Genomic DNA, 143,143 nt, shown 5'->3' on the forward strand with positions numbered 1-143,143 from the left:
TTGTCATTAGGGTGAATGGTTCTGAGGCTTTAATATGATTCATTTTCCTCCAACAAGATTCAAAAGGCAATTATGAAAACTTGACTTTTGTTACGGATGTGAACTTGGGGGCACTCCTTCCTACAGGCACTTTTGTTGATCCTTAAACATATATTTCAGGGGTATTAGAGCCATTGAGGTGCCAAAACCTTTATAAAAAACAAAATTATAGAATTTTTTTCTTTTTTTATTTGGGGGGAGAAATTAGGAGACTGCATTAAGAATTTTACTTTATAATGCACATTTGAAAATTCTTAGGTGCCCCAAGAATTATCAAGTCACTGTAAAATGATATTTTTTCCACCATACTTAATTTTAAAAGATTATATTCCAATTTTAATCATTGTAAAATAGCACCTGGCATTACAAACTATATTTATACCAAGTTAATCTTCACAGGTCAGTAATCACTATAGTTCTTTTGGGGATGGATTGGTCACTTTAATGTTCTGTTTCCCTTGAAGGACTTCTTTTCTTTTCTCATGGTAAGCAGCCGTGTAACATGCAAGAATTAATCTAAGAGGACATTATGTGTCAGAATTTAAGACACTGGTTAGAAGTTTTAAATTACGGTTTTATGTTTAATTTTGAAATTCAGATGGATTCAATTTATTCCAATGTGAAGATATTAGAGTTTTAGATTGAGTTTTTGTTGCTCTCTAAAACAAACAAAACCCCCCAACTTTTTAGGCAATGCCATTCCCAGATTGATCCCAGGAGCATCCTGCTCACTGTTTAATATCTTCATCAAGGACTCTACTTTCTCAATTTCCTCGTGACCCAAAACTTCTCTGGGATCCTAGGAAAGTGCCAGGTGGGGTTTGTTGCCTTGTCTGTGAAAGAAGTGAGTTAACATGGGAGGTGGAAAGTCTTGTCATGGAGATCCATGATGCTTTGTATCTGTTGGGTACACATGAGACCTCTGTCCATTTGCATAAGATTCAGGAGCCCATCCTCCAAACCCACATACTTTGTCTTCATGGTCTTTTCTGGTTACAGAGGACACAAATGTAGCAGGGAACAGAAGGAGAAATGACATTAAAGTAGCACCATGAGACAATGGGCTGTATCAATACTGTGAATGTTTCTTTTCCAAGCCGTGTATCCAGGTTTGTTTTTTAATGGTGTAGGGTATTTATGTTAAAGTTAACGCTGTTAAGGTTAAATATCAGTTGCAATTATACACTCAATACAAAACACACTAATTTGTAAATCACCAATTTTCTTACCTTTTCCCACATATTTTTAGTGGCTTTGAGAGCTTTCGTTTTTGTTATCTGGTCTCGATGACATTTTTTCAGAGTGGTATTTTAAAAGTGATTCCTGGTGAACACTAATCTTCCTGTCTGTCTGAAACCAGGAGCGCACACTGGTGTTGAGCTGGCAAGCTTCTATGCATTTTTGCATGAGGATGTGCTTGTGGTCTTTGTGGAGGAAGGAAATGGAGCTGGGTGTGAGCTTGCTTTAATGTGGTAGTAACAAAAGTAGCCATCTCATTCTGTTCCAAACCACCTGTGAGGAGGGTTTAGAAAGAGCACTTTATTTAAATCAACGCTCAAGTTCAAGTTCAAAAACCAGTCCTTGATTCCCGGTGATGGCTACCTGGCCAGCTGTTGCCAACCAATCACAAATTAGGAGCCTGTCTAGATTTTTAATTGGTTCCTTCCAGCCATATCTATAGAAGGAAGTTGCAAATTTTCTTCTTGAGCAGAAGGGAAAGATTAATTTGCACTGCTGCTGACAAATGTAGATGTGTTCTGAGTAATAATCTCAACCATCCTGGGAACCTCAGTGTACAAGCTGGTGGTCGTTAGAGGTCAGGACACTTTACCAGATGGAAAGCAGATCTCAGCATTGGCGTAAATCCTGATGCCAGCCCTCTTGCCACTGTCCCTAGCTGCCAAGGCGTGATTACCAAAGCAAGTGCCACAGGGACTGCTAAACCCTGCACAGCAAACTCAGGTTATCTCTGGTTTCTTTTCTTTAGTATTAACCTGCCCAGTTCACCCAGCTTCCCGCTGATCAGTAATGTATCATTTGTAATTTAGATTTGTACCTTTTTTGCCCAATGTCACACTAAAGCTACATTTAAGAAAAAATAATAAAATAAAAGATTTTCTAGGTATGTGGAAGGTTTGGCTTGTGATCTAGTGTGTTGATGAACTTCCATGACAATGACTGTATCCCTGGGTAGCACTTTAAAAACCGATTCCAGTCCTATACCAGCCCTGTGCAGTGGGCTCATCTGGAGATGTGGCTGGAAACCAGTCTTTAAAGAAATAAATGTACACATGGAACACTAAAAACTGAATTGTTTTTGCTGAGTCACATGCTGGCCCAGACGTCCTTCATTTCTCTGAGGGTCTCAGAACCACCTTTCTTTTGCCTCAGCAGGCCCTGCACATAGCCATCAAGGGAAGGTGGTGTGAGAGAAGAGGCTTCCTCCTTGTTCTGTTCCTGGCAAAGGACCTTCATCTTAACATGCTTCTTACTTGATTTAAGTCACTTAGCACCCTGTTTTAGGTCTGGGGCTAAACCACTTACTAAGAAGTCAATGTTTGCAGTGAATGTTCAGGTCATGGTGGATTGTGGGTGCTACCAGTCAGGGTCTACTTGGCATGGACCCTCAGTGGCAAAACCTAGCATAAGGTGACTGTATGACCCTTCGTGATGCCCAGAGATCTGAGATGCACAGTTAGTTCCCTTGGGGTAGAAGCTTTTATCCATCCATTGACCCACACTGTCAACATTGTACCTAGCAGTGGCCCATGGGTGAGTGCAGAGTGTGGGGTCAGAGGAGCTGATGCCCAGTGGGGCCACAGTAGGGATGGTGCCTGCATTTACACAGGCCTCGCAGCAGTGACTAGGTGGGGTAGAGCAAGAGCAGCTGGGTCTGGAGCAACGCACAGACAGCCGTGTCTGCACAATCCCTTAGGTATCTCCATCCTGGCTGTCAGTCTGTTTCCTTCATCACCCCCCCCCCCCCCCCCCCCCGCGGAGCATGGCCTGAGCATGGGAGCATTCAGAGAACAGGTGCACTGGGGGAAGCACCAGACTCCCCTCGACCCCTCACCCCAGGTCCAACGTTGTTCTCAGGTGTCCTGACCCTATCTGCCCTCTGAGCAGGCAGTGCTCCCTGAAGAGCCCATATGGACCCACAGCTTTTGTGATATTAGGGCACATGGATTCTGGGCTCCAGGTGAGGAGATGGCACTGGCACTGCATCTTGTTTGGGATTGGGGTGTTCTGGGATTGGGATGGAACTGCTGCTTCCTGGGTGACCTGGGATCCATTTCGTGCCGGCACTCTGGAAGAGACTGGATGGGCTTGCTGCAAGTTCCTGCTTCTCCTAATTTACCAGCTTTCCTAAGCTGATTTCCTACCTGTCACCTCAGAGGGACACTGAGTTCTTGCCAATCCCGTCTACTTAGTCTATTTCATTTGTGGTCATTCTGGAATGTGCCCCCCTGGCCCCCAGCATACCCCCTCACTTTTCTAATGCTCTAAATTAACTCAGGCCCTGTCTTCTCCAGGAAGTGGCTTCAATCACCAAGGGTGGCCCGGGCACTTGTGCCAGCATCCTCAGGCCCTGTCTTTGGCCCCATATAATTTCCACCTATGCTCCCCAGCAAGAATGTAAGTGCCCGTGTTCCCTGAGCTTAGAATGGTGCCGCCTGACAGATGGCAGCTGACGGCATTAAATAAGCACTCTCAGCCCACACCTATCCTACCCCACTCATGGGGCCGGGGCAGGGGTTGGAACCTGACACAGAGAGGGTATATGTGACAAAAAATACTGTTTTGACTTCAGTCACCATAACAAATACAAGGTGCTGTGTATATATGTCAGTAAATCATTTATCTAAAAGGAAAGGTAGATCAGTCACCACAGAAGGCTGGATTTCAGGAGGATGCCTACTACCTTCCCTGAAGAGAAAGGGCCAGACCAAACCCTCTTCCCACGGTGACCTAGAAGCATCAACTTTTACCCCAGCTCACCTGGGCTCTGTCTCCTGACTGTCCAAAAGGCAAATTGCCAAGTTGTGCCCTGCAGGTGCTAGGCGTGCAATACTGTTGACTAACCCTGGTCGGCAAACCGGCTCATGAACCACATGCGGCTCTTTGGCCCCTTGAGTGTGGCTCTTCCACAAAGGCTACTCTACCCTAATTAAGTTAATAACAGTGTACCTATCTATATAGTTTAAGTTTAAAAAATTTGGCTCAAAAAAGAAATTTCAATTGTTGTACTGTTGATATTTGGCTCTGTGTACTAATGAGTTTGCCAACCACTGGTAGGTTGATGTCAACAGTATTGATAAGGTAAAGTTAGATATATAGATGCTTCAAATATAAGGTATATATTTGATATTTTATAGAAAAGCTAGAGAAAGACTTGAGATCACAGTGATACTAGATTACTAATTGAGTACTGACTATGTGCCAGGAATTTTTTTCAAGTGTTTTACATATAGTGAGTACTGTATTCTTTTAGATGAACCCCAAGTTAAGATCTAGCCCAGCTTTACAGAGGCACAGACAAGTTAAGTAATTTGCCTAGGACCACACAGAAGATAAGGGGCAGAACCAGAATTTGAGTTCAGGCTGGAGAATCCATTCTCAAAGCAATGTGTCTCTCCTACTTGGTGTTGAATAGAGTGAATGAGACTTATGGCCTCATATGGTGTTTCAGGGTAATGCTCCCTGTTATGGGTGAGACTAGTAAAAAGTGAGATGCAAGGCTTTGCACATAGGATTTAAATCGGGTTGGGAACCTATGGCTCGCAAGCCAGATGTGGCTCTTTTGATGGCTGCATCTGGCTCACAGACAAATCTTTAATTAAAAAAATGTTAAAAATATAAAACATTCTTATGTATTACAATTCATTCATTTCCTACTGCTCATGTTCATTGCGGGTGGCTAGAGCCAATCACAGCTGTCCTCCAGGTCAACACCAAATTTTTATTGGATAATGCATAAGGTACTCGGGTCATTGTATGGCTCTCACGGAATTACATTTTAAAATATGTTGCGTTCGTGGCTCTCTCAGCCAAAGTTTCCCGATCCCTGATTTAAAAGATCTGCTGTTGACTTCTTTATCTGGATGGGAAAAATTAACTAGATTGAAACACAAGCTAGGAGGAGCTCAGAAAAGTGTCTTAGGATACATATATCCATAATGTCCAGTACTGAGTCTTATACTTAAACAAAAAACCAGAGTTGATGAGATGTGTCAGTTGGAAAGTACACATCTAAGGCGGGCCAGGGTCAGGGTTGGAGCATCACCCCCCAATCTGGGGCCACACGGTAAGAGATTACATCTAAATTCCACAGCTAGTCTGTTCGGGAAGAATATAGTGTTCTTAGGAAAACCACTGATAATAAAAGCTCTTTTGTTTATGTTTTTTTTTAATTTCCCCAACTTATTTTTTAAAATCTCAAAACTTATAGAATACCCTATTCTTTTACCTAGAATAACCAATTCTGATACATTTGAAAATGTCATGTTTCACCCTAAATTCTACAGAATGCATTTTCTAAGAACAGATCATCACCATATCATATATTCCATGCTTGGAAATTTTTTCAGTGATGCAATACTGTTATCCAGTACCAAGTCCATATTCAGATTTCCCCAATAACATCCTTCCTAAAGTGGCTTTTCTTTTTTTCTGCCTGGGGTCCAATATTGTACATTCACTGCATTAGTTGTAACCAATGAAAACTTGACACTTTAAGCAACAAAAATTTTTTTGGTTTTTTTTTTGTTTGTTTTTTCAGAGACAGCAAGAGAGTCAGAGAGAGGGACAGACAGGGATAGACAGACAGGAACAGAGAGTGATGAGAAGCATCAATCATCAGATTTTCGTTGAGACACCTTAGTTGTTCATTGATTGCTTTCTCATATGTGCCTTGACCGCGGGCCTTCAGCAGACTGAGTAACCCCTTGCTCAAGCCAGTGACCTTGGGTCCAAGCTGGTGGACTTTGCTCAAACCAGATGAGCCCGCGCTCAAGCTGGTGACCTCGGGGTCTCAAACCTGGGTCCTCGGCATCCCAGTCCGACGCTCTATCCACTGTGCCACCGCCTGGTCAGGCAAGCAACAAAATTTTTTAACTTAAAAAAATGTGGATATAGTCCTGACTGGATAGTTCGGTTGGTTAGAGCGTTGTCCTCATACACAATGGTAGTGGGTTCAATTCCCAGTCAGGGTACAAACAGAAACAGATTGATGATTCTTTCTCCCCTTTCCCCTCTCTCTAAAATCAATAAAGAAAAAATTTTAAAAATGAATATAAATCTATCTTAAAAGATATTTCTAGCCTTCACTGAAAGAATATACTGGATATGTTGAGAATTCTTTTGAAGAGGCAATGATGTTGTGAATCTGACCCCAGTTCAATGTATTGCTATGAAAAATGGCCTATGTGGGTTGAGCTCATCTACTTTTTTTTGCTCTAGCTATGACCTGTCCAATTTTCTGTAAATGACTTGTTTTTGTTTATGTCTGCTGGTTCATATTTAATATGCAGAGGCCCAGAGAACCAACCATCTGGGCATTTGGGAATTGTCAGTGATGCCACTAGCAGGGTGCATGTATCAGTGTGGGGGATGCACATTAGCAGCAGCGGTCAGTTTGTGCCTTTAGAGGTTGGGGAGCATTTGGGCAAAGACCTGAAAAATGAAGAGACGGTGGTGGAAAACCTGGGAAAGTGTTCCAAGATGGAGGGAATGGGTACAAAGGACCTCAAGAACATGTTTGAGGAACAGCAGGCAGGCGTGGCTAGTATGAACAGGGCTGAGGTCAGAGGCACAGGTGAGATGACCGGGAAAGGTCTGGGAAGCTATGGTCCAGACATAATGTAAATGCCACCAGGAAGTCACTGCAGGGTGTCAGGAGGGGGAAGAAATGACCCTCTAGCAGCAGATAGTCCACACCTCCCTCTCCACTGGTCAGCCAGTGGACATGCCCTTCCAATGGGGACTTGGGACTAACCTTATACATGTACCAACTCATATAACTGAGCCTGCTGTCAGATAAATCCCCTCTATACCAGTTTATTCTCCCACCAGAAAAGGATGAGATAGTTGGTTTTCTGATCTCTTCAGATATTATACTGTACTTTTAAAATCTTTGCTAATGCAATAAAAATCTCACTGCAATTTACTTTTTCTTACTACAATAGTTGAATTAGTTTCTCATAATCTTAAGAACCATTGTATTTTTGTGTGTGTGAGCTATCCATTGACTTTTTAAAAAAATCTATTGGGCTATTTATCTTTTTTCATTGATTCATAAGAGCTCTGCATATATGAGGGTAATGAGTCCTTGCCAATATCAATTTCAAATAATTTCCCCCAGTTCATCACAACTCTTTGACATTATGAACAGGGGTTTGGGCCAGGCAGAAATGAACATGACATCTTACTTTTCTAACTCTCAACGGCCAGGACTAGGTTAAAAGACCTACTAATCCCTTCCATTTCTAATATTTTGGTTCCACACGACATTTGATGGAGGGGGTCAAGAGACCACAGAACCCCCAAGTTTGGTAGGGGAAAAGGGCCAGAAACACTGGGTGCTAGGGAGTGCTCTAGCTTCAATTTGGCTCCGACCTGGGACCGGGGTGCATTTCTGGGACTGTCCATTTAGTAGCCTACTCCACCAGGATTCAAGTGCTCGGCTATATCACTCGCCAGCCAGCTGCCCGGCATCTAGTTCACGAGGTTGGAAAGGGCAGAGCAAGCGCTTCCGTTTACTGATGGACTAGAAAGATGGTCAAGAAATTATGATTGGGCAGCAAACATCAGGCTTAATTTAAAGAAAAATTAGACCCCTTCTCCCACCTAATCCCCCCAAAGAAATCAAGGCTCGACATAGCCACTAGAAAGCTACAGGGAGCTGTGCGACCCATCCGTGCGCGTGTCCGCCGGCGTTGCAGGGCCGAGACGGGCTACGCGGGAAGGGGTAGCGCACAGCCGCCAGACAACTTCTCCTGCTCCGGGAAAAGGGCAGTCGGAACCCGGCCCTCTTCTACTGGCCGATCGGGATTCACGCGGCCTGCTCACCCTGAGCCCCCAGCTCCCGGTCAATGCCATCTGCATCCCTGGTCCACGCCTTCCACTCCCGGTCCACACAGCCACTACTCCGTCCGCGCTGCCCACTCCATCTATTCCGCTCGCCACTCCGTCCGCGCTGCCCACTCCATCTATTCCGCTCGCCGCTCCGTCCAGGCTGCCCGCTCCATCTCCCTGGTCCACGCTTCGCGGTCCAGACAGCCAGCTCGCGCTCCACGGTCGGCGCCTGCGGCTCCCTGGCCACGCCACCCGCGCCCTCTCGGGCGGGGAACTACAACTCCCACAATGCCCCGCCACCGCCCCCCGGCTTCCGGTGCTGCGCAGTTTCCGGAGCGGATCGCAACCCGGAGTCCGGATCCGATCCCGCTCTGCACATTCCAAAGGCAGGTAAAGCCCGGGGCCCCGCGCTCGCTGGCCGCCCCCGCGCGCGCCGCCCCTATCCGGCCCGCGCCCGTTTTCTCCACGCGCCCGCTCGCCCGCCGCCCCAGCCCCGCCCGGCCCGCCGCCACCCCGGTCCAGCCGCCATGCCGACTGTTCTTTGTTACATTCGCCGGCTGCGGGCACCATGGGCGATCGGAGTCAAAACCCGGCTGGATTTCCCGGAGCCGCTCCGGGATCGCCCTGAGTGCCGCCCGCCATCTGCCCCGCCGCCGGGGCGCTCCGGGCCCTCCGCCCGCCGCCCACCGGCCAGGGCCCACCGTCCCCGGCCAGCGCGGGCCGCGGCGCCGCGCTCGCCCGTGGGCGCGGCGCGGGGGGCTCCTCCGCCCCCGGCCCGCGGTCCCCGCCCCGGTGTCTTGGTCGCCGACGGCCCCCCCTCTGTGATGTCATTCTTTTCATAGCGGGGCACAGCCCCCGGGGCGCACGGGAGGGTCCCTGCACCTTCGCCCCGCGGTGAGAGAGGCAGGAGTGCTGTCGATGGGGCTTCCGGGACCCCAAGAGTACCCTGCATCCTGTTTCTGTAAACCCCTGGGTGACCGAGAGAGGTAGTCAAATCCGTGGACAGGTGGCATGTGCCCGCCTTCGGTGGGTGGCTGGGCTGGGAGGGGGCACGCCTAGGCGCAGGCAAGTGGAGGAGCTGGCCATGTGGCCTCTGATGAGAGAGAGGTATTCTCCGTGAGGGTCAGTCAGCTTCAGAAGTGAGAACTCATTATGGAAATACAGACCTACCTGACAGTTACAGTTATTATGTGTTTACCTTTATTAAGTGGAATGGATGAGGTTTTTGTCCACAAATGCTCAGAAATTGCCAACTTCACCCCTTCCTCACAGGCAGATTAAAATGGTAGAAAGAAGTGTGTGACCAGAGACAAGTGAACATGTGTGTGTGTGTGTGTGGTGTGTGTGTGTGTGTGTGTGTGTGTGTGTAAATATGCCAACAAACAAAAACCACATTTATCTAAGACACTCATAAAATCCAGACTCACCTGAGAAATTTGGCGATCTCAGCTTGATTCCTGAAGGTGTTTCTAAGGATGAAAAGTAAATGAGCAACTGGTTTTGTGGTAAACTTTTAAAGGCAAGGATGAGAACTCTCCCTAAAGAGGACACCTATGTAGACACTTTGTTTTAACAAGTGAGGTGCTGCCCCACTGTTCACACATACACACCACTTTGTTTCAAAATGTGGACATTTTCACCTCCACATTTTTGCTGCTCCACTCGGCTTCTCTGCATTACATTCATTTCGCTGCTTTATGGTGAATACTTAAGAAATAGGAAAACTATAGTTTGGGATTTGAAAGGGAAAAGCAGTAAAATTTATCCATCACCCCCTGAATACTTTGATCCATTCTTTTGCAGAACAAGTGTGTGTGGCCAAGGATGAGAAAGGCCAGTGTGGCCCAGGGGAACAAACACAGGAGGGCAGCATAGGCCAGCCACCAGAGTTTATCCTGAATACCAAGTGGATGCCACTGTGGGCTTTGGGAAGGAGAGGGACAGGATCTGTGTCTTTTCAGAGAGACCCCATGGCTGACACTTGGGGAATCCACTAGAAACGGGATGGCAGAAGGGGAAATGAGGAGTGAAGATGATGTGTATTTCTAGAGCGAGGCAGGTCTTGCTGCTGCTTTGGTTGGGGAATGTGCAGTGGGTGACAGGAGGTGCTATTTACTGAGGTGCAAATGACAAGTGTGTCAGGTCTGGTGGTGATCAGAGGGAATTGGGACCCTACAAACACACAGCATCTTAAAAGTGCCCCTCTGGGGTGGGATAAACCCTTGCCCAGGGTGCAGAATCCAGGTTTTTCTCCTTCTTGAGGAACGGTCCCTCTTACTGTCTAGGAGACAGCAACCACTATTCCCTATCTTGGTGTGAGCTGTGGCCCTGGGGTGTGGAAACCACAAGGTGCCCACAGATGTGTGGGTGTCTAGGGAGTGAGCCTGCAGTGGGGTAAGACCTCAGACTTTTGGGACATGGAAAGTACCGTCATGCTGACAGAGGAAGTGGGGACCCTGTGGCATTTATGGTGGTTACTGGTAAGTGACTGTGGGGACACTGCCATAACCAAGCTCTTCCATTCCCATCTATTTGTCTGTGGAACAAGGTTTCCTGTACAAAGACTAGAACCAGAGTTGAATGCCCACAATCTGTGAACTGATGGTGGGGAAAAGCCCTGCCTGCCTCATTGGGCATAGCTTCTGTGTTAGTGACTGTTTACCAAAGCATATGCTGCATTTCTGTGCCCATCATGGGGTCTCAGTGATTGCAATGGTACCTCATTTCAGAAGGAATTAGCACACCCATATGGCCATAGAAACTCAAGGCTCATTTGATTTCTGTGCAGATTTGTAGTGTGGTCAACAGACTCGTATCAAGCATGTATACATAACATTGGATTTAACATCTGCAGTGATGGAAGTGAGAGGTCACAGAGAAACAAGTGCTGTGAACTTCCTGGCAGTCAAAGAAGAGCTTCTTCATGTGCTTCATAAATAGGTGATGATGGACATCTCACTGTAGCACTTAGAGTCCAATAGACATATTTAGAAGAGTGACATAACTTTTATTTTAAGAAGTCAATACTTGTAATATACTGGCAGTTACGTTCCTTGCAGCTGTTTAAACCAGGGATGCCAGTTAGAGTTGTCAGTCTAATGCAGGGAATAGTATTTTGTAAAACACTTATGTAGGAATGTTAGCAAAATATTCGGTGGTGCCCGAAAGCAGGCATCAGGTGGGTCTGGGGCCTTGGGAGGCCCATGGCTAAGCTGGGGCCACAGGCCTGGGAGGTGACAAGAGTTAAGTGCTGGGTGCAGGGGAGAGAGGACTGAGGGTCCAGCCTGGGTTAGTTATCTCCTGGGTGGCTTGGAGGGGAGGTGGGAATGAAGAGGAGCTTAAGAAGGAGCTTCCAGTGGGACAGAAGGAAGACAGAGACTGGCAGACCACAGAGGAAAGGTTGTCCCAGGGAAGGGTGAGGGCCCATTGTGCAATGCTGCCTAGTGGGGGGAGCTGTGGCAGGGGCAGGTGACAGGGTGAAGTGGGGTAAATTTTCTCATTGAAGAGAGAGTAGGAGGTAAGGAAGCCACTGGCATTCCTCCCGAGTTTCACAGTAAAAGGAAAAGGCAGTGGAGCATAGGGTGGAGGTGGGGTGGGAGGCTGGTGTGAATAACCCACGACAAGGGGTGTGGGATGACAAAGGTGCTGTGGCATGACCTCCCCAGAGTGGGTGTGGCATGCCTACACTGTATATGACAGTGTGTCCAAGAGGGCTTCAGAGAAGAGGGTAATTTAAATGGGGTCTTAAAATATAGGCAAGTGTTTGGCCAAGGGAGAGAGTTTCTGGAGGTGGAAATGAAGAAGGGCTTGCAGAGGCTGGGAAGTGGTCCTGGGTGATTTGGTGGAGAGGAGCCCTTGTCCTGGCTGGGCAGGCAGTGCAGGGTCATCATGGGCACCCTCTGAGGCCTCTCATCCTAATAAGATCTGAGGAAGCCCAACTCTGGATCATCCCCTCGAGTGTTCCAGAGCCCATGGTGTTATATTTCTGCCAACTTACATAACATTGCAGCTGGGTTCTCCGAGATGACCCCTTTCCTTACCAGAGAGGTGCCCTATGTTATTGGCTCCACTGACTTGTTGATGTCCAGCACAGTCCGTGTCTCCAACTAAGAGCTGCAAGCATTGAGGTATTGCAGGTGTCGCCACAACCCTCCTGCCCCTGATGTGGCTGAAAGCAGACTCATTAGAAGTAGAATGTCCTTAAGTCATGCTTATTGAGAGGGGTCTGTCACATCCCACTTGCTCTCTGGGGAGAAGGGACTATACCCGCTGGACAAAAAAAGTCTGTCTTTGAGAAGTATTCCAAGTGTGTTATAACTCTCAAGGCCTGTAGCCTGTTGTAAGTTAAAAAAAAAATGCATACGCCTGACCAGGCGATGGCGCAGTGGATAGAGCCTCGGACTGGGATGCCGAGGACCCAGGTTCGAGACCCCGAGGTCACCAGCTTGAGTGTGAGCTCATCTGATTTAAGCAAAAGCCCACCAGCTTGAACCCAAGGTCGCTGGCTCGAGCAAGGGGTTACTCGGTCTGCTGAAGGTCCGCGGTCAAGGCACATAAGAACACAATCAGTGAACAACTAAGGTGTTGCAACGTGCAATGAAAAACTAATGATTGATGCTTCTCATCTCTCTCTGTTCCTGTCTGTCCCTATCTATCTCTCTCTCTGACTCACTCTGTCTCTGTAAAAAATTAAAAAAATTAAAAAAAATGCATACGCTAATTAGCTATAGTAAGTTTGTCTTAACGTGACCAAACATAAGTGTAATTTTAGCACCTTATTAGTCAACTAGTTTACAGAAATCCTTGTTCTGACCAGGCCACTTCACTTCTGTTCACTGACTCTGCTATCTGGAGCCCTGTGTCCCTTGTGGGTGCCTTTGCCCCAGCATTCTGCCTTCTCTGCACTTGGTTCTTAGGCATTCTCATTCTCTCTGCAGTGCTTCCAGCCTTTGCTGAGTGTGCACGAGGGGTCTTTTCAGAGCTCCCAGGGTACTTAATTTTAAATTTTCTTGTCTGTCACACAGACCCACTAATAAGAATCAATGTGCATATGTCCCCCCTATTTTTTGTTAAGTGAAAAGATGACTGCCAGTTAAAGCTCAGGAATCCATCGATAAAGGTAATGCTACTACATTTTCCATTTTTAAGATGATATGGAGTATAGACCTCTCTTTCCATTCTGCTCAGAAATCCCTTCTAAAGAACCAGATGTGAACATCAGAAATATGGATGCCATCTTTGATGAAACTAAAAGCTTTCAGAAAGAGAAAGCAAGAAATTATAAAAGAAATAATAGAAGAAAAATTTCAGGCTAAGTGCCAGGATGAAGGAGCCAACCAGTGCTCAGCATCAGAGCATGTCATGAGCCTTGAGGTCCCTGCAGCTAAAATAAAAGTTCTAGAAGATGCAAGGTTTGGGAGTCATATACAAAAGATTGCTTGCTAGAAAGACATCAGACTTCTCAGGTGCAACACTGGAAGCTGAGGGATGATGGAGCCCGGCTCTCAGTGTTCTGTGTGAAAATAACCACGAGCCCAGGCAGACGAGCTGCCACGTGGGATGACAGTAAAGACATCTGTAGATGTGGCAAGTCCTCAACGGGTTTACCTCCTAGGCAACATTCTAAGGAAACTATAGGAAAGTGTGCTTTCCTAGATTAAAGACTAAACCAAGACAATGGAAGCAAGAGGCCTCAAGAAACAGGAGCTCCATTTATACCAGGAGAACAGACTGTCCTGGTAATGGTGAAGGGAAGGCCCAGCACACAGCCTCTGTCGGGCCTGATGGGCAGCCGGGGCAAGAAGGGTGGGCTCCAGAAACCCCTGGGCCACCGTTGGCTGGACCCTATGAAAAACAAACCAAAGAGGTTGTAGGATATACAGAGATGTAGGCATGGGTACCCTACCTACACTCTGCCAACACCAGCACCACTTTCCAACTCCACACACGTCCAACGAATCCTCCATACAAGCAGCAGAAACAGCACAACAAAGTTGTACACAAACATCATACAAAACCTACACATAACAGCAACAAAATCTGCAAACAGCACAAGATTAATACAAAACAACATATAACAAAACCTCCACATAAGTAGCAGAAACAGCATATAATAAAATCCATAAACAATAAGACCTATACTAAACAATAGCACAACAGAATCTGCACAACAAATAACACAAGACCTACACAAAACAATACAATAACCTGACCAGGTGATGGTACAGTGGATAGAACGTTGACTGGCGTGCAGAGGACCTAGGTTTGAAACCCCAAGATCACTGGCTTGAGCCCGAGGTCACTGGCTTGAGCAAGGGGTCACTGGCTCAGCTGGAGCTACCCAGTGAAGGCACATATGAGAAACAATCAACGAATAACTAAGGAGCCACACTGTGAGTTGATGCTTCTCATCTCTCTCCTTTCCTGTCTGTCTGGCCATGTCTGTCTATCTGTCTCTCTCTGTCTCTCTGTCTCTCACTAAAAAAAACCCCAAAACAATAAAACCCACACACAACACAAAATCCACACGTAATACAAGAAAACTTACACAAAATAATACAAAATTATAACAAAACCGAACAGCAGACAACAAAATTTATGCATAACACAAGACCTACAAAAAACACAATGAAATCTAACATACACATAAAGCAAAATTTGCAAACAGCAACAGAAATCTACACGTAACAACAAAATCTAACACGCATAAGACAACATAAAGTGTACATACACCGCAGCAGCAGCAAATAAAACTTGCATACAAACAACAAGAACTAAGCAAATTAAAAAATAAATCAATTGTCCTTAGGAAGGCTGTGTTAGATAAGAAATGCATCAGTAATGAACTTTAGAGTTTACTGTGGAGCAATTTATTGAGCCCTAAATAATATTTTGAGCCGTTATATCCTATACACTGGTTTAACCAAAGTTGAGAAGTTAGGAAATCTCTTTAGAAGCCTGTTATTTCGAGATGTGGAAGTAGATGTAGCAGAAAACCCTAAGGACTTGAGAGTGGCTGACCTGGGAACGGGCTTGGCAAGAGGGGAGGGGGACTGGGTGCTTTTTGGCTTCTAAGGCTACACATATGCTTTACAGCCACTCATGTTAGTAGAATGAAAATGATCTTAGATTGGAATGAAAGGCAGCAGTGGAAGTGAAGGACTCCACTGCTCTGTCATATTGAAGAGCCTTGCCCTGAAAGATGGCTGAATTTGGTCAGGGGGCTGGTTTTTAGCATTGTAGGTCCTGTAGGTTTGTGCATGTCACTCCTGCCCTCGATTCCCACTTCTGGAAACAGCTGCTGTTGGGAGCTGGAAGCTTCCCCAAGTCAGGCAGCTGCTCACGGGTTGTGCGTGGTAGCGGCAGAGGCCACTGTTATGTTTCTGTCCTGTTACGATACACACAGAGGGACTCTGGGCTTCCCACATCTGGTCTCATGACCCCACTATCAGCCTGCAGATCCTGATGTGCAGATGTGGCTCTGGGAAGTTAGGCTGAAGGTGTTCTAGATACAGTCACCAAGCCTGGGGTCAGGCTCAGCTGTGTCAGACTCGGATTCTGCCCTCATGCTGGGCGCACTGGGCAGAGGAGAAGGATGTGGGCATAAACAGTGATAGCATGGGGCTTTAACAAGGGCAACTGCAGCCAGAGACAGAGAGGCAGAGAGGGAGTAAAGGAGCCAGACAAGACAGAAGGTGGTAGCGGGAGGAGGTGGCATGGAGAACAAGAGGAATCCAGACCAGAGCTCCTGGGGCAGTGAAGTCACTTACTTTGGCTGGAGCAATATGTCATGTGTAATGTGAAGTAAGAGTAGAAAGGGAAGTCACAGCCAGTTTACAGCTCTGCCAATGCCAAATTCATGTGTTTGAACTCTGTTGGTAGATTAGCAGTGAGGAGTGATTGCTGTGTGTGCCATTTCCTTACAACATGAAAGCTGGCTTTTGAAAAATACATACACAGCACATTAGTGATGGGGGTAGAGAATTATGGGACAGAAATCTTTGAGAACCACCGTTATATGAGGTTGTAATGATGAACTGGAATTAAAAATTGTACCTTTGTGGGCTGGAAAGGGGCTCAGAGTAGAAATTCTAACCCTCTCCTTGTACTGATGAGAAACTGAGCCTCCTGGAGGGGAAGGAATTAATTCAAAGTATCACATCCAGTAAATAGCAGCCAAGCTTACTTCCTGGTCGGTCCCTGGTGCACATCCTGTCACATAGGACCAGCCCCTTCCCTTGGACTGACGACCTTTGGACTGCGGTGCTAGCATGTGAATCATAATGTGCAAGGGTGTTCACAGCCCAAGCAAGTTCAGGGACTGCTGGGCTGAACACATCCCTACAGCTTTTTGTTGTAGGACTTCTCGGGGCCTTGAATGTGCCGTTGTGTGTCAAACTCCAGAGTGGGAATCACAGTATGTCACAAATTTATTGGTCACAAAGTACTTCTCTACTCTGCTTCTACCCCCACCCCAGCCCCCACAGAGCATCTTTCAGAATAATTCTGTAGCATGTTAGTGAAAAGTCACTTTTTTTTGTTTGTTTACTTTTTTCCCTTTGATGATTTTTTTTCTTAATGTTTTTAATATTGTCATGAGGGCATATGTCCAGTGGGAAATGTACCTCTTGCTTAAAAAAAAATGTTCTGAGCCTGTAAACCAGGGCTGGCTGCTGGGCCCCTGAGATGTGGCTGATGGACTTAGGACAGGTTCGAAGAATAAAATGCAGACTGGCTTTCCTAGACTTAGTGTGGGGAAAATGTCTATGGAAGGACAAGGAATGTAGAATGGCTGAAGAATTTTGAAACAGAACAAAGTAGGGGAACTAGTCTACCCAATTATAAGACTTACTGTAAGCAAAGTCATGGCAATAAAGTCTGTTGATTGATCTCTGCCAAGTGTGGTGTTGGCAGAAGGACAACGAGGAAATCAATAGAACAGAAGCAAGAACCCAGAAACAGAGCCACACAAATGTGGTCAGTGGTTTCGGACAAATGTGCAAAAGTGATTCAGTGGCACTGACGTCGTTGGACATCTATAAGCATAAAAATGAACTTGGACTGCAACCTCACATCTTATACAAAAATGAACTCAAATTGGATGATAGACTTAAGTGTAAAATGTAAAACTATTCCAAGAAATATAGGAGAAAGTTTGGGGACTGAGAGCTTAGTGCAGAGGTCTTGGACATGGAACCAAGAGCACGATCCATAAAAGGAAAAACTAGTAAGTTGGATTTCATCAAAATTAAAAGCCTTTGTTCTGCAAAGACCCTGTGACCAGGATGTAAAGACAAGCTATAAGCGAGGGCAAGATATCTACGAACCTCATATTTGACAGAGGATCTAGCTATATAAGGAATTTTCAATATATAGCAGTCAATAAATCCAGACATGGGAAAAGACATGAAGAGACTTTTTACTGAAGAGTATTTACAGATGAAAATAGCACATGAGTGAGAGTCCTGTCCTCAGCAGCTCTTCTAGACTCATGCCTGTGGCTTCTTTTATGCAGTCATTGATCTCATATGTGGTCTTCCTCTTTCCTACAGCCTTCCGTTTTCCCCAGTATCCACTTAGCACATGACCCAGAGATTGCACTCGTGGGCATTTATCCCAGAGGAATGACCACTTATATCCACAGAAAAACCTGGTACAATTGTTTATAGAAGCTTTATTTGTAGTAGACAGAAACAGGGGAAGCCCAAGTGTCCTTGAGTGATGAGTGGTTCACCTGTGTCGCGGAATGTTATACAGTGGCAAAGAGTAATGAACTCTTGTTACTGCAACAACTGGAGGGATCTCGAGGGCATTATGCTGAGTTCTAAAAAAAAACAAACGAAAAACAGCTAGTCTCCAAAGGTCACACACTATATGATCCCATATGACATTCTTGACATGAAAAATTATAGATATGGAGTTAGGGATGGTGGGGGGAAATGGGGTGACTGTAAAGAAGACACATGATCTAGGTCTTCTCAACAATGGAACAGTCCTGAATCTAGATTGCAGTGCTGACTGCATGAATCTACACCTGTGGTAAAATGATATAGAATTACATGTACACTCGCTGTGCCAAGGGCAGTTTTTCTGGTTTTGATAACATGCTATAGTTATGTAAGAGTTTTGCTATTACACATAGTTACATAAAATATAAGCCTTGGGAAAAATGTAGTGAAAGGTACATAGAACCTCTCTGTGCTATTTTTAAAACTTCCTGTGACTGTATACAGAGGGTCTTTAGGTAACAACACAGTTCCATTCCTATGACAGTGATGTAACCCGAATTTTGGTGTAAGTCAAAATACACCCTAGCCTGAGTCACTCACCTATCTTAATACAGTGGTAAAATCATAATCTAGAACATAAAAATACAGCTAAGTCACAGAAAAAGGCAAAGGACATAAATATACTGTACTGTACTAATAGAAAATATGACACAAAATGAGTAAAAAAATTTCTTACCTTTATTCCTGTGGTTGGCTTGCACACTGGAAGGGGTATCGCAAGGTAGGAGAGAGTGACCTATTGGGAGGAGGAAGCTGGAGAGGCAGGAGAACCTGCAGAAGGTGCTGGAGATCCTGGTCAGGTGAGTCAGGATTGCCTACGGAACATGCAGGAGATGCTGGAGATGATTCTACCTGTAGTAAGTTTTTATGGGAGTGAGTGTCATAAACTCGAAACATTGTATGTTGAGACTTCATAACCCAAGGACCCCCTGTATTTCAATAGCCTTATATTTCTCTTGGAGAGTGCTGCTTTGGACACTGGAAAGGCTCTGGTAAGTCATCCCAGCCCATTGTAGACTCCCAAAACGTCAGCCCTTCTTGCCCCTCCTTGATCTGTTTCCCTCTGTCATGTAAGTGGGCAAGGGATGGCCAGGGACGTCCCTGCCAGGTTAACGAATGAGATAATCTTCATTGCACACTGATGTCAACAGCCTCCCTGAAGACACCTTTTTCTTTGGGTTATTTTTAGCGATCTGTGTTTTAAAACGATGAATGTTTTGTTTTCCAGTGTTTCAAAGCTGATTACTTTTTCTAAAGCCCAGCTTTTGTAGAGTATATTAAAAAAAATTTTTTTTTTACCAATTCACGTCCATTAGAGTTGCTACTATTCTTTTGAAAAATCAGAAAATAACAAGTGTTGGAGGAGATCTGAAGTTGGGACTCCTGTGTCCTGTTGTTGGGAAAGTAAAATGGTGCAGCCACCGTGGAAAACAGCACAGAACTACCATGTGACCAGCAGCCCCATTTCTAAGTATATTCCCCAGAACGCTGAGAGCTGGGTTTTCAAGGGTTTTTCATACACTCATGTTCATAGCAGAAATTGTTCACAATAGTAAGTATATGGAAGCAACCCAAGTGTCTAACAACAGATGAACAGAAAAACAAACTGTGGTCCATCCAGACAATCGAATGTTATTCAGGCTTAAAAAAAGAAGAACATTGCCTTGGCTCATAGCTCAGTTGGTTAGAGCATTATCCTGTTACAACAAGATTGTGGGTTTGATCCCCGATCAGGGCACATACAAAAATTAACCAGTGACTGCATAGATAAGTGGAACAACAAATAAATATTTCTCTGTCTCCCTTCCTCGCTCTCTTTCTCACAAATCAATGAATTAAAAACAATTGTTTTTTTTAAAAAAGGAAGGACATTCTGACACAAGCTACAGCATGGATGAACTATGAGGACATTATGCTGACTGAAGTAAGCCAGTCACAGAAAGACAAGTACCACATGACTCCATGTATGTGAGGACATAGAGTGGTTACATTCACATTAAATAATCTTTAAATACATTCTGTGCACCTCCTGCGGTTGGTTGAGCCTGCACTTCCTTTGCTGTCCCAGGACCCTTGCATAGCCCTGTCTGCTGGGGCGTGAGTGTGATAAGGGTCTGTGCTAGGCTCAGGGCTGCCCTGCTGATTCTCTCAGATCAGTGCTTGAATAGCAGCAGGCTTTAGAACTCTGTGAAACTGGTGTTCTGGAACAACACCATGTTTTTACAGAAAATCTGAGCAAAACTTGAAATAATCTGATGAGCTTTCTGGGCTTTTTGCGCTGAGTGTGGTGGCGGGGCATCTTCACCTCTCAGTCCAGGACGGTGCACATTCACAGCCTAGAGGAACCAGCCCCCCTACTGCCTACTCCAGCACCGTGGTTCCCATGGCCCCTGCAAAGGGCCTTTGCTGGAGGGATGCTGCAGCCTTGGCACTCTCATGCAGCTGCTCCCACTGCATACAGGTGTGCCACTGTGTTAAATCTGGAAGGACCACCTGCCTGGTAGCCACAGGGAAGTCTGCACATATTCTAGATCTTTCTGCCTTTGTTGAATATGTAGGGTTTCCCTGGGGAGCTTCCCCACAGAAGTGGAAGGTGAGGACATGTTTGGCCAAATCTGGAGCCTCCCATCAGCCTCCTCAGTGTCCTTCTCCGGCCCCGACCGCCCTTCATCGTGCCACGTCCTGTGGGAGGAGAAGGCTTGTGCTTGTCTTGCCCCCCCCCCACACCCCAGGTAAAGAAATCCTTTAGTACAACCTGGTGGTGGTAGTGGGGTCCTGGGAACACCTGGACTAGAAAGAGATGTTGTCTTACTAGAGCTGATAAGATGTCCTCGAAGACACCAGCCACTTTCCTGAAAAGCTGCCCTTTTATCGGTTTGCAAGATTTTTCACTCGCACAGGTTTTCTGTTTAAACTGTCACATATGTGTAGCTGGAAAGCCTTGAAACAATCTTAGAGTCCAAGGGAGGGATGGTCGGAGCCCTGTGAAAGCAAAGACAGGGCCATGCAACCACTCCTGGGTGGCCACCAAGAAGGACCTGCTGGGGGGGCAGGACCACATGGGCTGCCTTCCAAATCCTGGGCCATGGGTGGTTCCCAGGACATGCACTGTTAATATTGAGGAAGTGATAGAAGCACTTAAGATCACCCTTTACTTGGAACACGTAAAATTTCTCTTTCCAGGTCTCACTGTTAATCTAACCAATCTTTTTAACTTGGCATAAATTGCACAAATGAAATATTTGAAACTTTTCAACCAACTCTTGATTATCAGGAGGTACAGCAGGAATACAGTCAAAAGATATGAATACTCTGCTGTGTATGGAATATTATGTACAAAGTACAGAAGAACTGGAGTGTAGAAGAGTCTGTTACCACATCGCTCCACCCTGAGCCTGGCTGCACAGACGCTGAGCACGTGCTGATGGCTTCTTCCTCGTATCCCATCGGGTCCAGTGAGGGAAGAGATACTAAATAACACACACATTGATGATCACAGCAGTGAAAACTGTGGTGGAGGGAAGTTGCAGTGTGTTTTCAGGAAGTATGACAAGGATTCTAATTTGGACAGGTGGGTCAGAAAACACTTCCCAGAGAAGTGACAGTTAAACTAAGACAAGAAAGATAAGTAAGCATTAGCAGCAGCAGAGATGGGGAGAGGTTCTAGGCTCAGGGAGCAACATGTGGAGGCCTGGAGGCAGGAAGGAGCTGGGAGCTAAATAAAACAAGGCCATTGTGGCCGGATAGGGTCAGCAAGGTGGAAATGGGCACAGGAGGCTGATGAGTTTGGGTTTGGTCTCAGAAATAGCAGGAAGCCATTAAGTTTTAGGTTGGCAAGTAATATGATTGGGTTCTTGTTCTAGAAGAACCCCTATGCAGTGTGGAAAATGGGTGTGCCAGCCAGAATAAAGCAGGAAGAGCCGCCTTCCAGGTGGGAGAAGGTGGGGCGTGGCCAAGGGAGGTACCCTATTTCCCCGAAAATAAGACCTAGTGCAAATTCTTTCAAGCTTAGAAATATAAGGCCTCCCCTGAAAATAAGATCTAGCTCGTCTTCAGGAGTAGAAATTAATATAAGACAGTCTTATTTTCGGGGAAATGGTAGATTGTTATACATGGAAATAGAGTCACAAGAAATTCTTGATGGAATTCAGAGTTTGGCTGGTTATGCTGGTGTTTGTGATGACATGACTACAGTATATTAATAAATGTTGATTTTTTGTTCAACAATAAATGTGAATTCTTGTTCATGGAAAAATAAGCCATCCTCTGAAAATAAGACCTAGCGCGTATTTAGGAGCAGAAATTAATATAAGACACTGTCTTATTTTGAGGGAAACACAGTAGTAGAGACTGCAGGAAAAAATACACATTGGTTATTTGTCCTTGACACTTTAAGGGCAAATTGGCAATCCCGTCTCTCTGCCTTGTTTCCTTGTTAATTCACTCTGCCACAGTGAAGTTTTCTGCCCTGTTCTCTGCTGATGAAAACGTGTTCAGCAAATCTGAGTTTTTATTTGGAATTGCACTGTCTGTGTTTCATTCTTCAAACCTCTGGGGAGAAGGGTGGCTTGTGGAGTAACCTTCAGGGATTGCCAGCCTGCAAGCTTTCCTGAAAAGATGTACACATCACGGGTTCAGACAAGAAGTGGGATGCAGGAAGGATGCTCTGGGTTGGCTTATCCAAGGATGAAGGATGTGGGAGAAAGGGGGAATCATGCTGGGTGTATTGTACTTTGTGGTCCCCCCAGAACTGCATGAGGTGAGCATTTTTATTTCCATTTTATAGGTCAGGAATCTGAGGCTCTAGAATTAACATGTCCACATCACCTTGCAAATATGTGGGGAGCCTAAGCTCAGCTGCCCACTGTGGAGGTCAATCTTGAGCTGTACCTCAAAGGATGATTAGGAAATAGAAGTGACCAGATGGGACAGAGGTTTTATAGAGCAGGGGCACACTCCTCCATGATGTCATGCTTACTTTAGTCCTAGGAGAACTGACTGCTTACTCATTTTCAGGCATCCATCAGGAGCTGAAGAAAAATAGTGGTTGCACACCCTGGCCGGTTTGCTCAGTGGTAGAGCGTCAGCCTGGCGTGCAGGAGTCCTGTGTTCGATTCCTGGCCAGGGCACACAGGAGAAGCACCCATCTGCTTCTCCACCCCTCCCCCTCTCCTTCCTCTCTGTCTCTCTCTTCCCCTCCCGCAGCCAAGGCTCCATTGGAGCAAACTTTGCCCAGGTGCTGAGGATGGCTCTGTGGCCTCTGCCTCAGGTGCTAGAGTGGCTCTGGTTGCAACAGCAAGGCCCCAGATGGGCAGAGCATCGCCTCCTGGTGGGCATGCCGGGCGGATCCCGGTTGGGCGCATGTGGGAGTCTGTCTGACTGCCTCCCCGTTTCCAGCTTCAGAAAAATACAAAAAGGAAAAAAAAAAAAAGGAAAGAAATAGTGGTTGTAGTAGACATGGGGACTTCACAATCCAGTGAGGGAGGGGGGAAAAAGTGGCAATATGAAAACTGTTTTTTTTAAATGGTGATATATTTATTTTACAAATGGAAATGTGTAAAATATATTTACAAATATAAAAAGATAAAAGTCTGAATTCATGAAGACTTTCTAATCTAGAGACCATTCAAGTCAGTTGCTTTTATTATTAAAAAACCAGCATTCTTATAGGTGAGAACACATTTCAAGGCCCCCGTCCCATCCCGCGATGAAGGGGGGACCCCACTGCATGTTGCCTTAAGCACAGGCGCGGGGAGGTCTTTAGCAGGAATTGTCTTTCAAAATTGCTTTGGCAAAAAGCCTGTCGTTAATGATACACTCTCGTGTCCTGACAGGTGCTGGCGATGGCAGAAGACGGCAGCGAGGAGATCATGTTCATCTGTGAGTGACCAGCCTGTCCTCAGCTCGGCGGGTGTGGCGCTGACTGTCTGGGCAAAGCCACGTCCACATTTTGTCTTTATGATACAGAAGAGCTGTTCCTTTTTTCAGTTGAAATGATCGTACTTGCTTTAAGGAACATGACTTATTACATGAGAAGTGTGTTGCAGGGGTATGGTTTTGAAAAGCTCCCTTTTCTCAGAATTCTTGACAAACGGCACTTCACAGGGGGCAACAGCTAATTCAGAAAAGTAATCCAAAGGTATAGAAAGTGATTTAAAGCCTGACCCGTGGTGGCATGGTGGATGGAGTATCGACCTGGCATGCTGAGGTCCCAGAGCCTGAGCCATGGGATCATCGACATGATCCCAAGATCAATGGCTTGGCTGGAGCCTCCCAGTCAAGGCACGTATGAGAAGCAAGCAACGAACATCTGAAGCTATGAGTTGATGCTTCTCATTTCTCTCCCTTCCCACTCTCTTTCTCTCTCTTTTTCCCTCTCTCTTTTTCTCTCGCATGTGTGCGCGCAAAAAATTAAGTAGAAGATTTACAGTGAGTTAGATTTATGATAAGCGTGCTCACTTTAGCAGCACATATACTAAGATTTATGATAAGCAGGTGAAATTGGTGAATTTTCATTTATTGTCATTCCTTAGGAAGATCTCGTTCTTTGTCACCAAAGTGACTCTGCAAGCTTTGTAATGTGCTGTAGAGCTGGGTCTTTTCCTTGGGGGGGGGGCATATCCTGTGTTCTCACTGTTTTATATTTGTGAGGAGTACTGTTGTTTACCTCCATTGGTCAGGGAGACTGCTTCCTGGGCCTGGAGCCGAGCAGTGTCCTTCTCGTGTCTTCCTCTGATGCTGGATGTCTGTCTGCAGGGTGTGAAGACTGCAGCCAGTACCATGACTCCGAATGTCCTGAGCTCGGCCCAGTGGTCATGGTCAAAGACTCCTTTGTGTTAAGCAGGGCAAGGTGAGTGACCACCTTGAGTTGGTTTATGAGGTCTGCCTGTGTAACAGGATTGTCTGCATGTCCAGTGCAGTAAGAGCCTGGCAGCCTCTACGTCTGCAAAGAGGGAGGAAACAGCAGGAGGACAAACCTCTCCTGAGAAGGACTGTCCTCAGCTTCCAGAGGGCACCTGTGATTTCCATTCCCTGTGAACTGGGCAGCCTGTTGCCAGGAAGAGCTAAGACATGTTTCAGGGGCTTCTGAAGGAATGTCTTGTATCTAGTTCGTGGTTCTGAGGAGCCAAGCTAAGACCAAATGGGCACCATGGAAGAACTGATTGGCTGGGTTGGTTTATGGATTGAAGAGTGATGGCCAAGTTGTAGGTCTGCTTGCATGGCTTCCCCATTGCCCGAATCTAGGCCTGCCATCCTGATCACAGATCCCCACTATGGGCAAGGTCGGGTGGGGTAAGGTTGGTTGGGGGCAGCAGTGAGGACAAGTAAAAGGCAAAGCCATGGCAGCTTCTGGATAAGCACCCACAGATCTAGTCAAGAGGCTTGGTGGCTCTGCTATTCCATGTATCCCTGTGGAAACTGTATCACCTGGTGGGGCAGAGCAAGGGCTGAGTGCTGGTTCACAGCCCAGGCTGGCCACATGGTAGCTATCTGAACTTGGATGAGGCATTCTCCCTGTAGCTCCGTTGCCTTATCTGTAAAGAGGACAGAATAGCAGTACTCCCAGCAAAATTATTGTGATCATTTTACATGATCAAGTGCCCAGCACATGGAGACACTATAATTATCTCATCAGTGCTATTTATAGAAGCCTCCCAACTGGTTTCCCAGCCTCTTTATTTATTTACTTTTTCTTACTGTGACTTACCTTCTCAAAACAGAGAGGTTGATATTTTTGCCTAGAGTTTGAATCAGCTGTCCCCCAAAACTTTCAGTGGCTGCCTGTTGCCCATACAACTCCACTGGGAGCCCCCAGTCCTGCTGTGGGACCCTCCACAATTGGTCCCTCCAGCTCGCTGATGCTTTGACTCTTGCTGGAGTCCCAGCCCATGTGCCTCTACTCCAGCACCCCATTCTTGACATTTTCCTAGTTTACTTAAAAAGTTCACATCCTGGGAGATATATTCAATGGGACACTTGAATCTATGTAAACACAAATTAAAATCATAAAAAAAAAAGTCCACATCCTCCAGGAAACTGATGAGTTCAGCCCAGATGGAAGCTCTTCTCTGGCCTTCCATGTGGCACTTTGTCTGGAGCTTTAGTCCTTCCTCCCTGGGCTGTGCCTCTGCGGGTGAGAGCCACCAGCTCTGTCTTTGTTGTCCCACCTGACTCACTGTCTCAGGCAGGTGGTCATTGTAAACTATCTTTTAGTAAAGGGCCCTCCATTGTGTGTCCTGGGTGGTCGGTGAGAGCGAGCTTTTCATTTATCTTAAACACCTGTGTCCTGGTGTGAGTGGCTGCCCCCGGCCAGTGGTGCTCAGGGATTTGTTTTGTTCCATTTCTAGGTCGTCCCTTCCTTCCAACTTGGAGATCCGACGGCTGGAAGATGGAGCCGAAGGTGTGTTTGCTATAACTCAGCTCGTCAAGCGAACGCAGTTTGGTCCCTTCGAGTCGAGGAGAGTTGCCAAATGGGAAAAGGAATCTGCATTTCCGCTGAAGGTAAAGGGCTGCGCCAGTGGTGCTGAGGGACCTGGCGCTCTGACTGTCTTCTGTGTGCGTGTGGAGCATGGCTGCTGGGAACCAGTGGTTACAGATGTCCTGGAAACAGCTCTAAATAGTGGAGTTCTGCTTCATTTCCAACAAAATGTTTCTTTTTTTTTTCTTTTAGTTTGTTTTTTATATCACAAAAGCATCAAAATTAGGTTAGCATTTAGTAATTTCCAATTTTGCAAACACTAAAGAGAGTGTATTTGAAATGTGTGCAAGAGGAGACCCAGCTGCTGCCTTCACTTCTGTTACAACCTAGGTGGGGGTTGCAGGCTCCAGGAGGTGGACAGTTCTGTCCTCTGTGCAGCAGTGCATGGGTATGCCTGCTGTCACACGTATGCAGGGCGAGTGTACTATGCCAAGCTCTCTTAAAAGGAAGGTACTTTGTTTAGGTAGCATTGAAACATTGGTACAAAGTTTGGCAGCTCTAAAAAGCCCATCAGGCTGAGATAGGTTGCTTTTTATGTTAAATTGAGAAAAACAAAATGCAAGTTGCAGGAAGGGCTGAGAATACTAAAAGTAAGGCCTGTGGGAACCCCATGAGGCCAGGGGATGCAGATGTTCATGGTTCTGTCCCTGTGCCCAGTTTAGCACCAGCCCAGAGCCAGCTTATGAAATAAACAAATGAGGAACAGGGTGGTGGTTGGGCAGCAGTTAATCACAGAGATGAACTTTGCTTAGAGACCCTTAACAGAGATCCATGTTTCAGGACAAAGATGAAATAATAGCCTCAGGTGTTGGACAGCCCTTGGAAAATTGAACTTACAAGGCGGATTTCAGCAAAAGGGGTAGGGGGAGGAAAGGCACTTGATTTGTTTACAAGAAAAGAGAGAAAGGGAAGATGAAAGGCTGTTGACTGTAGTCCTTCATGGGACCCAGGCCACGTGATACAGCTATCATAGGCTGATGCCCCTTTGAAAAAGTCCTTTGTGGTTGTCTTGGTTTCTTTCAGTGACTTGATTCTGAAGATCTGCATTCAACATGAGCCGTTTTCAGCACAGGCTCAGCCTTGAGCACCTGTATGCCTAGAGCAGCTTTATGCCCATTAGAGGGAGGGCAAAGGCCTGCCGGGAGCATGCCCCACACCAGCTTTGAGTCATTAGGTGGCCCTCTCTGCCCTCTCTCCTAGTTTGCGAGCACTCCATCCTCAGACGGGGCCTCTAGCTCATTAGCAATACGTTATCCCTATGGGAAAATCTCAAGAGACGGGAGAGATTTCTTCCTATGGTGAGGAAATAACAATTGCATCAGAAAATAGGGGACAAGAATCCCCTGTACTTGTGTGGTTACTTTGAACTTCAAAATATTTAAGTTTCTCCCCCTGCTCCCTGCATGCACTTAATCATAAGGAGTAGTGCTGTGTTATGGAGGAGGGCAGACCTGATAGAGACCGAGGCACTTTGCTAAAGTCCCTGAACACCCAGTGATAGAGCCAGGAGAAGAACTCAGGTGTCCTGATGCCCTTCTGGACCCTAAGTACAACCTGGGTCTTTACCAAGCTTGGTAAATATCCTGGCTTGTAGACAATCAGAGAGCTTGCCCCTAAGCCCTAATTCCCAACTGAGCCATCCATAGAATTCAGCTGTCCAAGTGACACCTGGACCATGAGTAGAACTCAGGCATCCCAATCCTAACTGGGCCATGGGTAGAACTCAGGTGTCCCAATGACACCTGAATAGGCATAGAGCTCAGGGGTCCTAATTCTCACCTGGGCCAAGAGTAAAAATCAGGCATTCTGATTCCCAGTAAGGCCATATGTAGAACTCAGGTCTCCTGATCACTCTTGGCCTACCAGTATAAAGCAGGTCATACACAGTATACTCCTGGCCTAGGTATAGAGCTCACGCTCCCTTATGCCACCTGGGCCACAGGTAGAACAATCCAGGTACCCACCTGGACCACAAATAGAACTATCCAGGTACCCACTTGGACCACAGGTTGAAATCAGGTATCCCAGTTCCCAACTGGATCATGCATAGAACTCAAGTGTCCCAATGACACCTGGACCAGGTGTAGAGCTCAAGTGTCCCAGTTCTCACGTGGGCTAGGCATAGAATTCGGGTCTCCCTATGACACTTGGACCTTTCACTGTGTCTACTTCTTCCATTCTGCCTGTGACCAACCTTATTGGTCTAAGACCCTTCTAACTACTGTAAATCCCTAAACAGGACTTGTACGAAGCCTGATTTGGCCTCCAATGCAGCACGGTCTAGACTGGTTGCTCAGTCACCCCCTCTCTACCCCCCCACACATATAGACATGGAGACTGCTGGGTAACCAGATCCTCTGTGTCCCTTCGACGGATGTGCTCCCTACAGGTGTTCCAGAAGGATGGGCACCCGGTGTGCTTTGACACCTCCAACGAAGACGACTGCAACTGGATGATGCTGGTGCGGCCGGCAGTGGAGCCTGAGCACCAGAACCTGACAGCCTACCAGCACGGCAATGACGTGTACTTCACCACCTCCAGGGACATCCCCCCAGGCACTGAGCTGCGTGTGTGGTATGCGGCCTTCTATGCCAAGAAGATGGACAAGCCCATGCTGAAGCAGGCCTGCTCCAGTGTCCATGGTATGTGGCAAGCCTTGCCATGGGGACTGAGGGCCCTGGGCTGTGTGCAGGAACCAGATATTAGTGAGGAATTGTGCCTGGAGAGTTGGCTGTGAGTGGCAAGAACAAAGGGGTTGGTCTTGACCCCACCTGGATGGGTCTCTGTTCTGCTTGGTAAATATCCTGGCTTGTAGAGCTCACCCGGAAGCCAGACACCTGCTGCAGGGTGTTGTACCTCTTAGATCCACTGCAGCAAATCTGCACGTGGATATGACAAGCAGCATCCCAGCTCTGCCCTCAGGGCTTTCCACATAGTCATTTCTCCTCTTCCTCTGGGGTTAGGTGTTGTCCCTGGTTCAGGGCACAGGAAACCGATCACAGATAGGGTAGGAAGCCTGCCCAGTCACAGTGCAGGAGATGGAGGACTCTGGTTCCAGGGCTGGGCTGTCCACCTCACAGCCTCCTCCAGAGTTTGGAGTATATGCAAGTGTGTGCATACATATGTATGTGCACATTCAAAGAGAGACTTTATGGAAGTCATGTGTGATTGGCCCAAACCCGATGTTCCTATTGGAACCGCCAGTCAGAGTGTGTGTCTGGCAAATCAGGGTCCAGGCATCGCTTTGTGAAGGGGGCCCATTGAATTAAATCTTTCCTGCCTGTGGTCTTTGTGATGAGAGTTCCTCCATGGGTCTCTGAGAGACCCCATGACATGGATGACATTGGATTTTTCTAAGCTGTCAGAGCTGCACTTGCACAGCCTGGTTCTTTGGGGAAGACATGTTCACTGTTGTCACAAAGATTATTGCTCCTGCGCCCCCAAGTGACAGGATTTTGTCAAAGCTATGGCTTATTTCCTCTTTAGTATAAACCCCGTGTTGTACAAAACTGCTCTAGAGTGAGAGCCTTCTCATTTGGAAGGTCTGTCTGATCTGTGTGCTCTGTCTGCTCACGTGATTGAGGTTGGTGAGCTGCCTTACGTGACACAGCCAGCAGTGTGTGTGGGGAGGACTCTGTGATGCCACTCCAGTGACAGAAATGGATTCTCTCACAGTCTGGAGGCCAGAAGTCCAAGATGAGGGTGCTGGAAGGGCTGTTTCCTTCTGGAGGCTCTGAGGGAGAATCCTTCTCAGGCCTCTCTCTCAGTTTCTGGTGGTGCTGGCAGCCCTTGGCATCCCGAGGCTTGCAGCTGCATCACCCATTCCTGCCTGTGTTTTCACAAGACCCTCTCTCTGTGTTTGTGTTCTCTTCTTATAAGGACACCAGTTATGGGATTTGGGGCCTACCACAAACACAACCTGACCTCATCTTACTTTTTTTTTGAGAGAGAGTAAGACAGATAGGAAGGGGAGAGATAAGAAACATCAACTGGTAGTTGTGGCACCTTAGTTGTTCACTGATTGCTTCTCATGTGTGCCTTGACTAGGGGGCTCCAGCCAAACCAGTGACCTTTTGCTCAAGGCAGCAATCTTGAGCTCAAGCCAGCGACCTTGAGCTTCAAGCCAGCTACCTTTGGACTTAAGCCAGTGACACTCAAGCCAATGAGCCTGCGCTCAAGCTGGATGAACCTGCGCTCAAGCCAGTAACCTCAGGATTTTGAACCTGGGACCTCAGCATCCTAGGTTGACATTCTGACCACTGCGCCCCCACTGGTCAGGCTGATTTTACTTTCATGTCAACTACAGAGACCCTGTCCAAAGCTTCCAGGTGGACTTGAATGTGCAGGGCCACTCTTCAGCCCATGGCAGGCTGGGTAGGGAGGGGCTGGTGGAGTGGGGAGCCCCTGGGGATGTCCACGGGGAACCTCAGCGGGGAGTCAGATAGCCTGCAATCCAGGTTTGGGGGCAGCAGGAAGATAAAGAAAGCTTGGCAGTGGGAATTTTCCCCCTTTACAGAGCTATTTATGGGAAGACTGGGCTTTATGGAGTGTTCTTATTTTGATAGTGAAATGTACAGAAAGAATTTAGAGAGACTGATGACTTTTCACCATGCTGCTCCTAGCCCCACCCTCTAGGGTTTGCTACAACCAGGCACGTGGCCCCTTAGGGAGGCACCCACTGCGTCGCCATACTAGGTCAGGTGGCACTTCCCGGCATGATGACCCGGAAGCTGTCCAAGATCACTGTCCTGGTTCTGTCCTGTCTTTATTGCTCCTGGCCCAGGCAGCTGACACCGTGTGTGCCTGGGAACAGCCCAGAATACATGTCAGCATTTAGGTTTTTAGAGGCTCACCTTGTCATTTGTGTCCTGGATGTTGGCACACCCCTCACAACTCTGAAGGTCAAGGTCAAAGTCAAAGCAAAGGCTGGTGCCACGTACTGGAGTTACAGTTCTGTTTGCTTTTTACCTGCTAGAGAGCTCTTTATCTGGAGCTGGTTTCTGAGAGAATAGATTTAATGGAAGTGGCCTGGCACTGTGTCGCCCTAACCACTCATTCAGGAGTATGAGGGTGACTTTGATTTCTCTTCCAGGCTACTGAGAACAGGACACTGTTAATAATTATGTCAGGACACCCAGCATAAGCTGAAAGGTATACTCACCTCAAACAAGTTTTCCAATTGGGAAAATAAGCAAGCCGCTTAGTTACTCTACAGTTTTAGAAGTGCCTTTTATGGTGTTTTGTTTTGGAACAAATGACTAGCAGCTATTTCTTGGAAATGTAGGGAAAGCTATTGACTACTGTTTGGTTAGTTGGATTCTTTCTCTTCTCTTCCTAAGTGGTCAACTGGTGAGTGACCACTGAGCCCTGGCAGTGCCGGTCACTCCCACGTAGGGCTTAGTCCTGGGGCCCAAGGGAGCATCCACCTCTGGGTGCCAGGGCTGGTTGGTAAAATAGTGACATAGCAGCTGCCCCAAGTCCCTCTCTGGCACAGTAAAGCTTCTGGAGCCTGCTCTAGCCCTGTCTACCCTGAGGACCTGGGCCCAGCGTAGGCTCAGCACGTGTTGAACACTTCACCCAGCTGAAGCCATGCATTGGGAGCCCACCACTGCCCGCTTCTTAGAAACCAGGGTAGGTAACATGACCTGTGAAGAGAGGTCTAGAAACACGGAGAGTTGGCTGTCGGCATGATTCTGGTCATCCAGATCTGACAGGGCAATGGCATCAGCTGTCTGTCCTTCTCAGTGGTGAGGTCTCTCCCCATCCCACTCTGGTCTGGATGATCTGTGAGACCATCGATGTACAGTGGAAGAAGGGGGCCATCACTAGGCCTTGAGCCCCACGGGGGAGGGGCAGAGTACAGTGAATGGGGCCTTAGCACCAGTGTGTTCTAGAAGAGTCGTGCGTGGGGTTGTTGGACAGGGAGCAGTCTTCCCATAAATCATTTAGAATCTTTCTTGGTGAGCATTAGAACTGCCAGGATGCATTAATTTAATTCTGCCTTTTTTTCAGATTTGCTTCAAACATGCATCTTTGTTGTAGAAATCCACTAGTTTGCAGCTGGGAGAGCCAACCTCTAAATACAGAGAAAAGTTGGTTTCAACCTGAGGAGCTGTGACCCAGTGGTTTAAAAATTAATTTTTACTGTTTTTCTTTTTTCTGATAGTAGATTGGTTTTTCTAATTGCATTTTTTCTTGAACTTGCATGAAGGTTGATTTTCTCTCTTTGCACATCCCTCGGCCTGTTGGCAGATGAAGGAGCAGCCCAGGAGGCATAGTGGGTCTGAAAAAGATCAAGTATAAATGCACTTCATACATTTGGGTAACTATTTAAATCACACAGAACATCATTTTACCTCAATGACTCAGCATTTTAGACTAACTTGTTCTAGTGTTTTTTAAAATCAGTGCCCTTGACATGTAGCTTATATATAATAAAAGTTACTGATTTTAAGGCTGCAGTTCTGAAAGCTTTGACAGGTAGATCCAGTTGTGTAAGCTCCACCACAACCATTATAGGGAACATGCTCCTCATCTGGAAAGTTCTCTGGCGTGGCTTTACCCTTGATGACTTTGAAGACCACAAGCTTTCTATCCCAAAATTCTGACGATTCTTTCCTGTAATTTAAAAAGACAGGCATATTTACACAGTTGAGGTCTTACTGTACATGCCATTATATTGCTTGCTTTTATTTACCTGCACACTTCTTAGTTACCACCCTATTGTAAGCACTTTCCCTGTTACTACTGTCTGCGTGGCATCAGTTCCTGGCTGTGGTGTTACGTTTTGTGTCAACACTTCCTTCTCTCGTGTTGTCTATGTAAGTGATTGGCAATCAGGCATTGCCTTCTGATTATGGCTGTTTTCTTTCTTATCTGGTTTTTTATTTAATTTATTTATTGATTTTAGAGAGAGAGAAAGACAGAAACGTTGATCTGTTCCTGTATATGCCCTGACTGGGGATCGAACCTGTAACCTTTGTGTGTCAGGACAATACTCTAATCATCTAAGCTATCTGGCCAGGGCTGTTTTCTTTCTTAAAAATTTTTATCTTTTGAAAATAGAGTATTCCCCTTGATGAGGGGAAAGTAGTCATGACTAGTTTTCCAGTTGGTCCTTGAACCTAGCATCAGAGGCTGATGAAGAGAGGGGTTTCTTGTTTCAGGTTAGCCTGGATTCACATTCATGGGTAGCGACCTTGTTCTAGGAGATAGCGGCTCATTCGGAGAGGAAGGACACCGATTCGCAAGGGTCTGCTTCCAGCTAGCCCACTTCTCATCCTTTTCTGAAACTCTCCTGGGCAGGTGTGGGTTTCCTTTTAGAACCACATGTGTCTGAGCAGGTGAGTGAGAAATGGGAATTTGGCTCCGCTTTCTTCAAGCAGGGATTTTCAGAGAGCAGTACAAGGAACAGGGGTCGGTTGGGAGCAGACAGCCATCATAGGACTCTGCTTCCCACTCCGTTGCTCCCGACCCTCCACTTGCTGTTTGTTCTTAGTTTAACAAAAATTTCATATGGCATTTACAACTTTCCTTTTTTATCTTACAAAGACTCAGAAGAAAATGCATGCAAATAATTATAGCAATTTTTCTCCCATTCTTTGTAACCTTATTGCTAGTTTTTGATACAGAAGGATGTGTGCCTTTTCCCCGAATGCGTGGAATGCATGTGCAGTTGCAGTTCTGGATGATTTATTTAAGGACCCAGAGTTTTCTGTGTAAGTGACCCATGAGTGTCAACAGGGGCTGCACAGTGACAGCGGTGGATGTGGAGGTGAAAGGCTGCCAGACAGGGCTTAGAGAAACCAGGCTAGGCCCGGAGATTACTTCCCCAACATTTAGGTCCCACAAGAGCATCAGTAATTTTTTAGAAGGAGGCTGCAGGTCCCCTCTTCTCATCCAAGGTCTCCCTCCATGTTCCGTGAACCCTGGTCATCTTCTCCCTCCGTAGACCCCTGTGATGCTGTGATAAAGAAAGACAAGAGGCTCTATCCTGGACAGCAGCCACTGCCTGGGTGGCTGTTTAAACCCAAATTCAAATTAAATGAGTGAAAAATTTATTTCCTCCAGGGCACCAGCACGTGTGGCTGCCATCCTGGCCAGCACAGTTACAGGGTATTTCTGTCATCACACAAAGTGGTGGACGGCGCTGGGCTGAGGTGGTCACACCGGGCTCAGTGCCCACTGACTGGCTATTTTGGGTTTCACTCTTTCTTGTGTGAGCCGATGAGAGACTGAGGTATTTGATTTCGTCTTTAGGATGCCTTTTTTCTTTGAGGTTGTGTGAAGGATGCTCCTGGTCCCACCAGACTGGCTTCTTGGAGGAAGATATGTTTTCGTGACTGGAGACAGACCCTGCATCAAGCTGCTGTGCCTCCACCTTTTGGTGCTCAGTTTCCTCATCTGTGAAATGGGGATCTTCTCGAGGACTGAATGAGTCCCTGTGTGTAAAACTCCAAGAACGGAATAGTGCCTGGACCCTGCAAGTGCTCATGAGTGATTGCTATTATCCAATTGTCACCTGTGAGGATGGCGCAGTCCCTGCTGGGCTGGCCTATGTGGACAGATGAGCTGCGCAGACTTAACACCCTTTCTCTCTTTATAGCTGCAGGCATCCCAGAAAACAGCTCCCCGGTGGAGTCGGAGCCGAGCCAGTGGGTGTGTAAAGTGTGTTCTGCCACCTTCCTGGAGTTGCAGCTCCTGAATGGTAAGGGGGGTTAGGGGGCGCCTGGCTCAGGCTGTTGAGTGAGGTTTTTGAAAGTCTTTTGTTGAGCTCACTGGGATTTGGGCTGTCACTTGCACATCATCCCTTTTGGACAACAAAATGCACCACCTTCGGGATACTCCCAGCTCAGCTCAGGGATGTCTCCCAGACTTGTGTGCGTGTTTAAACGGGCCCCCTACCCAGCTCCTCTCTCAGCTTGTGTATTTACACTTAGGTTTGAAGTCCCCTCTGTGTGTCTGGTATCACGAGGTCTTAGTCTCTTTCTCTTAGGTTCTGTAGTATATTACAACTGGGGGGGGGGTCTATATTTTATCAAGTGGGCTCATTGTTAGCTTGTCGTGCCATGTGGCTGAACTGCTTTACTCCTGCTATGACATGTGTCCCGTTAACGTTGTGTTTGCTTTGTTATTTTCTTTCCCTCACTAGTTCCTTAAGGACCCTCACCCAGCACAGTGTCCCTAAGTATGGGACAAATAAAGGCATAACAGCCACTTCATACGCAGCGCCTGACTTGAAGTGGAGATTTACAATAGAAAGATCAGTCCTTGGGCCAGTGTGCACACAGGCACCTTCTGTCATTTGAGTGTGTTAGTCCTTATCGTCCTATGAGTCCTCCCTCCTTCCTGCGGGTGTCCTGCAATCCAGCTGGTCTGAGCCGAACTCACCTTCCTTTGAGCACTTGGCTGCTCTAGACCTTTGTACCCAGCCCTGCCTGCCTGGATCCTGGTTTCCATCCGGGTTTCTTGTCTTGGGAGGTCTCTGATGCTTTCTTCAATTTAAAATAAAGCAAAAGATTTTTTTGCTTTTATGCAGTGTTTTTAAAGATAGTTTTGTTTATCACGAATTGGATATTTCTCATACTCCTCTTAAAGGTTACATTTTTAAATAATTGTGTTAGGTAGTGGTAGAAAATTAGAAAATACAAATAAGCTTAAAGAAGAAAGTCAACATTGCCTGGAGTGTTACCGTCTGAAGAGAGCCACATTTGTATTTTCATGTAGCCTTCCATAGTTCTCTCTGCACAGACATGAGTACACATGCTTTCTTCAGTGTGTGCAGAACTGTGTATGCTCGACCAGCCCTGTTTATCACCTAATTGACTTTTCAGAATACTAGTGGTGTTTGGTGCAGTGGGAAAACTTCATTTTCAAAAGCAGTGGAAATAAAGTTTACTTACGTCAGCAAAGAGCACACTGTTAGCAAATAAAACTTAACACAAAGAAACAGGCAGTGGGGGTGGAGGTGGACACTGGCGGCTGCCTCAAGCCCTGTGCATGCGCCTCCCTCTCCTGCAGAACATCTGCTGGGTCACTTGGAACAAACCAAAAGCCTCCCCCCAGCCAGCCAGCAGGAAGGGGCTCCCGAGAAGGAACCAGATGTGTCTCGGGGGGAGCCTCCCATAGTTCCCAAGAGCATTAGTGCCACCAAAGAGCAGAAGAAAAAGCCTCGAAGGGGGAGAAAACCTAAAGCCTCGAAACCAGAGCAGCCACTGGTCATCATTGAAGGCAAGGAGCCCACAGGTGAGGACTGGTCCTGGGGGAGGAGCCTACAAGTGAGGGCTGGTCCTGGGGGAGGAGCCTGCAGGTGAGGGCTGGTCCTGGGGGAGGGGCCAGCAGGTGAGGATTGGTCTTGAAGAAGGAGTCCACAGGTGAGGGCTGGTCCTGGCAGAGGAGCCAGCAGGGGAGGGCTGGTCCTGAGGAAGGAGTCCACAGGTGAGGACTGGTCCTGGGGGAGGAACCAGCAGGTGAGGACTGGTCCTGAGGAAGGAGTCCACAGGTGAGGGCTGGTCCTGGGGGAGGAGTCCGCAGGTGAGGGCTGGTCCTGGGGGAGGAGTCCACAGGTGAGGGCTGGTCCTGGGGGAGGAGCCAGTAGGTGAGGACTGGTCCTGAGGAAGGAGTCCACAGGTGAGGGCTGGTCCTGGGGGAGGAGCCAGTAGGTGAGGACTGGTCCTGAGGAAGGAGTCCACAGGTGAGGGCTGGTCCTGGGGGAGGAGTCTGCAGGTGAGGGCTGGTCCTGGGGGAGGAGTCCACAGGTGAGGACTGGTCCTGGGGGAGGAACCAGCAGGTGAGGACTGGTCCTGAGGAAGGAGTCCACAGGTGAGGGCTGGTCCTGAGGAAGGAGTCCACAGGTGAGGACTGGTCCTGGGGGAGGAACCAGCAGGTGAGGACTGGTCCTGAGGAAGGAGTCCACAGGTGAGGGCTGGTCCTGGGGGAGGAGTCCACAGGTGAGGGCTGGTCCTGGGGGAGGAGTCCACAGGTGAGGGATGGTCCTGGGGGAGGAGCCAGTAGGTGAGGACTGGTCCTGAGGAAGGAGTCCACAGGTGAGGGCTGGTCCTGGGGGAGGAGCCAGTAGGTGAGGACTGGTCCTGAGGAAGGAGTCCACAGGTGAGGGCTGGTCCTGGGGGAGGAACCAGCAGGTGAGGACTGTTCCTGAGGAAGGAGTCCACAGGTGAGGGCTGGTCCTGGGGGAGGAGTCCACAGGTGGGGGCTGGTCCTGAGGAAGGAGTCCACAGGTGAGGGCTGGTCCTGGGGGAGGAACCAGCAGGTGAGGACTGGTCTTGAGGAAGGAGTCCACAGGTGAGGGCTGGTCCTGGGGGAGGAGTCCACAGGTGAGGACTGGTCCTGGGGGAGGAGTCCACAGGTGAGGGCTGGTCCTGAGGAAGGAGTCCACAGGTGAGGGCTGGTCCTGGGGGAGGAGTCCACAGGTGAGGACTGGTCCTGGGGGAGGAGTCCACAGGTGAGGGCTGGTCCTGGGGGAGGAGTCCACAGGTGAGGGCTGGTCCTGAGGGAGGAGTCCACAGGGGAAGGCTGGTCCTGGGGGAGGAGTTCACAGGTGAGGGCTGGTCCTGAGGAAGTAGTCCACAGGTCAGGGCTGGTTCTGGGAGAGGAGCCCACAGGTAAGGGCTGGTCCTGGAAGACTGGGAGGGACATGAGGCCATACCACCTGTCTCCTGTCACCTCTGGGGTATGAAAAGTCAGCTCTGAGAGCCCACACAGGTGAAATCTAAGCCCTTCTATCTGCAAATTAGCTCTTTTGGAGTCCCATTTACATGTGATACAGTTTGCACTTCAAAGTGTGCGTGTTGTGAACTTGAACAGGTGGGTTCACCTGTGTAACCAGCGCCTGCTCAAGACATTTCCCTCTCTTAGCCACTTGCCCATGTCTTGCATGGATCCCAACCTGGGAGTTCACGTGGCCGGTGCTCCTTCTGGGTCAAGGTGCCTTGCCCGCAGATGTGGGGTGACTCATTCACGCTGGGTTTCAGCCGCTCCTGCTTCACGCCGAGCACTGTTGTTCACTGTGTGAAGGGCCCATCATCCACTCCTCTGTCACCTATGGGTGGGCATGTAGCTTGTTTCCTGGCCACAGCGGAAGCACATTCTCCATGACAACATCCCCAACTGAGTTTGGAGGGACCTTTGACCCACTTTCTCTGGTGTGTGACACAGGTCTCCTCACTACCTTCAATACTGACTTCTTTTTGTTACTTTCATATCCTAGCATTCTTTATGTGAGAGTAAGAAAAAAATTCTTACTCTTTCTGAGAACTTAACAAGAGTATTAGGGGAACAAGCCTTCACATAATAGTCTCAGTTTTGCCCTTTGCTGCCTGGTGTGCAGCCAGCTTGCAGCCTACATGCTCCAGGGACCCGTGGGGCAGGAGGGTGTAAACTTCCCTGGGCTGCCCCCTTCTCTAAACAGGAGGGACAAGCGAAGGTGCAGAGCCTGTTCAGTGACTATTTCCTGGGTAGTTGCACTAGGAAGTAGAGGCAAAATGGGGAACCAGTGCGAATTTTCTTGTGTGATCCTCCCATATTTCATTTGTCCAGAGGTTCGGGCCTGGGTCACTGTTACTATGGTTATTTCGTATTTGACTCTTGTGCCAGACATTTATCTGCTTTTGAACATGTTCAAGGTGCCTAATTATAACATCATCTAATTATAAAATTAATATTTCTAAATTTCTGCCATGACTATAAGTTTTAAGATCCCACAATATAGCAAAATGTCCTCTTTTTTTTGGTTTGTATGAAGAGGGACTGAAATACTGTTATGACTGCTGTGGTTTTAAAAATTTACAACTCAGTTTTGAGTTAAGAATGTCAATTTGTTTTTCTATATATACAGATAAAAATATGTGGGTTCTAAAATATTGCTAATTATCTTTGCTTTTTACCCATGTAAATCTTGCAATCTGTGTGTACATCCTTAGCCTGGCAACCGTCCCCTTGGGCATGTATTGTGTTTAGGTTGTGTTCTGTCCCCTGCCCTGGTGATGACATGGCCTGTCCCATTCCTTCTGCATAGAGCAAGTGGCAGAGATCATCACTGAGGTGCCACCAGACGAGCCTGTGACTTCGACTCCAGACGAGCACATCATGGAGCTGGTTTTGGGGAAACTGGCCAGCACCACCAGTGATGCCACTTCAGTGCCAAAGTGAGTCCTGCCACAGCACTTGGGACAGATGTGCCAGTGCAGTGTAAGATGTGTGACCAGTACAGGGAAAGCTTCCTGTGCCTTTGTATGTTCAAGGCGCCCCTCCTTCTGGATGCCCCAACTCTGGGCAGTGGCTGAGCTTGTCCCCTTCTTTCTCACACCGAGCTGGGATGATTTAGAAGGACTCTTTCCAAAATGACTGTAACCTTGAACTCTTTTCCCCAACAATGCAGTCTCCCACCTGTCTCACCATTGGCTTGTCTACCTGGGCAGGTTCCCACACCACCAGAGCAGCAGCATCACTCTCAAGAGGAGCCTGATTCTTTCCAGCCGACATGGCATCCGGCGGAAGCTGGTCCGGCAGCTAGGGGAACACCGACGGGTCTACCAGTGCGGCACCTGCAGCAAGGTCTTTCAGAACAGCAGCAACCTGAGCAGGCATGTGCGCTCGCATGGTGAGTCTCGGGTCCTCATCTCTCGGCGGCGTTGCTGAGGGGCTGCCTATCCCATGTGAGGGACAGAGGGCCCCGCAGACCCCGTACGCCAGCAGGTCAGGGGCACAATGTCTCAGGGCATGCCAGCAGTCACGGATCAGCTTTTCATTGTTGATTCCTTAGGTGACAAGCTGTTCAAGTGTGAGGAGTGTGCGAAGCTGTTCAGCCGCAAGGAGAGTCTAAAGCAGCACGTCTCTTATAAGCATAGCCGGAACGAGGTGGGTGCAGCCATGGGTCCTCCTCCTGGTTGTGGGGAGAAGCAGGCCATCGACCGAACCATCAGGATGGAGGAGAGAAGTTAGAGTCAGGAGAGAGGAGAGAACGGGAGCACGGCCAATCCTGGCGGTTCTGGACATATACAGTTGGCCTGGCCAGGTGTGGACAGAGCGGCCTGGAGTGGGCTGAGGAGGGTAACAGGCAACCATGTGGGCTGTGCAGGGACCTGTGTATGGGGTGCTTTTTCTAGGGCAGTTGGGTGAGAGGAGTGAAAACTTCTTCATGCTCCTAAATTGAGTAGGAGAGTAGTAGAGAAATGTTGTAAACCACACAGACATGGAAGTTGCTAGAATGTTTCATAAGGGAGCTCATTCTGCTTGAACTTCCTCCTGGCTCCTCCCCTCACTGACTCACTGCCCTCTGCCCAGGTGGACAGCGAGTACAGATACCGGTGTGCCACCTGTGAGAAGACCTTCCGCATCGAGAGTGCGCTAGAATTTCACAACTGCAGGACAGGTGAGCAGACACGGTCCAGCGTGGATTCTCAGGTGACAGGACAGAAACCGTGGAACATTAGAAGGGAATAAGGATGGAGATAACAACTAACTGCACTTTTAACATTTCCCACCACTCGCTTTGCTTCCGAGCAACCCTTAGTTAGTCAGAAGACACAGATGGAAACTCCCCGTGTCCAAAGAAATGTATTTTCTCACTTCCTGTTATACATGCCCCACATCTGACACCCCAGTGTCATCCTCGCTAAGTATAGTGAGCAGCGGTGTTGGATTTATGCTAGGACCACGTGAGAAATGAAGAGGTGGGTGGGTAGTGCCTGCAGGAGAGACTGTCCCTCACTTGTAGAAAGGGTCTTCCATAGCCCTTAGCCTTCCCTTATGCATGGAACTGCCCGCATCCAGGGTAGGCCCCCCGCTGCCTCACACAGACCCTGTTTTTCTGAGTTTCATCTATCCTCCAGACTCCAAGGTGACATGGAACCTCGTTTTACTCATGCTGCCATAAGCCTGTGCCAAGGAGGTCTCCCTGGGTCTGGGTGAGCATGCTGGGCACTATCTCTGCAAGACTGGCTGCTAGCAAGCATGTATAATGTGGAACTCACCATGTACAGCAAGGAGGCAGTGGCTTAGGAGCCCAACCAGCGAAGAAAGCCCGTCCTGCCCGACTGTACTCTCCCTGCGCGCTGTGGGTGACTTGCGTTCTCCCTCTCTCTAGGAACCCTAGCACACCCGGGAAAGGGGGGGACCAGTGACAGTCGGCTTAGAGACCTACCAGGTTAGCCTTTGATATCAAACTCTTTCCTGTTGACCCTCTGTGTGCGTCACTTGTATCTCTGTGCTGGTTCTTAGTCACGTGGGCCTTTGGGGAACCTTCACCAGCATTAAATAAATCTTCACAGCCCCTCCTGCCGCAGCCAGTGCCTGCCCTGGCAGCGTCTGCTGTGTCCCTTAGTTTGGTTCACTTGTTTGTTTTGCTTTGAGGGCTCCTGTCTGAGACCATGGCTTGTCTTTTGTCCATGGCACCTTGCTCCTAGGCAGAACTTCTCTGAGTGGCAGGCAAGTCTTGTTTCCCTCGAGCTCTAGCTGCTCTACAGCATCCATGTCCATGGCATTAAGTGGCCTCAGAAGCTTTCACACACTTCCAGGATGCTGAACACCTGCATCCTGGGCCCGCACCCCAGGTGTTGCCCCAGATCTGGGGCAAACTCACCCAACAGCCTCCTTTGCCGCACTAGCAGTTTGAGACAGAGCCTTTGCTAAGGTTTGTTGTTCGGAGTCAGAGAGCGCCCCGTGTGGCCACTCGCGGATCTGCGTGAGTGCGGGAATATGGGCAAGGCTGTCAGGGTCCCTGGAGCTAGAGTGGCGCCCTGTCCTGTCTGGTGTTTGGTGAGCCACTCAGGGTCCAGCAGGAGGAGTTGTCCTCTTCAGCTGTCTCTCTGGGCGCAGATGAAACAAAGTAACAGAAGAAATCAAAGCTGCAGTTTCTGCAGGGCAGTTAAAAGTTCTGACCAACCAGACCTTTTTCTTCATTATGCACTTTCTCTTTTACTAAGATGCTCTCATTTCAAACCTTAGAAGTTTTGGGTGGAAAACAAGGGATAAACCTGGAAACAAAGCTTATTTGCATAGTTATTCTTTTTAGGTACTAGCATTAAGGAATGTGTGTCTTCCTACACCATTAAACCAAGACTGTGTATTATGAAGAAGAAACTGTGAAATGTGTAGTCTGAGGGGTTTTCTCAAGCTTTTGCTCAGCAGAAGCTGTGTTGGGTGTGACAAGGTATTGATGTAACTCTTCTAAGTGGTCCCTGTACTGCCCTTGACCATCAAATTATGCTAGTGAATAGCAAAGGTTCATGCCCAGGCTCTCAAGCAGAACATGGTTTGGCAGGCTCCTGTGCAGGCTGGCTTCCCCAGAAATCGCCTGTCTTACCTCCGGGTGACCCTGCCCCACACTTTTCACCAGAACCCAAGTAAAAGGAATTTGTTCTAGGTTGCTGCATTTTATTAAAATATAAATGTAGACCTTGAGGGCACCAGGATTATTGGTGGGAGAAAGTTGTTGTTTGTACCAGATGCCTGTCTACATTCCTGAACCAGTGACTGTGGATGCCATGGCAGGAAAAGTCACCTTATGTGAGGGACTGGTCCTGGACACCTCTGTTCCAGCTCCTCTCTCACTGGCAGTGTCCATATCTGAGCTGGGAATGATTACAAGTGATTCTCACCATACACTGGGAGGGACTCATGAGAGAGAAAGCTAAAGCCCGGGGGCACACTGCACTTTCCACTCTGTCAGGCCCCAGGGCTAGTGGGGTGCCTGCCCAGGAGAGGAAGCTCACCTGGGCAGTTTAGCAGGCCCAGCGTAGGTAAGGGTCTTTGTGATCTGATGGATCACAAAGGCCTGTAACAGGCCTGAACAGGCCTGTAAAGGCGTGGCCCTTCACAAAGCAGATGGCAGACGCTCTTGGTCTGGTGGTCCCATTCCCAAGAAGCCATGATGAGGGAATTTAGCAGAAAGGGGAGAAATAAAACTACTTTACTAAGGATCACTGAGTTATATACAATATCAAAAACAATAGAGTAAATTGTGATAAGTGAACTGAATAGAATATTATGCAGCCAGTAAAGTAAGCATGAACATGTTTGTATAATAAGTACACATACTGCATATGTGTGAATGTGTGGACAGGGGATCATGTAAGGGCACCTGGACTATACCTGGGCTGCATATCAGGGTCACCTGAGGACTACTATGGCCTGAGCCTCCTGGGATATTTTGGTTGTCACAGCTGGCTGTATGTGGAGGTGTTAGAGGGGTTGGGTGCTGCAGAGCATCTGCAATGCCCAGGTCAGCCCCCACAGAGAATGAGTTGGGCCACATGTCACCAGTACCCAGGCTGAGACCCTGGACCTGAGGTCCTTAGATGCACTCAGGGGCTCCATTGTGCAACAGCAAGAGCTCCATCCAACTCATTGTAGAAACCAGTAGGTTTGTGTACAGCCTCAGGAATTTGTGTGTTTGGCAAACGTTAGCTGACTTCAGGAGCAGATCGGCAGGCTGGAGCCGAGGACTCAGAAATAAGGGTGGCACGGTGTGTCTTGAGGCCCTCTCTCCGGAGGGGGACCCACATTGTCATACCCACCTGCACAGGGTACCCAGGGGGTGGAGTTCTGGGCATCCAGTGGACTTAAGGGTTCTTGAGTTGATGCTCCAGAGGGACCATGGGCAGTGAGGGGTGCCTTATGGGGCTTGTATAAGTGATGACCCATAAGTGTGGGGCATTGGGTGAGGGGCAGAGCAGAGAACAAGACAGAGAAGGCTGGGGACCTGTGATGGGTATGAGGCCCTGCGATCCCTGAATTGAAGGGAGAGGCCAGGTGGGTTGGGCAAAGACAGACACCTGGAGAGTGCCAGTGCTGTGCAGGTGCCCATTGGCCCTACTGCTTGTGCCCAGCCAGAGCAAGCCTTCAGGGGAGCAAGGAGAGCCACGGGATATCCTGGTGCCTGGAGGGAGAGAGTTCAGTGAGACAGAGAGAGCGGGTGGGGACTTCCAGAGTTCCTGGAGAAACACTGTGACTCCTTACGAGGAATCATTGAATGCTGTGGGGGATGGGAATGTGGAAGAGGTTGGCAGGGCGAGGCTGAGCAGTGAAAGGAGGTGACCAGAATGTTTGCTTTCCACATTGACAACAACGGCTCCAGCCTGGTGCCTGGGCAGAAGTTACAATAGCACCAGTGCCACTGCTTCCTGGCTGTGTGGTCCTCATGCGTCTCCGCCCCTCACCTGTGCCCACTGCCGTTCTCACAGCCTCATCGTGGAGCCTCCTCTGGTGCCATTTACCTAAAAGCTGCTGTGTTTGCTTGCTTCCTGGACAGATGACAAGACGTTCCAATGTGAGATGTGTTTCAGATTCTTCTCCACCAACAGCAACCTTTCCAAGCACAAGAAGAAACACGGGGACAAGAAGTTTGCTTGTGAAGTCTGCAACAAAATGTTCTACCGCAAGGATGTCATGCTTGACCATCAGAGGAGGCACCTGGAAGGTGAGCACACCTGCCCAGTGGGCGGGACTAATGAGAGGGGGTGGGCCCACCTTGTCACAGGTTGTTTGGATGCAGTTTGTCTCTGCCACCATCTGATGGATCCATGGTGCTGTGGAAATTCAGCTCAGGCTGAGAGACAAGGGATCAATGGTGTCATGTGTTAATGGAAACAGTTGGAAATGTCCCAAGTGTTCAGTAGGGAAAGAGTTAAGGAAACCAGGCTCTTTATAGGATTGAATATTATGCAGTCATTAAAAAAACATTTTTTTTCAATGACTTTTTTAATATTACAAGAAAATGCTTTCGACATGCTAGAAAGTAGGAAGAAAACAGTGTATGAAGTTGTGCTTGGGGTACGCTTTCCACTGTGTGCATGGAGCAGAATGCTCCAGGTGGAAGCTGCTGGTTGCGCGTGACTGATTATCCCTGGCTCCTCCTACTCTCTGTGTTTCCCAAGAGTACCTGGATGCCCTCGCCATTTGCAGCAGGCTTGGAGCACAGGGGCAAGGGGGCTGCCTGTCCGGGTGGTGGGTCTCTGAGAGCTCAGGCATAAGAGCTACATAGACTTCACTGAGGCCAATTATGGGGTGAGATGAGGGGATGTGATGGAACCAGAAACATGTATGGGGTTTGGGGGACCTGGCGGGACAGACCCTGAGCTGTACGGGCAACAGCGGAATGGGAAGGCATGGGCACTAACTAGAGAAGCACCTGGTGTGTTCCGAACCCCCTGGGAGACCATTAAAGAGCCTACTCATGCACACTTTCTTTAAAAGTAGCATTTTAGTGTTGGTAGTCCTGATTTTTATCCTGAAAGACTGCTCTCTTGCTGACCAGGCCTCCCTGAGCAAAGCACTTTTTCATAAAAGTTTGAAAAAATTGTCTTCTAAAGAATTGCAAAATGAAGTACCGTTAAGTCCTCAGTTAACAATGTCAGTAACTTCTGCGACTTTAAGTGTAACGGAACCAGTTCCACTGTAGGCTAATGGATATAAAGAAGAGTTAAGGTCCTTTGGCATCTCATCAATATTATGAGGAAATGACGCTGTTTGAGAACCCACTGCATATGCTTATTGGAAAATAAACTCAGCAAACCAAGTCGTATGTAAAGCCTGACTGTGCCACACAAATGTGTGTGTATACATATTGTCATGCCTTTTTTACAAGACCAGAGTTACATTTTATCCACACTTTTACCTGGCTGTTCTTCGTGTGGCCTCACAAGATCTACCACCTTTTCTTCTGTGATTTGTTGGATGGTGCATTTAGGGACTCACAAGCCAAATTTAGTGAGTGGGGGGCTTGGGTATGCTACCATGCCTGTTTCCTCACCTGTGTGGTGTGGATGACTGACTTGCTTGACTCCCTAGGCTGGTGGATAGTTGAACTAGATCCGCTTGAATAGTGCTAAGTGCCAGCTACCATCGGCACTGCTAGAAGTTGGGTGTTTCTTGATTGCTAGATAGACACCTATACCTGGATTGTATTTTACAACTTTATTTTACAAGTGACCCATAGCTCATCACTTTCTGCCAGAATAAATGATGCTGCTGCTGTGGCTGTTTTGTGGTTTTCCTCTTCATGCTAGAGCACAGTGTGAGCTTGCTCCGGTGTGATGTACACCTGGCAGCCTTTGGAAACGATGTATTTTTTTTAGGTGTTCTTACCTCCAGCTCCACATTCACACCATGTGAGGTAGGAATGTCCCAAACAGGTCGGCTGTGTAGAAGAAGAGACGATAAGAGTGAATTTCACTCTTTTGTTGAAATATAACCTATTTCACACAAACTTCTAAGTCTGTTTTGATCTCGGTTATGAATAGTTATGTCTTTTTTTTTTTTTTAAATAAATTTTTATTAATGGTAATGGGATGACATTAATAAATCAGGGTACATATATTCAAAGAAAACATGTCTAGGTTATTTTGTCATTAAATTATGTTGCGTACCCTCGCCCAAAGTCAGATTGTCCTCCGCCACCCTCTATCTAGTTCTCTGTGCCCCTCCCCCTCCCCCTAATTCTCTCCCTCCCTCCCTCCCATGTCCTCCCTCCCCCCACTCCTGGTAACCACCACACTCTTGTCCATGTCTCTTAGTCTCATTTTTATGTTCCATCAATGTATGGAATCATGTAGTTCTTGTTTTTTTCTGATTTACTTATTTCACTCCTTATAATGTTATCAAGATCCCACCATTTTGCTGTAAATGATCTGATGTCATCATTTCTTATGGCTGAGTAGTATTCCATAGTGTATATGTGCCACATCTTCTTTATCCAGTCTTCTATTGAAGGGCTTTTTGGTTGTTTCCATGTCTTGGCCACTGTGAACAGTGCTGCAATGAACATGGGGCTACATGTGTCTTCACGTATCAATGTTTCTGAGGTTTTGGGGTATATACCCAGTAGAGGGATTGCTGGGTCATAAGGTAGTTCTATTTGCAGTTTTTTGAGGAACCACCATACTTTCCTCCATAATGGTTGTACTACTTTACAGTCCCACCAACAGTGAATGAGGGTTCCTTTTTCTCCACAGCCTCTCCAACATTTGCTATTACCCGTCTTGTTGATAATAGCTAATCTAACAGGGGTGAGGTGGTATCTCATTGTAGTTTTGATTTGCATTTCTCTAATAACTAATGAAGCTGAGCATCTTTTCATATATCTGTTGGCCATTTGTATCTCTTCCTGGGAGAAGTGTCTGTTCATGTCCTCTTCCCATTTTTTTATGGGATTGTTTGTTTGTTTGTTGTTGAGTTTTATGAGTTCTTTGTAAATTTTGGATATTAGGCCCTTATCTGAGCTGTTGTTTGAAAATATCATTTCCCATTTAGTTGGCTGTCTGTTTATTTTTATATCAGTTTCTCTTGCTGAGCAAAAACTTTTTATTCTGATGTAGTCCCATTCATTTATCTTTGCCTTCACTTCTCTTGCCATTGGAGTCAAGTTCATAAAATGTTCTTTAAAACCCAGGTCCATGATTTTAGTACCTATGTCTTCTTCTATGTACTTTATTGTTTCAGGTCTTATATTTAGGTCTTTGATCCATTTTGAATTAATTTTAGTACACGGGGACAGGCTGTAGTCGAGTTTCATTCTTTTGCATGTAGCTTTCCAGTTTTCCCAACACCATTTGTTGAAGAGGCTTTCTTTTCTCCATTGTATGTTGTTGGCCCCTTTATCAAAGATTATTTGACCCTATATATGTGGTTTTATTTCTGGGCTTTCTATTCTGTTCCATTGGTCTGAGTGTCTATTTTTCTGCCAATACCATGTTGTTTTGATTATCGTGGCCCTATAATATAGTTTAAAGTCAGGTATTGTAATGCCCCCAGCTTCATTCTTTTTCCTTAGGATTGTTTTGGCTATTCGGGGTTTTTTATAGTTCCATATAAATCTGATGATTTTTTGTTCCATTTCTTTAAAAAATCTCATTGGGATTTTGATGGGAATTGAATTAAATTTGTATATTGCTTTGGGTAATATGGCCATTTTGATTATATTTATTCTTCCTATCCAAGAACAAGGAATATTTTTCCATCTCATTGTATCTTTTTCGATTTCCCTTAACAATGCTTTGTAATTTTCATTATATAGGTCCTTTACATTCTTTGTTATGTTTATTCCTAGGTATTTTATTTTTTTTGTTGCAATCGTGAAGGGGATTATTTTTTTGAGTTCGTTTTCTAATATTTCATTGTTGGCATATAGAAAGGCTATGGACTTTTGTATGTTAATTTTGTATCCTGCGACCTTACTGTATTGGTTTATTGTTTCTAATAATCTTTTTGTGGAGTCCTTCGGGTTTTCGATGTATAGGATCATATCATCAGCAAAAAGTGATAGCTTTACTTCTTCTTTTCCGATATGGATGCCTTTTATTTCTTTGTCTTGTCTGATTGCTCTGGCCAGAACTTCTAGCACCACGTTAAATAAGAGTGGAGAGAGTGGACAACCCTGTCTTGTTCCTGATTTAAGGTAGAAATGCCTCAGTTTTATGCCGTTTAATAGGATGTTGGCTGATGGTTTATCATATATGGCCTTTATCATGTTGAGATATTTTCCTTCTATACCCATTTTGTTGAGAGTCTTAAACATAAAATTGTGTTGTATTTTATCAAAAGCCTTTTCTGCATCTATTGATAAGATCATGTGGTTTTTGTTCTTTGTTTTGTTGATATGGTATATTACGTTAACCGTTTTACGTATGTTGAACCATCCTTGAGATTCTGGGATGAATCCCACTTGATCATGATGTATTATTTTTTTTAATATGTTGTTGTATTCGGTTTGCCAGTATTTTGTTTAGTATTTTAGCATCTGTATTCATTAGAGATATTGGTCTGTAGTTTTCTTTCTTTGTGCCATCCTTGCCAGGTTTTGGTATGAGGGTTATGTTGGCCTCATAAAATGTGTTTGGAAGTATTGCTTCTTCTTCAGTTTTTTGGAAGACTTTGAGTAGAATAGGAACCAAGTCTTCTTTGAATGTTTGATAGAATTCACTAGTATAACCGTCTGGGCCTGGACTTTTATTTTTGGGGAGGTTTTTAATAGTTTTTTCTATTTCCTCTCTGCTGATTGGTCTGTTTAGGCTTTCTGCTTCTTCATGACTCAGTCTAGGAAGGTTGTATTGTCCTAGGAATTTATCCATTTCTTCTAGATTGTTGTATTTGGTGGCATATAATTTTTCATAGTATTCTACAATAATTCTTTGTATATCTATGATGTCTGTGGTGATCTCTCCTCTTTCATTTTGGATTTTATTTATTTGAGTCCTGTGCCTTTTTTCCTTGGTGAGTCTTGCCAAGGGTTTGTCAATTTTGTTGATCTTTTCAAAGAACCAGCTCCTTGTTTTATTGATTTTTTCTATAGTTTTTCTGTTCTCTATTTCATTTATTTCTGCTCTGATTTTTATTATCTCCTTTCTTCGGCTGGTTTTGGGTTGTCTTTGTTCTTCTTTTTCTAGTTCCTTAAGGTGTGAAGTTAAGTGGTTTACTTCGGCTCTCTCTTGTTTGTTCATATAGGCCTGAAGTGATATGAACTTTCCTCTTATTACTGCTTTTGCTGCATCCCAGAGATTCTGATATGTCGTATTTTCATTTTCATTTGTCTGTATATATCTTTTGATCTCTGCGCTTATTTCTTCTTTGACCCATTCATTTTTTAGAAGTATGTTGTTTAGTTTCCACATTTTTGTGGGTTTTTCCCCCTCTTTTTTGCAGTTGAATTCTAGTTTCAAGGCTTTATGATCAGAAAATATGCTTGGTACAATTTCAATTTTTCTAAATTTGCTGATACTGTCTTTGTGGCCCAACATATGGTCAATTCTTGAGAATGTTCCATGTACACTAGAGAAAAATGTATACTCTGTCGCTTTGGGATGAAGTGTCCTGTAGATGTCTATCATATCCAGGTGTTCTAGTATTTCGTTTAAGGCCACTATATCTTTATTGATTCTCTGTTTGGATGACCGATCTAGAGCCGTCAGCGGTGTATTGAGGTCTCCAAGTATGATTGTATTTTTGTTAGTTTTTGTTTTAAGGTCAATAAGTAGCTGTCTTATATATTTTGGTGCTCCTTGGTTTGGTGCATATATATTAAGGATTCTTATGTCTTCTTGATTCAACTTCCCCTTAATCATTATGAAATGACCATTTTTGTCTCTGAGTACTTTTTCTGTCTTGTAGTCAGCATTATTAGATATGAGTACTGCTACGCCTGCTTTTTTTTGGGTGTTGTTTGCTTGGAGTATTGTTTTCCAGCCTTTCACTTTGAATTTGTTTTTATCCTTGTTGCTTAGATGTGTTTCTTGTAGGCAGCATATAGTTGGATTTTCTTTTTTAATCCATTCTGCTACTCTGTGTCTTTTTATTGGTAAGTTTAATCCATTTACATTTAGTGTAATTATTGACACTTGTGGGTTCCCTACTGCCATTTTATAAATTACTTTCTGTTAGTTTTGTATCTAGTTTGATTCTTCTCTTTTGTTTTTCTATCATTTGTTTTTGTTTGTTTGTGTTCCATACTTCTTTCCTCTGTTGCTACCTTTTTTAAGTCAAGTGTTTTTGTGGTGGTTTTTTCAAGGGTGGTTACCATTAAGTAATGAAAAGGGTACCTACCATATTCATTGTAGTACCCTATCTTATAAGTATTTCTGCACTTCATCGTCCTTTGCTACTGTTAATCTCCATCCTCTCCCCCCTTTTTTTCCTTTGTTGTCACAGTTTAAGTTTGGTTTTATTGTGTTCTTGGTGGAGCTGTTACTTGTGGTGTTGTTTTCTTTTGTTCTTTGAATCTGGTTGGAAAACCCCCTTTAGTATTTCCTGGAGTGGGGGCTTTCTGTTGATAAATTCTCTCATCTTTTCTGTATTTGTGAATGTTTTTATATCTCCTTCATACTTGAAGGATAGCTTTGATGGGTATAGTATTCTTGGCTGAAAGTTCCTCTCTTTCAGGGCTTTAAATATTGGGGTCCACTCTCTTCTAGCTTGTAGAGTTTCTGCTGAGAAATCTGATGATAATCTAATGGGCCTTCCTTTATATGTTGTACTCTTCTTTTCCCTGGCTGCCTTGAGAATTTTTTCTTTGTCATTGGTTTGTGTCATCTTTATTATGATGTGCCTTGGAGTGGGTTTGTTGGGGTTAAGAAAACTCGGTGTTCTGTTTGCTTCTTGAATTTGAGGCTTTAGTTCTTTCCACAGGCTTGGGAAGTTCTCGTCTATTATTTGTTTGAGTATATTCTCCATTCCATTTTCTTTCTCTTCTCCCTCTGATATACCTATTATTCTTATGTTATTCTTTCTGATGGAGTCAGACAATTCCTGTAGGGCTTTCTCGTTTTTTATTATTTTTGAGTCTCTTTCTTCTTCTCTCTGTTGTGCCTCAAGTTGTTTGTCTTCTATTTCACTAATCCTATCCTCAATCTGGGCTGTTCTGTTAGCTAAGCTTGTTACCTCGTTTTTCAGCTCGTGAATTGAGTTTTTCATTTCTGTTTGATTTGTTTTAATAGTTTCAATTTCCTTGGTAATATATTCTTTGTGTTCATTGAGTTGTTTTCTGATCTCCCTATATTGCCTTTCTGTGTTTTCTTGTATATCTCTGAGTATTTTTAAGATTTCTATTTTAAATTCTCTGTCATTTAGCTCCAAGGCTTCCAATATGTTAAGTCTTTTCTCCATAGATTTTTCCACATCTATTTGTGTTACCTCTCTTTCTTTTGTATCCATAATATTCGATTTCCTCTTTCTTATTGGCATCTGAGGGTGGTCTTGTTGATAGCACTAATTAGAATTAATAAAGAGTAAAAAGTAAAAAAAGAAAATAAAAATAAAAAATAAAAAAAAAAGGTAAAACACCCCACAAAAAAAAAACAGTAATAATTTATTATTTCCCCCTTTTTTTCTTTCTTCTCTTTCCCTCCTCTCCCCTCCTCAGGGAAATATTGTGCCTATAATGGAGGGCCTGATTTGGGGTGAAGAGTTCAAGGGGCAAAAAAAGGGAGTAGGGACCTACTAAATGCAAAAAAAAAAAAAAAAAGGAAGAAAATTTTAGAGAAGCATAAGATGATTTGCTTGTAAGTGATGGTCAACTAAGAGATATAATGAGAGGGATAAGAGGGAACCAGAAAAAAGGACCAAAAAAAGAATAATAAAGAAGAAAAAAAATAAAAATAATAAGTAAAAATCTGTTGTATTAAGTGGAGCAAAGACTAAATACAATGGAGACCTTGGGTTGGGAGGACCCAAAATGCCACAAAAATAAACAAACAAGAAAAAAACAAAAACAAAAGCAAAAAAGAAAAATAAAGCCAAAAAAAGCCTTGAGTCCCAAATTAACTAATTTGTTCGTGATTGAGGATTAAATGGGAGGAAAGTAAAACGAGAAAAGAAAAAACGAATAGAAAGGAAAAAATAAGAAAAAGAGAAAAACGAAGGAAGAAATAAAAAAGGAAGAGAAAAAAACAAAATAAAGCAAATCAAAAAAAAAAACAAAAGAGGAGAGAGTGAGAGTTAAGTGTTTTGGAGTATAACCTTAAAGGAGGGTGAGGATGAAGAAGAGAAATAAAATGTAACACTTATGGGTAGTGTAGTTCAAGAAAAGGGAAGCATAAGATGGGCAGAGAATAGAAGGACCGAGGTGGAGGAAATAAAGGCAATAAGATAGAAGAAACAAACAACAACAACAAAAAAATTAGTGGAACAAGTTGTAAAGTCTGTGGATTTTTCTTGATTTTGAGAGGTTAACTTCTTCCTTTTTCTTTTCTCTCCCTCTTCCTGGTCGGTGACTCTGTACCCCAGGCTCTGCCCCTGTGTCACACTTAGGTAGGGATTTGCAGTTGATGGGATTCTATGGCAATGTCATATAATTGGCTTTAGTCTTGCTGGTAGTCAAGGCTTGTTGGTGTTTGCAGGGTCCAATGATGAGAGAGTTTGCTTTCCTGGATTCTCTCTCCTAGTCCCCCCTTCCTGAATTAGCAGCCTGGTGATCCAGCTATAAGGCTGCAACTGCTTCTGCCTGGGGAGTAAGAGGCTCAAAGAGCTGGGAAATCCCCACTCTATCCCCACTCAGTGCAAGGCTTTGGGAAAGGCTCTGGCAGTCAGGGCCTCCAGTGTAATCAGGCGGGGGTGGGAGTCAATTGTTGTCAAGGTGACTGTTCAGCGCCTAGCATTCAGTTGGACCTCTCAACCCAGGCTTTCCACACTTTGTAGCCTGTTTTGGCTGGGAAGAAGAGGCACTAGTCTCTGCTTGCGACTAGTGTAGTATAGATCTTATTATCTGCCAAGTCCTTCTTGTTAGCGTTTATCCCTGAATATGGAGGCTCTATCAATCAGAAGTTGCCCCCACCCCTTTAGCGAGAGGCACTAAAAAATATCACGCCTCTTGTCTTGGGTCGCTGAACTGAGAGAGATCTTATCAATTAGAACCGAGGGTGCGCAGATTTCATGGGTTAAGCTAATTTCAGTGATTGGGTCGCAGCTGTGCTCCCGAAGGTATTTTAGGCTGCCTGCGCACGCCCCTCCCCCAACGCTTGATTGTTAGCTTGAATGGCTGGGTGAGGTGCCCCGCCCACGGAGAGAATCTCCCAAGTAGAAGACCACCCTGGTGCCTCTCCCGCTCGCCCTGACGCTGGCGGCTGGATCGCACCAGGCACAGGATAATGGGGCACCCTGGGTGTGCGGGCCAGTAGGGCGCTCTGGGCTTGTGGAATGCCCAGGGCACGCGCGCGAATGGGGTGCTCCGGGCACCAGTGTCTGGGGACTCTCACTCGCAGTGCGCGGGCCGCTGGGAACGTTAGCGGTGCTCACTCTGCAACCAGACCGGGCACGCGCCTGCGGCTGCTCGCGGCTCCCGAGTGTGGGCGGTGCTCGCTCTGCAACCGTACAGGGTGCGCGCCAGCGGCTGCTTGCCGCTCTGGAGTATGGGCGGTGCTCGCTCTGCAACCGTACCGGGCGCGCGCCCGCGGCTGCTCGTGGCTCCCGAGTGTGGGCAGTGCTCGCTCTGCAACCGGACCGGGCACGCCGGTGGCTGCTCACGGCTCCCGAGTGTGGGCAGTGCTCGCTCTGCAACCAGACCGGGCACGCCGGTGGCTGCTCACGGCTCCCGAGTGTGGGCTGACTCACCACAGGCGCACTCCCTGGCGGCTTGAATGAACGTCCCTGCGGTAGCTTCCTCCACACCCTCATCTCTCAGATTCAAGTGATAACAGTCCTTTCGCTTTCAGTTTGTGTGGAACTCTGGAATGCTCTGAGGATAAATTTTTCTGTTTCTAGTTGATAAATTTGTTGTGATTTAGGGGAGATCTGTCGGACGCGCTGCTCACGGCGCCATTTCCGTGACATCACTCGAATAGTTATGTCTTAAAACCGTAAATATTTTATCATCTGACTCTGCATCCTGATCCTGAGTAACTTACTTAATTTGAAGGATTAATACTAGCCTCTTTTTACTAAGAAACCTACCTTCTTAGAGCCATTCCTGAGAATCCTGACTCTTCCCTGAGCCTTTGTCTATAGTAGTTCATTACAACTTTTCCACATTGTGAAATTGGAAACACTCACTGCCCCCATGTTTTCAAATGTTTCAACTGCAAGAACCATGGCGTGGAACCCCATGAGTGCATGCGATCTCTTCTCTCCCTGAGAGCTTGTGTAGGAGCAGTGGTTAGTGCTGATGCCCACGTCCCAGCCAAGTGATGCCACCCACTCATTCATTGTGTCCACACTGTGGGCAGCTGTGTCTCCTGTCCTCTGGCAATGATACTGGGCTGAAGCAAAACTGACTGATACCACGTATTTACTCTCTCGCTTGTGCGGGTGGGCATTTCAGGAGTCAGGCGGATGAAAAGAGAAGACCTGGAGACCAGCAGCGAGAACTTGGTCCGCTACAAGAAGGAGCCTTCGGGATGCCCCGTGTGTGGCAAGGTAACGCTTGTGCGCTGCACTGTGATCTGAAATGCAGAGTTCAGCATTTCCTTAAGTTACAACCCGGAGCTCTGCCCACTGGCTATCCAGGGAGAAGGTAAGGGTGAAAATGGTCACTTGGGTTGTCTGAAGCCACAGTGTCCACTCATTTGTGCCCTTGTCATTTTCATCTTTTGCTGTCGAGCTGGGTCTCCAGTGAATGAGTTCAGAAATGAGTTTTCTCTTTTAGAGCGTTTTTCCTTTTTGCCATGATTTCCACCTGTACACCTGGCTCTCACACTCTCACACTGTCCTTGTTCATGTCTCTAAGACGTGTCCTCATGGCAGAGACTGGAGCAAGTGCACCGGGAAAGCAGGAGGTCTTGGGGCTTATTTCTATTCGTGGGTGCTGGTCTCTCCCATGGCATTTCTGAGTGACAACACCAACAACCCCATGCCACAGATGTTCCGTGGCATGTTCTCTGAGTGAGCAAAGCATGCCATCACCCTTATGAGCAGGTCCGTCCAGAGTGTGTCTGAGGTGGGCCAGCAGAGGAGCTAACTCCTCTGGACCCTAAATGTCCCAAAGTGCACTCCCTGTCAGAGGAGCCTCGGGGCCTGTCCAGCAGTGCAGGCCTGTCAGTCCTGTGCTAGAGCCCATCCTGGCCCTGCTGTCTGAGCCATGGCAGGATGCTGCAGAAACTGGTGCTATTCTTTGCAAATGAGCTTCATGGTCTTGTATTCCCTTTAGACTCACCTGCCACGACTTGAGAATGTGCAAAGGTAATTTGTGCGCCCAGGACTAGAACTCGTGTTTCTCTCAGTATGCAGAGCACATGCTGCACAGAGGCATCCCAGAAGGACTTCCAAGTGGAGCAGGCTCTGTGCCATACAAGCAGGAGGTGTAGGGGGCCATAACCACCAGCCTGTTTTGGGTGCAGTTGCTGATTCTCAGTCACATGCCGTTCCCACGACCCGCCTGATGCGGGGGCCCTGGAGCATTACCCTCAGCACCCCTCAGTAGTATACCCTCAGCAGTACCAGCTCTGGACAGTAGAGAAGCAGTGGCCGCAGGTGGACAGCCAGTGGTAACTTGGCCCAGCCTGCCGCCCTGTGGCAACATTACTGAAGTTTTTTACCTTTTCAGGAGAAAATGGAAAGTATTTTTATGGTTATGGTTTATTCAGCGAAGCCCGATGTTTTGAAAGGCACCTTCATGTCCTGGTTCTTCGGCCCACAGGTGTTCTCCTGCAGGAGCAACATGAACAAGCACCTGCTGACCCACGGCGACAAGAAGTACACCTGCGAGATCTGCGGCCGCAAATTCTTCCGCGTGGACGTGCTCAGGGACCACATCCACGTCCACTTCAAGGTGTCAGCCAACACTGCCCTTTCCCAGTAGCTCATACAGGGGCAGGACGGGCCCTCAGGCCAGCATTCTAACACACTTCTCAGCTTGGCCACTCCGCCTCTTTTCAGATCAGTCCTCCCAACTATGTGCTGGCTGCATGCAGCCGCACTGCAGGGCTCCGATTAAAATTCCTCCCCACCAGTATGGGATGGTGGCATTTGCCTCAAGGAGTGAGGGTTGCCGGAGCTGGGGACACATTAAGGGCGGGAGGAATGCTGATCCAAATGAAGAAAGACAGGAGGGGCTGGGCCCACGTGAAGCTGGGAGCACACACCCTGGAGACACCCACCTGTCCACAACTCAGTGACTACTTGGAGCAGCTCCCAGCCCTGGACATAGGTTGGAATTTTACTGGACAAAAACGAGAAAATGTGGTGATGAGCCATGAGAGTGTGGGAGGCTCCCAGTACAGGTGCAGAACCACATGTACCAAGCTGGGGTGGGAGGAAGGGCCCAAGGTGGGCAAAGAGCCTCAAGGGAGGGCCAAGGGCTTAGACCTTACTGGGTTCCTGCCATGTCCCTCTTGGGACCTGCAGGTGCTACTCCTGGCATTCTTCTGAGCCTTCATGTTTCTCTCTGTAAAACAGAGCCCTGAGCCCTGTCACAGTAAGTGGGTTTCCAGGAGGACAAAATTGACCAAACAGAGGTGAAGGGCCTAGTGGGTCTGAGTACCCCACAGCAGTGGCCCTTAAGCAGGTGCTTGTCTTCCTCGGGATGTTCTCTTCCAAAAAGAGTGCTATCCTTCCTTTGCTAATGGAAAATAGGGATTCAGTTTCAGTAAATGTGAGAATTTACAGTAGTAGAAATGGATCTTCAACCTTTGTGAAAACCTCTGCATTGGCCGGAGGGAGGAGGGGAAGAGAGGATAACGAACTCTTCAAAGCAACCCTGTTCCCTTCCCAGAGTTCTAAGTTTTGCTTATTGATGGAACTTGGCCAGCAATGCTGTGCGTCCTGGCAGCCTCTGCCTGAAAATGAGCAGTGACAGGGAGAGTGGAGAGCCGTCCCCTGTGGCCGTCGGGAGTTACTAAGACAGGAAGCCAACCACCATGCATACCAAGCCCTGCTCCATTTCAGCTGTGGCTGGTGACTCCCTGCAATGCTGCTTTCTCTGCTTCTAGGCATGCATGCACACATGCATACTCACGCACGCATCTCTCTCTCTCTCTCTCTCTCTCTCTCTCTCTCTCTCTCTCACACACACACACACACACACACACAGACACACACCTGTTCACCCCTGAGTGTTTCTGGCCTGTGGAATGACTGTTGGAGTGTTTCTTGCCGTATTTTTCAAAGATGTAAATAGAACTTTAGGAGGCAATCCCGGTCACGTCACACAGAAGGAAGCCTTAGAGTCCACTGATCCCACCCCACTGACAGAAGTCACTGTCAAAGACAAGAACGTTATGTGTTCCCAAGTTCAGGAAGCACCCGGCTCAAACCCAGGCACATGAGGCCAGGAGTTTTTCTGTTCCCTGCCCTCACCCTCAGTGGGCGTCAGGGTTATCTGAATGCAAGCAGGGGCCTGGTGGGTTTGCCCTTAGGGAAGTGGGGTCAGTGCCTGTCTCACAAAGGATGCAGTAGATGGGAGCTCCAGAGAACTCCTACCCATCAGAGAGGCGCTGCCTTTGTGGGGCGAACCTCCCCATTGCTGTGGAATAAATAACTGATTGAAGGCTTGCCAAGTGTGTTAGAAACTGAACTTTGTGACTTTTCCCAGGACATCGCCTTGATGGATGACCACCAAAGGGAAGAGTTTATTGGCAAGATCGGGATCTCCTCAGAAGAAAACGATGACAATTCTGATGAGAGTGCGGATTCGGAACCTCACAAGTACAGCTGCAAAAGGTGTCAGGTAACGGCTCAGGAACGTCAGGAAAGGCAGCTCAGACCAGAGGCTGCCAGACCCAGCAGGCTTGGGCTCCGTGGGCTGAGTCTGGAGTGGTGGCCACTCGTGTGGGCTGGCCCTGTATCACAGGTGTCCTGGAAGGCTGCCCAATGTCACGTATGTTCTTAGGGATGGAGCATGGTCTCACGTGGACCACACTCATAACTGGTCTCCAGACTGGTCTGTGCATGATGGTGTGGCTACTAACTGGGTGGGGATCTGGCTTTGTGAACGTCAGCTGCATGGGGGCCCTCTCTCCCCTCTCCTTCTCTGTCCCTCAGACCAGCGGCCCTTCACCACATCCTGGCCCATGTGTGGAAGGGGGACCTTGCTCAGAGGGGTGGTTTTGATCTCAAGGGGCACCGGGCTCCATTTTCAGCAGCAGCTACACAAGCACTGGTCCCTGCACTGGAGCCCACTGCTCGGGAAAGCGCAGCTCACTCCCTGTCAGGCACAGGTGCCTGTGTTCTCTGAGCACCGCCCCTGTGTACTCATCCCAGCGCCTGAGCATTCACCGGTCAGGGCTGTGGGGTGGGCAAGAGACTGGGAGCTCAGGGCACTACTGTTCTGGAGAGGAGGCTGGGAGGCCCAGGAGGAGCTGGGGTCCACTTTTCACAGCCCCCTGCTGCCGCTGCACAGTTTTACTCAGTGCTGCCCCTGCCCCTGCCCCTAGGAGTCCCCTTCTCAGGGTGACGGGCCCTTACTGGCATCCTTGCGCCTCGGTGTGCAGTAGTGCCTGCTGAGCTGCAGAGGCCGGGCTGAGCGTGGGGTGAGCCATGTGCCTGTCCACAGCTCACCTTTGGCCGTGGGAAGGAGTACCTGAAGCACATCATGGAGGTGCACAAGGAGAAGGGCTACGGCTGCAGCACCTGCAACCGGCGCTTCGCCCTGAAGGCCACCTACCATGCCCACATGGTCATCCACCGCGAGAACCTGCCGGACCCCAACGTGCAGAAGTGAGGCTCTTGGAGCTCCCAGGACACTAGTGCAGCGCGGGGCTGGGTGGTGCCCAGGGGAGGTGCAGAGAGGCAATGCTCAATTGGGCACTCTGTCTCTCTATGAGCCCGGCCAGTCCTGGGAAATACCTTGCCTGTTTGTTCTGTCCCCCACCAGTTCTCCCGGGCCCACATACACCCTGCTAGGACTCAGCATGAACAGCCACATTCCAGGCTTGTGGAGCCACCAGAAACCCTTTCTCCAGTGATTAGAGCCCCTGAATGCCTCACACCTGGCTGCAGCCCAGAGTCAGTGCTCTGAGCCTAGCAAGTGGACAGGTAGAGGCTGCAGTAGCCAGCTCAGGCCGCCGTAACAAAGTGGCACAGACTGGGCAGCCTGAACAACAGAAATGTATTGTCTCAGTGCTGGAGGCCAGAGGTCTGTGATCAAGGTGTCGCAGGCTGACTCCTTCGGGCTGTGAGATAATCTGCTCCAGGCCCTTCTCCGCGGCTTGTACATGGCGTCTTCTTTCTGTGTCATCACATGGTCGACTCTACCTGTCTCTCTGTGTTCCAATTTCATAAGGCGTTCTTTTCATAAGTACACCAATCATATGGGATTAGAGCCCACTCCAGTGACCGCATTTGAACTTAATCACAGTCACATTCTGAGGAGCTGGGGGTTGGGGCTTAAATGTGGATTTGAGTGGGGGAACACATTAAGCTCATGATAGCCCTGAAATCTTTGTGTCTTGTCATCTCCATTATACCTTTTGGCCTCACCTTTGCCGATCATGGTGCGCAGCGAAAGTGTGCCTGCTGCCTATGGTCCCTGTGGCTGTGAGGCCCGCCTGAGGCTTCTGTCTGGTTTCAGGTACATTCACCCCTGTGAGATCTGTGGGCGGATCTTCAACAGCATTGGGAACCTGGAGCGGCATAAACTCATCCACACAGGTAGGTGTTCCTGTCAGGACACGGCCCAGGCTGAGCTGCCCGGCCGGCCTTCTCTGCAGATGCCCCTCTCAGTGCATTCTTCTGTCCACTTGCTCCCAGCATGTCTCTCCCAGGTCCTCAGTACCTCCTCCTTGCCAAAGAGTCCGAGGAGGGTTCTGAGGAGGCGGGAAAGGGATGGCTCTGTGCTTCTGGCTGTAGGGGGGCCACCTTCCCTCCAGTTCCTGCCTGTGTGCTGTGACCGTGGATGCAGTTCTTCATGGGCTTGAAATTTGGATACGTTTGTTTGTAAGGTGTGAAGAGCCATGCCTGTGAGCAGTGTGGGAAGTCCTTTGCCAGGAAGGACATGCTGAAGGAGCACATGCGTGTACACGACAACATCCGGGAGTACCTGTGCGCTGAGTGCGGGAAAGGTATGTGTGGGCGGGGTGCCCAGCCTCGCACAGACAGCTGGCTCACGGGCCTGCCGCCCGCCATGGAGCTCTCAGCAGAGGGTGTGCAAGACCTGGCACATCGAAGTGAGAGGGGGGCACCCGGCTGTCCAAGGTTGCCCAGACCTAATCGTATACTTTAAAAAGACCAGACAGGAAGTAAGCATTTAAAGGAGTGACCTAGAAGGAAAACAAAGTAGTCCAAAAGGCACAAAGACACGAAGAATTTGTTTGATTTAAAACAAATTGTTTTAAATGCAGGGAAATAGTACAACATGTAATTGTTTGAAATACAAAATACTAAGAATCGCCATGTGGTCTAAAGGGAGATGCAGAGTCCTCAGCTATGAACTGCTACTGACTAGAGCCAACTTTGTACATAGACAGTGCTTTGCTGTCACCTGTGATCACTGTGACCTTTACATTAATCAGGTGAAATTAGTTAAATAATAAACCTATTTGTGAAACATCTCATCAGTAAGTGAAATTAAAAAATAGATAATCCCAGTACATGCTAACATTTTAATCCATTTCTGTTCTTAGTATATGTGCTGCTGAAGCGAGTACTAACCCATTTCTGCTTTTGAAATAACCATCAAAACTATCCTTGGTTCTTCCAAGCGGCCACATATTGGAGAGCCCCAGACCCACCCTCGTTCACCTAAAAGAAAGTTTATCTGCTTTGCCATTAGGATCTTTTTAAAATTTTATATTCCATAAGGGTTTTACTTTTTTCCTTTTTTTATGGAAACTTAAATGACATATAACATAGTGTAAGTATGAAGCGTACAGTGCATTAGTTTGATGCATTTATAATTGCAGCATGATTACTACAGTGCGTCGGCCAACACCTTCACCACATCATGTAGTTAGCATTTCCTTTTTGTGTTGAGAACAGTTAAGATCTAGATTCTTAGCAACTTTGAAGTTTATAATACAGTACTGTGGACTATACTTAACCATGTTGTGCATGAGATCTCCAAGACTTAGTCATCTACTGTTTGTGCCCTTGAGTAACCTTTCCCCAATTCCCCGCACCCACCCTCTGATAACCACCATTCTGCTGTTTTCACAAGTCTAATTTTTTAAGAAAGTACATATAAGTGATGCATAGTACTTGTCTTTCTCTGTCTGACTTATCTCACAGAGCATAATACCTTTAAAGTCTGTCCATGTTGTTGCAAATGGCAGGATTTCTTCTTTTTTGTGGCTGAATAATATTCCATTGTATATATTCCATCTTTTTTATCCATTCATCTGTGATGGACACTGAGGTCGTTTCCTTTCTTGGCTATTGTGACTAATGTAGCAGTGACCATGGGAGTGCAGATATCTCTTAAAGATTCTGTTTTCCTTTCCTTTGGATACAGACCCAGAAGCGTGATTGCTGGGTTATATGGCAGTTCAATTTTTAATTTTTTGAGGGACTGCCATTCTGGTTTCCATGGTGGCTGTACCAGTTTTTATTCCCACCAACAGTACACAAGGGTTCCTTTTTTTTCACATCCTCACCAACATTTATTATCTCTTGTCTTTTTGATTAAAACCATTTAATCTGTATGAGGTGGTATCTCATGGTGGTTTTGATTTGTATTTCCCTGAGGATTAGTGACTCTGAGCACATTTTCATTACCTGTTGGCCATTTATAAGTCTTTAGAAAAATGCCTATTCAGGTCCTTTGCCTATTTTTAATTGGATTATTTTCTTCTTTTTTTGCTATTGAGTGTATAAGCTCTTGTCCCTTATTTAGTATATGGTTTATGAATACTTTCTCTGACTCAGTAAGTTTTTTTTTTTTTTTGGATTGTTTCCTTTGCTGTGCAGAAGCTCTTTAGTTTAATGTAGTTCTACATGTTTATTTTAGTTTTTGTTGCCTTTGGTTTTGGTGGCTTATCCAAGAAATCATGGCCTCAACCAGTGTCAAGGATCTTTTACCCCATGGTTTCTTTCAGGAATTTTAGGTTACATTTAAATATTTTTATCCATTTTGAGTTAATATTTGGAGGGGGTAAGACAGGCTTACAGTTTCATTCTTCTACATATGGATTCCCAGTTTTCCCAGCAATGATTATTGAAGAGACTGTGTTTTTCCCATTGTGTGTTTTTGGCACCCATGTCAAAAATTAGTTGATTATATTTTGTGAGGGTTTATTTCTGGATTCTCTATTTTGTTCCACAGATCTATGTATCTATTTTTATGCCAGAACCATACTGTTTTGATTACTATAGCTTTTTGATATGTACTGTAATATATCAGGTATAGTGATGCTCCAAATTTGTTTTTCTTTCTCAGGATTACTTTGGCTACTTGAGGTTTTTCATGGTTCCAACCAAATTTTAGAATAGTCTTTCTATTTCTATGAAAAAATATCATTGGAATTTTTATAAGAATAGCATTGAATCTGTAGATCACTTTGGTTAGTGTACTTGCACAATATTAATTCTTCTAATTAGTGAACATTGGAAATCTTTCCATTTATTTGGTCCTCTTCAGTCTTAGCAATGTATTACAGTTTCCAGTGTACAGATCTTTTACCTCCTTAGTTAAATTTATTTTTGAGTGTTTTATTGTTTTCAATACTATTGTAAATGGGGTTGCTTTCTTAATTTCTCTTTTATATAATTTGTTGTTAGTGTATAAAAATACAACTGATTTCTGTATGTTGATTTTGTACTGTACAACTCTATTTATTCTAACAGTTTTTTAGTGGAGTGCTTAGGGTTTTCTGTATATCAGATCATACCTCTATGAACAGAAATAATTTTACTTCTTCCTTTCTGATCTGTATATGCTTTTTTCGGTTGCCTATTTGCTCTGTCTGGTACTTCCACTATTATGTTGAATAGAAATGGTAAGAGTGGGCATCCTTGTCTTGTTCCTGATCTTAAAGGAAAGGCTTTTAACTCTTCAACATATTAAGTATGATGTGGGTTTGTCAAATTTGGTCTGTATTGTGTTGAGGAACATTCCTTCTATACCTAATTTGTTGAACATTTTTATCATGAAATTATGTTGTATTTTGTCAAATGCTTTCTGTGCATCTCTTGAGATGATCATATGACTTCTATCTTTCATTCTATTAGTGTGGTATATCACATTAATTGATCTGCAGATGTTGAAATATCCCTGCATCCCAGGGATGAATCCCACTTGATCATGGTGAATGATCCTTATAATGTGCTGTTAAATTCAGTTTGCTAATATTTTGTTGAGAATTTTTACATTTATGTTTATTAGGGATATTGGTCTGTAATTTTCTTTTCTTGTGCTGTTTTTGTGTGGGTTTGGTATTGGGGTAATGCCGACCTTATAAAATGAGTCTGGGAGTGTTTCCTCCTCTTCGATTTTTTAAAAGAGTTGGAGAAGGATTGGTGTTAATTATTCTTCAGATGTTTGGTGGAAATCACCAGTGAAACCATCTTCCTTTATTTGGTTTTTAAAATCAAATAGAGCCTGACCTGTGGTGGCACAGTGGATAAAGCATCGACCTGGAAATGCTGGTCGCCAGTTCGAAACCCTGGGCTTGCCTGGTCAAGGCACATATGGGAGTTGATGCTTCCAGCTCCTCCCCTCCTTCTCTGTCTCTCCTCTCTGTCTCTCCCTCTCCCCTCTAAAATGAATTTTAAAAAAAACATTAAAAAAATCAAATAGAAATGTATGAAGAAAACACTGTGCCTTGTCATTCCACTCATGGGAGAACCCCTAGCCCACTTAAAATAAAATCACATGTGAAAGGCTAAAGAATTAACTGCAGAGAAGAGCAGAGTGAAGAGCTCCTTTTCTCTGCACCCCTAGTCCTCAGTTCCCTCCCCCAGAGGCAACAGTTCTCATCTGTCTCCCAAAATAACTTTGTGCAAGGGCAGCATGCAAATTGTTTTATTGAAAAAGTAACACACGCACCCAGCCGTGCATGATGAAGTTGTGATTCCCACCTCACACCTCCGCTGTGCTCTTCCATAGGTCCATTGTTAATCATTTGCTAGGAACATTTCTAACAGTTTCTGTGCCTGTCTAGTGATGATCGTGCTGGCTCAGCTCTATCCGCAGCTCTTCCAGCCCATTCCCCACCTGCTGCCCCCCCCATGTTTCTCCAGGTGGGCATGGAGAAACCATAAGCCATACCTAGGCTCTCAGAGGGGAACCCCCACCCACCCAAGTGCTGCTCAGCAGGCCTGGCTGGGCAGGAAGGGGTGCCAGGGCAGACACTGAGGTCAGAGCCACATCTTATAATATTATTTATATATTTGAAATGTATTTAATGTTAAAAGATTTCTTTTATGAGTCCTGAATACTTTCAGTAAATATTAGTATTAATTCTTGGGCTGCCACATTTATTTCATGTAACCCTGAAATGTTGGTACTGTCCTTTTGCCTTCATATCACAGCCATCAGCCCCTAATAGCAGATGCTCATGCTTATCAGTTCTTTCCATACCTTGCTTTTTGTTTACTTAAAAGTCCATCTTAGCCTGACCAGTTGGTATAGTGGATAGAGCATTGACCTGGGATGCTGAGGACCTAGGTTCAAAACCCCAAAGTTACTGGCTTGAGCTTGGGATCATCTACTTCAAGCTTAAGCACGGGGTTGCTGACTTGAGCATGGGATCATAGACATGACCCCATCGTTGCTGGCTTGAGCCCAAAGGTGGCTGGCTTGAAGCCCAAGGTCGCTGGCTTTAGCACAGGGTCACTGGCTCAGCTGGAGTCCCCCAATCAAGGCATGTATGAGAAAGCAGTCAGTGAACAACTAAAGGTGCTGTAATAACGAGTTGATGCTTTTCATCTCTCTGTCTGTCCCTGTCTATTCCCACCCCCTACTCTCTCTAGTGGCGGAGGGGGGGGGATACACACACACACACATACACATACACACACACATACATATATAAAATCCATCTTAGCATGACAGGTGAAGATTACTTTGATTTTTCTCAAAACCTTGATAAGATTCACCCTATCTTATAACCAGACCCTTTTACTTATGTATTAAGGGTTACCATGTATACAGTCTTTTATCATTACAAATGATGTTGCTGGGAACGCTGTTGCATAGTATGCCTTTACATTTTTCCTTAGAAATTCAACACCCGACTGGGACTTTCAAGTGAGAGACTGTTAGAAGTAATGGGAGTCCTGAAACCTGGCAACCGGGGGCCAGTGTACCATCCCTGTTGGGTTTCCATGTACAGCAATAGTAGCTGAGGATAACAGGAAGATATCTTGTTCAAAAACACTTCACCTATCATGAAACGTGCACAGGACAAATTTTGGTGAGACAGCGTGTGGCCTGCATGAAGGACACCACCACACCAGGCCTTTAGAGAGATGCAAAGGGACTTGTTCCGGGTTAGGGCATTCTTAGTATTTAAAAAATACCTATTTGCCCAAAGTAAGTTGTAAATGAGATGTAGACTTGAGTCCAAATTATAGTGGCGAGTCTTAAAATGTCCACTGTGTGGCAGTCGTGTCTATTTCAAAAACAGTTCTCAGGTTTCTTTTATAAACTGGAAAGAGAAACATGACTGTCACCCACATTGGCTGAGATGGGGAGGTCAGAATGGGGGGTGGACTTTATCATCTCTTTACTTCTGAGCATTTTGTTTCGTTTGTTTTTCAGGACCTTGTGTTACTTTTGTGACTTAGAATAAGTGTATTTTGGAAGTATATGGGAGAGAGGTGCTGGTTGGGGCAGAACAACACAAATCAGCTAGCTCCCTTCTGCTCATTTATCCACTGGGTGCTGACCCTGCAAGGACCTTCCCATCAGGGTCAAAGCCAAGGTGCCGCTGACCCAGGCACAGCCTGGAGGAACAGCCAGTGCTGGAGAGGGGAGGAGGCAGGCACGCTCGCAGACTCTGGTATAATTGGGTGGGCAGTTGGGCAGTTAGCTGCAGCTGGAAACCTGTCCTGTTACCACCTGCTCTACAGAATGTGTTTGCTATGTAAAGATGTGTTCACTGCTGCACTGTCTGTGATGGGATAGTTTAAAACACTGAGAAATTAATTACAGTGGACTCAGAGCCTCCACGCTGTTTCCCCCACCAGGAATGCTATTTCCCCAAGTAGCTCTTGGCCTCCCCCCCACACAACACTCTTCCAGGCACTCCTTCAGATGCCTCATCTGAGGGGGATCCCCTGATGTCCCTCCCCACAATGAGCCAACATTCTGGCCGCCTCCCCTCCTGCCATCCCCATCTGCTTTGTCCTGCTTCTCTTTATGACTTTTCATGTGACACTTTGCCTTTGCTTGTCTGTCCCTCCCCCATGAAGCTGGGGACCTTGTTTGGCTCTCTGTTCAGCCTCTGGCACCTGGAACAGTGTCAGGCTGTGGTAGGAGCTCAGCTGTCTATAAAGGACAAATATAAGCCATTAGTTGTATGAGATGCACTGTTGAAAGCAGTGCAGTTGTCAGACCAGACCTGAGGTAGAAGTGATATCAAATGGTAGAGTTAACAGAAGTGACTGGGCAGCAGAAGGTCCAGGAGGGTCCAGAAGGTCCTGGGGTACATGGCCAGGATGTACCCAGGTGTGTGTCCCATCGCCAGCATGACTTGGAAGGGCAGGCTGCTGGAGCGCCATCCTGTGGGCTAACCTCTGGTCACCTGTAATTTTTTTCACTAGGACTATATAATGATTTTTGTGTGTGTGTGTATTTTTCTGAAGTGAGAAGCAGGGAGGCAGAGAGATAGACTCCCACATGCGCCTGACCGGGATCCACCCGGCATGCCCACCAGGGGGCGATGCTCTGCCCATCTGGGGCGTTGCTCTGTTGCAACCAGAGCCATTCTAGGGCCTGAGGCAGAAGCCATGGAGCCATCCTCAGTGCCAGGGCCAACATTTGCTCCAGTGGAGCCTCAGCTGCAGGAGAGGAAGAGAGAGATAGAAAGAGGGGGAAGGGTGGAGAAGCAGGTGGTCATTTCTCCTGTATGCTTTGGCCGGGAATTGAATCCGGGACTTCCACACGCTAGGCCAACGCTCTACCACTGAGCCAACCAGCTAGGGCCATAATGATTTTCTAAAGGGAAAACGCCTGCCCTGCAGTTGGTGTCAAGCCCACACATGTCCTTCCTACCCTGTGGCGGAGGAACCCCTTTCTGCACATACAAGACAGGAGGACAGCATTTCAGGGACTTCCACTCCCTTGGCTATCTTGGCCTGGCAGTTTCATGGCTGATGAGGGAACGCAGCCAGGCTGCTCACTGAGCGGAGGGTTTAGAGTCCCAGCAGGAGCTGGTTTAAGTTCACATCTCCATTGACCGCTGCAGAGGGTGTTCTGGAAAACCTGGAAGGGAGCTGATGACCAGCTGAAGAGAGGAATCTTAGGGCACAGTAGTCCTCCCACTGCTGTTACTAAGGGCAGTAAGAGTTATCTGTCCCCATCACCCCCCTTGCAGAGGCCATTTTCTGGGTGGTGGTGAGTTAGTGGTGACCCATCCAGTGTCACTTGCTGGCTCAGCCTGTAGCCAGTGGGACTGGATGTCTGCTGTGAGCTCATGAGCTGCTGCTCCCATGCTCCACAGTGTCGCCTGCCTGCAGCCCCAACAGGCACACACTGGCCCTTCCTGTGCAGCATCGCCACCTAGTGGGTGTCCCAGGCCAAAACCCTCAGCCAGAGTCACATCCTGTACTGGGTAGTCCCTTGTCCACTGGCCTGAGTAAGGTGGTATAGTAAAGGTTGACTTGGTGAAGTTAAAGTCTCTGCTTAGACTGGAGAGCTAGAATGTCCCAGGGTGTTATTCCTGACCTTCCTTACTTTTACATCACCAGTATCAACAGGAAGCTGCAGGAGGCTTATAGGTCTCTTCCCCCGTGACTGGACTGAATCACAATATACACTTGGGACATTTACCCAGAGGTCTCATCGTTCCGAGCACTAACCATCAGGGTGGGACAGGCACTGTCTCTAGACGTTGACTGTAAATCCTAAGGGCTCTCAGTGGCTCAGCTGCCCAAGTTGGTGGGAGAGCCTTTTTAAGAGGAACCCCTCAGCCCCGTCTTTCCCCTTCATTCTTTCTGTGGTCACTGAGAGCTGTGTCTGCCAGAGGGTCCCGGGTACGGGCATAGTCGGGGATCCGGGCGCCAGCACTGTGGGAGGTGCAGGTCAGGGGCGCGGCACTGGCACAGGGGGGCGTGGCAGGCGCCCACCTGCTCCTGTCCGGCAGGCATGAAGACCAAGCATGCGCTGCGCCACCACATGAAGTTGCACAAGGGCATCAAGGAGTACGAGTGCAAGGAGTGCCACCGCAAGTTCGCGCAGAAGGTCAACATGCTCAAGCACTACAAGCGGCACACTGGTGAGTTGGCTGGAGCGCTAGCATGTGGTAACCGCCGGGCCATGTGGTGAAACGGCACCGAAAAGAGTGCCTCCTGGTTTCTCACTGTATTTGGCTCCCAATAAGCCCGAGTCTGAGCGAGCTCCGAGAGCTCCAAATTCCGGGAGCTGCGGATAAGCAGCCTTCCTGCAGGCGCCCAGTAACTCGCGTCACTGCGCATGCGCACAGGAACCAGTCGCTGCCGGGCTCGCCAGCGGGAATTGGGTGACACCTGCCAGTTCAGCCCGGTCCTTACCCCGCGTAGCCATTGGTCTGCGAGAATGTGTGCCCCGGGAGTGATCAGATAGGGGCCCAGAAATGTGTACAAGCTGATCTGGACATCTTAAGTGTCCATTAGTAGGGCAAAGGCTAAATTGTGCATCCACAAAAGAGAAGAATGCATCCATTAAAAGTGATGTGATACGTGTTACTGTGCATAGGGTTATTGACACAATGAGAGGAAAAACAGCCTCTGCAACATCAAATATGAGCCATTGTTTATACAATCTTTATATACAGGTAAATGTGTGTGTAAGAGGGAATTAAGATAGACATGAAAACAGAAGGAAGTTAATCTCAATGGTGGAATTTGAGTATCTGAGTATGACATTTCTAGTGAGAACCTCTCCACCTTGTCTGTGTCCTCCCTGAAATGGCCTTGCGTCCTGCCACCGCCTGGCCCGTCTGCCTGTACACCCACCTCCCTCCTCGCCCCAGCTCCCCAGACTGCCACGCAGGTGTGCCAGGCTCCCCATGTCACTGGGGTTGTATGGACATGTGCTGTCCTTTTCTTCCTGGGGAAGCTCACCCATCACCTGTTTTGCTTTCTCTGGGAAGCTTTTTCATTCCCCCAGGACTGGGCCATGACCCACTTCTAGGTTCTGCAATCCTCCACACTCCGCCTGCTTCAGCACCCACTGCTAGGGGATGTTGTTGACTTCTATTCCTGTCTGCCCCTTCTCCAGCCACAGTGAGCCCAGAGCCCTGCGCCTACTGGGGCTCCATACATAGTCACAGGACCAAGTTGGCTGGACCCTTAAACTCACTTGTCTTGTTATATTTTGGGGGAAACTTCATTTAAGAGACTTTTTCAGGGTCCACATTTTTGTCAGTTTGGGGAGTAAATGGGACTGATGCCCCAATGCTTGCTCACAAGGTTGCAGGCAAGCAGCAAGATTGCCCCAGACCAAGTGACCAACCAGTGGGAGCATTGGGATCTAGGATGAACTGATGGAACCCCTAACAGTAACCACCCAAGTTTCATAAATGCGGTATCTGCCTCCCCTTGTCATGAACTAATGCAGTATAAAACTCAGTGAATCAGATTCTGCTCATTCAGAATGTCTGGCAGCCCTGTGGGCCCCAGGCTGAAACTGACCTGCCCCCCTTTCTGAAGCAAGTCCTTGCTAAGTCACCTACAGAGGGAAAATTCTCCAAGCCCAGTCTTCTGCTGATTGGAAGTGTGCTTACTTTGTCTGCAGGCAATCTTCCTTCCCCCACAGCCTCTCCAAACACCAAAGTGTGTCAGGGACAAGACACCTGCTGTGTGTAAAGCACTATGAAACATCTGAAATTAAATGTGCTTTTTTTCTGCAGGGATTAAAGACTTCATGTGCGAATTGTGTGGAAAGACTTTCAGTGAGAGAAACACGATGGAGACCCACAAGCTCATCCACACAGGTAAGCAGGGTGCAGCCTGAAGGAATGTGCTGGCCACGTGCTGCAGTCCTAGTGTTGGGTGGGAGCAGCTGTGTGACCCTATAATGTAGACTGCTTTAGAATGTTTGGTGCCATCCTACCTTAGTGGTAGTCCACTGCCCCCATTAAGCCCAATACAACTTTCAAATATCTATTCTTGAATTTTCAAATATTGGAGCAAATACGTGGCTCCACACTCAGGGAGGGAGGAGGCCACTGTCATACTCATCTCAGGCTGTGCTTGTTCCCATGGACTGACATAGGGGACCATCCCAGCAGCATGTGGAAAGGGGTAAGCACCCTCCCCACCTTTCTTGCGTTCTGTGGGACAAACTCGCTCATGACCTGTGCTTGTCTTTTCTTCCTCATGTGTGTGTCTGTATGTGTGTGCCTGTGTGAAGTGGGCAAGCAGTGGACGTGCTCCGTGTGTGACAAGAAATATGTCACTGAGTACATGCTGCAGAAGCACGTGCAGCTTACCCACGACAAGGTTGAGGCACAGAGCTGCCAGCTGTGTGGGACCAAGGTGTCCACCAGGGCCTCCATGAGCAGACACATGCGACGCAAGCACCCAGAGGTGAGGGTCCTTCTCCCTGCCCACAGCCCACACCGACCTGGTCCCTCTGCCCTCTGCCTAGTGCGTGCGCCACTGCCCTCAGACCCCACCACCCTGACTTACTAATCTGTCTCCCTTTGCAGACCCAGAATTCCTCGAGGCAGGGCTTGGGTCTTACATTCCCTCTGAATTGCAATGACTGCACGTAGGAGGGAGGCACTGAATGAATGAACAGAATAGAAGAGCCTCACCTATTATTTGCTAAGATTATAAATTAATTCTCACTGGAATTACAGCAAGATGGAATTACAGCCCTGCTCCCTCGCCCCATTCTTTCCTTTGGAGTGGCTAATAAAATGTGCAGAATGGGGAGTGTCCAGGTGGTGTTGGGGGGCCGATCACAGGGTGGCATTGAGGACCCAGAAAGAGCAATTGTAGGGGCAAGAAGACCCCGGCTTGCCTGGGAATTTGTTCTAAAGGAAGATTCAGAGCATTAAATAATTCATTGTGTTTTAAAAAGAAACAGACTGAGAAGCAAAACTAGAAGGAAATGCAGGTAAATAGCTCTCAGAGCACTGAAAGGGAGAGACTCTAAGCACAAAAGCAACAAATAATGTCACTAACAACATCAACAGATTTGACTATATAAGCAGCATAACACTTAGAACTGATGTAGTTAAAAGACTAGGCAAAGGCCAGCTGTGTGTGTAAGATATTACTGTCACTCACAGATGGTGACTACTATTAGAGATGAGGAGCATTCAATGAGAAGAACATGGGGTTCACAGTGTGTTCACTACAGGCAGTTCATGAACGGAAGTGCACGTGATTGGAGAACAGGAAAAGGCCCTCACTGAATCCTGGAAACACCCTCTCTCCACTGGATGAGCAGGAGGTTTTTAGAGTCAGAGGGACCATGCTGGCTGGCATGAGGTGGACACTGCCGCAGGTGTCCTCTGGAAGGCAGCATGGCAGTGTTCCCCGTGTTTTAGGAGTGATCCTTTGAATACCTCAATGTCAAGCAAGAAGAATGGGTTAAATTAGTGATGGCTTAGCATTGTGCTTGATTCTATAAACAGAATTCTTTTTTTTTTTTAATTCCTTTCAGAGAGGTGCAGGTGGCAGGGTGGGGGGGAGAGAAGGGCAGGGGGAGGAGCAGGAATCACAACTTCCATATGTGCCTTTGACCAGGCGAGCCTGGGGTTTCGAACCAGCGACCTCAATGTTCCACGTTAACACTTTATCCACTGCACCACCACAGGTCAGGCTAACCAGAGAATTCTAAATAAAATTGCGACTTGCTCATTGTAAAAACCCAGGATGCTCTGTGTGGGTATATATAGTCATACATGTTGTGTGTGTTGTACGTGTGTACAACACTCACCTTTATAATGTAAGAGAGACAGGTGAGCAAAGGAAGAAAACAACAGTACACAGTGACTTTCTCTCAGTGGTGAAGCTATGGGTCATTTCTTCCTATTTTCTCCATTTTTAATAATTTCATTTAATGTGCAGGAATTACCTTCGCCGTCATGAAAGCACAGTTGGCCTCACTGTGAGAAGTGTACCTTTCCCCTCTGGATCCATGCTGTGCCCTCCCGGGCAGCCTATTCCAGCGGTTCAGGGAGCACCAGCTCCTCCAGGCCGATGGGCCCAGGCCATGCACACGTACATGGAGCAGGACTCTTCCCAATCCGCCCCCAGCCAGTGTTTTTTCACCCAGAAAAACAAAGTCTTGCACAGGACCCTGAAGTGTCAGCAAACATGGCATCTCAGGTCTGAGAGGGCTCAAGCAGGCACTGCAGACTCACCATTGGCACTGAGGAGTCTGAAGTTTGAGCCCTTCTGCTCCTTTGTGGGTCTTCGGAATAAACAGAGTGTGCAAGTTCATGTTTACTGACTGGGTGTGCATTACAGGGTGGAGAGAGAGGACAGGCCAATGCAGAGCTCTGTGCTCAATAGATGTTATTGTCTACCGAGTTCTTTTCCTGGGCTGATGATCACTTCCTCATGGATCACCCTTTGTACCTGCTTTTCAAACTGCGGCAGTGTGTTCCCCATCATCCACTCCTCCAGCATGCCGACCCCAGGCAGATCTGGTTACTGGAAGGGGTCGACTGGCAGATGAAGAGTAGAGAAGCTGCCACAGTGGCGCTTCTAGCCTCAAGCCTTTAGCCTGTTCTCTCTGGGCCATCCCTTTGGATCATGTCGCTGTCATTCCATTCTATATATTGGTCCAAACAAATGCATTGTAAGCATCTGCTAGTGATGAACCCTGTGGAGTTGGCCAGCTAGGTGCCCCACCCAGGATGGGAGACAGAACGAGGAAGGAGACAAGCGGTTAAGTAATTACAGGGAAGAACCGATGATGTGGAGGAGGTGCATCAGAGAACATGGCAGAGGGAAGGGTGGGCAGGGACTCGGGTGGGCTCTGCTATGGTGTGAGGCCTGGCTAGGTGAAAGTGAGTGTCACTGAGCCTCACAGCATGTCCTGCAAATAAGCGCAGGCTCTGGGGCCGGGATCACCGGAGGCAAACTAAGACGTTTAGATGCCGGGCATTAACTATTTTCACACCTTCGGAATCTTTCAAATTGATAGTCTGTGAGGGCTTCAAGGGATGGTCTTTCTCTCTACTTTGAATGAATTTGCATTTTAAAAATTAAAACACACAAGAAATTCTTATGAATGCTGTGTACCAACTTCTGGATTGTGTTTCTTGGACACTGATAGCATGTCACTGTTGATGGTGGTGGTGGAAGTGTTGATGGTAAAAGTCATGGTGGTGATGGTGATCATGGTGACAGTGATTATGGTGACAGGGATGGAAAACACTTCAGTGTCTTTTGGCTGCTTTTACTGAGTTTTGCAGTATCGCAGTTGCACTTGGGTCTTCAGTGCCACAATCAGCATTTATGTCAACCTGAAACATACATGCCACTTTGTTTGCCATCCTGTCAGAGACAGGCCCAGCCCATCCATCCAAAGCTGCTTCTATTATCTTTCTTAAATAAGCCACACCCAGACTCTACAGTACATAGTCTCCCATTTCTGTTTTCCTTATTTGAGCAGAAATGTAGATACTTGCAAAGCTGTTTGGATGAAGAACACTTGCAGACTTTTACAGTTTTCCCTAATCTTATATAGTTTTTCCACAACTACTTGCCATTTTTTAGTAACTTGCTGTCATTGCATCTTTTTGGAATGTTCGTGCTCTCTCTGCACGTGTGTTCCGTTGTCTCATGACTTGATTCACTTAAGTAATCACAGTCACAGGGACTTCTGGCATAGGCAGGTTCATGTACGGGATTAGGTGTCGGCCACTGGGACTGGTGGGAGGGATAGATGTGTGGGCCACGGGAGGCAGTGAGCACAGCGTGGGCCCACACACTCAGGGCTGGGCAGTGTGCCTCTCAGAGGGAAGGTGGGGGCAAAAGTACTTGCATATGGGGCAAGGAAAAAAGCAAAGAGTTTAAGGTATGTCTTAGTTTTGGTGATTCTTTGCCCAACACTGGTTTGAAATAGCAAGATTCACTGAAATTTCACTTACTGAAAGCACATTAGCAGGCAAAAAGGGGAGGAAATACAGTGTTCCCTCTTGGGCATGGGTGGGTGGGCATGAATCGATGCCTAGACAGGTTCAAGGGCATTCTCCACTTTGCAAGAGCATTGAAGACACTTGAGATGAGGACACGTGGTGTGAGGGAAAGACAGGTGTGCATGAGATTCTGGAAGCAAGGTTTCAAGGTCAGCCCTGAGTGGAGCCAAAGTGGAAACATGGGGATGCCCATGAGGGAGTAAAGAGAGTCATCCCTGGCTCACTGCCCCATGCTCTCCCATAGGTTTTGGCCGTGAGGATTGATGACCTGGACCACCTCCCAGAGACCACCACCATTGATGCCTCCTCCATCGGCATTGTGCAGGTGAGCACAGAGCAGCCCTGCAGGCGGGTGTTTCATGGGACTTCTAGATACACACATCCCATGGGCGGGGCCTCCAGGGCTCAGGCAGGTGTCAGGAGCACTTTGGGAAGCCCCGTAGCCCTTGCCTCTTGTCTCACTTTTTGTTTCACACTCTGTCTTTTTGGTCAGTCTTCTCCCTAAGAGCCTTTTAGTTTATGTAAGTTTCTAGAACTTTAAAGAATCAGCTCATGTGTTGTGAAAGGCTGGTAAGTTTAAAATCTGCAGGACAGAGGGCAGACTGGAGACCCGGAGAAGACTTGATGTTACAACTCAAGCCTCAAAGGCCAGTGGAGGCAGGATTCCCTTCTCCTCCAGAGACCTCAGTCTTTTCTCTTAAGGCCTTCACCTAATTGGAGGAGGCTCACCCACAATGTAGAGGGCAATCGGCTTTACTCAGCACCACTGATTTTGATGTTAATCTTGTCTAGAAAATACCTTCACAGCAACATCTAGACTGGTGTTTGACGAGACAAGTGGTACCCTAGCACAGCCAAGTGAACACTTAAAATGAACCATGGCAGGTAGTTTCCAGAAAACCTTAGCGAATTATATCATTATAAGATAATTCACTTTAGCCCTGGCTAGATAGCTTGATTGGTTAAGCACTGTTCTGAAGTGCAGAAGTTGCTGGTTTGGTTCCCGGTCAGGGCACATACAGGAACAGAATAATGTTCCTGTCTCTCTCTTCTCTCCTTTCCTCTCTCACTAAATTTTTTTTTAATTAGAAATTAAAAAATATTCATTTTAAATGTATTAGATGAGCTTAACTTTTTTAAAGTATCTCTATCACTATCTTTATAAAAATTTCCTTTTATTATAAAAAGAACATGTCATACTCTGAGCTACTTTATTTTTTTATTTTTATAAAATTTAATTTCAAAGTGAAGATTGTTTAATCATTTTAGAGCAGTCAAAATACAACATAAGACTGGTGTCTGAAAGCAATCACTTTACCATATGCATTTTATTTTTTATATTTTTTATTTTTTTACACTGAGCTACTTTAAACTCACATTTATACCTCTTTCTTTGGAAATGGTGTTTTGAGCACAGCGGTCCATTGCCAGATGCACTGAGTGAGAGTGAGGATGCCTGGGATGCCCCAGAGGCCCACACCACCCCCGGCGAGGGCAGTCCCACGATGACCATGCCCTGGCAGGCTTCCTGTGGGTCTGCCATTGTTCGAACCAAGTCTCCTGGGGTGGCACCAGAGGTCCAGGAGGGGTAGAGGATGACCAGAGTGAAGACCCTCAGTAGCCACCAGTGGCCTCTGTGATTCTACATGAGCCCAGTGTGGGTCAGAAGAATGGCCATGGTGTACCAGTTCCCAGAGAAGTGTGTGTGTACTATCTGGGGTTGCGTAATGGCCATACCCTATGTGCCTAGCAATCAGCTAGAAAGAGATGCCCATCTAGTTCTTATGCTTAAACCCGTTATGACCCAGGGTTGATTCTGGGGATGAGAGCCCAACGTGGAAACATTCTCAGCCTTGGGCTGAGCTCACTAGGGCTGAGATGGTAGCTTAAAACTTTGTGGGGGTTTTTTTTGTTTGTTTATATTTTAGCACAAAATATTACTTTTAAAAATATAACTTGTATTTAATTTCCTCCACTTAAAAAAATACTCTGAAACATGCCTCAATCTTTAGAAATTCAAATGAGCAGATAAGCTGTCATCACTGTTTCCTGTGGCAATTTGGTGGCCTGAGAGCCTCACTACTGATCCTGGAGTGTGTCCGGGGACTGTGCTGGGACCACGCTGACTACCATGGGCTCCCAACCCATTGACTCACATGTTGTTTGCTTGTGTGCTTATTTATTTATTTTTTAGATTTTATTTATTCATTTTAGAGGTGGGGGGAGGAACAGGAAGCATCAACTCCTGTATGTGCCTTGATTGGGCAAGCCCAGGGTTTTGAACCGGCTACCTCAGCATTCCAGGTTGATGCTTTATCCACTGCGCCACCACAGGTCAGGCTATTTATTGATTTATTGATTTAGTGAGAGGCAGAGAGGAGGAAAGACAGACTTATACATGTACCCCAACCGAGATCCACCCGGCAAGCCCCCTACAGAGCAATGCTCTGCCCATCTGGGGCCATTGCTTCATTGCTCTGGCAACTGAGCTATTTTAGTGCCTGAGGCAAGGCCAAGGAGCCATCCTCAGTGCCCAGGTGCCAACTTGCTCAAACCATTCAAGATTTTGCTGCATGAGGAGAAGAGGGGGGGAGGGGAGGGGTATAGAAGCAGATGGGTGCTTCTCCTGTGTGCCCTGATCAGGACTCAAACTGGGACTTCCACATGCCAGGCCAACACTCTACCATTGAGCCAACCGGCCAGAGTGACCCACGTGTTGTTGAAACTTCTCTTTCTGCAGCCTGAACTGGGCCTGGAGCAGGAGGATTTGGCAGAAGGGAAGCCCATGAAAGCCAGCAAGAGGAGTCACAAGAGGAAGCAGAAGCCAGAGGAGGAGGCGGGGGCGCACGTGCCAGAGGACGCGACCTTCAGCGAGTACTCGGAGAAGGAGCCCGTGTTCACAGGCAGCGTGGGCGATGAGACTGACTCTGCGGTACAGAGCATCCAGCAGGTCGTTGCTCCTGTGCTGGGGCCCCGTCGCCGTTGCCGTGGGGGGGGGGAAGCTGCCCCGGGCACAGGGCGTGGGGGGTCGTCTACCTGCACCCTCCCCTGTCTCCTGAGCCTGTGGGTGCCTTCAGCACATGCCCGTTTTTCACCTCAGCACTCTCCCACCTGAGTGGTTCCTGGTGTCGCCCAAGCCACACTTGGCTTTGTGAGCAGTGGCACAACATTCTGAATGTTAAGGAGAGCCAGCTTTGGGGTTGGGAATGGGGAGATTGTAAATGGCCTATGTGCATCCCTTCATTGCAGAAGTGGGGCCAGTGCACCTGCCCACCAGTCAGGGAGAGCGGGCCCTGCAGACCGCGGGAGCCGTCCAGAGAGGGCAGAGGAAGGTCAGGCCATGCGAGGTCAGCCAGTCTGCGATCTTCAGTGAGATCTTCTGATCTGCTCCTCCTCCATCCCTCCGGTTTGGGGCCCCCTTCCTACAGCGTGTCCGAACCACACAGACATCCTACACTTACTTAGCCTTTCTTTCATCTGTGTGCACGAGGAAGAAAGCTGCTTTGTTACTTATTAGCTGTCACTACTGCAGACTTGTTCATGGCCCTTTTAGCTTTCTAGCTGAGCTTTTCATTGACCAACAGCAAGGCGCTCCAGTGGAGTGAACATACCATGAAGAGTATACACTCTGTCTTTCTTGTTTTAACTTTTCTCTGTTTTTTTCCAGCCAGTGAAATCATTTGTTTCTCAGTTCTACCTATTGACCTCTAAGATCATGTCTGTGACTTCTCTTTTTCACTAGAGTTATTGTTTGAGGACAAAAGTAATCTGATTTAGTCTTTTACCCAAAGATACCTTGCCCGTCTCCTTTGGGCATATGATTATTCAGCATGATAACATTGCCTACGTCACACATGGGGCAAGGGAAGCTCTTGTCGTCCCCCATTTTACAGAAACTGTTTAACTTACATTGTCTATGTCTCTTCCAGGTGGTGGTGACTCTGGGTGACCCAAATGTGACCACTCCATCAAGCTCAGTTGGCTTGACCAACATCACCGTGACGCCCATCACTACTGCTGCCGGGACTCAGTTTACCAACCTCCAGCCAGTAGCCGTTGGACACCTCACCACCCCAGAACGTCAACTGCAGCTGGACAACTCGATCCTGACCGTGACCTTTGACACTGTCAGTGGCTCGGCCATGCTGCACAACCGCCAGAACGACATCCAGATGCACCCCCAGCCGGAAACCTCGAACCCGCAGTCAGTGGCGCACTTCATCAATCTGACCACACTAGTGAACTCCATCACACCCCTGGGCAACCAGCTCAGTGAGCAGCACCCGCTTACCTGGCGGGCAGTGCCCCAGACTGACGTGCTGCCGGCGCCGCAGCCACAGGCGCCCCCACCACAGGCGGCGCAGCCCCAGGTGCAGGCTGAGCAGCAGCAGCAGATGTATAGCTACTAAGGCTCCCGGCGGCAGACTTTTCAGAGGGAACCTCAGACAGGGTTCTCTGTTTATTGTTGAGATTGGTTTGCTGGATACCAAACGAAGGAAGAAAAAGAATCATACATTGCGATATAAGTAAGGTTGACTTAGCTTTTGCAGAACTATCTCCAAATCCCCCAGCAGCCGTTCCGGCCGCCAGCTTGATTCAGGACGTAGCCCTGGCGGGTTGGTGGTGGATGTGAGCAGGCTGCCGGCACTGCCTCCGCCAGGCAGCTAGTCGGGCTGTGCACACACGCCAGGCAAAGTGGGACTTAAATAGAAGTGGGATCCTAAGAGGCGAGTGCTATGTTATTGGGAGCATAAGCAGTTCGTTTTGTTTTTCCTTGAGAATTCAGTTACTATATCAAAACATAATCTTCACGTGTGGCAACAAGCTGCAGTGACAGGCAGCTTTCTCCTTGTTTCTGGATATCTTTTACAAGTGAGCAAGTAGAAGTTAAAATAACAGTGAATCTCTTTTTTGAAATCTGAATTGAGTTGAATTTGTTTCACAACTTTGGGCTAAAATCACGTGTGAGAAGATGGTTGTAAGAGCCCACTGCCCTCCTCTGGCCTTCAAGGTCATCACGGGCAAGGGGTCATGTGAGGTTGCTGACTCAGGCATAAAGGTCTCTTATTAATTTTATATGTGAATTGATTTTCAGGTTCATTTAAAAAATTTTTTTAACTTTATTTCAAGCATATATTATGTTTTCAAGACTCTGTTTGCGTCTATATTGGGTAGTTTTTTTGTTTGCTTTTTTAACATGCTGAAGTCGTTTGCACTGTAGGACTAACAGTCCATGTCCAGTTCTTAACAATTGCCCCAATGCAAAGGGATACACAGTTGTGTGCAACAAGGAAGTCTGGTGCCCTCCCTGCTGGTGCCACCTTCAGCTGTGGAGTCCCTGCCATCAGATACATTTATCATGTCTGAGGCTAGGCCAAAATTCCCTGAACTGAAGAACAGGGAAGAAATTCATGCTCCTTTCTGTTTAAACTTTAATTCCAAAGGTTGATGTGGTTCAAGACCAGGTTTCTGTAAAAACGCTAAGTACATTTGGAAAGCATAGGTTTCTGTGAAGTACCATGGCACTGCTGTTTCCTGCCAGGCACTCCTGAAAGCAGAGGTGAGCCCACTCGTAGAAGCATCACTGCCCCTAATATACGGGCTGAGGACCAACCAGCTCTGCTTCCTGGGGACACGCCTTTCACACGTGTACCCACTTCAGAGACAGTGGGCGAGGCCGAAACACGCCCACAGCCAGCCTCCTGCTGCTCAGCCAGGGAAAAAGAAAGAACTCTGACTTTTACTTTCCTCATATTTTTTTTTAACGCTGTGCAGAATGAAATGATGAATTTGCCTTATTTTTGTCCTTGATCCTATATGATGCAGGAGACCCTCTTGAAGAAATACTGAATGTGAGTAAGTCGTGTGGAGATGAGGCCAGAGTTACCGTGTGTTGCCAGAGAGGTTAAGAACGATTTATTATTCAAAATGAATTTTCTCAGCACTTCACTGTGTTCCAAATAGCAAGATTTTGAAGATGGGGCTAGAATCTGTTTTGTGCAATACCTGCTTTCATGAACTAAGGAGATCCATCAGCCAGGAAGCAGGTGGCAGGGGCCTTCAGAGTCCCCATTACTCACATGGCTCAGTCATACACTCCCCAGGTTCTCCCCTCATTTGAACAAAGTGTGGGAGATTGACTTTTTAATTTATGATAATTATTTTTATGTTATTTATGTATATAATTAACTGCTTTTTACATAATAGTTTCATCAAAGTAACTTGGGTGAGGGGTGATAGATTTTCTAAAAATAGTGTCTCCATTCTCTAAATATAAGGGGTCTAGATATTCACAGAATCATCCAGAATGCCAGGGTTCCTAAGATACTTTTTTATAAATCACTGACAATTTCTTCTTGCATTTGTGGAATATAAAGGGCGAATGACCAAGGAAAATAATCCAAACATGATTGAACATACATTAGCATTTATCTTTTATTCTTCTTCCCTATGAAACAAAGGCCTTTTAAATCACAGTTTTATTTTTTTAAAGAAGTTGTTTTTGTGCCTAGAGTAAGAATGCATCAAATGTTTTTAAAGAGCCTAATTTAGGTTGTGTGGCCTGGTGTACTATCACTGTTTATTTAAAGAACAGATGCATAATAATACTTCTTGTTATAATAATCAAGAACTCCAAATAAAAAATGCAGTTTACTTCTGAGTGTTCTGTAAATGGGTTGAGTCTTACTCTCTGAGGCAGAATGAGTTCTGGTTGTGTTAAGACAGTTGCTCTGAATGTGCATGTAAGAAACTGGGGGACCAGAGCACCATGTTCTCCTCAGTGGAGAGTCAGTGCCTGTAGATTGTTCTGCGCCTTTATCACTTTACTGATGGAAATGTTTTATTTTTTAACTGATCCCAGGTGCACAGCTGTAATCCTAAGAGGAAGTTAGATCAAGCCTTTGTGGCCACCAGGCTCTGTGAATCAATCATGGTTATAAATCATGAGAATTCATTTTGTTGTGTAGTTCTGGGCCACGAGACGATGGGAACCCTGCAGAGCTGGACCAGTTCAGAGGCTTGAATTCCAAGCTCCGTGGGCAGAAAGGGACTGGGCTTCTGACTCCGCTGTCCCATGGGGTGTGTTCTCTGTGCCAGGTGCCACCTCACTGTGTCCCACAGGAAACTGCTTTGGAGACTCCAGGTGTGGGAGGCTGATTCACGGACTTCACATGGTTTTTGTCCAGCTGCAGTATCCTAAGGCAGGAAACTCATGGGTTCCCTACTCGAAGTGGCATCAGTGACTTTGCCATTGGAATTTGGAAGGAATTAAGACTGTTTGGAGAAGATGAGTATATTTCGTGTCCCATCAGTTTGTTTAACAACAAATAAAAGGTGCTGTGACCTGTGTTTTCCAATCATTGGCTCTTTCTCAAACTGCCCGTTCTCAAACTGATGTGTTAGAGATATTTTGAGAGCAGTTATATTTCCTGTTGCCAATGACATTTTGATTTCTCTACAGTCTGGAGCCTGTAAAACGTTTGGATTACTTGAAATGTCCTGTGAGGTCTCAGAAACTTTAAAAAAAGGCAGCAAAAAAGGTACATCTAGGATTTTTTTGCAAAACTAAGATGAAGAGAACAGACACGAAACAAGATGAGTGGCCAGAGAAGGGAAAGTAGCCAGACATTTCTTTGGGCCAGTGATCAACTATTAAATTAGATATTCTGATGTATGTATATTAGGGTTGGTCATTTTAAAGTTGTGCAACAAGTAAAATGTTATCTAATCTTCTAAGGATCTGAACTCTGAGAATGTCTTAGCCACGTGAGTCATATTTTTAGTAGCATTGGGTAGCAGTTAAGATGGCCAGTAAAAGGCTCATTCATTTCACATTCAACAACGGCTGAGTACCTTCTTGGGTGCACCAGACCTGCCTGGTTCCTGCACATGGTCAGCCTTCCAGTATACTCCACAGGAAGTAGGGGTGGTGAGTGTCTCATCCACTCACATCATAAACACCCTGTGCTTCTTTTTTTTTTTTTTTTTTTTTTTTTTTGCATTTTTCTGAAGCTGAAAACAGGGAGAGACAGTCAGACAGACTCCCGCATGCGCCTGACTGGGATCCCCCGGCACGCCCACCATGGGGCGACGCTCTGCCCACCAGGGGGCGATGTTCTGCCCATCCTGGGGGTCGCCATGTTGCAACCAGAGCCACTCTAGCGCCTGAGGCAGAGGCCACAGAGCCATCCCCAGCGCCCGGGCCATCTTTGCTCCAATGGAGCTTTGGCTGCGGGAGGGGAAGAAAGAGACAGAGAGGAAGGTGCGGTGGAGGGGTGGAGAAGCAAATGGCGCTTCTCCTGTGTGCCCTGGCCGGGAATCGAACCCAGGTCCTCCGCACGCTAGGCCGACGCTCTACCGCTGAGCCAACACCCTGTGCTTCTTGGTGAAGTCAGATGACCACATAGCAATCACTAACAACCACATGAAGCATCCATCTGAACAGTCCTTTCACACACATTAAAAACAATTCTGACAGAGGGGGAGATGGCTGCTTCATCTCATCAGCTTTTATGTCTGGCTTGAGTGTATCAACATCAAAGGGATCCTTCTTTTGCAATGACAGGGGCACATGATTGTACTTGTGTGTGGGGATGCAGTCAACACAGTTATTCAGAAGATGCCCTGCATTGCCCAGACAGAGCTGACGGAAACCATCCCTCCCACCCAAGCCTTGCTCCCTGTGGAGTGGAGGCCTTCCCGCCCTATGCCTCACAGTCCCAAGTACAGGCAGCTGACACTCCTGGATAACACATGAGGCTCAGCACCCTGCATCCACACTGCCTTGGAGCCACGCAGCCTGCTCCTTCCCAGTTGGCAGGTCTGCTTCCCATAGTTGTTTCAGAAAGAGGGAGACCCACAGGGGAAGGTGTCCCTTCATTGGGACATAGTCCTACCGTGTGTCTTCACTGAGAGCCTGGCCCAATACACTCCCCTGGAAAGAGGGAGGACGGAGGATCCAGGAGTTCATGCTTGCTGAATTCAGCCTGTTCCATGTGGTGAACTGTTTCATCCCCTTGAGCGACAGTCTGGAGCGTGGCCTGAGCTCCAGAGTCTCTCCCCTCTCCTGAGTGTTACCCACAAAGGTGGGGCCTTTAGTAACTCGTGAATGCGACCCTTGTGAATGGTATCAGCACTCTCATGACAGAGACCCCAGGGAGCTCTCCGCCCTTCCCATCATGTGAGGACAGCAAGAAGTCACCACCTATGAACCAGTGAGCCCTCACCAGACACCAAAGCTGCCAACACCTTGATCTTTGACTTCCAGCTTCCAGAACTAGGAAGATATAAATTGCTGGAAGATATAAACCAATCTATGGTATTCTGTTAATAGTAGCTCGAGGGACTGCGTGTGTGTGTGTGTGTGTGTGTGTGTTTAACGCTGTACAACTTCATCACCTGTGTCCTTTGTGTGTCTACCACCATAGTCAGTCTATTAAGTATGTTACTTTTTTAAGATTGGCTTGTTTTCACTGCACACAACACCCTTGAGATCTACCCAAGTTGTCCCTTTATATTGCTGAGCCTATTGTGTGGGTGTACCCACCGTTTGTTTAACTAACATCACCCACGGAAGGACTTCTGAGTTGATTTCAGTTGGGGCTGTAATGAATAAAAACTGCTGAGAACACTGGTGTATTAATATTTCTGTGTACGTAAGTTTTCATTTCTGTAGGATGCATGCCCAGGAGTGCAGTTACTACCTTCTAAGAGTATATAGGTCAATCAGGGCAATGATTGTGGAACTGCCTGATAGCTAAGGTCAAGTTGTTTCAAGCGTGGTTTGTGTTTTCCATGTAACTAGTATCAGGTGCAGAGGTGGTGGGAATTATCCACACTGTATTCTAAAGAGCAAAACATGAAATCTGAGGCCATGGTTTTGGGGAATAAGGTAAAGAGTTTGCCTGTCTCAGATGCATCATAGACAGGAAGGACTCCCGCCTCCTTTTATTTTATTTTTTAAAATTAAGTTTTAATGGGGTGACATTGATAAATCAGGGTACATCTGTTCAGAGAAAACATCTCTAGGTTATTTTGACATTTGATTATGCTGCATTCCCATCACCCAAAGTCCAATTGTCTTCCGTCGTCTTCTATCTGGTATTCTTTGTGTCCCTCCCCTCCCCAACCCCTTCCCTCTCCTCCCCCCCGCCCCGTAACCCCCACATTCTTGTCCATGTCTCTGAGTCTCATTTTTATGTCCCACCTATGTATGGATTCATATAGTTCTTAGTTTTTTCTGATTGACTTATTTCGCTCAGTATAATGTTATCAAGGTCCATCCATGTTGTTGTAAATGATCTGATGTCATCATTTCTTATGGCTGAATAGTATTCCATAGTATATATATACCAAAGCTTTTTAATCCACTCGTCCTCTGACGGACACTTGGGCTGTTTCCAGATCTTCGCTATTGTGAACAATGCTGCCATAAACATGGGGATGCATTTCTTCTTTTCAAACAGTGCTATGGTGTTCTTAGGGTATATTCCTAAAAGTGGTATAGCTGGGTCAAAAGGCAGTTCGATTTTTAATTTCTTGAGGAATTTCCATACTGTTTTCCACAGTAGCTGCACCAGTCTGCATTCCCACCAGCAGTGCAGGAGGGTTCCCTTTTCTCCACATCCTCGCCAGCACTTATTCTGTGTTGTTCTGTTGATGAGCGCCATTCTGACTGGTGTGAGGTGATATCTTGTTGTGGTTTTGTGATGTTGAGCATTTTTTCATATGCCTATTGGCCATCTGTATGTCCTCTTTGGAGAAGTGTCTATTCATTTCTTTCACCCATTTTTTGATTGGATTGTTTGCCTTCCTGGTATTGAGTTTTACAAGTTCTTTATAAATTTTGGTTATTAACCCCTTATCAGACGTATTGTCAAATATATTCTCCCATTGTGTAGTTTGTCTTTTAATTCTGTTCTTATTGTCTTTAGCTGTGCAGAAACTTTTTAGTTTGATATAGTCCCATTTGTTTATCCTGTCTTTTATTTCACTTGCCTGTGGAGATAAATTGGCAAATATATTGCTGCGAGAGATGTCAGAGACCTTTACTGCCTATGTTTTCTTCTAAGATGCTTATGGCTTTATGGCTTACATTTAAGTCTTTTATCCATTTTGAGTTTATTTTTGTGAATGGTGTAAGTTGGTGGCCTAGTTTCATTTTTTTGCAGGTACCTGTCCAATTTTCCCAACACCATTTATTGAAGAGGCTGTCTTTACTCCATTGTATGCTCTTACCTCCTTTGTCAAATATCAGTTGTCCATAAAAGTGTGGGTTTATTTCTGAGTTCTCAGTTCTGTTCCATTGATCTATATGCCTATTCTTATGCCAGTACCAGGCTGTTTTGAGTACAATGGCCTTATAGTATAACTTAATATCCAGAAGTGTGATACCTCCCACTTTATTCTTCCTTTTCAAGATTGCTGAGGCTATTCGTGTTCTCTTTTGGTTCCATATAAATTTTTAGAATATGTGTTCTATATCTTTGAAGTAAGTCATTGGTATTTTAATTGGTATTGCATTGAATTTATAAATTGCTTTGGGTAATATAGACATTTTAATGATGATTATTCTTCCTAACCATGAGCACAGTATATGCTTCCACTTGTTTGTATCTTCCCTGATTTCTTTTATCAATGTTTTATAATTTTCTGAGTACAAGTCTTTAAATCCCTGGTTAAATTTATTCCTAGGTACTTTATTTTTTGGTTGCAATGGTAAAGGGGATTGCTTCCTTAATTTCTCTTTCTGACAGTTCATTGTTAGTGTATAAAAATGCCTCTGATTTCTGAGTATTAATTTCATATCCTGCCACCTTGCTGAATTCATTTATCAGGTCTAGTAGTTTTTTGACTGAGACTTTAGGATTTTCTATATACAATATCATATCATCTGCAAATAATGATAGTGTTACTTTTTCTTTTCCAATTTGGATGCCTTTTATTTCTTTTTCTTGTCTGATTGCTGTGGCTAGGACTTCCAGAACTATGTTGAATAAGAGTGGTGAAAGGGGGCACCCCTGCCTTGTTCCTGATCTTAAGGGGATTGCTTTTAATTTTTGCCCATTGAGTATGATGTTGGCTGTGGGTTTGTCATAGATGGCCTTTATCATGTTGAGGCATATTCCCTGTATTCCCACTTTGCTGAGAGTTTTGATCATGAATGGGTGCTGGATTGTATCAAATGCTTTTTCTGCATCTATTGAAATTATCATATGGTTTTTCTCCTTCCTTTTGTTTATGTGATGAATCACATTGATTGATTTGCTAATATTGTACCAGCCTTGCCTCCCAAGAATAAATCCCACTTGATCATGGTGTATGATTTTTTTTCATATATTGCTGGATCTGGTTTGCTAATATTTTGTTGAAGATTTTAGCATTCAAATTCATCAGGGATATTGGCCTATAATTTTCTTTCTTTGTGTTGTCTTTGCCTAGTTTTGGAATCAGAATTATACTCGCCTCATAAAAGGAGCTTGGAAGTTTTCCTTGTTCTTGAATTTTTTGAAATAACTTGAGAAGGATAGGAGTTAGTTCTTCTTTGAATATTTGGTAGAATTCACTTATGATGCCATCAGGCCCAGGACTTTTCTTTTTTGGGAGTTTTTTGATAACTGTTTCAATCTCATTTGTTGTAATTGGTCTGTTTAGGTTTTCTGATTCTTTCAGATTAATTTTTGGAGGATTATATGTTTCAAGGAATTTGTCCATTTCATCTAGGTTGTCTAATTTTTTGACGTACAGTTCTTCATAGTATTTTCTTAACAATATTTTGTATTTCTGTTGTGTCAGTTGTTTTTTCTCCACTCTCATTTCTAATTTTATTTATTTGAGTCCTCTCTCTTTTTTTCTTGGTGAGTCTGGTTAAAGGTTCATCGATCTTGTTTACCTTTTCAAAGAACCAGCTCCTGGTTTCATTGATCCTCTGTATTGTTTCTTTAGCCTCTATGTCATTTATTTCTGCTCTGATCTTTATTATTTCCTTCCTTCTACTAGCTCTGGGCTTTACTTGCTGTTCTTTTTCTAGTTCTTTTAGATGTAGGGTCAAGTTGTTTATTTGAGCTTTTTCTAGCTTCTTGAGGTATGCCTGTAATGCTATGAACTTCCCTCTCAGGACTGCTTTTGCTGTGTCCCATAAATTTTGAGTTGATGTATGCTCATTATCGTTCATTTCTAGGAATTTTTTAATTTCTTCTTTGATCTCATTGTTAACCCATTTGTTATTTAATAACATGCTATTTAGTTTCCAAGTGTTTGAGTATTTTTCAGTTTTTCTGTTGTGGTTAATTTCTAGTTTCGTGCCATTGTGATCAGACAAAGTGCTCGATATGATTTCAATCTTCTTAAATTTCTTGAGACTGCTTTTGTGCCCTAACATGTGGTCTATCCTAGAGAATGTACCATGAGCACTTGAAAAGAATGTATATTCTGCTGTTTTAGTGTGAAAGGTTCTGAAGATATCTATTAAATCAATTTGATCTAGTATGTCCTTTAAGTCTGCTGTTTCTTTGTTAATTTTCTTTCTTGAGGATCTATCTAGTGATGTTAGTGGGGTATTGAAACCCCCTACTGTTATAGTATTGCTATTGATCTCACCCTTTAAATCCATCAAAGTCTGCTTTATATATTTAGGTACTCCTATGTTAGGTGTGTAGATATTTATAATGGTTATATCTTCCTGTTGTATTGCTCCCTTTATCATTATGTAGTGACCTTCTTTATCTCTTACTATAGCCTTTGTTTTAAAGTCCATTTTGTCTGATATAAGTATTGCTACCCCAGCTTTTTTTTCATTTCTATTTGCATGAAATATTTTTTTCCATCCTTTTATCTTCAGTCTATGTGCATCTTTTGTTTTAAGGTGTGTCTCTTGTAGACAGCATATGTATGGGTCCTGTTTTCTTATCCACGCAGCTACCCTATGTCTTTTGATTGGATCATTTAATCCATTTACATTTAAGGTTATTATTGATATGTAATTGTTTATTGCCATTTTATTCTTTAAAACTGTATTCCTCTTTTGCTATATTCTTTTTCTCCTTTGATCTATTTATAACAGGCCCCTTAGCATTTTTTGCAGCCTTGGTTTGGTTGTAGTAAATTCTTTGAGTTTTTTTTTGTCTGGAAAGCTTTTTATTTTTTCTTCAATTTTAAACGATAGCCTTGCTGGATAAAGTAGTCTTGGCTCTTGTTCTGCATTACTTTGAATATTTCTTGCCATTCCCTTCTGGCCTCAAGTGTTTCTGTTGACTGCCTCCTTTTATTTTTAACCTATGCTAAGATGTTTTTCCTAAGTGTTGTGGAAAACATACTTCTTTGGCTTCCAAAACTTTGAAGTACACACACACACACCTGAATTTATATCCACTTGGAATTATCACTTGAAATTTCTAAGCCTTCACTTGACATTTGGAAACCCTGACCTTTAATTGTGATCACCCCACACATTGCACAATGTCTGAGATCTATACAACTTTCTAGGATCTTTCCTGTACCAGTCTATTAGGCTCATATGTGAAATTAAAAAACAATGGCAATTTCCCCTAAAATTTCATAGTGAAAAAAGTTACTCTGCCTCATAGTCTTATTATCGTGGTATCCCTAGCCAAGATTTTTTCTATCACTCTTGGGTATCTTTTTGGTAGCTTGGACGTTGATTTTTCTAGTTCCTTAGAATCTAAAAGCTGAGGCGTGTGAGCAGCTAGATTTACAGTTCTTGAGTCTGTCTTGTGAGCAGCAGTAAAAATAGATCACTGAAAGAAATCATACTTAACCTTCCAGCTTCTCAGTTTAGGATAAGGAGAGAGACAGCTCAGGCAGGGCTTCTACCAACATTAGCTCAGCTCATCCCCCTGGGAGCCCTGAGGTGGCTGTCATCTCACCATGAGACGACGGGGAGTTTCTCAACAAGAGGGAGAACCTGCTGCCCATGAGATACAGTGATTATCAAACAATGTCTTAATGAATCGGAAATGTTGTGTTTGTGGAATTGGGTTTCTTTTCTTTTGCATTGAGAATAGTATGAGCAATTTTAGAGAAATTGTGAATTTTGAGGAGTGACTGGGTCCTTTCTTGAGCCAAACAATGTCTTACTTCTCATGACTGAGAGCGCCCCACCTGGATTCGTCCAGATATTCCCAAAATAACCAGCATCTAAATGTGACACCAAATAGTATGGAGACCTTTTTTTGGGTGTGTTTGTTTTTTTAACCAGAGATCTATTTTTCCCCTTTTTAACTTAAAAGGCAACAAATAATTTAAATGACTGCCAACTCCTAACTGGCCCTGTCATGGGGGGGGGCATAAGGGGGCTGTCTCACTCTGGCTACACTTAACCCCACCCACACCCGCCTTCAAGCCTAAACTATTTAATCCATTATTCACTAGCCACAGACATCTGGCTCTGTGGGGCTCGTGGCCCCACTGGTTTGCAGGGTTAAGTGCTGTGAGAACCTCCACTTGGGGGACAGCTCATTTCTGGCTGTCCAGTGACTCAGTTGAGCAAAGCATCTTTTTCTTTAACCTGGGACCAACTCAAATTTTACAACCCTCAGTGGCAATTTGGTGCCATTGTTTCAAGCAAAGAACACAAGCACAGCTTAACTTCCCCGACATGATTTATTTTACTATTAATGAAGCAAGTGGAAGACGTTTCACAACACCACATAATCATCTAAGTGTCCCTGCCCCAAAACACCCGCATATAGGATGATTGAGGGTTTTTCTTCTTGTTCTGCTTGTGATAAAAAAATAATAATAGTAAGAGATGATTAGAGCCTTATGTCTGATAACCTTTCACTTTGTAAACTCATGAGCTAATTCATTGGCCAGTCCTGGTCCTTCAGCATTTTCTCCAGCCCTTTCTTCCTCTCTGACTCAGCTTTAAAGGACAGCCTGCAAACCCTGAGGTATTATTGTGCGCAGTTCATCTAGTTAAGGGTCTATGTATGTGTGACTGAAGCCTAGTAGAAACACCAAATCATTTTACCTCAATGAAACGTGACTTCAGTACCTAGAGATTTTCTAGACTTTATTGCCTGTTGTATTATCTTTGGTGATAAAGTTCACAGAACATCACTGAAATGACAACCTTTAAAAAAATCCTTGTGTTCATGGGACAGATAAAACAATGATTAAGCGGGGTTTGACCTAACAAAAGAACACACATGTCGAATCATCATGGTGGCACATGTCTATATACAGGAATAAAGCATGGCGTATGGGACAGCGCACGATGCCCCCAAAAGATCCTGTACAAAGGACATTGCTCAAAAACAGAGTCCTCACATGCTTAATAATAAACACAGCAAAGGGAACACTGCCTGCTGCTCACTGTAGGTTCTGTTTTTTAATGCCAGTTAATACTACGCTGGTTTATGCAGTCAGCTTCATCCCTTGTCCTTATACAAACACAGTACATTTCTACAGTTTCATTTTCTAGCTGAGCACATACTAAACTTTGAACTTAAATTCTTTGATGATCAGTTTTCCAGGGGAATTTAATTTTTTAACCTATCCGGCATCCAAAGCATCAAATCTGAGTGTATTTTACAAGCTAATACTAAACTAGGCTTCTTTTAGTCTTTTCTGGTTCTTTAGAAGAGCTTCTACCAGCAGGGACAAATTCGGTCATACCAGTCCCATCATAACCGGATGGGATATGAGGCTTCCAGCGTCCTGCAGCTCAAATCACACGATCTCTCTTCCTGTTAAGTAGATGTCAATGGAGTGCTTTACTAGACAGAGCCTGTAAACACTGCTCACGTTAATCATCATTCTTTCACTTTTGGGTTGCTTTGCTAAAAGGAACACTACCTGTACCCCCTGGCCCTGCTGAAGGAGCTCCTTTATCACCTACAAGGGCGCGCCCTCAGGGTCGGGCCAGGAAGAACTGAAGGCACCTGCTCAGGACACACCCTTGAGACAGCATTCTGGCTTGCCCTTCATGTCCAGGAATGTTTTCCAAAAATATAAGTTTTGATCTTGTGAAACAACAGATTCCAGAAGATAGTATGTCAATTGCTATTTTTTTTCTCTTGTGACAAATGCCGTATTCTTGCAATTTTTTTTTCTTCCCCCCTGTGGTTGGATTCAATGACGACAATTATTACCTGTAAGTTTTGAAGGTTTTTGAATCATAGTAATGTGCTATGAACTGCTACTTCCTTCTGAATCTGGAATTAGGTGATAGTTCTGTGTGTGTGTATGTATATGTATATGTATATGTATATGATGTGTGTATGTATAGATATATGTATGTATGTATATATGTATGACTGTTCCAAACAGGTTAGAAGATAATTCCTCAGTTGATCTTTAGTAAGTCCTTAATAACTTCTTTTAGGGTTGAACCAAATTGACAAGACTGTGACATTAATGTCATCATGCCATTAGACAATGAAATCTCATACCAAGGATAGCAATCCTGACGTCAGATGGGCTCCGAATCCAGGCAGTTTGGCTTTTTTCTCACCTGCCACTGTGTAAACATGTTGTGCGAGATTTGGTAGAAGCACTTTTTTTCCAATTAATTATATTTCAATTTGAAGTTCTTTTAAGAAAGGTTTAGAACAGGCATTGCTTATTGTTAAGACAGCAAGAATGGAAGGTCAGAAATTGAAGAGTTTTTATTTTTTAGAAGCTGAAGGTTTTAGATAGGCTTAGAATTTTTAAGAGAATGGTGTATTTCTTCTATGGTTATTGTTTCTAATTCATTGAAAGAAATAGATTTTTTTCCTTTAGCAATCTAGTGTGTTTACTTTCAGATACCCATTCAATGAATAGCTTCATCCTAGATTAAAAATTCCTTGACATCTTTTTGCTATTGAAGATCTTTTTCTGGATATATAAGATATGGAAATGTTTTACCAATAATCTAAGATGCTTTTGTAGGCATTTGTTTTTCACATCTTATCACAATTTGGGGTGACTTAAAAGGTGACAGACTTCTTTTGTTTTGATAAATTTGGGGCAGTCTCAGATTATGTAAGGAATCAGGGAGACATTGGGCACTTGGGTACAGTAGCAAGGAAAAAACTTAGCAGTATTCTTCTAAAGCATTAACTCTTAGGAACTTTCCTAATTTTGTACTGATATGGGGGGGTGGGGAGGCTTGTGGTCCTTTGTCATAAACTATTAACTGCTTTGTCTCAATATCTCTATTGCATTAGAAGGAGCCAGAATGCCCTTGATTTCTCCATTTCTAAGTGGGAAGAATGTGTGTGTAGCAGTAAGATCAAGCAGAACATGGCTGGATTCTCATGACCCATAATAAAGTCTGCCTTGTTCTGCTTTCCAAACGGGGGCCCTGTTCATAGGAAGCTTTTCTCATAGAAAACATCAATTGAAATAAGAAAATGTTTTCTATGCAGCCTATCACACACACACATGCTCTCTCATATACAAAATACTTTTACGCATACATACATTCACACTACACACTCACACAATCTTACACACACCTCAAGTTCGAGATTTTTAGTTAGCATTTTCAAATAGATTTTTATCTTCATTATTCATTTAATTTGTCTTTGCCAAAGAGTGTTTAACATTAGTACAAGGAGTATAAATAGACATGTCTTCTGAAATATTTATATTGAATGACTATTATTGCAATTTTATATCTAAATTTTTTAAGTGCAATTTTATTTTATTTATACTCCTCTCATCTGAGCTCCACTCTTTGCTTTATATGTGGGCTTCATCTTTATTTACTTTTATCTCTTATAGGTTTCCAGGGAAAATATGAATCATATTTTTTAAGAATCTTCCATTAAACTGTACTTTACTGATGAGTTTATGTTTAATTTTAGAACGTGTATTATCAGTATTGCAAAAAATATTTTGCCAGTAGGAGCTTGGCCAGAATGCATGCTAAATTAGTTCCTCATACTTTCCCTATAAGCACAGATCACTTTGTGGAGATTTTAGACTTAAGATATGTCACTTTATAACTAGATAATAGTCTACTCTGAAAAATGTAAGAATAAGTTAAATTTTATAATGTGGTTAATTAGAGTCTATGTAGTCAAGGAGAGGAAAACAGATGAATTCTCAGAGAGGTTGAAGAATTCATCTTTTTAAAAAATTGACTCTTAATATTCTGAATTCCCTCATAATGAGGCTTTTTGTGCTGGTTTTCATTTGTTGGCACATGGCCCATGATCTGATGCTTCATGAATAGTCTAGCTTAGAAAAATGTAAGGTTTTTCTAAGCTAGACTATTTCTCTCTCACAATTGCTATTTCTTTCTCTCTCTTCCTACCTCTGAGAATTTTCTTGCCATGTGGGGGCACTCCATTCTCCCTGTACATTTGAGTTGCTAGGGAGAGTCCCCGCCAGCTGGCACTATCCATCCTGGTGGGCCTGCCATTGTCCGTGCTGGAAAGGGAATAGGACATCATCACAGAGGGGCCATGACGCTTGTCCTGACTACTATTGAAGAGACCATCCTGGAACTATGGACCCACTGGGGCTGTAGGTTAAAATATTTTAAACTAGGGCTTTAAAACATGTCATAAATACCCTGCAAGTAGTTAGGGTTTGTTGGAAAGAGTACATACGAGTTTGAAAATATTTGACACTAAATTTTGCTTTTAATAAGTAATACAGATACAAATATCATGACAGTTGCTTGCACAGGCTTTTGTTTTGCCTTGCAAATTGAAGAACTAAAATCCCAAATTAAAAAAAATATATATATTATTTTAATGTTCCTATTGATTTCTTTTTAGTTAGCCATACAAGCTGTCCACTGTGCACCGGAGATTGTTAATCATCTCATCTCTGAGATGCATGGCCCTTCTGTCCTGGTTTGTGTGATAACAGATGAGTGACACTCAGAAGAGAGACAGGGATTCTCCAGGTTGGCGGTAAATCAGAGGACGTTGGTAGTAACCATGTATAACATGCATTTGCCGGGTGTTGAGTACTCAAGTACAATATGAGTCTTTCACTATCTTGAAGGAAAGCAAACAAAGGTTTTATGTAATAGATCCAAAAAAATCTTCAAGCTGGCATGCAGAATTCTCTGGCATGAGAGGCAGACACATCTCCTTGAACTCAACAGCTGGGTGCATCGGAGCTTAGGGAACTGGTACCGCATGGCAGCTGTCTCCATCGGGTGCTGCCTTGTGATATTTACCAAGTAGGGGTGCACTCTGCACCTTCTCACGCATACTTTTCTGCCTTTCTGCGCATGCAGAATGTATACAGATACCAGCCAGCTGCAAAAAAATAGTATTTCCACAGAAACTGAAAGTTTTTAAAAATGGATCGAAAGATGTGGAAAAAACCGGAAGCTTGTTAAAAAGTCATTTACATATTTTAAATATTTAAGTCATTTAAATGTTAATGTTAATTTAAATGTTAATTTAAACTTTTATTTATAATAATTTATTGATATTAGCTCATAATTATAACAAAGTACCGCATTACTAATGTTAATAATAGTGACATTCCTCAGAGCGTGAGACTACTGGCCGGATATCCTGGTCTGCGCGCGCAGATAGTGAATGAGAGTTTCCTCCAAGCACCCCGGAAGTGGGTGCCCGCCTGTGTTACCGGACAGAGTGGCAGAGCCAGAGGTCTTTGAGTGGGCAGAAAGCCCGCCTGATTATGCTAGCAGCTCTGACTGACTGAGCCTTACCCAGAGCCCTGTGCTGAGTGGAAATAGAGTGGGGAGTTGCCAGCTCTTTGAACCTCTTACTATCCAGGCAGAGGCAGCAACAACCCCATAGCTGGATTATCAGGCTACTAATTGAGGAAGGAAAGACTAGGAGAAAGGCTCCAGGAACACGGACTCTCTCACTGTCGGAGCCTATGAAAGCTAATGAGCCTTGACTCCCAACGAGACTAAAGCACAATACATGACATTGCCATAGAGACTTATCAACTGCAAACCTCTACCTGAGCGTGCCAAAGGGGCAGAACCTGGGGTACACAGTCACCGACCAGGAAGAGGGAGAGAAAAGAAAAAACAAGAAGATAACCTCTCAAAATCAAGAATAATCTGCAGACTTTATAACCTATCCCATTTTATTATATTTGTTCGTTTGTTTCTCTTATCTTCATTCTTGATACTTTTTTTCCTCCTCCAATTTGGCCGATTAACTCTCTGCCGGTCTTACTCTCTCCTCTCCTTGAACTACACTACCCATAAGTGTTACATCTCCCATTATCTTTTTTCTCCTCTTCCTTTCTCTCTATGAGGGTTGCACTCCAAAACCCTTAACTCTCTCTCTCTCCTTTCTTTTTTCTTCTTTTACTGGTTCCCTCTTTTTTTCTCTCTCTCTCTTTCTTTTCTCCCTCTATATTAGTTTCTTCCTTTCTCCTTTACATCTCCTCTCATTCAAACCTCAATAACAAACAAATTATCTTATCTGGGACTCAAACTTATGTTTGTGGCATTTTGGGGGGTTTTTACTTCACCTTTTTAACTCACTAGCAGTGCTCCCATCCCTGGCTCTCCATTTTATCTAGTTCCTGTTCCACTAAATACAATAGTATTTTTTTAATTTGTCCCCCTATTTTTCTGTTCTCTTATTCCTCTCATCATAACTCTTAGACAACACCAACACCTAAAAGCAAATCATTTTATTCTTGACCCAAATTTTTTCCTTATTTGCTTTTTGTGGGTCCATACCGCCCCCCCTTTTTTTTTTTTTTGCCCCTTTATTACTTTTGCCCAATTCAGGACCTCCATCACAGGCATTGTTTGTTATAATTCACAGTTCACCACAAGATTTTCTCAAGAAAAAGGGGAGAGTAGAGGAAAAAAGGAGGGGGGGAATAATTTCCTTTTTTTTAAAAATTATTATTTTATTTTTCTTTATTTCATTATTAATTTTTTTTTAAAAAAAACAACTCTTTTTGATTTTTTATTTTTTTTAACTTTTTATTCTTTATTAAATCTCATTAATACTATCAACAAAACCACCCTCAGATGCCATTAAGGAAGAGAAAATCGAATATCATGGATACAAAAGAAAGAGAGGTAACACAGCTAGATGAGGAAAAATCTATGGAGAAAAAATTTAATATATTGGAAACCTTGGAGCTAAATGACAGAGAATTCAAGATAGAAATCCTAAAAATCCTCCGAGATATACAAGAAAACACAGAAAGGCAATTTAGGGAGCTCAGAAAACAACTCAATGAACACAAAGAATATATGTCCAAAGAAATTGAAACTATAAAAACAAATCAAACAGAGATGAAAAACTCAATTCACGAGCTGAAAAACGAAGTAACAAGCTTAGCTAATAGAACAGGTCAGATAGAAGAGAGGATTAGTGAAATAGAAGACAAGCAACTTGAGGCACAACAGAGAGAAGAAGAAAGAGACTCAAAAATTAAAAAAAATGAGATAGCCCTACAAGAATTATCTGACTCCATCAAAAAGAATAACATAAGAATAATAGGTATATCAGAGGGAGAAGAGAGAGAAAATGGAATGGAGAACATACTCAAACAAATAATAGATGAGAACTTCCCAAGCCTGTGGAAAGAACTAAAGCCTCAAATTCAAGAAGCAAACAGAACACCGAGTTTTCTTAACCCCAACAAACCTACTCCAAGGCATATCATAATGAAATTGACACAAACCAACAGCAAAGAAAAAATTCTCAAGGCAGCCAGGGAAAAGAAGAATACAACATATAAAGGAAGGCCCATTAGATTATCATCAGATTTCTCAGCAGAAACTCTACAAGCTAGAAGAGAGTGGACCCCAATATTTAAAGTCCTGAAAGAGAGAAACTTTCAGCCACGAATTCTATACCCATCAAAGCTATCCTTCAAATATGAAGGAGAAATAAAAACATTCACAGATACAGAAAAGATGAGGGAATTTATCATCAGAAAACCCCCACTCCAGGAATTACTAAAGGGGGTTCTCCAATCAGATACAAAGAACAAAAAAAAAACAGAGCCACAAGTAAAAGCTCCAAGAAGAACACAATAAAACCAAATTTAAACTGTGACAACAACAAAAAGAAAGAGGGGGAGAAGATGGAGATTAACAGTAGCAAAGGACGATGGAGTGCAAAAGTACTCACAAAATAGTTTGCTACAATGAACAGGGTAGGGACCCTTTTCATTACTCAAAGGTAACCACCATTGAAAAAACCACCACAGAAGCACATGAGATAAAAAAGATAGCAACAGAGGAAAGATGTATGGAATACAACCAAATAAAAACAAAAGATAGAAAAACGAAAGAGAAGGATCAAACAAGACACAAAACTAACAGAAAGCAAGATATAAAATGGCAATAGGGAACTCACAAGTATCAATAATTACACTAAATGTAAGCGGATTAAACTCACCAATAAAAAGGCACAGAGTAGCAGAATGGATTAAAAAAGAAAATCCAACTATATGCTGCCTACAGGAAACTCATCTAAGTAACAAGGATAAAAACAAATTCAAAGTGAAAGGCTGGAAAACAATACTCCAAGCAAATAACATCCAAAAAAAAGCAGGTGTAGCAATACTCATATCGGATAATGCTGACTACAAGACAGGAAAAGTACTCAGAGATAAAAACGGCCATTTCATAATGGCTAAGGGGACACTGAATCAAGAAGACATAACAATTCTTAATATATATGCACCAAACCAAGGAGCACCAAAATATATAAGACAGCTACTTATTGACCTTAAAACAAAAACTGACAAAAATACAATCATACTTGGAGACCTCAATACACCGCTGACGGCTCTAGATCGGTCATCCAAACAGAGAATCAACAAAGACATAGTGGCCTTAAACAAAACACTAGAGCACCTGGATATGATAGACATCTACAGGACATTTCATCCCAAAGTGACTGAGTATACATTTTTCTCCAGTGTACATGGATCATTCTCAAGAATTGACCATATGTTGGGCCACAAAAACAACATCAGCAAATTCAGAAAAATTGAAGTTGTACCAAGCATATTTTCTGATCATAAAGCCTTGAAACTAGAATTCAACTGCAAAAAAGAGGAAAAAACTCCCACAAAAATGTGGAAACTAAACAACATACTTTTAAAAAATGAATGGGTCAAAGAAGAAATAAGTGCAGAGATCAAAAGATTTATACAGACTAATGAAAATGACAATACGACATATCAGAATCTATGGGATGCAGCAAAAGCAGTGATAAGAGGGAAGTTCATATCACTTCAGGCATATATGAACAAACAAGAGAGAGCCCAAGTGAACCACTTAACTTCCCACCTTAAGGAACTAGAAAAAGAAGAACAAAGACAACCCAAAAGCAGCCGAAGAAAGGAGATAATAAAAATCAGAGCAGAAATAAATGAATTAGAGAACAGAAAAACTATAGAAAAAATTAATAGAACAAGGAGCTGGTTCTTCGAAAAGATCAATAAAATTGACAAACCCTTGGCAAGACTTACCAAGGAAAAAAGAGAAAGAACTCATATAAACAAAATACAAAATGAAAGAGGAGAAATCACCACGGACACCGTAGATATACAAAGAATTATTGTAGAATACTATGAAAAACTTTATGCCACTAAATTCAACAACCTAGAAGAAATGGATAAATTCCTAGAACAATACAACCTTCCTAGACTGAGTCAAGAAGAAGCAGAAAGCCTAAACAGACCTATCAGTAGAGAAGAAATAGAAAAAACCATTAAAAACCTCCCCAAAAATAAAAGTCCAGGCCCTGACGGCTATACCAGCGAATTTTATCAAACATTCAAAGAAGACTTGGTTCCTATTCTACTCAAAGTCTTCCAAAAAATTGAAGAAGAAGCAATACTTTCAAACACATTTTATGAGGCCAACATAACCCTCATACCAAAACCAGGCAAGGATGGCACAAAAAAAGAAAACTACAGACCAATATCTCTAATGAATACAGATGCTAAAATACTAAACAGAATACTACCAAATCGAATACAACAACATATTAAAAAAATAATACATCATGATCAAGTGGGATTCATCCCAGAATCTCAAGGATGGTTCAACATACGTAAAACGGTTAACGTAATACACCATATCAACAAAACAAAGAACAAAAACCACATGATCTTATCAATAGATGCAGAAAAGGCTTTTGATAAAATACAACACAATTTTATGTTTAAGACTCTCAACAAAATGGGTATAGAAGGAAAATATCTCAACATGATAAAGGCCATATATGATAAACCATCAGCTAACATCATATTAAATGGCACTAAACTGAAGGCTTTCCCCCTTAAATCAGGAACAAGACAGGGTTGTCCACTCTCTCCACTCTTATTTAATGTGGTACTAGAGGTTCTCGCCACAGCAATCAGACAAGACAAAGAAATAAAAGGCATCCATATTGTAAAAGAAGAAGTAAAGGTATTACTTTTTGCAGATGATATGATCCTATACATCGAAAACCCCAAAGAATCCACAAAAAGACTACTAGAAACAATAAGCCAATACAGTAAGGTCGCAGGATACAAAATTAACATTAAGAAGTCAATAGCCTTTATATATGCCAACAATGAAACAACTGAGAAGGAACTCAAAAGAATAATCCCCTTCACAATTGCAACAAAAAAAAATAAAATACTTAGGAATAAACATAACAAAGAATGTAAAGGACTTATATAATGAAAACTATAAACCATTGTTAAGGGAAATTGAAAAAGATATAATGAGATGGAAGAATATACCTTGTTCTTGGCTAGGAAGAATAAATATAATCAAGATGGCTATATTACCCAAAGCAATATACAAATTCAATGCAATTCCCATCAAACTTCCAATGACGTTTTTTAAAGAAATAGAGCAAAAAATCATCAGATTTATATGGAACTATAAAAAACCCCGAATAGCCAAAGCAATCCTAAAGAAAAAGAATGAAGCTGGGGGCATTACAATACCTGACTTCAAACTCTATTATAGGGCCACGACAATCAAAACAGCATGGTATTGGCAGAAAAATAGACACTCAGACCAATGGAACAGAATAGAAAGTCCAGAAATAAAACCACATATATATAGTCAAATAATTTTTGATAAAGGGGCCAACAACACACAATGGAGAAAAGAAAGCCTCTTCAATAAATGGTGCTGGGAAAACTGGAAAGCCACATGCAAAAGAATGAAACTGGCCTACAGTTTGTCCCCCTGTACTAAAATTAACTCAAAATGGATCAAAGATCTAAACATAAGACCTGAAACAATTAAGTACATAGAAGAAGACATAGGTACTCAACTCATGGACCTGGGTTTTAAAGAGCATTTTATGAATTTGACTCCAATGGCAAGAGAAGTGAAGGCAAAAATTAATGAATGGGACTACATCAGACTAAGAAGTTTTTGCTCAGCAAGAGAAACTGATAACAAAATAAACAGAAAGCCAACTAAATGGGAAATGATATTTTCAAACAACAGCTCAGATAAGGGCCTAATATCCAAAATATACAAAGAACTCATAAAACTCAACAACAAACAAACAAACAATCCCATAAAAAAATGGGAAGAGGATATGAACAGACACTTCTCCCAGGAAGAAATACAAATGGCCAACAGATATATGAAAAGATGCTCATCTTCTTTAGCTATTAGAGAAATGCAAATCAAAACAGCAATGAGATACCACCTCACACCTGTTCGATTAGCTATTATTAGCAAGACAGGTAATAGCAAATGTTGGAGAGGCTGTGGAGAAAAAGGAACCCTCATACACTGTTGGCGTGAATGTAAAGTAGTACAACCATTATGGAAGAAAGTATGGTGGTTCCTCAAAAAACTGAAAATAGAACTACCTTATGACCCAGCAATCCTTCTACTGGGTATATACCCCAAAAACTCAGAAACATTGATACGTAAAGACACATGCAGCCCCATGTTTATTGCAGCATTGTTCACAGTGGCCAGGACATGGAAACAATCAAAAAGCCCGTCAATAGATGACTGGATAAAGAAGATGTGGCACATATACACTATGGAATACTACTCAGCCATAAGAAATGATGACATCGGAACATTTATAGCAAAATGGTGGGATCTAGATAACATGATACGAAGCGAAATAAGTAAATCAGAAAAAACCAGGAACTGCATTATTCCATACGTAGGTGGGACATAAAAGTGAAACTAAGAGACATTGATAAGAGTGTGGTGGTTACGGGGGGGAGGGGGGAATGGGAGAGGGAAAGGGGGAGGGGGAGGGGCACAAAGAAAACAAGATAGAAGGTGACAGAGGACAATCTGACTTTGGGTGACGGGTATGCATCATAATTGAACGACAAGATACCCTGGTCTTGTTATCTTTGAATATATGTATCCTGATTTATTGATATCACCCCATTAAAAAAATAAAATTATTTAAAAAAAAAAATAATAATAATAGTGACATTCATAGCTGCAGGGAGTCCAGGAGAGAGGGGGTGGTCTATGGAAGTTCTGTCATTCTGTGTAATTTATCTGTAAATCTAAAACAGATCTAAACAATGAAGTCTTTAATTTTGTTAAAAGATAATTATATCTATTTTATATATATTATTTACATATAATATGTATATACTATATGTATATGAGTACACATAATATATTATTTATGTCTATATATAAAATATGTATATATAAAATAATTATCTTTTAACAAAGTTGGTGTATGTATATATGTGTATGTGACTATGTATGTATATATGTATTATATGTATGTGTATATTCATGTATGCATATATATGTGTATGTCCACATCCATTGTGTATTTACGTATATGTGTATATGCGGGTATGCATGTGTATATATGTATGTGTGTATTGATGTGTATGTGTTTGTGTATGTGTATACACATGTGTGTGTGCATATGTACATAGGTTTGGGAGTGTGCTGGTATATAGACATATAGCAGGCACTGATGAGCTTCCTTGGTTTGGCTTCCTTGAGAGCTGTTTGTCAGTATCTTTTAAAGTTAACACATCTCTCCCCCGCAGTTTATCAATTCTGCTCCTAGGTCTTTACCCAAAAGAAACAAAATCACATTGTGGAGGTGCCTTAATGTGGGTGCACCCCCAGGGGGTGGGAGATGAGGGTGTGAGAAGATGAGTGCTATACTGTCTTCCCTCCCTGCTTTCTTTCTTACTAGTGTTCACTTTCATTGCTGTGATACACACCCCGTAGGCACTGGAAAGTGGGTGTTTCAGTCAGCCTGGGAGAATCCCTGTGTTCCGTGATGGTTCCCACCCTCTCACCTCACTCTGGGACTCCTGCTAGTTAGATGTTGGTCCTCTTCTGCTGAACTACCTTAGTTTTTCCTTCAATTTCTTCTCTCTTTGCCTTTTGTTGTAATCAGTGAAAGATTTCCTTGGCTTTTAAAAAGTTTCAGTTTTGACTATTGGGTATTAATTTCTGAGTTCTTTCTGGTTCTCCAGTCCTCTTCTTTTAATCTGTTCTGCTCCCCCTTCATCTTGTTCCTCTGAGAGTTCATGGTTTGGGTTTAGGGATCTCCTCCCCTGCCTTGCCTCTGAACTGTCGCTGTTCCTTCTGAGTTCTTCTTTTATGATTGTCTTCTGCCTTTCACGTCGGAGGCTTTCTTCAAACCTCTGCCAATCCTGAAGTTCTTTTGGTACAGTTAGGGCTGGCTGGGGGACCCCTGGACTTCACTGGTCACTTCCCCAGAGGCCCCCAAATGCCAGGATGGACAATGTGCAGGTCTCCCATGTGGTGAGTGATGGGTGTGGGTACAGCTGGTTGACTGTGCTCTGGGGGGTCTGGTGCAGTTGAGTGGGGGCCTCTGGTTCATGCACACATGCACACAGGGTAAAGAAAAGTGCATTAGCCTTAGGAGGAGAGGTGGCCTGAGGATAAAGTTTAATAAAAGTGAATTAATGTTTTTGTTATTGTACAATGATACCTTTGATGCTTTTCTGCTTCCCACTAGATAGGTCTCATATTTGAGCCATATTCTTCAATACTAAATATTGACTTTTCCCTCAACAAATTAATTTTATTTTATTTAGACAATTAAATTTAACAGGGTGACATTGGTCAATTAGAGTACATAGATTTAGAGAAAACATCTCCACATCAGTGTGACATTCGATTATGTTGTATACCCATCACCCAAAGTCAAATTGCCCTCTGTCACCTTTTATTTGTTTCTCTTTATGCCCCTCCCTCCCCCCACCCTCCCTCAACAAATTAAACATGAGTGTTTAAATAATGCATCACTTGTTTAAGCTTTGATTTACAAATGAAATGAGTAGTCACAAAGCAGAAGTATGTTTGAAAATAACTTAAAGATTACATTAATTAAAGTCACTTTCATCCGAGTTCACTCCAGCTTTAGAACTGTGTATGCTCCACAGGTAAGAACATGGGAATGTGACCTGACTCACCTGCTGGAATCAAGTAGGTGACCTTACTGTGTGCACCTTCCAGACCTCCAACAGGGAGTCGGAATGGGGCTCTTCCTAAACTCACAAAAACCCTGATTTCTGCAGAACTTATTTTATTAGTTCCATATATAACTTGGACCTACTGTTTCACAATTTTAAAATGATATAAGACTATAGAAAAGTGAATATCTTTTGTTGACCTTTAAATTTTTTTATTTTTTTTACAGAGACAGAGAGAGTCAGAGAGAGGAATGATAGATAGGGACAGACAGACAGACAGGAACGGACAGAGATGAGAAGCATCAATCATTAGCTTTTTATTGCGACACCTTAGTTGTTCACTGATTGCTTTCTCATATGTGCCTTGACCATGGGGCTACAGCAGACCGAGTAACCCCTTGCTGGAGCCAGTGACCTTGGGTCCAAGCTGGTGAGCTTTGCTCAAACCAGATGAGCCCACGCTCAAGCTGGCGACCTCAGGGTCTCGAACCTGGGTCCTGCACATCCCAGTCCAATGCTCCATCCACTGCGCCACTGCCTGGTCAGGCTGACCTTTAAAATTAATAGTAAAAAATAAGAAATCATGATAATCTCATTGTTGTTTATGAAGGGAAGTAGCTGATCAGTTGGGGAGGTGGTTGACATTTTAAGAAACTGTAGGTAAACTTTGAATAATATATTTCACCTTCTGTTCTTAGAATGGCCTGAAGGTCAGCTACATTAAACAATACATGTCACTTTGGTAGACATGGAACTTTCGTGTTTATCTAAAATTTGTTGGCAGGAGGAACAGAGGAGGACCAGAGAGCAGTACCCTACAATATATACTTAGACCATGATGGATGATGAGTCCGTTTACAGAATGTTTGCATTATCCATTTGTATTAATTTTGCTGGTTATTCTATGCTGATATTTCCCTTTCAAGTTCAGAGCTCCACTCCTGTTCTCTTGTATACTCCATTCCTTGTGACACAGGTAATGACAGACTCTGACGATCACATATACACACCTGTCTCCAAATATTAGCATCCACAGCATTATCACTGGAAAAGCCCTAAGACTTCGCTTTTTTTTTTTTTGTAGTTCTCTTTGCCCCTAATGTATTTTCCACTAGCAGTGACTTTCAAATTTCCACATTTTAAAGCTACTTGGAATAGCTCTGCTCTGTATGGCCAGGCCACCCAATGGATACACAATTGGTTCCTTTGTCTTATTTTATTTCTGATATTAGAGGGTTGCTTTTACTTATTTATTTATTTAACTTATTTTAGTTAGTTTGCTTTATAAGGTATGTAAAATATTTGCATGGTTCCCAAGTCAAATCAATAAAACAAGGCACATATGAAGAAGTTGTGTTTCCATTCCTGATCCTTCCATTCCCCATCCCTAGAGGCATCCTTCAAAATACTTAGTCTGCCATTGATAACTTTTAAAATAGAAGCAGATTATTTAGGTAGATAGAAGGATAGATGGGCAGACAGATAGATAATAGACAGTAGATAGACAACAGATAGATAAAAAGGTAGAGAGAGAGATACCTGGCAGCCTTCCCAGTCCCTGCCTGTCTAGGATAAAAGATAATGTTCACTTGTGCTTTCCTCTACATTTCTCTGTTCATAGGGACCTCTCGGATCACTGCAGAGATTTTTCTCCTTTTTCATGTCTGCATAATATTCCTTCATGTGGGTGAGTGATGATAACTCACCCAATGCCCCATTAATGGCAATTTGGGTTGCTTCCAGTCTTTTGCTTTTACAAACTGTATGATATTTTAACAGAAATGGGGCTCATTATGTAAATGTTGTAGTTTGCTCTTTCATTAAATATAATTTGATGTTATATTTGTCCACTTTGGTGGAAAAATACACCAGATGGGATTAATGGCAGATCTGACATTTTCAGTGCATCACTGAAAGCTCACGAAAGCAACCCAGACTAAAAGCAGGCAGAGCTGACCCACACAGGGCACAGGACATGCAGATGCTGTTCTGAAGACACGTTACCTTATTCTCACAATTCTGTGAAGTAGAAACCCTACTTTTACCTTCCTTATTCTGCAGAGAGGAAACTGAGGCAAAAAAACCTAGTGATCTGCAGGACTGGAATGCCATGGGTTGCCATGGTCACTGCAGCCTGCTGTCTGCTTCCATCGGGCTGGGTTCCTGGGACTTCACTGTGGCCTGGATTGAGAGATAGGAGGGCAGGCCCATGTGTGACAAGGGCCGTGCCTGGCATGGAGCAGGAGCACCACAAATATTTGTCGAGTGACCATGTGATTGGGACTGGGCTGGCTCACTAGTAGGGTCATCCTGATTCCCCAGCAGCCACGCTGCAGTTCTCATGCTCGGCCCACAGATGGCAGGTGGCTACCTCATGGAACCGCTCCCTTGAGAATCTGGCAAAGGTACCAGGGTGTGTGTGAGAAGTACTCAAGGAGAATTCCTTTCCAAATAGACATCTTGGGAAGAAAAGTCTTGGCTGGTGATGTCAGATCTGGAGCACCGATAGGAGGGACCCCGCTGGCAGAACAAGCAGGCAGGACACCAGTCCTGAGGTGAGCATGACAGCCCTGGGGTGGGACAGGGGAGGGGAGGGGAGGGGGCGACCTTGTCCCAGGTGGGCATAAGGAGGAAGCGGTGAAAGCTGAGCCCTCCATACACACACACACACACACACACACACACACACACACACACCCTTCACACACCTTGTTTTAAGATCATTTTAATGCAACCCAGCTCAGCTGCAAAAACAAAACAAAAAAAAGCCTCATTTCTCTACTTGTTTTTGTCAGAGGACCTGTCCCGACAAGGGGAGGCTCATGCCCTGACTGTGCTCACTGACCTTAAACAGCAGCAGCAGCCTTCACTGTCATAGCTGAGAGCTTAGAAATCGCTTTTAAAAAATAAATAATATATTGATAGAAACCATAAAACAGCCTGCAAAAAGGCAAGTCTACCAGGGTTTTTTTGTTTTTTTTTTTTAATTTTTCTGAAGCTGGAAACGGGGAGAGACAGTCCGACAGACTCCCGCATGCGCTCGACGGGGATCCACCCGGCACGCCCACCAGGGGGCGACACTCTGCCCCTCCGGGGCGTCGCTCTGTTGTGACCAGAGCCACTCTAGCGCCTGGGGCAGAAGCCAAGGAGCCATCCCCAGCGCCCGGGCCATCTTTGCTCCAATGGAGCCTCGGCTGCGGGAGGGGAAGAGAGAGACAGAGAGGAAGGAGAGAGGGAGGGGTGGAGAAGCAGATGGGCGCTTCTCCTGTGTGCCCTGGCCGGGAATTGAACCCCGGACCTCTGCACCCCAGGCCGACGCTCTACCACTGAGCCAACCAGCCAGGGCCAAGTCTACCAGTTTTGCCAACAAAATGACTCTCTGGCTTTAGAAAATAAAGGTGAAACAGAAAACATTTAAGGCCCCAGATTCCTCCCCAGCCACTCCTGGTGGATGTGGCGAAGTCTTGGGCATTTGGCCATCTGCATTACTTTCCTTACCTCTGTCCTCTGATCCTGCAGAATTGTCTGCTGCATGGGCTCTCAAAACCCTCGAAACAGCTGTGAAGGTCCCATGCGCAACTCATAGCTTTAAGACAACCCTGACAAAATATCTAATGCTTCCCACACACACCTAGAAGAGTTAGTGAAACATTCAATTGTTTTTGCAGCTCTGTCTTCCTCGAACCCAGGAATGAGTCCATGGAGTTTGCTGCACCAAGCATTGCCCAGTCTCTGTTCACTGGCCCTGGCCCTATGCACCACAGGTCCCACCATCTAGGATAGCCTCAAACCCTGAGTGTAGGCCCTTCCCAGATAGGTTCTTCCCTACAGTTCTGCCTGGTTTATCATTCAGAACTTGGGGCTGGGGGTCTGCCATCACTACCCTCCCAACCCCTAAGGCTATGAGCTCTGGGTAGGCTAACCAGCTGTTCTCAGCACTTTAATGGTCAGATCTTCCCCAAATGTTCTGTAAAAACAAACCAGGGCTGTGGGTCACTTTCTGGTCCCTGTACCACTCTGTAGTTGTACTCTGCTGACAGGCTTTTGTGTGTGCCGTGTGTGTGTGTGTGTGTGTGTGTGTGTGTGTGGTAGGAAGGGAGATAGTGAGGTAGACTCCTGCATGTGCCCTGACTGGGATTCATCTGGCAACCCCATCTGGGGCCAATGCTTGAGTACCAAGCTATTTTTAGCACCTGAAGCTGGTGCATGACAACAGAGCTATCCTCAGCATCTGGGGCTACTCTCGAACAAATTGAGCCATTGGCTGTGGGAGGAGAAGAGGGAGAAAAGAAGAAGAGGGAGAAAAGGGGAAGTGTGAGTGCGGAGAAGCAGATGGTCACTTCTCCTATGTGCCTTGACCAGGAATCAAACCCAGGATATCCATTAGCTGGGCCAATGCTCTATCCAACAAGCCACTGGCCAGGGCCAACTGACAGGCTTTTTGAAGTCGGCTCTGCTGTCTACTTCCTGAAATAGGCTTCCAGATGCTGAAAGGAGCTACTTAGCTCTGTTTCTGGACCTTACCTCTAGCCATAGATAAGAGGGGCCCAGGCACTGCTTTACCTGAGACCACCATTAATGACACAAGATCTGATTCTGCTCTTGATAACCCAGAACAGACAACTTTGTCTTCAGCTTCAAGTTCTAGGCCCAGGCCCACCATGAAAAATGAAATACCTTTCTGGGACATACCTGGGAGTGTAAGTTTTAAAGGTTCTTTCTCACACCACCTGCCCTGGGTTATTGTAGAGCACTCAGGCACTTACTCACTGCTCACCACCTTCACTACCTGACTTCAGGTCTGTTGGCTGTATACTTATGAGTGAAATCGCTAGATCATATGGTAAGTCCATGTTTAACTTTTTGAGGAACCGCCAGACTGTTTTCCTATAAACGCTTTTTAAGTTGTCTAATTTTAACTAACCCAATAAAGGAAACTGTTGGGCATTCCTTTGGGTCTAGGGACACTGTAGACAGATTACTAGATACTAAGAGCGCACTATGAGAGGGGGAGTTTGGAGACCTCTCAGGGATCACTTGCTGTAGCGTCCAGGCACCACAGGGGTGCTCTGAAGGCAACCCAAGTAGGACTCACTCCAGAGTAACTGAACCACCATTGTTTTTTTGTTTGTTTTATTTTGTTTTTGTATTTTTCTGAAGTGAAAAGTCGGGGGAGGCAAACAGACTCCTGCATGTGTCCGACTGGAATCCACCTGGAATGCCCACCAGGGGGCGATGCTTGGCCCATCTGGGGCATTGCTCTGCTGTAATCAGAGCCATTCTAGCGCCTGAGGTGGAGGCCATGGAACCATCCTCAGCACCAGGGCCAATTTTGCTCCAATGGAGCCTTGGCTGCGGGAGGAAAAGAGAGACATAGAGAGAAAGGAGAGGGGGAAGGGTGGAGAAGCAAATGAGTGCTTCTCCTGTGTGCCGTGGCCGGGAATAGAACCTGGGACTTCCACACACTGGGCCGATGCTCTACTTCTGAGCCAACTGGCCAGGGCTGAACCACCAGTGTTTTGTGGTGACAGCAGAGAGGGGGTGGCATGGAGTTGGGGTGGTTCAGTGCTGTTACAGATGGGTCACTTTGGAAGGCCAAAGTGAGGTGGTGACATTGAGCAGAAAGTGGTAAGGGCAGGTATGTCCTGCAGAGGATTAGGGACAGAGTCCCAGGTGAAGAGTCACACATGCAGAGGATCTGAGGAAGGAATACACTTGGCATTTTTGAAGAACAAAAAGGCCAATGTGGCTGGAACAGAGAAGGGGTGTGGGTGGTTAGTGATGGACCTGGACAGGTGGGTGGGCTGGGACCACACAAGCACCTCTGCCAGGGAGGTGCAGGACACTCCCCTGGGGGGCCCAGAGTGGAGAAGCCAGGTATCAGTCGCAGCCCCCCAACAAACACAATGATACACTCAGCCATATGTTTATTAGCTTATAACAGAAGACTTTGACTGAGTCTGAGACTTGGGGGGGAAGACAGAGAGATGGGCTGACTGGGAGTAAGGCAAGCATTAGCTGAACTTTCCAAACAGATAGGACAGCTTGTGCAAAGGGCCTGGGGAGCCTGGGTCAGAGGACCTAGGAGAAGCAGGGTGGGGAAGGGTGGCCGGAAAACCTAGAGCAGCAGAGAGTAGAGGATGAAGATAGGCCCTTTTCCATACTGAATGAGGTGAGATTTGTGTTTGACCTAGACTGACAATGACTATGACTTAGGCCAGGGGCTAGCATGTGAGAAAGAGTCCCATCAAACTATCCTATGGAGGGAAGAGTTCGTGTCTTAGTGACCAGACTGTGCTGACATTTCCATCAGGGAAGGGTACAAATTGAGGCCCATGTGCCACATGCCTAAATTGTTGAAAGTTCTAAATCAAAGTAACAAAATGTTGAATAAAATATGTCTCATCCACCTGCTTTGACAAATACAACCTCATAACAATTTGGGGGCCAGATTCCAACCTAGAATTCTCAAAGCTTGGGCATATTGGTAGGCATCCCAGCTTCGTTCTAGCTCCATCTACATGCCCTGCTTCCTCTGGACACACCTTTGGCCTTGGGGCACTCACACCAGCAGTGGGGACCCCTCTGGAGGATCAACCCATGTAGGGGTTGGAGGGTGGGCTGGGAATTCCAGGGTCAAAGGTACTCGCAGCTTGATCTAGGATGGTGGGCACCTCCTATAGCTAGGACCAGACTGGAGCCCTTTGAAGTGTGGACTTGCCTCCCGTCCAGGCCTAGGGTGGGACTGTTGGCGATGGACTGGATCTCCTGAGATGGAGGTTTTTTGAAGTACTGTAGACACTTTTGGGTTCCTGGCCTTTAGAATAGAAGATGGTTTATGCACAGAGATGGGAGTCTCTGGATAGATCTAGCTTGGTGTTAAAACGCATAGGCTTTATGTTTTCATCTCAAACGTAGTGAAGTGCCTTCAAGACATCCATGTTGAATTTTGGGATCTGGTGCTCAGAGGAGAGGTCTGGCCTGGAGCCTTTGTTGAGCAGGTGGAAACTGAGGCAGAGGACTGGACAAGATCACCTAGGAGTAAAGAGGAAAGCCACAGTGAGAGAGATGAGGGTCTGGATTAACACTTAAAGACCAGGGAGTGCAGAATGAGGACAGAGGACTTGAAGAGCGCCAAGTGTCACTCAACAAGCATCAGCTTAATGCCATTTTGTTGCATGGAGACACTGAGCTTCACGAATTTGTGTCTACAGGGAAGGGAACAAATGATCTTATATAAAGATGCCCAGGGAGGACAGATATAGGAGCACTGGGGCCAGAGAGGTGTCTCTGAAAAGGGAGGTTTGTGTTCAAGTAAATATTTGCTTGAGAAAAGCTAGAAGGTGGAGTCAGTCTCCCTCAGACCCATGTCCTTTCTGGTGCCTTGTTCTCCCATATCACTTTTTCAGAATTAATGAGGGCAGAATCGCGGCACTGATCAAAGTATGTTCTTTGCTCAAATAACATTCAGATCATGCAGGAATTTCTCAAAAGCAGTCCTGCGAGTTGCGGCAGAGGTTGTCCTTCGAGGAGGGCAAGGCCTCCTTCCAAGGGAGGAGCCTGCGGGACAAAAGGGGGCTGAACTGCGAGGCGCGGCCGGAGGGGCGGGGAGGGAGCAGGACCAGTGGGGCGGGCCGGCAGGACGAGGAGGGGGGCCAGGGGCGCTGGGCGCGGAGGACGCCCGGAGCGGCCGGGCCCTCCACTGCCTTTTCTGGTGGGCTTGTTATGCAGGATAACCTTAGCGGTGCTGGCTTTGTCGTGGGCTCCGTCAGTCCCAGTTTGGCTGCAAGAACTAAGTAAGCCATTCGCCAAGAGGGCTGTGTCGGGGACGCACTACTCTGGGGACCCTGAAGAGTACAAAGATGGGTTTCCACGCCACTCAGCCCACCCACCAGAAGTGACAAATTAACGGCATTGTTATCACCGGTATCACAGGATAGGCGCGCTGTCTCCGTCGAGCCCCACCGCCATCCTGAGCAGGAACGTCTGTCCCTGTATTTCAAGGGCCGGCAAACTCCGCCAGGGTAGGCCTCGCACCTGCCTTCTCCTAGGCCCGCAGCGTCGGTCTGGTCCCCAAGGCGGGGCGCAGAGGCAGCTTCCAGGTCCTCTTCCGGCTCGCACGGTCAGCGCACGGTGCTCGGTGCCCACGTGGAGACGGGGACGTCGTTCGCAGCCGGGCACTCCCGGAGACTTGGACGGCAGAGGCGCCTGCTGAGATGCGCTGTCTGGGGGCGCAGTGCGGGAGGAGGAGGATTTAGGAATTCTTAGCGAAAACGCCGGGCACTTTCTTCCCGGCTGGTTCTCCTCTTCTCACTCAGCTGCCTCCAGTGTGAGCGTCTTGCCCTCAAGCTTCACCTGTCCCAAACCTCCTGGCCTCGGGCCCCTGCGGCGCTCCGGATCTGTCCCTTGCACTGTCCACCCCGGCACTTCTCAAACGCGGTCGCATTCATCCTCACAACGGCCACCTCCTACGTTCGAGATGCAAACCTTGCACTATTATTCACCTAATTTCCTTTAACTTGGTCAATTTTGTTTTACTTAAAATGTATTAAAAGTGAAACTGTATTTGTTTAAAGGTTTTTTTTTTTCTTTTTTTCTTTTTGTATTCTTCTGAAGCTGGAAACGGGGAGAGACAGTCCGACAGACTCCCGCATGCGCCCGACCAGGATCCACCCGGCACGCCCACCAGGGGGCGATGCTCTGCCCCTCCGGGGCGTCGCTCTGCCACGACCAGAGCCACTCTAGCGCCTGGGGCAGAGGCCAAGGTGCCATCCCCAGTGCCCGGGCCATCTTTGCTCCAATGGAGCCTTGGCTGCGGGAGGGGAAGAGAGAGACAGAGAGGAAGGAGGGGGGGGGGGTAGAGAAGCAAATGGGCGCTTCTCCTACCTGGCCGGGAATCGAACCCGAGTCCCCTGCACGCCAGGCCGACGCTCTACCGCTGAGCCAACCGGCCAGGGCCTGTTTAAAGGTTTTCATTGATACAAATACTGTCATTACTGTAGTAAGCTCAATCATTTCCGAGAACATGAACGTTTACAAAATTATGGATAACTTTCTTTTGTTTAAAAATTGCTACAGCTCATTAAGATGGAAAATTCATTTTAATACTCAGTGTGTCTTATTTAGTATTCGATAAGGTTTATTGTATTTTAAAGCTAACACTGAAAGCTTTAACTTTTAATTTGTATGTGCTTAATCACACAAAATTGCTGTTAGGATTTATTTTTTAAAAAGGTTACAAGTAAAACATCTTCAGTTCAAAAATGACAGATCTTTATATTTTGTGCCTTCTAAATGATTTAAATAATTTCAAATAAATGATCTATTGTGTTCACTTTAAATCTTTTCACTTATTTGTCACTGCTACTTGCTAAGCATTTATTATGTTAAATTTGCATATCAAAATAAGACTAAATTCTCTGTTAACACTTTTAGTTTCATAACTTAATGTAATACCTAGTGTTCTCTGTCAAAAATGAGAAGATGTCTTCTATCTATACCTATACTCTTGTGAGGGTTTCTTAGATGGCCATGGGATAACCATAAAGGTTCATCCCCAGGAATTATAAAATAAACAATGCTAAAATAATTATTAAAATGTTGCCACTGTAAGTCACCTTTGTACTTGGAAATGTCACTTTACCTGCCAATAACCAATGACCATTAACCTAAATAACAATTACTCTCCTATAATCCCAGAGGTTTTAGAACACTGCTCCTCTTCACAATTCCTCCAAGGGACTTGATTTTCTTTTGACAGATTAAAAAAGCTGACTCTTAGAGAGGGTTGACTGACTTGTGTGAGGAACACAGTCAAGTCCAGAGGAGGAGTCAGTCAGTGCCACCCAGCCCTGGCTGACCTTTGTCCCCTCTCCACTTGCAGCTCAAGGTTGGCTGTGAAGGCCTTTGTTGTCTCTGGTTCCTTGGCCCCAGAGTTCAGTACTGAGCCTACAACAATTAATCCATAAATATTTGTCAATTGAACCAAGCAGGTGGTTAAATAAATAAAATTGGTGTGCTTTATTACTAGACTGGTGTGAACTGTTAGTCACCAGTGTTGCTGAATTTCAGGCAGTGAGACTCTAAGGTCTACAGGGAGTCCAGAGAAAGGTGCCCAGAACAGAACACAGGAATCAGTGCAAATGACTCATTTTCTAGTCAATTCATTTTTTCCCCCACCAAAATAATGACAATGTTTACTTTCAAGTTATCTTTATATGTTCAAAATCCCAATTATTAAAAAAAAAATGTTAGTTTAAATGTTAGTTATATTTGCTACAAGCAAGCTTGAAAATAACATTTCGCATTCCAGTCTCCAGGAGGTCGATTTTGATATCAATAGATTATGTGGGAAAGGATGTGGTAGCCAGGTCTCCTTAAGAGGTCAGGAAACAAGCACTGTCCTGTTCTCACCAATGAGTCCTCTCCAAAGGGAAGTCAGGTGGGGGTGGAGCGCCAGTGGGCTGTTTACAAAGCAGAAATGGGGCTCAATTATTATCTGTAATATAAAATTATCATGTGCCAGGTGGAAGGTCAGGTCTGTAGAAGTTAAGTCTGAGGCTTCCATATGTGGGCTAGGATCAACCTCTCTTTTTCGCATGACTAATGCAGAAATACAGTTAATGTCTTTAAAATGCTTGCTCTTTTTATCTCCCCATCCTGCCCTCATTATTCATCCCTGTTGGCCAAGAATAAGCCTTTGCTCACTGTACAGTCGTACAAAAATGAGTGGCTTTTAGGTGTGAATGCTTGCCGTCATATTTCTCCATCTCTGACACAGATATCGTCCCAAGAGTGGGAATTTTTTCTCCCCAGAGGTGGAAAAACATCTTCCAAGTGATCTGTTCTATGAGTAAAAAAGACACAGTGTTCTAGGAAAGGATGGGGAAATCCTGTTGTCCTTAGAACAAACTTTAGATTTGCTGTTGAGTAATAATTAAAAAAAAAAAAAAAAAGTTACGTCCAAAGTGAAAATTTCGGTGTAAAAAAGCGAGACGTAAATCTTCAGGGACTTATGCTGAGCGTTAAAGGCCATCCAAACACCCCACACTAGATGACTTCTAGGTGCAAATACAACATATTTTGAAATATCACAATTTTAGACCTAGAGAAACGATTAGTGATGGCCCTGGCTGGGGAGTTCGGTTATAAAGATACCTCAGGAGGGTCCTTGCATGATGGAATGTTCTATGTAGACACAAACCTATGCAGGCGATAACTTTGTATAAGAGGTAATACACAAAAAGGAGGACAAGTAAATTTGGGGAAATGTGAATAAGATCGGTAGAATGTATCAAAATCAATATCCTGGTTTGTAATATTCTTTCCGCCTTTCTGCAAAGTTTTGGGAAGCGCTAGCACTGGGGAAAACATGGCAGACTGCATGCTACTCTACCGAGATCTAAAAATACACGCCCTCAAGACAGCGGCTGCGTGCTGCGCCCGGCCCTTCTCACGCTCTGCACACCACGGGTAGAACGCCGAGACCCCTCGCGTCCCTCGTAGGGTCCGTAGGGTCCGCGGGAACCGGCTCCCCGCGGGGCCGGCAGGGGGCGGGGCGCGGCGCACGGCGGAAGTGACATATAGGGCGGGGCGCGCACCTGGGCTCCTGGGCACCTGGGCTGCCGCGGAAACTCCGGGCTGCTCGGGGTGGCGGCGAGAGGCAAGCGATGGAGGGCGACAGCGGGAGCCCGTGGTCCCTGGGGCTGCTGCGCACCTTCGACGCGGGCGAGTTCGCAGGCTGGGAGAAGGTTGGCTCGGGCGGCTTCGGGCAGGTGTACAAGGTGCGCCATGTCCACTGGAAGACGTGGCTCGCCATCAAGTGCTCGCCGAGCCTGCACGTCGACGACAGGTCAGCGGCCCAGGCGGGGGCGCCGGGGAGGGCGGCCGGGCCCAGCTGGGGTCGGGGCGCTTGGGTTCTGGGAGTCCCCTACTCTCCACCTGCATCGCCTACGGAGCAGCATCGGAGGGAAAACCACGCTCCGGGCGGGGCCGTGAAGCCCTCGGCGCTGTGGGGAGGTTTGGGGAGCTCCGGGTCTAATTGCGTACGCCGGGTCTCCGAGCTGCGGCTCCTAGGAGTGACCTCCGCGGGCCGCGTTTGAGGTGTATTGTGCCCAGTGGTGCTAACTGGCTTCCCATGAAACCCCGGATTTTTCGGGTCGCGAGATCTTGATTTGGGGACCCATGCCCCATGGGGGCGCGTCCAGCCCTCCCCGGACCTGCCTGGGCTCTGCGGTCTGCGCCTGGCTTAGCAAAATTGCAGTGTGGGATCTGGGCTTTGTGAGTTAGTTAGACTCCGTTCGACTCACTTAGTAATTTACACTGGAGCACAAATTGGTGTAAGACGGTAATTATTTCGGTCGGAAGCACCGGCTTGGCTGGGCCAGCTCGGTAGGCACTTGGGCCAGGCTTCCCCAGTTGTGTTTGGTGGGTCCATTGTGATCTGCACAATTTTGGGCGTGCGGATGGGCAGAGGGTCTTGAGAAGTAGCTCTTCTGTTTTCACTAATTTCGTTCGCGTTTTCATAATTGGTATGCACCCTCCAATTAAGCATATTTGAATAAATTACTTATTGGGTGAAGTTTGCGTTTTATGTGGAAGTTGTGTTTGTATTCTGTATGGAGATCCCTCTTATACTGTAAGCCATAGACACACATAGACTCAGAAAAGCAGCTCCTTTTAAACCCCACCTAGCCTTTGCTGGCACAGAGACCTGTTTCCCTGGCCGGATGCTAGGTTGGTTGGAACATCCTCCTGATACACAAAGGTTGTGGTCCAGTTCCCACTTAGGACATGTATAGGAACAGATCGATGTTTCTGTCTCTTTTTCTCTATCCCTTCCTTACTCTATAAAAAAAAATAATAAAGAGAGAGAGAGAGAGAGACCTTGTTTGTAATCCTTGGCTTATTGCATGAGGGGGTGTCTTTTCTTTTTTGCATGATGGTGATGTCTTAGGTGACAGTGTGTGTCCCTAGGACTAAGGGGAAGGGAAGGAATGAGTGTAGTAATGAATAAGCCTGGGGAGAATGGGCCCAGTGTACTCAACGGACTTTATGTTTTCATCTTGGCCTAGGGAATAAGACAGTAGATTGGTGGCTTTTTGCTGTAAGCCTCAAACCCAGTGTTTCCTGGAAGCTTCAGTAAGGTGGTGACAATATCTAACTGGAGGGTGAGGTGCTTGAGAAGCTGTGCAAGCTCTTTCTCCTCACTGCCATGGATCTTGGGAACTGCACAGGCCGGGAGGGGCACTGTGGTTATTTTGATTAAATGCAAACCATTTTGAATGGCAACCAGTGGTCAGATACTGAAAGGCAAGACCTTCTCCCTCTGGATGTTTTTATGCTCTTGGGGATATTTGTGTGATGGCGTCTTCTGGTCGAAGTAAGTTTTATTCATCAGCGAAGGTTTACCACCAGTTTCTTGTATTGGAAGAGCAAAGTAAACAAGCCCGTCCCAGGTTGATGAGTCAGCCTGCATCCCAGAATCTGTTATTTCCAGCAACGAGGCCCTTGTTTCTTGTGTGGCCCCAGTGGAGGTAGGGTTTCTCCACTTGAGGTGGGTCACTTAGGATCTTGCATAGCCTGGTTGAAAAGTGTTTTGTCTTTTAACTGGAAGCCTTTCCTGCCCTGCCCTCACCAGGCAGGTGGTGGCATGCACCTGGTGGCTAGGTCGAGGTCAGCATCACCCAACAGGAAACCATTTACCTCCTGCACTCTGCCCGCCGGCTGTGCTGAACAGGCTAGAGCTCTGCCTTTGCAGCAGAAGTTGAATTTTCAGATTGAGAAGATGGTCAAACCTATTGCCTGGATTCAGTTCGAGTTTCTTAGGATTTGTGCCACTCCCCCTGCAGTGTAGTCTGACAGGGTTGCAGCTAGACCTTGAAATAGTTTTTTCTTACCTGTCTGCCCAAATATTGGCAGGTTAGCCTCACAGCTCTTTCAATGAGCTAGCTGCCTGCCAACCTAGCCTCTGGAGTGAGGAATAGGATTTTCCAGGGCTCCTGGGTACAGCCCCCAGCTCTGTATCCCTAGGCTAAGACTACTCTTCTGATTGAAGAGCAGCACCTCAAACTCCTGCCTGGGTTGCAACCCCCTCAGGAGCTTCCCAGGTATAATCTGAAATTGGCTGCCATACATGGAGGGCAGGGAGAGACCGAAGAAAAATGGCCGACCACTCCAGTTGGGGAAGGGGTAGATTTTATAAACAAGAGAACTTTCAGCTTGCCTTGAGTGATCTCAAGACAAGTAGTTTTAGACACCTGCTCACCAAATCTTAAAAGTTTATGTAGAGGCCCACATAATGGTCAGTCATGTACCCTGGTCTTGATGTCTTTCCCCACTGGGCCTTCCCTTCCCCAGGCTGTTGGAGTCTCTTAGGCCCTCCATGGGCTGCCTCAGGGTCCACTACAGGCACAGGTGTGCACGGACTTGATGCCACCCCTTAGCCACAGCACTGCCTGGGGCTCCTCAGAGCAGGAGGCTGCCTCAGGCCGTGTGAGCCTGTACTTCATTATGGGAAGGTGGTTGCTGCCCAGCCCCAGACACCCTCCAGGGCCCCTGAAGGACAGGTGGCGTCTCCTTGATCTATGTTTTCTGCTGTGGCTGACTGTCATTAGGGGGTCTGGAGGCCTACGTGGAGTCTAGGAGTGAGGGTGTTACCATTCGGCCAGAACTAACTGGTGACTTCAAGGGCCCCTTTCCTCCAGCCCCAGCCCTCAGGCTAAGAGGAAGCCCTGAGTAACTGAGCGTCTGGCTGGGCGCCATCCCAGCAGCTAATGCGCCTTTGGCACCAGCTCCTCCAGACGAGCCTGAGCAACCCCCGGGTCTGTAAGTACAGGGCTGACAATCCGACAAGCCCATTTCTTGCAGTTTTAAAAATAGCAGTGTGGGAACCTTGGCCGGCTCCCTGGGAACATAATTGGTTTGGTGCGAGGCGAGCATGCCGAGCTGAGAGCATCGCTAACGAAGGATTGCACCATTTTCCTGCTGCCTTTTCCCAAATGTGGTTCCAGGTCTCTCCCTCTGAGGAGTGCTTTGTTACTTAAGCACCTTTCACCTCCCCTGTCCTGGCCCTTCATCCCAGAGTTGACTGCTTCTCCCAGGCCTGCAGCCTGCCCTGGATAGGACCACTTCTTTTCCAAGCAAATACTTCCGGAAAGGGAAGGAAGGCTGGGAAGGCTTTGATCTTTGGAAATTCTGACTGTGCCTTAAGACTTCTCTAGCCAGTATCTTAGAAATGGTCCACCTGGTATTTCTGCTTTTTCTCCCCACCCAATGCCCTGCCTGGGATTGGGGTAGGGGTGCTCTTTGACCAACCCTAAATGAGAAAAAGTAGAATTAATATAAGTGCTGTTGAGGAAGATCGTTGACAAGTTGAGTCTCAACTTGGTCCTGTTAATACCCAGAGATTTTCCATCCAGGACCAAGGAGGGCCCTTGAGGGTAGCAGCCCTTTCTCCATTCCTGCTGGGAAATGGGGGAGTTGCGGTTCTTCCCCAGATGGGGAAAGATTTTTTACAAAAGATTTTTTTTTTATTTTAGAGAGAGGAGAGAGATAGGTAGGGATGGGGTAGCAGGAAGCATTAACTCATAATAGTTGCTTCTTGTATGTGCCTTGGCCTGCCAAGCCCGGGGTTTTGAATCGTAGACCTCAATATTCCAGGTCGAGGCTTTATCCACTGTACCGCCACAGGTCAGAGAGACGATGTTTTGAAATTATTGGTGAGAAGAAACATGCCAGTCCCTACTGAATTATGTGTTATTGTAGCTAAACTTTTAGCATGGTGCAATATTTAGGGTGTTTTGATTAAGACTGATGTGAGTGAATTCAGATGGCCCAGAACTTCACTCCAACAGTGAAGAATGGGAACTGGTGACCGTGTGACTATGACCAGGGACCGTGACCAGCGTTTGGCACTGCAAAGGTCCTTGTTCTCCTCGGCCCCCACCCAGCATTGGGACTCCAGGGGTGGGAGGGAGGACTGCTTTGAAAATCTTTCCAGGTCCTAATATAATAATAGTAATAATAGTCATCATTGTAAATCTACAGTTCCTATGTGTTGTCAACAGAAGTCAGAAACACTGCTGTGAGGAAAATATTAAAAAAAATAATAGCCATTGATGAAAAACAAATCTTTCCATTTTAGGGACATTTTTCTGTCTTTTCCAGGGCATGCCTCCCCCCTCCCCCCTTCAGGCTTACTGAATTGCAAATGCTGCTGAGATATCCTATCCAGGAAGGGCTGTAGCTTCTCTAAACTGGCGGTGGCCCTTAGGGCTTCTCAGCAGGGGTGGAGGGGGTGAAGAGGCTAGTCCCTGCAGGGCACCCAAGAGCAACTGAAGAGAGGCTGAAAGCATGGCGGTGTGTGTGTGTGTGTGTGTGTGTGTGTGTGAATTTGGGTTTGGCAGTTACTGAAATATACACAGGATGAGCTTTGTGTGTGCTGACCCTTTAAGGGGAGGTCCTGGCCAACTCGACTTCCCGGCTGGTACAGTACGGCTAGGCTCAGAATCCCCTTGAATCTCCTACTGAGCAGTCCCAGGACCCCCTTCCTCACCCCCTAGCACGTGTGGCAACAGCAGGGTCTTCTGCTGTAAGGCATTTCTTATTGAGCTGTCACGAGGAAGGTGATTTGTCCCGGGAAACAATGACTGGTTTTCCTTGACAAAGTGTCCTGTGTCATTTATGCAAAGCCTGCCTGGCATCGATTCCAAAGAGGGTACGGACTCTTCTTGGAAGGTTTAAGCTATGACTAGCTTTCAGTGGCAGGGGCTCTTTTTATTTTACTTTTTGAAACTAAGGTAAATAGGCTCTCTGTCTGTTGGAAGGGCCTGGGGCCAGGCATGAGAGCAGTTAACCGGCTGAACTTGGAGGTGGTGGGAAGGGAGAAGTGATGATCAGAAGTCACCTGAGTTTTGTGTTAAGCCCTTCGGGCAAATGGAGGAAAACTTTATTTGCAGAGTGGCTGGGAGCTTTCGCTTAAAAATATATTCAGCCTCTGGATAATTGTGCTCTCAGACTAGTTTGTTATCAGTCAGGTTTAGCATAGAGTACTCATTTAAGAATGTCTGTTTAAAATGGAAAATAGTCCTCTTTGCAGCCTGTGCCTGCACCTCTTTCCCAGCAAGAGCTGACTGTAGGCTGAGCTTGGCTGCTGCAGCCTTTGGTAAATAAACAGTGTAATCCTGGTCCCTCTTTTCCAGCCACCTTCTCCCTGGGCTGTGTTTTCATAACTGTCAGGGAACCTTGGAGCATGTTGTGGTCTCAAAGAGGAGACAGATCAATAAGACAGTGACTTGTGTGTTGGTACAGTGTTGAATTCTCCAGCAGGATTCTTACGGCAGTCTAGGGAGTGCGAGTAGATGCAGGTGAGCAGACAAGTTCAACCAAGCTCTGGAAGACCCTTTGGTGGGAACTAGCCTGTTTCAGGTTATATGCAGTGCTGCTTGTACTGGAATCTGCGTTCTGGGCGGGGGGCGCGGGGAGGGGTCCCCTGGGCTGCCCAGCCTGCTGCCTGTATGTGAGCACTGAGCTCTCAGTTCCCACTTCATATTGCAAGTCTGGGCTTGTGGGTCTGGGCTTTTCCTTTAGGAGCTGTGGGAAAGCAGGTTCCCCAGCACCTACCCAGAACCCATTCTCCAGAAGTGGTACCCGGGAACCTGCATTCCAGCCAGCTTCCCAGGTGCTTTGTACTGTGGCATGGGAACCGCCAGCATAGCTCGCACATGGTCAAGTACTCACAGGGCTCGGTCTTTTTTCCTGAATGTATTCGAAGACTCTGACCTAAAATGCTATCACTGACCAAGGCCCTGGGATCTAGTAAATCTACAGGCTGCCCCAGGAAGTGACCTTAGACTAGGGGTGGCACACTTTCTGGAAGGGCTAGAGAGTAAATATTTCAGGCCATGCAGGCTATAGGGTCTGTGCCACAATTGCTCTCTCTGCCTTTAGTGTGAATGTAGCCACAGCCTCACAGAAGGGTGAGATTCTCTCTCTTTCAGTCTGAATTTCTTTACAAAAGATGGACAGGCTGTGGTTTGGCCAATATTCAAAAGGTTAAACATGGAACTATCACATGACCCAACAGTTCACTCCTAGGTGTATATATAAAGTGAGAGCAGGCACTTGAGTATACATGACACATTCCTAGCAGCATTAGTCACAGTAGCAAAAAGGTAGAAACAACCCAAGTGGTTATCAACAGTTAAATAGACACACACAATGTGGTGTGTTCATTCAATGGAATGTTATGCAGCCATGACAAAAGAAAAGTTTTGGAATGTGCCACAACATGGATAGGCCTCAAGAAAGCAATATGATTAGTGAAGCAGTCCAGTTCTTGAAAGGCAAATATTGTGTGATTCCAGTTTTGTGAGGTCCCTAGAGTAGGCAGACTCACAGAAACAGAAAGCAGGGAAGTGGTGGTGGTGGGGTTCTAGGAAGAAGTGTTACTGTTGAATGGGTACAGTGTTTCTTTTGGGGATAATGAAAAAGTTTTGTGTGTAGGTAGTGGTGATAGTTGTACAGCATTGTTACTATGTGTAATGCTTTTGAATTGTATACATATGAATGGTTAAAATGATACATGGTATGTTGTATATATTTTGCTATAAATTAAAAAAGTGGTTTACAGAAAGTGGTTCTTGGCAACATTCTATGGCCCCTGCATTAGATGCATGTGCCATTAATTTAAGGGCGGTTAATTTAAAGGATTCAGGAATCATTGGGCTAGCTAAAGTCTTGGCCTTACCAAAGAAGATGAGGTGGGTTCTTTAGATGGCTGATTTGTTCAAACTTTTAGTGGAACATAAGCGTCTCTTCTCTCATCCCCACAGAAGGGATTCTTAGCATCCACTTCCTCACTCAGGCCAGTTGGCTGTGCTGTGTGTGGGCTTTCAGATAGTAATTTGGTTTCTGAATAGCTGAGGGACTGGTGATTTTGGACAGCTCAAAATCTAATCATGCAATGGTAACGTGAGATCCATGTATGTGCGCGCACACACAGGCACTTGTACACATGAATGCATGTTTTAGTAATTTTCTTAGCTCTGTGGACCTGGTTATCTCTTGGCCGTGGTGCTTTCTGTTAGTGGCCAGGTGACCAGGGCATGTTCCTCATGTCTTTGACCTTTTTCAGGGAGCGCATGGAGCTTTTGGAAGAAGCCAAGAAGATGGAGATGGCCAAGTTCCGATATATCCTGCCTGTGTATGGCATTTGCCGAGATCCTGTTGGCCTGGTCATGGAGTTCATGGAGACAGGCTCCCTGGAGAAGCTGCTGGCCTCCGAGCCGTTGCCATGGGATCTACGCTTCCGCATCATCCACGAGACGGCGGTGGGCATGAACTTCCTGCACTGCATGTCCCCACCGCTGCTGCATCTGGACCTGAAGCCTGCAAACATCCTGCTGGATGCCCACTACCATGTCAAGGTAGGGACTTCCTGCGTGGGGCCTGGGTGGCAGGGGGGTGAATGCTGGGAGAGGCCAGGGGGTACAAGTTTGGGGAGGAACCTTCAGGGCCATGCAAGGGAGGAAGAGGGTATGTTTCTCGTGGAAAAGAACTTGTGGCAGAGAGGCCTTTCTCAGCATAAGAATGTCTGAAACCCCTAAACTTGTCATGGTGATTAGTGAAAACACCAAAATATGTGGCTGGAAAATGAACTCTGGACATGGGTTGTGCTTCCAAATCCTGGAATCTGGATCTAAATTCTGGGCACTCTGGAAAAAGAGATCGTGGGTTTGCAGATCTGGTTTTAGTGGATGTCTTTAGGAAACTGGGTGAGAGGTCAGGCCAGGGGTCAGCTGTCTCTGTGTGAGACCATAGCTGAGGGCTGCCCCGCTCTGTGGTTGTAGGGACTGGGGTGGGGGGATGGGGATATGTCATTCTCTGAGATGGGGGCTGCAGAGTTGCGGCAAGGGGCTCTGATGGGGCTGCTCTTTTTTATTATGTTTTTGATAAGTATATACAACAGAAAAGTATGAAGACTGATAGAACTAAAAACCAGGTGCTGCCACCTAGAATTGGCAGTCAGGATGTTGTCAGGCTTCTGTTCCTGTGAACATGTCTCTCCCTTGGCGACTCTTGGGTGCTGGGTTGTTCTGTGACCCACACCGTGGGGGCACACGCCATGGCTCTTTCTTACGTGGTTGACGCTCACATGCTCAGGAGGCCCTTTCCCTTCGGCTTGTGTGTGAGCGAGAACGAACCAGTCCACGAACGATGGCCTGAGTCCCTTCTGCTTCACACTGGGGACAGGTGGAGTGACTCGCCTGTGTGCTCTGACCTTTCGCTGTCTGGCTGCACTTATAGGACCCCTCCCTGATGGCTGAGGAGAGGGGCCTGAATGCAGTTCAACTCTGCCTTGGCTCCATCGTTTGTTTTTTTAAGATTTTATTTATTCATTTTAGAGAGGAGAGAGAGAAAGAGAGAAGAGGGGAGCAGAAATAATAACTTCCATACATGCCTTGATCAAGCAAGCCCAGGGTTTCGAAATAACAACCTCAGCGTTCAGGTCGGTGGTTTATCCACTGAGCCACCACAGGCCAGGTGCCCTGGCTCCCTCTGGGCCTCAGTTTCCACTCCCTGTGCCCAGTCTTTGCACCTTTCTCTTGGCTGAGCCAGCCTGAGGCCAGTGAGGAAATACTGTTTTCACTTTGGACAGTAATTACAAGTTGTCCCTTAAGTAGGTGTTGTTTAGTAACAAGGTTTCAGCTGAAGATGGAAGCAGTGTCTTGTCCTGTTTCCTTGTGTTCAGTGGTGCTTGTTGCACATGTGGACCCTCTGCCCTAACTGCTGTGACAGATCTCACTAGAAGTGTGAAGTCCCGTGGCACCCAGTGAATAGTGAGACCTTTGCTCTCACACTTGACTACATTCAAGAAAGGGAAGGTACTGACAGGTCCCTGCTGTGTGCTGGAGGCTCCGCCTTCAGGAGCGGCCCTGCTCTTCAAAGTGGGAGGAGGCCGAGTGGATGGGGTCCTCCTGCTCCTGCTAAGCTGAGGCTCAGAGCAGCAATCATGCGTCAGTGTTGCCCAGCTTGGGGTATGGGGACTATTACTGGTCAGACTGGATCTTCACAGAGCATCAGGTTTTTCTGCTATCAGGAGTGTACAGAAAACAGCCCAAGCAAAATCCTGGGAAATTTTGGGGTTTGGGGTAGGGGAGCAGGAGGATTAGTTGGATTTGGGTAGAGGGTTCAAGAAGGCCTTTCCCCGCCTGGTGCTAAGGACTGCTGAACGCTGTTGTAGTAGAAGGCTGTGGGAATGCGCTTTTCTCAGGGACGCTGCTGTTAGGGGGGCACCACGTTCTTGGACAGGTATGTCTGCAGCCAGGTGCCTTTGAGTCACGGGCCCTAACTGGCCTGGCTGGACTTTTAGATCCTTTCCACTCTCCTAACAGGTTATGTGGAATGTGTGGGACATGTGGACATCCCTTGGAAGAACACAGTGACATCTTCCTTTAAGAGCACTCCTTAGAAGCACAGCCCTCCCCCAGCTCTGTCACCTGGCAGGTGGGGGTAACACCTCTGCTGTTGAAGGGGTCAGTGACAATAAAGTTCCTGACCCATGGAAGTGCTCGGTGAGGGTTTGTGTCCTTGGTGTTGATATTTTTGTGGGCAGTAGATAATCATCTTTTCCACATTTGGAATGATGACATTTATCAGAGATGGTCCCCAGTGCTGGGTCCACGGCTGGCATTTGACAATTAGGAAGGAGGCACATGCTGTTGGCTGGCTGCCTAGCACTGTGGCCTTGCTTTCCTGGTAGGTCATTTCTACGCTGGCTCTTGAGGGACCTCCGTGTGACCTTTCTTCTCCCTCCACACAAGCACCTGGCTTAGCAGGCCCGAGGCTGTGTGCCTTTTTAATAGACAGGTGAAGGTTCCTTAGAGAGCCCAGAGGCCTTATTAATGATCCTGAGATGGCTGAGCAGGGAGTGGAGTAGAGTCTGCATGGACCATGACAGGGAGCCAGGTGATGCTGCTACTTCCAGGCCCAGGGCACCCCGAAAGGCCTGTATGACAGCTTTTCTGTGACTCTCTCTTAATCAGGCAGGTTAGTCATCTCGCATAGCCCCAAACAAACAGAAAATATATTTACATAATGCCTGTATTTCATTCTCAGAAATCTCTTATAGGGTGTGAGAGGTTAGCAAGCCCTTGTTTGAGGTTCTAAGTCATTGATTGGCCCATTGGGCACTTATCGGTTAGTGATTACTTGAAGCACTAAACTTTATTCTAAAATCTTGAAATTAAATTTAATAAATAAATTAAAAAAAAACCCAAAAACAAAAAATCTTGAAATAAGATGTCAGCCTGCCCCGTTTTCTGGGGCTAACAGATAGGATGGTGTGAACAGGAAATTTTATAGCGCCACCTATTTCCCAAAGTGCATTAAAGAGAGTGGTAAATTAATACTTGATAATAATGGCAAGAATTAATATTAAAATGCTAATTCTAATATAGCCTTAGTAGACCCATTTCAAGTTGAAGATGAAATAACTTAGTTTAAAATCTCGGACTCATTACTGGCCCAATTTGCCCAGAGGAGACTGTATTCGGATAGAGTCTGAGGTTTCCAGTCTCTGTGGTCTATAGTGGCCTTGCTCTCTGAGGCAGCACAGCCCTGACCAGGCCCATCATTGGCTTGGTCCAGCGGCCCCAGGTTCCATTGTGGAGGAGGTGAGGGCACGTGAGACAGGACCCTTCAGGACCCTTGAGAGAAAGGGCAGGAGGAACTTTCAGCTGGAGGGTCAGTAGCCTTCAGAGAATTCTGATTTCTGAGTTTGCATTTTGATATCAGAGCTTTTTACACAGAATGTATGCTTATTTTCTTTCACCAAGTACACTTGGAAACAGATGGCTATGTCTGAAAATGGCAGAAACGAAGAGAAAAGGCTGCCCATGAAGTGGGGGCAATAGGTGTCAAGGTCTCCGCATGGCCGTGAGCTGCTTTATGGATCTGCAGGGTGGGGGTAATGGGTTCATTCTGAAGAACTAGCGAGTGGGGAGTTTCTTTAAGGCCAGGAAATGGACAGCTGCCAGGGGCCTAGAAATGCCCAAGCTGGCTTCCCTTGTGGACCCACACTGTCTTGGCACAGCCTGGCCATAGTAACAGAGGGCCAGGTGTGGTCAGTCTTACAGGCTTTCTTCCCATCACCTCCCAGCTGTTGCGGCCAGAGACCCCTTCGCCAGTCATAACTTCTCCCTGCCTGAGGCGGCAATGATGACACCAGGCCATTGGCTCACCTGTGAGCTGGCACCTTGAGCCCAGAATTAAGTCCTGACTCAGCCCCATTTCCTAACGCTCCATAGATTTGTTTGGAGCCTGGAGTTGATTAGGAAGGCTTAAAGGAATCCGTAAGCATCGAAGGAGGAATATAAGGGGGCTGTTTGCCATGTGGATTCTGAGCCCATTAATGCCAGTGCCTATGGCCTCATCCCACACACAACACTTTAGCGGCTTTGGAGAAGGTGAGGGGCTGGAGGGACGGCTGGTGCCTCCCTTCCCTGCCCTCCCCAACCCTGAGTCTTTAAGGCTTCACTTCCCCCATGTGTGGGTCTGTGAGCTGTCAGGACACCTTTACCCAAAGGAGATGAGGAGGTCGATGTGTGGGACCCAGGAGCTCTTGCAGGCTGGCAGACCCCGGGGACGGAGATGTGTATCAGTTTGGCCGCCATGTGTTTGGTGGAGGAGCCAGCAAGCGTCTGTTGATCACAGAACATTCCAGGTAGAGGGCGAGTTTGCAAGGTGTGTATTTTGCTTGCTTTAAAGGGCTTCTGAAAGTGCAGTTCCTGTAGAGAACTTGCTGCCACTTGCCCGCCTGCCCAGCTGGCGTGATTGCATAATTGGGTTGCCCTAGCACCAGCCTGGCCAGCCTCATGTTCACATGTCGGCTGGAAACCCGGAAGCTCTTTAAGCATTGCCTTTTCCCTTTGTGCCGGTTAGGGCTGGTGACCACAGTGGCAGGCTGGATGCTGGGGGCAGGAAGGTGATGACTCTTCTGCAGTTCTTTCTCCCAGTGAATTCCTTCTTTACAGTGTAATCTTCTCTCCACCCTTCAGCTCTTAATGGCTCCAGACTTAGTTCTTCCTAAGCTGCTGTGCTTGTGTGCCTGCCCCAGGGGGCACGTGTCATGGCTCTCAGTGTGACTCCTGAGTGTGCCCGTAGAGCTGGTTCAGGGGCCCGCACATTCAAACATTGCATGGAGATGTGACCAAGCCTCTGAGATGGCAGCCCGCAGCGCTGCCCTTGGCACAGCGCCCTGACGCTGGCTAAGCTGCCTCTGACTGCTCTGTTACAGATTTCCGACTTCGGGCTGGCCAAGTGCAACGGGCTGTCCCACTCACACGACCTCAGCATGGATGGCCTGTTCGGCACCATTGCCTACCTCCCTCCAGAGCGCATCCGAGAGAAGAGCCGGCTCTTTGACACCAAGCATGACGTGTACAGGTGCGTACAGGTGTGCAGCCCCCCAGGGCCCTGAATGCCGGGCCCTATACGGGCTCTGTACCCCAGTTCTTCATGCTCTGAAGGGCAGTTTCCCCAAGGGCTCCTTGCTGCCATCAGATAGGCTCAGTCCAAAGGAAAGGGTTTGGAGTTTTTAGCCACTTGGTACAGGCTGCCCCGGGTACACGGCCCCCCTAGGTATAGCCAGCTGAGGGTGGAGGAGGGGAATGGTTGGTACCATTAGGGCCAGTTATGTAACCAGACTGACAGCTTCCTTACTGTAAAAGCCTTGGTGTTCTAAAATGTGGGTTGTATGGCTTGTCCGCTGAAAGAGCCTGCTGCTTTAAGTGGTCTGTGGGTTTAGGCTACCCAAATCCAATCCCTTCTGGCCTAGCAGCTTCTACTTCCTAATGTCACTTTTTAAATTTTATTTATTTTTCCTAATGCTACTTTACACTGGACAGAGCAGCACAGACAGCTACAGGCTGTGCATAAACTAGTGTCAGTGGGATTTATGCACTAGGGCAGTGATTCTTAACCTTTTCATCTCACGGCACACGTACATGAATTACTAAGATTCTGAAACACACCAAAAAATATATTTTTTGCCACTCTGAAAAACAATAGTTATAATTTTGATTCATCCCCCCCCACCCCTAGGGGCAGTTATTGTTGTATTGGCAGTTTTTTGTTTGTTTGTTTGTTTTTGACAATCAAAGTAAAAAGAGGTCCGTGCCCCTGACTCAGGTATTACGTGATTTGAAAATTCTTGCAGCACACCAGTGTGTTGTGGCCCACTGGTTTGAAAAGCTGCACTTAGAGCACAGTCCCTGATTCATTCGGGCCTCTCTTTGTAAAGGTCTTGATGACAAAGACTTCTTGGAGGAGAAAAGAGGGAGGGAGGATGCAAACATGCACTTAAGCCCCTCGTTGTGGTTCTTGTCTTACGCAGGGTAACTGTGACCCCGAGCCCCAGAGCACTGGAGCTTTTCCTTTTGTCACTGCCACTGCTTGGCGTCTGGCCGACTGGGCTGACAGTACCCATTGTGCATGTGCTTAGCAGGGCTTTGAGCTGTAGGCTGCTGGCGAATGGTACTTGCAATGCTAGTCACAGCTTGTAGAGTTTGGGGAGAATAAGACTGTTTAAGTTAGAGTGGAGAGTTTGAATGTTTTAACTCAGATTTCAATTAATATTCAATGAAAAATTTTTAGGTCTCTGTAAACAGCCACTATCAACTCAATGCATGATGGTGGCTCAGTGTGTGGACTCCTGGTGCTTTTTTCTTGTTTAATTCAGATTGAGCTATTTTTTGGTGTACCCAGAGTAATTGTATATATTATCACATATACAGATGGGGCAAAAATAAGTTTACAGTTCTTTGTATGGAAAAGAATTCAATAATCAATAATAAGAATAAATTGTTTCGTGGTACTTACAACTGTAAACCTACTTTTGCCCCACTCTGTATATAATTTCTAGCAACCAAATGGGGCTCAGAGAATCTCAGCTGGGTTTCCGGCATAGTTTCCTTGTACTTTCCCTGGCCTGCTATCCGTGGGCCAGTTAGCCGCCAGGCCCAGAGCTGCGGACAGCATGTGACGCCTCATGTTTGCAGGAAGATGGTGAAGTCAGCTGGCATGGGTCCTTCCACCCACGAGCTGACAGTGGCAGTATTTTCAGGGGCTTCCTTGTGGAGCTGGAACTTACAGTTAAGTTGGCAGGGTTTGCCCCATTGTTTTAACATCTGAGCCATCAACAGGATGTGTTCCACAATCTGTGTGTTCACCTGTTGAAAAAGTTCATGAGAAATGTCTTGGAGTCATCTTTCTTATTTGAAGACTGGAGGGGCTTTCTTGAAGTGTGCTACTTTATGGGAGAGCTTTTTGCTCTATTGGAGGGTCTGGCTCACAGACACTAACCTGCCCGGTTTCCCTCCAGCTTCGCCATCGTGATCTGGGGCGTGCTGACACAGAAGAAGCCATTTGCAGGTGAGTGGGCTTCTCTTTGGGGGGCAGTGCCTCTGTCTTTTGGAACAGCGGAGGGCACACTTTCTCTGCTTTATCAGTGCTTGTGGTCCATACTCCCACGGGTGGGGACCGTCCTGAGGGATTGGGGCTGCTCTGTCCTGCCCACTAGGAAACGCATGGCCACCTCATTCCAGGTGATCCTGTATGCCAACAAAATGCTTTCTATTTTTATTTTTTAAATTGATTTTGAGAGAGATAAGAGATGGGAAGGGAGAAGAGTGAGAAGCATTAACTTGTAGTTGCTTCATTTTAGTTGTATGTTGATTGCTTCTCGTCTGTGCTTGATGTGGGGGAGATGCTCAAGCTGAGCCAGTGACCCCTTGCTCAAGCCAGTGACCTCGGGTTCTGGGTTGATGCTCTATCCACCGTGCCGCCCTTGGTTAGGCAACCAACAGAGTGTTCTTGAGGGCGATTCACATGCAGGGAAAAGCACAGATCAGAAAGGGTCTGGTCAGTGGTATTTTTAGGTGCCAGCTAATTCTGTGTGTGTGTGTGTGTGTGTGTGTGTGTGTGTGTGTGTGTGTGTGATAATACACAAACATAAAATTGATCATTTTAACCATTTAAAGTATATAATTCAGTGGCATTGGGTACATTCACAGTGTTGTACAATTACCACCACTGTCTAGTTCCAGAACATTCTCATTCCCCAAAAGGAAACCCTGTGCCCATTAAGCAGTCACTCCTCTGCCCCAACCCCCAACGACTACTAATCTGCTTTCTGTGTTTATGGATTGACCTGTTGTGGTTATTTCCAGCTAGTTTTTCTTTATTTCCTAATTTTTAATTGTGATAATATACACACAACATGAAATTTACAGTCTTAACCATTTTTACAGTGTATAATCTGGTCATGTGAAGTACACTCACGTACTGGGGGGCCTGTCACACCGCCGCTCAGCGCTGTCCCCCTCTTAGGCAGCCACCATTCTGGTTTCTGTCCTCAGAGTTTGTGTGCCTCCTCTACTTCTAGGAAGCTAAAATTTCCAGTAAAGTCAAGTACTTTTTTGCCTTATGGAGAGTTTCTTCTCTGTGGGCATATCTGGGTCACTCGTAATCTTGTGGCCTGACCAGAAATCCTTAAAAATACAGGTCACAGTCAACATGTGGCCCCAGGTCATGGAGCCTTTGCTGGCTGAGACAGACGAGGCCACTGTAGAGTCGTGTCCATGGTGTCGTTCCGCTCTTCAGCCGTGTTCCCTCATTCCTCCCCCTCTGGGGAGGACACGGTCTGGATTATTGTAGCCTGGCAGCGTGCCAGTCTGACAAGAAGTTTTCTGATGGATGTGCCACCCAAGGCCGGGTGCATGATGTTAATGCCGAGGCCCGTATACTCTGTGGCTTGGTAGATAGGAGAGTTCAAGGTACAGGAGCAGAGGGTGTCTCATGGACTCTTCCATCTGCGTTTGGCAGCGGAATATCTTCTGGGTGTTTAGTTGACTTCCCTTGTATTCAGAGATCCCTGTTGGGTTTTGGATGTCTGTGCTCTCATGGAAATAATGAGTAGACACCTAAGATAGTTATTGCACAAGATGTAACGGGAAAGTGGAACAGAACATTTGAGTGGGATCCTGGCAGCTGTTGGTGACTTTGGGCCAGTTTTCCACACCTGCTGATCTGCTCAGACTCTCCTGAGCTCCTGGCTGTGGGTGTGTTGGGAACTGTAGTGGGTGGAGGGGTCTGTTGGGAGCAAGAAGCTTGGAGTCTAGCTTGAAGGACAGTATGGTTTTAGGCTAAGCAGAGAAAAAAGTCTGGCTCGCTGAGGGTCTCCGGGGCCCCTCAGCCTGTGATGTGACTAAGATGATGATGAGCCCAAACATGTTTCTGAAGGAGGTTGGGAAGGAGGACAGGTAGGGCCCCACGTTATAAATTTGAGGGGAAAGGCCTCTGTTTGCAGACCCCAGACCTGCGCACTGCAGAGACCAGTCTGGCAGCTGTACTTCAGGACAGGAATTGGAATTCAGGAAGACTTTGTCACCGCAGGGAGATGCGGGCGCGGTTGGGGCTCCAGGATGTGCATGCGTTGCCTCCCTTTTGGCAGCACAGTCACTTTGGAACATGTCTCATTGGATATTTTTCTCCTTTGAACTCTGTTTTCCTTTGAGTTGGGCGCCCAGAAAGATTTACTGTGTTGTACAACACAAGGATTCCATTTGGGAGCTGCAAGGTGGTTTCTAAAACCTGGAAGGTGGAGGACAGATATGCCCTGTGAAGATGGGGGGGGGGGATAACGGAGGCTCCTTGCTTGAAGAAGGAATCACAGGGTCTCAGGCCACAGCGTGAGGCCTGCAGGGGTGTGCCTCTGATGGGCCCTCGGCACTTTCCCACAGCCGTGTGTTCTTTTAGAGATAAGGAAGCCAGCCCCTGGCCACAGAGCTGCCCTGACTTGTGTGTCTTTCCTTTGCAGATGAGAAAAACATCCTGCACATCATGGTGAAAGTGGTGAAGGGCCACCGCCCAGAGCTGCCGCCCCCCTGCAGAGCCAGGCCCCGAGCCTGCAGCAACCTCCTGCACCTCATGCAGAAGTGCTGGCACGAGGACCCACGTGAACGGCCCAGCTTCCAAGGTGAGCAGCGGAGGTGGCTCCTAGCGCAGTGCTCCCTCCCGTGTTGCTGGCGGGTCTGTCTGCTGGTGTCCCAGGAGAGAAGAGATGACCAGGACCGGGTCAGGGAGCAGGCCTGGAAGGGGAAGGCTGTGCGACAGTGCCCCCAGGCAAGCCCCACAGGGACAGCTTGGCCTCTGCACAAAGGGCTGGGAGGACCAGCTGGAACTTGTAGGTCAACTCAAGTCAGCCACCTCCACTGCAGCCCAGGGCTAGGCTTCTGCCCAGAGGAGCCTGTAGCTGGTATTTCAGGCTCACATACAGTGATGCATCTTTTAGAGGCTGGTGTAACCACCAGCCTGTGGCTTTCTTTGCCTTTTTCTCCGGGTTTTAGCCCCATGGAACATATGTGCCATTAGGTTAGGAAGCAATTGTGATGGAATTGAAACTGACCATTGCATTTAAAACATAGGGGTATAACATGATTGAGGTTGGTGCCTCCTATGTTGGGTGCTGGTGGATATTGTACCCACCCTCCACCCCCAAGTCATTCAAGCACCACCACGACTCCTGCTTGAATCTGGTGAGACCTGCCAAAGGTTGCTGAAGGGGGGCCCTGAGTTGGCTTGTGTACAGACCATGGGGGTGGCCTGTGAGTCCAGTCCGGGACCAGAAGCATGGGAAATCACAGTGATAACTGAGTCCTTGAGTCGTAGATGCTTTGGGGTGTCGCCTCTTCCATCCCACCCCCCACAGGTGGCATATTTATGTGCAGTGCATACAGAAGTCATTGTCCAAGTGACATGCCCTTTTTTATTCTCTCCTCACAAGAAATAACCTCTGACACTGAGGACCTGTGCGATAAGCCTGATGATGAGGTGAGAGAGACGAGTCAAGACCTGGATGTGAAAGAGCCCCCAGAACCCAAGAGTGAGGTACGGGGCCCCGCACTGCCCTTTGTGCTGCATGGGGTTGAGTTTTCCAACCCAAGGTTTCTTTTCTGCAAACTGCCCTGAGTCCCCGTCCCCTCATCCTGAGGCCCAGCCTCCGCTCTGAGCCCCATTCCGCACCAGATGGTCACGGGAGTCCTATGCTCAGTGACAGCAGGGCAGGTCCTGTGTCAGTCGTGGTGGCCCCAGATTTTTCCTGCCCGGCTGTGCCCCATCTACACTGCCTGTCTGGTTCGGAATGTGCAGTGTGGGCGCATGTGTGACGTGAAAAAGCTAAAACTGCCAGGTGGATGCTCTTTGAACCAAGGGGACTGAAGGCCCCAGCTGGGCCCATTTGATAAGCAGGGGACCTGGGCTCTGGGGTCTGCCTGGCTTGGGAATTGTCTCATAAATGGTTCAGTGAGTGTCACATGAGTAATGCAAGATGTGATAAGAACCTCCCAGTGTCAGGGCACACAAAATGCCTGTACAGTAATAAGCCTCTTGAAGTAAAGCCTGATAACTAACCTTATACCATGTTATCTGGTGTTGGGCAATTTCCCTCAGGCTGTTGGTGTAAGGCTGTGATAAGTGAACATTTATAGTGTTTCCAGTGTCTGAACAGCATGTGCATGAGGTTGGGAGCAAAGGTGCCCCGGGGAGGTGACTGGGATCCCCTATTAATAAGGAAACGAAAGTCACCCAACAAATGAGTGTGATTCGTTGCACCAAACCGTTAAATCAGAGCAGATCAGCAATTCCCCAGAAGAGGAAAGATATTTGGGGTCAGATGGGTGTGAGTCAGGAAGGGTCCTGGGTCACTCTCAGCCTCTGCTCACTCACCAGAAATCTGCTTTTGTCATCATCTGTTAGGGGAGGTGCTCTAAAGGCTAGGCCACAGTGTTGTCCATGTAACTGGGCCCTATGCCCACCCTAGTCCACACACAGCCCCAAGCCAGACTTGCACAGCTCTAAGGAGAGGTCGTAGGTTGTAGGCAGTGTGACCAGGGGTGGGGGGCAGCCCCAGCATCCCCAGTAGCACCAGTCCCAGGTCTTGTCTTTGTTTCTTACCTGCTGACCTGTTTGGTGGATGCAGCCCAGCACTCAGCTTCATGTTCTGCAGCCTGTTCATAGTCCACCTTTTGTCCAAATAGCACTGTGTACCATGCCCCTGCTGTGGGTGGTGGGGGCGGGGGGCAGGCAGCCTGCCTCTGGACTTTCCATTTTTTATCAAGTCAGTCTTCCCTTACGAGGTCTTTATGACCCTGTGGACCAGTGCAGTGTCATTGGGCTCCATGGTGCCACACATGTAATAACAGGTCGTAGATTTCCTGTGTGACAAATTGAAGACCACATGCTCCCTTTCCTTCCTCTGCCTGCCCTGAGTTTGTGGTGGATGGAGCTTCATTCATCTCCTTCTGCTCGTTCTCGTAGGCGCCTGTGTCCACGCCCCTCAAGCGGGCCTCGGCCCCTGCCTTCGATAAGGACTACAGCCTTTCAGAGCTGCTGTCCCAGCTGGACTCGGGCATCTCCCAGACACTCGAGGGCCCGGACGAGCTCAGCCGCAGCTCCTCCGAATCCAAGCTTCCATCGGCAAACAGTGGCAAGCGGCTGTCAGGGGTGTCCTCGGTCGATTCTGCCTTTTCCTCAAGAGGGTCCTTGTCCCTGTCTTTTGAGCGGGAGCCTTCCACGGGCGGTGAGTGGAGGGCCCTGTGCCCTGGGAAGTAATGGGCATAATTAGGGGGCTGGCAGCAGGCAGGGAGGGTGTGGTGATATCCGTCAGCAGCTGAAGAGAACAAGATATCCTGGTGCTTGATGTGACAGTAATCCTTTGTTTTCTCCTTCCCTTCATTCCCTTCACTAACTGGTTTTGGGTCATTGTCACGGTTGGATCACTTAGCCGGAATCCAGAGATGCACGCTGGCCAAGCTGGTGACACTTAAGTGTTAACGGGCCCCACACCTGGCTGGGCCAGGAGAGTCTTACCTGTGCCAATGCCCATGCAGGGGTTGACCTCAGGTTTTCAGATGGAAAACCCTGAGTGGCATCAAGTGACACCAGCAGGTGAATTGAAAGCCACACCCTGGATAGCTCTCTTGTGGAGGCCAGCCCTACACCCCCATACTTTCTTATTCAGGGGCTTCCCATTTACTGTGGCCATGCACTGTAATGGGTGAGTTATCCTTGGAGGTTATGAAACCTTGCCTGTTGGAGGGGCCCTTCTCAGCTCAGCTCAGCTCATCTTCTGATGTTAATTGTGATGGGTTTTTTGTTTTAGAAGGTGCTTTTCCCTGCCCTTGCCCCCAGTGCTGCTGGCCGGTGGGTGTGGGGGCTGGTCCTTAGCTCCCTCGCTGTCACCAGCTAGGATGAGATGTGGTCCTGAACTCCCCCTTAAGGTGCTGTAGCCCCATAAAGACAACATGGTAATTCACACTCAGGGCTCCAGAGTAGGGGTAAGCAGGTGCCAGAGGGTCGAGGACCCTGGGAGGATGGGGAGTTTTCTTTTCCTGGTGGATCAGGGAATTCCTTTTGGAAGGGGGAGGACTTTCCTTGGATGCTGTGGAACTTCTGGGATTTTGAGAGTGGAATATTAGGGCTGAAAGATGGCATTTTGGGTTGAGAAAACATACAAAGTCAGGTGGGAAAGGCCCGCTGGAAAGCCTGACTGGAGGAAGCAGTGGTGGTGAGGGCGAAAAGGAGAGAAATACCTACCTCCTGCAGAGAAAGATGTGAATTCTCTCTCTTGGTCTGACGCTCCCAAATTCAATTTTGTCTTCATGCTTAGAGAGTCAGTTACTGGCCCACCCCGGAGGTCAGGGTCAAACAGTCTAGACTGGGCTGATTCTGGTTTCTTACCTCTACCTAGGACTTCACCCTCCTATGCAAAGGCCCCTGAGCTTGTTTCTCTTGAGGGAGTCTTGTTCTGAGGGATCCAGAACTCTACACAATGTAGAGAACTTTTATGTTGAGGAGAACCTTTTTATCTCAAGGTTCCTCCTGAAATGGGAGACTCAGACCTTTGAGGATTATTGTAGGGACTAAGGACATGGGGCCCCATTTGGAGGTTTGGCTAGGAGCAGGCTGGTGGGCCCTGGAGGGGTGTCCCTGGGATGGGAGCTGCCAGATCTCAGTGGGTGGGTGCACCGGCCTGGTCTGTGCCCTCCTTCCTTCCCTCCCTTTCTGCTGACATTTCTGATGACCAGGAGGGGCCTGAGTTTTCCATCCTTCACCTAATCACAACCCTACAGGATGGCTAGAATTTTTATTTTGCATATCACCAAAAGAGCCTCTTGGGGTCTAGTGCCCACGGTCTGTCCACTAGATCTAAAACTAAATCAGCAGGGATAAAAGGACACTTAAGCAACTTAAGGTAAAAAGTGACCTGGAGGCCATGAGGAGGTGCGGGCCACCTCAGGGCACCAGCCTGGCTTCACAAGAAGCCTGCAGCAGAAGCCTCGTCTGACCCTCACGTCTGCTTTTCTGCAGATCTCGGCACCACAGACATCCAGAGGAAGAAGCTTGTGGACGCCGTCGTGAATGGGGATACCAGCCGGCTGATGAAGATCCTGCAGCCCCAGGACGTTGACCTGGTCCTGGATGGTGGCACCAGCCTGCTGCACCTGGCTGTGGAGGCCGGGCAGGAGGAGTGTGTCAAGTGGCTTCTCCTCAACAACGCCAACCCCAACCTGACCAACAGGAAGGGCTCCACCCCCCTGCACCTGGCTGTTGAGAAGAGGGTGCGGGGCATTGTGGAGCTCCTGCTGGCTCGGAAAATCAGCGTCAACGCCACGGATGAGGACCAGTGGACGGCCCTCCACTTTGCGGCCCAGAACGGGGACGAGTGCAGCACACGTCTGCTGCTGGAAAAGAACGCCTCCATCAACGAGGTGGACTTTGAGGGCCGCACGCCCATGCACGTGGCCTGCCAGCACGGGCAGGAGAGCGTCGTGCGTATCCTGCTACGCCGCGGGGTCGACGTGGGCCTGCAGGGCAAGGATGCCTGGCTGCCGCTGCACTACGCCGCCTGGCAGGGCCACCTGCCCATCGTCAAGCTGTTGGCCAAGCAGCTAGGGGTGAGTGTGAATGCCCAGACGCTGGATGGGAGAACACCCCTGCACCTGGCCGCCCAGAGAGGACACTACCGTGTGGCTCGCATCCTCATTGACCTGCACTCTGACGTCAATGTCTGCAACCTGCTGGCACAAACGCCCCTGCATGTTGCTGCCGAGACAGGGCACACCAGCACCACCAGGCTGCTCCTGCATCGGGGTGCCAGCAGGGAGGCAGTGACCTCAGAGGGCTGTACTGCCCTGCACCTGGCTTCCCAGAATGGGCACTTGGCAACCGTTAAGCTGCTGGTGGAGGAGAAGGCTGACGTGCTGGCTCGGGGGCCCCGGAACCAGACGGCGCTGCACCTGGCCGCCGCTGGTGGGCACTCGGAGGTGGTGGAAGAGTTGGTCAATGCAGATGTGCTGAACCTGTCTGATGAGCAGGGGCTCAGTGCGCTGCACCTGGCTGCCCAGGGCAGACACGCCAAGACGGTGGAGACGCTGCTGAAGCATGGGGCCCACGTCAACCTGCAGAGCCTCAAGTTCCAGGGCAGCCCCAGCCCCGCCGCCACGCTGCTCCGGCGAAGCAAGACATAGCTTGCTGTGCACGGAGACCGGGGCCCCATGCGGGGCTCTTGTCCCATTGTCATGGCCTGTGTTGGAGACAGAATGATACTGTGCTGGTCAACAACTCTCACTTTGTTGATGGCCTGGTGGCTCATTGACCAAACAAGCCATCAAGAGGCTGCTGATGGGTTACCCTCCAAATGAAGGTGGTTAGAAGGTACTGACCCATCCACCCATCAGTGTGCCCAGTGTCTGAGGGACGATGGGTTGAAATCATTTCATTGTGCTCCTCCTCCTGAGGTCAGTTCCTTGGTGATGGTCACGGGCATGATCAAATCCATCCTGTCCTGAGCGGAGCCCTGGGAGCTCACCAGCCTGAGGACCCAGGGGCCGGAGGAGCTGTGGCTTCTATCTTCATTTGCAGCAGCTGACGAGCAGCTTCCTTTGGAATGTGGTAGTGGAATTCCTGTTTTATGGAACTGTTTGTCATTGGATGAATACAGTATCAACTGTTGCCTTAAACCTCTTAGAAATGTTTGTATCAGTGGATAGCCTAGTCTGGGATCATTGTGCTGAAGTATTAAGATTGATTTTTGTGACATAGTAACCTTACCAGCACTGACACATTCAGATTTGTTCTCTGTCATGTCTTGTCCCATAAAATGTTTTGAACTCTAGAGCTGAATATATAAGAGTCATTTAAAAATTCACTTGGAACCTCAGTTGTGGACTCAAGACAGTAAGTAGTACCTGGTTAGATAAACCACCTAACTTGGAGGCTTCTTCCAGCTCTGGTTTTTGGTAAGGTGGTTGTCTCTGTGGGGTGCTGCTGTTTTGGGGTTTCAGAGGGGCTTTCTGACCTACTTTCTAAACCTCTATACTGTAACCCCCAAGGCGGATCAGGAGACCTCTGAACATTCTTGGCTATAAAAGATATGGTTGTCTAAGACTTGTTCATCATTGTCATGTGTCCCCTGTGGCATCCCCCCGCCCCAATTCAGTTGTTAGAATGAATTTGTTACAGGAGGTGGCCCTGTTTGCAAACATGCTTGTGCTGTGTGATAGAGATTGATATTAACATACTATGTATGTTAATGTGAATCAGTGGGTTGGATATTTCTTTTCTATGACAGGAAATATCCAGGCTGCTTAGAACTGGCTATGTTTTAATATGCCTCATGACTGTACTATAGAATTACTGGTGTATAAAGTGTGTGGAAAATGAAAGCTCTGTAATGTTAATAAAGCTTAGGTCTCTTATACTTTTTCAAAGGCAGTGAGACTACCTTTTCTTATAAAAGAGCTCAAATCGTTCTGATTCTGAAAACCAGAGGTTTAAGGCCATCGTGGGTGGTGTGGAGAGGCCCTTCCAGAAGGGCAGTCCGTGGGCACTGAGTTAGCTAGTGACATGGGGGCACTGTGTCACTGTACTAAGGAAGGGGCAGGGTGGACACGGGCTTCCTGCCTCCTTATCTGGGCCCTGCCACCTGTGTGTGAACCAGCAGAGAGATGACCTAGTCCGTGTGTGTGTGTGTGTGTGTGTGTGTGTGTGTGTGTGTGTGTGACAGAGAGAGAGGGACAGATAGGGACAGACAGACAGGAAGGGAGAGAGATGAGAACCATTAATTCTTCTTTGTGGCACCTTAGTTGTTCATTGATTGCTTTCTCATATGTGCCTTGACGGGGGGGGGGGGGGCTACAGCAGACCGAGTGACCCCTTGCTCAAGCCAGTGACCCTGGGTTCAAGCTGGTGAACTGTGCTCAAACCAGTGGTGCCTGCATTCAAGCTGGCAACCTCAGGGTTTCAAACCTGGGTCCTCTGCATCCCCGTCCAAATCTCTATCCACTGTGCCACCGCCTGGTCAGGCAAGATGACCTAGTCTTGATAGAAGAAGCCCCCAATATCAAAGATTTTTATCTCTTCTTAAGTGTTTGTAATTCTTATTTTCATTTGTTACCTTTACCTTCTGAGGTCATTTCAAATTATAGGTAAGTTATGCAATAGTACAAAGACCACAGGTATATCTTCACCCAAAGTTCCCATTTGTTTACATTTCAGCTCATTAGCCCGATCACTGTTTTCTTATCTACTCACCCACCCATTCAGCCATTCACTTCTCCGTCTGTCCATCTGTCTATCCATCTACCCACTCATCCACCCATCTAGTCACCCACCCATCTATTCATCCACCCATTTACTTGTTCAACCATCTGTTTAAGTAGATTGCAAATGGTGTGCCCCATGACCTCCAAATACTTGTGTGGATTTCCTATAAACAAGGATTTTCTCCTATGTAGCCATGGGGTACTCCTCAAAATCAAGAAGTTAATGTTGACACAAATCTATTTATAATTTTATTGTCTCCAAAATGTCCTTTATAGGGAAAAACAACAATAACCAACAGCGGTAACCATTGAATTCCTTTCCCTCTGTCTGGGCCAGGACCCAGTGTACGGATGTGTCATGAGTCTTCAGTACTCTTGCTCAGTCTTTTTCTTTTTTTTCTTTTCTTTTTTTTTTTTTACAGAGACAGAGAGAGAGAGAGAGAGTCTGAGAGAGAGATAGATAGGGACAGACAGGAACAGAGAGAGATGAGAAGCATCAATCATTAGTTTTTCATTGTGATACCTTAGTTGTTCATTGATTGCTTTCTCACATGTGCCGTGTGACTGGGGGGCTACAGCAGACTGAGTGACCCCTTGCTCAAGCCAGCAACCTTGGGTCCAAGCTGGTGAGCTTTGCTCAAACCAGATGAACCTGCGCTCATGCTGGCGACCTTGGGGTCTTTAACCTGGGTCCTCCGCATCCCAGTCTGACACTCTATCCACTGCGCCACTGCCTGGTCAGGCTGTTACTCAGTCTTATCTTGCATGATGTTGCCTTTTTTGAGGAAAGTACAGCTAGTTATTTTGTAGCAGTTCCTTAATTTAGGTGTGTCTTAATTTTCCCTAGGATTTGATTTAGGTTATGCAATTTTTTAGCAGAAATACCAGAAACATGATAATATATAAAAATACAGCTCTCCCTTCTCCCCTTGATTTTTTAAAAAATTTTTTAATTTTTTACAGAGAGAGAGAGAGAGAGAGAGAGAGATAGACAGGGACAGAGAGACAGGAACGGAGAGAAGAGAAGCATCAATCATTAGTTTTTCTTTGCGTGTTGCAACACCTTAATTGTTCATTGATTGCTTTCTCATACGTGCCTTGACCGTGGGCCTTCAGCAGACTGAGGAACCCCTTGCTCGAGCCAGCGACCTTGGGCCCAAGCTGGTGAACTTTTGCTCAAACCAGATGAGTTTTTTTTTTTTTAATTTATAGGCATACCTTGTTTTATTGTGCTTCACTGATGTTAAGGTGTTTTTTTTTTTTTTTTTTTAACAAATTGAAGACTAGACCCTCCCCCACCAGTGAAAAGGTTAAAACTCACTTTATTGCAATACTTGCTTCACTGCAATAGTCTGGAGCTGAACCTACATTACTCTGAGGTCTGCCTGTCCATCAGTATGCAGTCAGGGATTCTTTCTTAATCAGTGGATTCTACTCTTATTATTTTTATTGATCTTAATGTTCAAGTTCATCCTGATTTGGCCAGTTTGCCTTCACACTGGTTTTTGCATCCCTTTTTCACACCCCTATCATTCTTTGAGCATTTCTTGCTTTCTGACACAATGAGAGCTCCAGGCTCATCTTGCTCTTTTCCCCACCCCAGTCTCTGAAGCAGCCATTTCTCCAAGGTCACCGGTTTCTTTTAGTAGAAAATGGTACTTAGAAACCAAGGTCTGGGCCTTTAGATGTGCTCATTATGCCCAGGGTGTCACAGCTTCTAGGTCCAATCAGCAGACAGAGCCAGGAAGTATGTGTGACTTGCCCATGTGTACACATACACATCTCTCTATTTTTATTAAGGGCAATGATTTGACACCAGTGCCTTCAGTCACAATATACCTCCCCAGGGTTTTTCTAGTTTATCCATATTGTATCTACACCCTCTGACAGAAGGCTGGTTGGTCCCTGTCATCCTCAAGATGTGTGCACAATTGATCCATCCCTGTGTGTACAAGGAATCTCTGCCAAACTGGTGGCCTCATTCTATGTGTCCCTTCATATGGGTTGAGCCAACTTTGGGCCCAGCAGTGTGCCAGTTAAGTTCCCCGGCCTGTGAAATGACAGATTTTTTTTTTAAGCCTTCCTTACCAGGAATCAAGACCTATGACTTTTTCTCACTAAATCTCTGCC

General features: G+C 46.2%; 2 protein-coding genes and 1 non-coding gene across 5 annotated transcripts; 2 read left to right on the forward strand and 1 right to left on the reverse strand.

The window, feature by feature from the left end:
• The first annotated feature begins 8,424 nt into the window (after positions 1 to 8,424).
• On the forward strand, positions 8,425 to 82,288 carry PRDM15 (PR/SET domain 15). Of its 3 annotated transcripts, none has more exons than XM_066259327.1 (25): positions 8,425 to 8,498; positions 23,735 to 23,780; positions 24,657 to 24,750; positions 26,249 to 26,402; positions 28,769 to 29,021; positions 34,985 to 35,086; positions 36,400 to 36,624; positions 39,413 to 39,542; positions 39,816 to 39,997; positions 40,160 to 40,254; positions 40,681 to 40,768; positions 41,483 to 41,542; positions 44,648 to 44,815; positions 55,139 to 55,233; positions 56,453 to 56,584; positions 58,346 to 58,480; positions 59,306 to 59,469; positions 60,323 to 60,402; positions 60,693 to 60,812; positions 68,994 to 69,125; positions 70,740 to 70,823; positions 71,243 to 71,418; positions 75,238 to 75,318; positions 77,734 to 77,943; positions 78,923 to 82,288. In XM_066259327.1, the coding sequence occupies exons 2-25, from the start codon at positions 23,744 to 23,746 to the stop codon at positions 79,400 to 79,402; spliced, it is 3,477 nt and encodes a 1,158-aa protein (XP_066115424.1). In that variant the 5' UTR covers positions 8,425 to 8,498; positions 23,735 to 23,743; the 3' UTR covers positions 79,403 to 82,288. The 3 variants fall into 3 exon arrangements, with proteins under 3 accessions (XP_066115424.1, XP_066115426.1, XP_066115425.1); XM_066259328.1 differs by having other exon boundaries at positions 8,442 to 8,502; XM_066259329.1 differs by lacking the exon at positions 41,483 to 41,542.
• A 25,330-nt stretch (positions 82,289 to 107,618) lies between these two features.
• On the reverse strand, positions 107,619 to 107,694 carry TRNAP-GGG (transfer RNA proline (anticodon GGG)). Its single transcript has one exon. It is a non-coding gene; the product is annotated as a tRNA-Pro (tRNA).
• An 8,229-nt stretch (positions 107,695 to 115,923) lies between these two features.
• Positions 115,924 to 140,176, forward strand: RIPK4 (receptor interacting serine/threonine kinase 4). Its single transcript, XM_066259330.1, has 8 exons — positions 115,924 to 116,199; positions 123,484 to 123,775; positions 128,647 to 128,795; positions 130,732 to 130,781; positions 133,228 to 133,386; positions 134,194 to 134,297; positions 135,726 to 135,987; positions 137,778 to 140,176. The coding sequence occupies exons 1-8, from the start codon at positions 116,018 to 116,020 to the stop codon at positions 138,935 to 138,937; spliced, it is 2,358 nt and encodes a 785-aa protein (XP_066115427.1). The 5' UTR covers positions 115,924 to 116,017; the 3' UTR covers positions 138,938 to 140,176.
• Positions 140,177 to 143,143: the final 2,967 nt, after the last annotated feature.

The sequence above is a fragment of the Saccopteryx bilineata genome, chromosome 2, assembly GCF_036850765.1.
Source record: "Saccopteryx bilineata isolate mSacBil1 chromosome 2, mSacBil1_pri_phased_curated, whole genome shotgun sequence".
Classification (NCBI taxonomy): domain Eukaryota; kingdom Metazoa; phylum Chordata; class Mammalia; order Chiroptera; family Emballonuridae; genus Saccopteryx; species Saccopteryx bilineata.

Excerpts from the sequence above, each read along its gene's own strand:
- RIPK4 (XM_066259330.1), top strand. The coding sequence starts at position 116,018 with ATGGAGGGCGACAGCGGGAGCCCGTGGTCCCTGGGGCTGCTGCGCACC. Across the intron at positions 130,782-133,227 it reads ACAGAAGAAGCCATTTGCAG|ATGAGAAAAACATCCTGCAC; the intron begins GTGAGTGGGCTT and ends TTTCCTTTGCAG. Across the intron at positions 133,387-134,193 it reads TGAACGGCCCAGCTTCCAAG|AAATAACCTCTGACACTGAG; the intron begins GTGAGCAGCGGA and ends TCTCCTCACAAG.
- PRDM15 (XM_066259327.1), top strand. The coding sequence starts at position 23,744 with ATGGCAGAAGACGGCAGCGAGGAGATCATGTTCATCT. Across the intron at positions 40,769-41,482 it reads ATTTCACAACTGCAGGACAG|GAACCCTAGCACACCCGGGA; the intron begins GTGAGCAGACAC and ends CCCTCTCTCTAG. Across the intron at positions 55,234-56,452 it reads GATGCCCCGTGTGTGGCAAG|GTGTTCTCCTGCAGGAGCAA; the intron begins GTAACGCTTGTG and ends TTCGGCCCACAG.